Here is a 138,857-nt window from a genome sequence, read left to right as displayed (position 1 = left end):
AAGTGTTTGTTTCTACTATTAAAATATTATTACATCTACTGAGTGCATCGACGTGTTGCATTCTACTCCCTGACCTATGAATGATTTCATAATCGTAGTTTTGAAGCTCAAGTGCCCACCTTGCTATTCTTGGGTTGAGTTCGACTCTGTTCAGTGTGAGCGTCAGTGAGTTACAGTCTGTAACTATTTTAAAATGTTTGCCTTGTACGTATATTCTGAACCGTCTCAAAGCATAAATTATTGCAAGGGTTTCTAGCTCGAAGCTATGATACTTTGATTCTGTTTCTGTTGTCCGCTTTGAAAAGTAGAAAACTGGGTGTAGTCTTCCATCGTCTTGCTTCTGAAGTCGGACAGCTCCAAAACCTAATGCACTGGCGTCACAGTGTAACTCAATATCTTTCTTATAATCATAAATTGCTAAGATTGGTGACTGTATTAATTTGTTTTTTAGAATTGTGAAACATTCCAGTTCTTTTTCTTCAAATTTAAACTCTCTATCTTTCCTTATCAAATCGTATAGCGGCTTGGCAATTGTTGAAAAATCTTTTATGAACCTGCGAAAGTAGGAGCATAGTCCTAAGAAGCTTTGAACAGCAGGGGCTTTATCTGGTATTGGAAAATTTTGTACGGCCTCAATACCTTTCTCGTCTGCTTTTAATTCCGTCTTTCGATATGAAAAGCCCTAAATACATGACGCTTGATTGTCCATGCGTAACTCTAATTTGTTTTGTGTTGATCTTTGAAATACTACTGTCAATGTATCTTAATGTTTTTTAATGTCTTTACTAGCGATCATTATATCGTCAATATAGACAATAACTTTATTCTTCCTAATCATATACCAAAATATTTAATTCACAAATCGTTCTGAGAAACTCAAACTGGCCAAGGGGCGTTACAAACGATGTATATTTTACTGACTCTTTGTCTACGAAAATATTGAAATAACCATTTTTTAAATCTAGTTTTGAGAATACCGTTTTGTTTACTAATTTGTCCAACAAGTCGTCTATCAGTGGCAGTGGGTAATTGTCTTTAATTAATACTTTGTTTAGTTTTCTGAAATCAATGCATAATCTCATGTCGCCAGTTTTTTTTTAACTAATACTATGGGTGAAGCATATTCAGAATCACTTGGTTGAATAATGTCGTTTTGTAAATATTCGTCTAATAACTGCTGTAGCTTTTCTTTTTCTGTATAAGACAGTCGTCGTGTAGAACAACTAAAAGGCTTGCTATTTTCTAAACATAGTTTAATCTCTGCTCTGATTGTTGGTTTTTCCGGTCGTATTGCGTTTATGTAATTTTCCCTCAGTATTCTTGTAAATTTCCATTTTGTTCCATAACCTATGTTTTCCCCACATTTATAATCAATTTCTTCATTGTCAGTGTGATAGATATTAAACATTTCAGTGTCAAAGTTTTCCACGTTTACTGTTTGGTCTTGTCTGTTTTTTAGGATAATGTTTTCTTTCTTATCTGTGTTCTGTTGCTCAATTGTATCAGTTTCTAGTCGTTTATTTTGTTGCTCAGTTGCCAATTTATTATTCTGTTGATCAGTTGTATCCTTTGTATCAGTTGTATCAGTTGTATCATTTGTATCATTAGTATTATTTGTATCAGTTGTATCAGTAGATTCATTTATATCAGTTGTATTAGTTTTATCAGTTGCCAATTTTTTATTTTGTTGATCAGTTGTATCTGTTGCATCATATATATCAGTTGTATCAGTTGTATCATTTGTATCAGTTGTATCATTTATATTAATTTTATCATTTGTAACAGTTGTAACAGTTGTAACAGTTGTATCAGTTGTATCCTTTGTATCAGTTGTATCAGTTGTATGCTTTGTATCAGTTGTATCATTTGTATCAGTAGTAACATTTATATCAATTGTATCAGTTTTATCAGTTGACTGTCGTTCTATTTTATATCTTCTTGAAAACTTTTGAATTGACTTAACCTTTGGTTCAGTTCTGCGAATTACTGTGTAAGAGCTATTCTTAAATCTTTTAATATTGTGAGACAGATTTTTATTGTGGTGTGGACTGTTTTCTACTGTTATCATTTTTAGCGTGTCAAGGTCTAATTTCAAATTACATGCATCCATGAAATTTCTGCCTAAAACTACATCATGACTCATAGACTCGTTTGAAACTACTATCAAATTAAAATAACATTTTGTTGTTTCTTTGAAAACATAACATAATAGTGCTGCCATACACTTCAAGTTGGCTTTTATTTAATCCAAAATAGGATTCAGTTACAGTTTGTAAGTTTGCCTCTTTGGGCATGAGTGTTTTTTTTATGAAAGATATGGGACTACCTGAGTCTATAAGGCATGCTGTAATTTTTGAAAATGGGTTATTGTTAACAAAATAAATTTTAAAATACTTTACATAGTTGTTGCCCCGCAGTTCGTTCTTATCCTGGCATTGTGCCACAAAGTGTCCAAATTTGCCGCACGCGTAGCATGATCCTGGCTCCCTTTTTGGCTTTCGGCATTCCTGTGCGTTGTGTCCGATTGAGTTGCAGTTTGTGCAACGTACTCCAGCTCTGCGAACTGCATTTCCTGTTGATGGCGCCCTCTGCTTGGGTGCTGCTGTCCGTCCTCGAATGTGTACGTTGGCGAAAGCGCAAAGAATCTGCACTGGGCTGGAAAATCGCTGTATGTGCGCCTGATCGCGCAGGTTGATGTCTGGTATCCCTTCGATGATATGTTCAATCAGCTCATCTGGTTCGATGGCAATCGCATTGGCCAGCATCATTTTTATTTCGAAGTATGCTGCGAATTTTTCACCGGGCTGCCACTTACGATCCTCGAATTTGCGCCGTAACTCCATTTTAGATTGTTGATCCCCGAATGCAAAAATTAATTGTTCCAATATTGCGTCGATTGGTTCCATAATTCGCACTGTGTTGGCATGTAGCCACTGTTGAGCACTGCCTTTTAATTTTGAGATTATCAAAATACGCATGTTGCCATTGTCCAAGTTGTACATATTTGCAATATTTTGTATTTGTGCTGCCCAAAGACGTGCACATGTTGTTCCGTCGTAGCTCATTGCGATTTCTTTAGCTTGTGACAAAGCCAAAGCTGCACTGTCACTTCGCTGTTGCTTAGCATTTATATCCAAGATTGCTCGCTTCTCTATGTTATCGCTACCGTTGCCACTTTTGTCGCCATTTGTGGTGTGGTGCTCTTCTCCTTTTGGGCTTTTGAGTTCTGCTAGCATCTGCTGTATCCCACGTAGCTGTTCCAGCACGGACACGTCATGGTTGTGTATGTCTGCGTTTGAAGTTGTTGGTGTGTCGCCAACTGTGTCTTGTGCCTGTTGATTTAAATTGTCGACCGCTTCATTTTGTGATGAAATAACGCTTTGCTCGTCCATGTCGCTGTTGTGTCCACTTGCGTCAGGGTCTTCTGTGGTTGAATTAGGTCTGGCGCCACGTGTTTGTGGCGAGATCGCGTTAAGACGTGCAACTAACTCGGCCTTGGTGCCAGTGGTAGGTTGCTCCAACGCCGCCAGCCAGGTTTTCAGTTGGATAACTGAAAACCTCTGCGATCTCCACATCGAAATTTATTTCACTGTTATTCATTTTGTAGGTGTATATCGTTCACACTTCTGAGATTGTCGGAGGCTTAATATAGTATGTCTATAAATGAGTACACAAACTTCACTTCACAACTTTCACTCTTTATTCACTGAACGCCGAAACAGAACTGCCTGTCCTGCGTCGCGTCCTCTCTTTTTATACTTATTAATTACGCATTTAAATATATCAATGCAGCTGGTAAACTGCGCAACTTATTCTAACTTAAATGTATGTGCATATGAGTATGTATATTACTGCGTAGCCTCGCATTCCAAGAATGTCTGCGTATGTCACTGCGAGCACGCAAACTTATGTTAGCTTAATGTAAATATGTATGTACAAGTGTGTTTTATTGCGTAGCTCGCATTTTAGAATGTGCGTATGTCACTGCGCAGCTGCAGCTGGCCTACCACAATGTATGTATGTTTATGTTATTGTTATTGCGTAGCTCGCATTCCAGAATGTACATCTGTATGTGCATGCTGTGAGCACACTTTAACTGTATGTGTGTGTGTGTGTGTGTGGTGTGTGTCTGGTTAGCACAATTGGAGTTTAATTAGCTCATTGTGTAGTGCATATTCCTACAGCCAATTAGATCAAATGACTTAGTACTTTGAAAGTGAATATAAAATAGATAAATTAATTAAATTCTGTTTGACAGCTATCAATGTTAGTACTTAGGCTGTGAAACTTTAAATATTTGGATGTTATTTAGCTTATAAACTAAATCAATAAACTTGTCAAAAAAATTTTTTTAAATTAAATAGCTTATATTCCAAACATACTTGATAAATAAAATTTGCCACAAATACAAAAGCAATACAAAAGCAATACGATCGTAAATTAATCATATTGTATATTGTAGGCATATAAACTGCTAAACAGTTAACAGCCTAAAAGCTCTGTCTAGCCTGGTTTGTGTCCTGGCTTACCTTTGGGACAGTGTAACAAAGTAATTTTTGTCATAACAGAGGCTTAACATAGACATAACATAGAGGCAGACGTTGAATGCTGCCAGTTTAGCAATTAAGTTGCAACTTTGAACAAAATTTAGAACAAATCTAGCAATTTTTAATTTTTCTTTAGCAACTTTTTAATTAAGAAGATATTTTTTATTTTTCGCATTTCTACTTGTTTAATGTCTTACAAATTACGATTAAATCGACATCGCAACTTGTACTTACTCTTATTGCTTAGAAGATTCTGGCAGCACTGATTGGCGGCGTCTCTTTGGCGCATGTGTAAAAGGCAGATAAGAAACTGAGCCACTCAGCCTGTCTTCTGTCTTTCATGGCTTTTGCTAAAGTCGGTTGCGACTGCTTCCCATGTTACTTTAATTCGCTCAGCGACATTGACTGCTGAGAGCGTAAAACAAGATGTCGGCGCTGGCTTAAATTACATTGGCGGCCTCTTTGACTCTTTCAGCTGAGCACACACTGCTATTGCTTTCCTTATCTTGCTTGCTATGGCTATTGATATTGAAATATACGCACCAATTAAATGCAGCAGATTTATATTGCAGTTTCAGCAGTTATTTAAATTGATTGTATATTATGCGCAATGCACTTTCTGCATTTTTTCAAAAATATATTCATGCAGCGCTGGCACTTAATTTTCTGTTGGCACTATTTATTAATAAACATGTCGTATATGCATATGCAGTGCATAAACATATAAATTGTTTATAAGCTTTTAAAAAATATTTATTTGCAATAAGCAATCACAGAGCGCAACGCCGAAGTTGTTGAAGGTTTTAAGTGACCCAGTTATACTTGTAAATTGAAATTTTTTTTTACGCGCCACGCACACAAACACATGCACACACAGACACACATATATACATATACTTTACTTTAGTGTATGCACACACGCACAGTGTGAGTGGCAAACCCTCATCAAAAGGCGCATAAAAAAGTTTATTTGGCATGACGCTGCGGCAACTCTGGCAGCGCATTCTCCTCATATCATTTTAATTCTTTGGGCAGCCTCAAGCACCCAATCACCACTAGCTCCGACCCACCCCACCCACAGCATACTCAGCATACGCATCCGCATCCGCATACACACCAGCAAACTGTTGTCGTCCTTGCTGCTGCTGTTGTTGTTGTTGTTGCTGCTGCTACTGGCTGGTTGCCACTTAATGGAATTTGCCGCTTATGCGTTACGCATGCTGGGCATTATCCTTTCTACGGCTGCCTTCCGTTTCCTGTGAAATTCGAGTCTTGACTTTCGCCCAAGCAATACTTTCTTTTGCTTGACTTTTTTTTTGTCTTAAAACTTGACTTGCTGCCTATTTTGGCAAAAAGTTTTTCCGCTCTTACTTTGCGCTTTGTTTTCACGATTTGCTTTTATTATGACTATGCTTATATAAATACGCATGCATATGTGCGTAGATTACGCTTTGCTTTGTCCTTGGCTGCTTGCTGGGACTGGACTTGGACCTGCTGCCTAGCTACTGACATTTGCTAATTTAGATGGCGCTAAGCTGCAGCTTAGACACAAAATTAGCTACTTAAAAGTTCGGGCGACCCTTTTTCACTCGCTAAGCATCTTACTGGCATTTAGAGTAAAGCCGCTTTAGCATATCGAAGTCAGTTAACCTACAGTCCAGCGTCTAACAACTGTGCTTAACATGTAACTGTGATTCTTGTTTATTTTGTTGTTACACCTTTTAGCTGCCAGTCAATGCTTTATTGCAGCTGCAAGCCTCAGCAGTCAATTCAACGCTCGGGCTAATAACAATACGAACAACAACAACAATAACAACAACAACAAGCAATCAACTGACAATGTTGACTTTGCCGACTGCCGGCCAAATGAACTTCGCTTTTATATACCCTGCAGCTGTGTCGCAGGCTTAAAGCATTCACAACATAAACATGCTCATTTATTTATTTATTTAAAGTTTGTGCAGCATTTAAGTTCAATGCAAGACCAGCTGTTGTTGCTCTTAGGCAGTGTTGTGGCTTAAGCAATTTTATAGCCAGAATTTGTTAGTTTTATTAAATATAGAGTAAATGTTGAAATGCTTTTAACGACTTATCGAAAATTTGTCAAAAAGTTAAAGCAGATAGGATAAAGGCAAATATAACTAATACGCCGAATGGTTTTTTCAAGCTGACAATTTAAGCTGCACGCAGTTGTTAAAAGATTTAACTTGCTAAAAGCTAAAATCATTCAACCTAATAAAGGGTAAGATATACTAAGTATATAATTTAGATTGCCTGGCAGTGCATAATTTATAGTGGGTTGCTTTAAATAAAAATTAGTGCGGATTTGTGTTGAAGTCAATCACACAAATCAAAGAAGTAAGATCAAGCGCTTGTGGCTTTTTGCAAATTGCCTAACAATTTATGCATTTAGTGCTTTACTTTTTTCAAATAAATTAATAGCTTTACTTGGCTTTTTTGTTAGAAATATTTATATATTTTTATAGCTATTTTAACCCACTGAAGTTTCGTCAACACGAACCGATGGACACAATATATGTTTGTTTGTTTGTTGGTTTGTATATTTTAAGTTTTGCGCTGGCAGCTGAGTGTCGAGTCAGTTTACTGAGTGGCGCTGCTTGCAACACAATACGTAGTGCTGCCGCTCAATGGTGTCCTTATTGCTTTGCTTGCCACATTGTTGACATTGTACGCACGCCGTGTTGTTGCAAGCTGACTTCAGCACTTTAGCTGCTGCAGCGTGCACAACACAAAAAAAAAGGCAAGGCGACTTCTTTGACAGCACATCGATTATATAGAATATTGAAAATAGGTTTATGCACTTGGCTTGCAGCTTTAAAATAATTGCACAAGTAATGTGCAGTAAAAAATGAAACTGAAATCAATTATTGCGTATACGCAGTGGGCTACGCTGTTTTATCTGCTGTTTGCTCGTTATACAAACATGTCAGAGACTCTCGCTCGGCTCCTGCTGCTGCTGTGCGCCATATGTATCTATTAAACGACAAACAGCGCGCTGTTGTTCTTTTTGTTGTCGTTTGGGTGTTATCGCTAGGCAGCAGTTTCGCAGTAATTAAGCGTGAGTGTGTGTGTGTGAGTGACCAGCGGTATTTGCGTTTATTGACCCCAGCACTGCTGAGCTGCTTACGTCGCAACATGCAAACAATTTGCATAACAAAGCCACCATTGACATTTGACAAAAACCTCAAAAAGCATGAAAACAATTTAAAGCTGCAATTATTATTCTCGCAAAAATAAGTTACTTGACATTTATGCTAAATATTATATGCGAAAGTTGTTAAATATGCTGAAAGTTTCGGTCATTGTTTAGTTGCTTTTTTGAACTTTTGTAATCAACTAATTCCCTCAGTTTAGGATTATTATTTTTTCTTAGTATTTCGACACAAGCTTAAGCGCTTTCGGACAATTTGATACACTAAATATGAACTTTGAGTTGTATACATGTTTTTAATGTAAGCCCGATCAAGTTAAATATGATGGATTTAAGCTGCGAATCGACAGATGCATTTTATGCTAATTTGATGGCTTTAGTTAACAAATATTAATATAGATATGCATATAATATATATGTTTACATCTTTTTTATAATGCTAACCAATATTATGTTCGACTTATCAGCTCTAGGTCATTTGTTTAGCTGAGCTAAAAATGCATGTGTGTTTGCTTTAATGGCTTCAAATTTCAATGCATTAGTAAACTTCCCCAGTATAACAGTTAACTTGCGTATAACAGCTGTGTGTATAACACTTCGACCCCTGCGCACGCAAACAAGTGTTTGTTCCATTCATAAAATGGCTACAACCCTCGTTTCACATTTAGTACAACATTTAGTACAGGGGAAATTTTATAACACTGTTAAGCTAACAGTGCTGTATATTATTTATTTATACTTTAAGCACTGTTAGTTTAAGTTTTGATTTTGATTTATATGTTGTCAATCACAGACTTTGCGTAAACAGCTGCAGCGATTTGGTCTGCTTAGTAGTAGTACTAAACTACCCCTACAATTTTTTAGTACACACACACACACCTCCTAAGCTGCTCGCCAATTGGCAGCTTTTGGGCATAGCGCACTGTTGGCTCCTTATCGGGCGTCAGTTGTTCGCCGGCCATACAACGAAACGGACACGATTCTGGCAAACTCGAACTTAGTTTTATTTGAAAGTGTTGCGAACTCGACGCGTCTTAACTCGTTGGATAAATGCGTAAAGTGTTTAGTTGAATATAATAAAAATATAAATATTTAAACAATGCAATATAATTTAAAAACAATATGCAGGGCCACAAAAACCAACCAAACCAATTACACGCAAAATAATATAAATTATCTACAAAAGTGAAATCAATGCTTGACGCATGAATGACTTTGCAAGTGGGTGCGCTGCTCTATAGAAATTGTATACAGATCGAGAGACGCGCAAAAAACCAAATATTAATTAATATAAATTCAAAGTAATTCAGCAAACTTCTGCAGCTGAACGCAGCGCGTTAATAAATACTGCAAAAAATAAATAAAGCAAAAATTTCTTTGGCAACAAGCTAAGAAAAAGTTATACAAAGTTAGAGCTTTGCCCGATGTCCTTACCTTTAATTAGTTGTTGTTGTAATTTATTTTTTTTTTTTTGCTGTTGAGTTAGGTGAGTTTTGCTGCGGGATGTTTGCTTGTTGGATGAGTAGACACTTTTTGTTTTGCTTTTTAAATTGTAAATAGGAAAAGTTCATAGGCTGAGATTGAGGCGTTGAAGTATTTTAATTAAAGCGGTTTTTTCGTTGCCCGCTGCGGCTGTTTGAGTGACAAGCGGCAAAAGCAATGAGATTTAAGAATTCTTTCAACTTTGTCATTAAAGCTATTAAAAAATTTAGCTAACTGGCTAAGTTGCATTAAGTTGCGAAGTGGGCCATGTATTATGCATAGATATTACGCATACGTCACGTAGGCGCTGCATGTGTGCGTGTGTGACGACCTTTGATAAACTCTTGCACTCATTGTCGTTGGCCGGGCAATTAAAAGCATTTTAAATCTCATTACAAAATTATGCAAAATTAGACGCCATGTATGACTAATTAAAAAAAAAAAGGAACAAGAATGAAGCCAACATGGCAAAGGATTTAAGTTGAATCAGTACATTGGGCACAAGTGTTGCCCGCACCAAATTACACACACAGCTGTGCTCATGTGTGACGCTGTGTGTGTGTGTGTGTGTGTGACAAAAGGACAACAGAGCGTGTTAGGAGCCAGGATATTTAATTTCCTTGCTGATTCAACACTCACCTGTCATTTTCGTAATTGTCTGCTCATTTATATTTTATCCCGAGGTTTTTACAGCAGCAGCAGCAACTTCTAGTGTAATTCACAGACTACAAACTAAATGTGCCAAGCTTTACAGTTTACTGGCCCACACACACACACACACACAGTTTTGATGTCAGTCTGTCAGTCAGTGTCGCTCTGGTCACGTAGCGGTTGCTATGATAAATACTTCACAGACTACACCCGAGGGTAGTTGCTAGCCCGAGCTTAATTATGACTGAAGCAGCTATTTATGAAAACACAAGTTGTTTAATAGCTGCAATGCCAGCTGAGCTGAGCTGAGCTGAGTTGAGTCCTCAGTTCTCACATTAAGTTTGCAATTGCCAGCATGAGTTTTATCAAAGCCACATGCTCGCCTTTGCCTTTGCCTTTGCCTTTGCCTTTGCCTCTCAAAGTTCCATAATAGTATGCGCAGCCATTTGAACTGAAATTACAAGCAAAATATATTGCCAAAGTTTTGCAACGTGCAACAAAATTGAACGTCAACAGCGGCAAGATAAATGGCCATGGCAATTTACTACTCACCCAATATTATTTCTCATGCTTTGCATTTGCTGTAAACTTTTTACACTTTGCTAAAACAATTTATTTCAGCTACACCTACGCTATATTGATAATGAACATTCGCCAACAAAATTCAATTAGTCGTAAGTGTGTGCGTCGAGCTGTCAATTAGATAAGTTCGATATGCGAAGCGGCATTTTTCTATGGAACTCAATCAAGTTGCTATAAGCAAATAATTGTCAAAGTTGCTGCTGCTGCTGCTGTTCGCTGCTCGATGCTCTGCCAGCAATTAGAAGTCGCTTGTGCTGTTGACATTTTATTGAGGCAGACACCCACACACACACACACACACACACAGAGAGAGCTGAACTTGGCGCACTAATTAAAATAAATAAATACGCCTAATGAGCAACCGATGCGTTGACCGCAGCAACAAATTAACAAATGTCGGCAACGACTCTTGCGCTTTAATTTATTTATGAGCTAGCACAATTTATTTATACAGTTATTACCTGTTGCGCAACAACCAAACACGACACTACAAAATCTCACGAGTAAAATAATTAGAAAATCAAATAATAGTTTGCCACCACTGCGGCGGAACTTGGCGTTTGCGTGAGAGCGGAAGCCGGAAATGGGAATGGCGCAACTATGTTTAACTTTTACTCGAGCGTAAAGTTAAGTGCGCGCAAAAAACTTTCACTGTCACTAGCTGTTAAGCCGCAGCACTAGCGTGAGACTGTAAGAGTGCAAAGGTTATTCCAAGGAATTAAAACAGCTGCAAAATATAATTCACTCATAGCTGGTTTAAGCTCGAGCATTAAAGCCACTCGCAGTGGTTCGCTCATTTTAAATGCGAAATCTGAAATTCCAAACTTTCACTTTACATGAAATATAACTCGGGAACGCCTGCTGGCAAAACAAATAAGAAACACTATTTACAATGCCAAAATGACACTTCAGTGGTTCTCCACCAGCAGCAGCAGCAGCAGCCAGACAAACTTGTCTGTGCGTGAGCGAGATTTACGCCACGCTGCTTATGTTTGCGTGTCTTTGTGTGTGTGTGTGTGTGCCTGAGCATGCAATCTGAGTAATGTACTTTAGTCACATTCGTTTGGGTTTACTAACTTTAGCACATCAGATTAAATTTAATTAAATTATAATTCTTAAGAATTATACAGCGGCCAGCGTAAAAATTTGCAATGTGAATTTATAGCAACTTAATCAAACTTAAATAATCTTGCAATGCAGTCAGTTTATTTTCAATTTTATGCTTTATTTTTGTACAAAAAATATAATACTTTTGCTACCAAAACAGTTTAAGCTTGCAATATATAAAGACAAATTGTTTAGCTAAATTGAAAATTATCTGACTGCTTTGAAAGAATTCAAAAATTTGCAGAAATTTCACTCTAATTAAATAAAAGACTTATTTAATAGCTTAAGCAATCGTAATGTGTTTTGTCATTGATATTATTTTGAATAATATTAAATGTGCTCAATCATTAGTTCAACAGCTAAAATCAAAATTATTAGCACTAACGGCAATTACTCAACTAATCATGATACATATGTCTCAGCTATGCGAGACTCACTCACTCACTCACTTAATCATTATTTAACTGATATGCATCAGCTACTTAATCCGACATCTATTAGGCACATTTCATAATTGAAACTAATGTAATTGCTCTGACATTTTTTCTGCTTAAGCAGCGCCGCTAATTATGCAATTAATTTTGCATGCTTTAAGTTATTTTATTTTTGTGGCTGGTCTTACGTTTTTACAACGTTTTTATGTGCCGTGCTTAACTTTTGGCTGACACAGTTAATTTAACTTTTTTATGGCGTCGCGCTTAAGTAGCCAACGCTTAAGAATAAATCGCTTTTAGATAAGATTTAATGCACTGGCCTAGTAGTTAAGCTCAAACTCAGTTAGAATTATTTCAAATGTTTTGCCAAGCAGCAATTTTAATCACATGTAGCAATGCACGTCGCTCAATGTCATAAAATACGTTTAATGAAAACCAAATACAGCACAAAGGACACGCTGATGACATGACAAAGAGAGAGCAAAGCCGACGACACAACACACGAAAATTAAACAAAACTTAGCAAGTCAAAAGTTCGCTAGAATTTAATATTCGACTGTGTGCATAGAACTCAACCAAATATTGCGGTTATGCTAGAGATTAAAATAAGTTATAGATGCTGGCCAGAACAATTTCAGGCGAAAATCTTTTAATTTATTTGCTAAGCTGAGTGCGCACAGACAAAAAAGAAAAAAGTACACAAGACTATAAAATATTTAGTACTTACTTTTGCTGGTGCTGGTTGCTGCTGGCCAACAGTTGCACTAACAGTATACAGACATACGTATGTACGTGGTGAGCTAAAATTATAACCCAGGCAAAATGCTAAGCATTCAACATTCTTGAAACTGCCAGACAATAGACATTGCCATAATGATCTTTTTGTTGCTCATATGCAGCGCAGCGACTGTAACGAGAGAGCGAGAGAGAGAGTGAGCAAAGCTGGGTTCATAAAAATGCCAAAACAATACAAACGCAAAAAGCACAGAGCACACACAAGAGTAAACACACTCACACACACAGGCACACACACATGCACGTGTATGTCTGTGTGTGCACCCACACAACAATGCGTTGGATATTTGGCACAGCAAGGGGCTCTGCAGGGAGATGTTTGTCATGACTTTGCGCTTTTGGTAGCAACAACGACAACAGCAAATAACGCACATTTTTTGCCCTTTGTCATTTTTTTTTTGCTCTTGCTGTTTGTTGTTGGGAGTTGAACGAGGCTAGCGGATTATTATTTTGTTGCTTAAATCAACAATTCGGCAGGCACTTTGACAAATGTGCCACTTCTCCACAAACACAAAACAAACAAACAAGCACACACTCATACACGCACACACACATAGCACACTTCAGTATGCAAACATACATATATGAACGAACGTACAAAGTACTTGCACCATGGGCACTTTCAACCAAAAGATTTGACCGCAACTTCTTTTCTTTTAGCTGCAGTCAGCAATAAAAACTATAGAATCGATCAAATCTGTTGCAATTTTCGCATAAAATCAAAGTTTAACACATGTGTAAGCTTCTCAGATTTTATCATGAGTTAAAGAGCTCTACAAATTAAGTTCTGGTAGTAGCTGAACGATACGTTTCCTTCTAAATGGTGCTGGCTATAGAAATCTCTTTTAATGTTAAAAAAAACAGAATGCAGGCAAAGCTTTGAAGTGAAATATATTTTCATGCTCTATTGTTCTGCTTTTTACAGAATTGCAGCAACATATTCATGGAAATTTACAATGTTTTGACTTCTGCGAAAAAAATGCATTCAAATTTCCCATAGTCCACCTCATAAGCTTAATAATTTCATGTCGCAATGTCCTCATTTTGGCAATTATTTAAGGACCTGCACAAAAACATTTTTATGGCCATATGCACCTTTAATAAAATACCCCAAAAATTATAGAAAAATATTTTTTCAAAGCAAAATAGGATTTGGCAACAGTTTGCGCATATAAATTAAACGTGGCCAAGGCCGTAAGTAGGCAATGAATTTGTTGTTTTCAATTTGCGTTACTTTGGCAATTGTTATGCAAGTCACGTGCCGAAATAAAAATCAGCCCCTAGCATACATATGCATAGCCCAAACCCAAATCCGAACCCAAGCTGTAGCTGAAGCTAAAGCTAATGTTAGCCAATATGTCATGTCATAGTATTGGGCGCCCACAATAGTCCATGACGCTGGCTCTGGGTTTTCTACGCTCAATGATATGTAAGTAATGCCAGCTCTTAACGCCAGGGGGCGTTCTCTACACATTTTTAATAGAAATATACATTCTGGTCTACGAGTTCTGTCAGTGTATCGAGACTTTTAGCTTTCACTGCTGATTTATGCGACATTCCTGCACACTCCATTGGCATTTTGCTTGGGCTGCTGCTGCTGCGGCTGTGGCTGCTTGACAATTTGTCCTGTCAGCAGCTTGTCCTGCGCTCTGGCTGTAGCAAAAACGTGAGCTCAGTAGCTTTGTCTGCATGTATATTGAGTTGGCAGCTTAAGGAATATCAATGCTCTGGTAATTAGCTGTCAACTTAAGCGCATTGTTGCTTTTAATAGTGTTGAATCTTAGATGCTAATGATGCATAAAACTTGCTCCAACTGCTGCTGAAATTACAGTAATTTAGCAGGCAGACAGACAGCGCCAAGTTCGTAGCAAAACTTACTCGGGCGCCTGCAGCTATAAAAAAATAATTAAAAACTTTGACTGCAGCTACAGTTGTAGTGTTGTCTCTGCAAATTGTTTGCCACTCTTTGGGAAGTTGTCTGCATAAACAATTTGCGGCCAATGCGTTGCCACTTGCCACATGTTGCCTAAAAGCCATAAAATTTATGTCCCAAAAAAAGTGCCGTAAATTTGGTTGTTGTTGTTGTTGTGCTTATTAATTCATTCAGCTTGGCTTTAAGCGTATAGGCCCAGCCCAAACGAAGGTCAACGCTAACGAATTAGAGAGCCTTGAGCACGCAATTAAATGCAGTCATCTATAAAATATCAAAATATTCCAAGCACACACAAGCGAGCGAGCGAGCATGAGCATTGTCTAGCTCACAGTTGATTTTATTTATTTGTTACTAGTATTTTTTACGGCAGATTTCTTGCTAAAGTCCGCCTAGTTGTTATGCCATATGAATATGCCTGTAGCTGCGTGTAAGTAGCTGTCTAAGTGGGCTCAATGTGGATATCAGAATATTTACACAGTCTGCTGAAACTACGGGGCACATCAAAGACCCAAGCCAAAATTAGACAGCACGCTTGCAGGAAAAGGTGCTGGAGCTCTAGCAGGTCGTTTAGGCAGTGTTGCCGTTTTAGCTTTTTTACGGATAGATTTGTTCTTCTTTAAACTGCTTCAGTCAAAAGGAAATTTCTAATTACAGATCTATCCGGAAAGTCTTTGCTCAGTTTATTCTAAAGTCTAATATATTATAAAATTTTAATAATTTGACAATCAAAGCAAAAGTAAATAAGTTCGCGTATTCGTTGTTGTAATTTTGTCCTGGCTCATCTAATGGGTTAACATTAATAGCTTTATTTAATTGGTGTGTATATTTCAATATCAAAAGCGAAGCAAGCAAGCAAAAGATATCAAGAGCAGCGCCAATGTCTTTTACACAGTGTCGCCATCTTGCGATCTCAGATGTCAAAGCGCTCTGAGTGGATAAACGAATGTGTTAGTAGTGGCTGGCTGCTTTATCACAAACAAAACAAAAGTTGAAAATATATTTGAAAGTAGTCAGAATAAAAATGCTGCTAATGCATACTATTCTGCTTTCTGCCTGTATGTTTTTTTTATAGTTATTATCAGTTTTTCTATCCGTTACTTGAAACGAATCTATCCTTTTTTATGGTGGCAGCACTGTCGGCAGACGCAAAAAAGAAAAAAAAATTGAAATTTATATTTATGCCACACATAAATTTCGACTTTTCGGCGTGGTTATAGTGACTACGTGTGCGTTCTACGGCTTATGAAATATGCATGTGTATGCGTCTGTGTGTGCGTGGATGTTTGTGATTGTGTGTGTGTGTGTGTGCGTTGGCAGCTGACAAAGCTGAGGCACGTCAAATTATTGTTCTACTTATACTTACAGTTTTGCCCAAAACGCGTGATACATGAGCCTGTCCTTTAAGCTTTTGTATCTGAATCTGTAAATATGTGTAAGTGTGTGTGTGTGTGTTGGTGTGCGTGCGTGTACTTGCGTGTTTGTGGCATGTAATCAAATTAAAAGTTGTAGCAAGAAATTGCTTTTAAAGGCATTAAAATGTCGCCACGTTACTTATGTATGTTTCGCACTTGCGAATTGTTAGCAAATATAATGAAACTGTTATTACCACAATTTGAACTTTCTGCGCGCACATGAAATGCAATCTGAATGAAAAAATCTCACATACACACACACACACACACGCACAGAGCTTTGGCTGCTGACACGCAATCAGGCAGCTGCCGAACACTAAAGCGAAAACCCACATACAAGTCAAGCTCAGATAATAACTTAATTACATTTTTGTATACACAGCCATGCAGAGTTCTTTTTTGTATTTTTGGCTCTCTTTTTGTTGCTGCCCATTAAGCTACAAGCCGAGAGCACCTGTCGAAAGCAGCAAACCAACCCGAAACATGTGTAATATCAAATGCCAGTCATTAGACTACACAGAAAAAACCTCAAAAGCCCAACGCCCCAACGACTCTCAACGCCTGTTATTTATCTCAAATGTTCTGCGGTCTACACGTGCTCACACACACACACACACATACAATTACACACACACATACTGTTAGAGGCATGGCGAGTTAGTAGCGTCGTAGTGTCTAAGCCAGAGAGATAATTAAACGCCTGTGGACGACATTAAAAGTACCTTGAAATTCCAGCAAATGTTAGACCGAGTAGAGATGTCAACTTGTTGATAAAAGAAAGTATTTCTGTTAGCATGTTGCTAGTTAAAATATTTGCACTTGACGCGACTCATAACAGTTAACGTTTTAATTGCAGTCTCTTTGAGCCGACGCCACGATGACATAATATAATAGTAATATTTCAATTCGGACAGCTAATGTCACGCAATAAGTTTCATACACAGAGAAAATAAACGCTAAATCATAGTTATTAAATTTCAGTTACACTTACATATCAAGTAAAATGCCCAAATAAATGAAAATAATGAGAAATTTTATGAGAAAGTTTACTAAGCTTACGATCAACAAATAGAATAACAAAATTTGATACTATAAATTTATTTTATATAAAGTATTTGCAAAAATATATATAAAATATAATATATATAATATTTATATACATAATAATCCCGAACTATTTGACTTTGAATTTGATTACCTATAAATTAAATGAATCTAATCAATAATGATTAAAATAAAAACTCATTATTGTTTATTATGGCTGAAATCTTTATGGCAGATTTCAGATATAATAATCAATATTGAGTGAGATAAATTTCTAATAAAATTAAATCACACATAACGCATAATCTGATTTTACTGATATTATCTTCAGCTCTGCTGTTCTTAGCACTTGCATATTATGAAACGGAGTCTATTAAGTCTGTGAGCTGGCATATCATCTTCCTTTTTCTGCCTGTATGCATGGCATGTATGTATGTATGGGTGGCACACATGTTTATTCATTTACGCATTAAACCAACACCTGGCCGATGCTCTAATTGCCACTCGAGCGTCACGTTATGTAGGCTTGCTGCTTGGCTTGCACTTTCAGCAGACGCCATTAGACGCCCAGGCAGGCAAACAGGCTCGCTCGCTCGCTCGCTTACTGCTCACTGCTTATGACTACAGTTAACTTTGCTCATGCGGTTTTGTTTTTGGCTGCTGTTTTCCATTCTCAGTGTCTGCTGTGCTGTTTACTTGATGCTGGGGCAAAATGTTATTTGTGCTTAGGTGCGTATACTTATTATGATGATTATGCACATTTAGCCGCCTCTAATTGAATATATACAACTAACTACAGAATGTACATGTGCATGTCTGTCTAACTGTCAGTCTGACGTGTCAGTGGCGCCAGCATAGGGGTAATTATCTTCTGGCTGAGAAGCTCAGAGGCTTGCCAAGCTGAGGTTGCTTCTAAAGTTGTTAAAGCGCATTGACAACCCGTTTGTTGTGCTACAAAGATAATACTAAATATTTATTGGAGCTGTTTAAATATATAGTTAGTGCTTTGCCTTAAAAATTCACATTTACTGCAGCTGCAAAGTGAAAAGTTGCTGCCTTTGTATTTTCTTTTGCTTTTAGGGTTGTAAAAATTTGTTTAATTGACTTTAAACTTGTTATCAAATCAGCTTTGCAACTGTAGCGCTAACTTCAATAATGAAAAAAAAAAGGGGACACCTTTTGTTGTAATGTACTTTAGTCACTAATTGGGCAGCTTTGAATTTAACGAAGCGCGTTTTCATTTGTACTTAAAGCTATTTGGGTCTGATCTTAATTAAAGTTCAACTTCAGTACATGCGGCTGTGACCTTTATGGGGATTTGCTCTCTGTCAATGCATAAATTGCTCAACACACACACACATTCAGCCCCTACATTTAAGCCATAAAGTACAATTTGTGTGCAGGCCAACCAAATATGCGAACGCAAAGCAAAAATGTATACAAATGTGCATGGCAAGCGAAAAGCAAACAAGTAACACATTTGACCCTTTTTTTTTTGCATAATATCAATTTGGCTCCAACACACACACACACACACACATACAGCCTGACACTCGTGTGTGTGTGTGTATGCCATGCTAAATATGTCCGTCGCATTTCCCAGCCTAACATTGAATGCATATTAAAAAGGAAGCTGTCAAATAGCGTGAAAACTGCTGTCAAATATATTTTGCTGCTTGTGCCGCTCAAGCGTTTAAATTTAACATTGCCCATTGCTATAATTATATATTTGTCATTTATTTAAGCAAATATAAAGCAGAGCATTTCTTCAACTCTGATTGCTTGGTAATTATACTTTTTACATACTTAAAGCTCCATTTAATATTCTCTCACGGCAGCTGCTTGCCATTCCATTGTCTTCTGCTCGTTACTGCAGCGAGCTGTGCTTGGTGCTTTTATGAGCGGCACCATTAACGACTTCAACTATTTGCAGCTGTGCGTAAAAAGACAGCGAAAATCATTGCCCAAAATTTTTTGTTTTGTTTCATTTTATGCCAGAGAGAGAGAGAGAGAGCGAGAGAGAGAGTGAGAGCGTTTTCCTTTCTTTTTTCGGGTTTTGTTATCTGAGCGCGAGGCATCGTAAAAATAGAAATAAAAATAAAAATATTTATGCAGCTCTTCTACGGTTGCGCTTGGCTTTTTTTTTATGTGTGTGCTTCAGCTATTAAAGGGCCAGCGTCCTGAAAATAATTTGGTTCTTTTTTCTTCTGCTGGTTTTTGTAATTTTGAAAATTGGCTGCCAAGGCACAAGGCGCAAGCTGCGGCTGAAGCTGAAGCTCAAACATTTGCGCCGCCTCAAGGCCGCACGCACAGATTTTGAAGCATATTTTGGGCATGCGCTGGCCCAATATTAATTCCAATACATTGAATTTTATATAGACAATGGCATGTTTAGCATGTAAATCCGATTAAAACGCCGTTCATGTGACACGTGCCTGCTACTCAGGCAACTCACAGAGCCACCCAGAGCGACAGAGAGACAGAGCGAGAGCGAGTTGTGAAATATGCTGCCGTTGGCAAATGTTTTTAAACAAAATAGGTATTAAAAATATTGAAGCATTCAACATTGATTTCATTGATTTTTATGCAATCCAATTTGCATGGCATTAAATTAAATCAATTGAATTTAGCAATAAATGGGATTATTAACAGCAATTGCATATTGCGATTACCAATGTGCTATCATAATTTAATAAACGCATTTCACACGCTCTTTGCTCATGAATTTTATGCATTTAAAATGTCAAAATACAAATATATTAATAATGCCGCAATGTCAAAGCGAGCAGCAACAAAATGAAGTTGAACTTTAAGTTCAGTATTTGACACAAAAGTGTTGTTAGCAATAAATATTTGGCATCGAATTTATTTGAGCATAATATATACATATAAATAGATAAATAGTGCATTTATTATAAATAATTGGTTTGATGTTGTTACAAATTTATTTTGTTGATATTCAATTATTCAACAGAATTCAATATGCTTCAATATGCACACGATCTTTACTCTTCGTCTTTCAACTCGCGACTTTCTATGTTATGCTGCTTCTTTTTTTTTCTATACTAAGCTTTTAATTATTGTTATTATTGAATGCAATAGTGCAAAATGCTTTTAAGTCGGCCAGACTGGAAGCAAGTAGATATTTAATCGGACTAGACCCATTTTGCCAACTGGGATTCTAATATTTGTGCTATAAGAAGAAAGTAAACAAAGGCACAGATATTTTGCATTAATTTATTTATTTACAAGCTTAATTATTGCACAAAATATAATATAATAACTAAAGGCTGGTGAGTTAGCATTAAAGATTCAGCTATGCAGCAGTTAGAATTCTTTACTGGGCTGGGCTTGCTTGCACTTAATAATTCTTTTAGAATATGTTTCAATTAGTAAACATTTTTCGTTCTCATGTGATTGTTGTGTTGTCAAATTTATTTTATAACTTATATCGGCAACAGCCTCAGTATGCTGCCCAAGACTTTTGTTATTCATCTTTAAGCTTTGTCGGACTTATAAAAAAGTAAAGCGAGTCCCAATGCGCGCACAATTGACAGTCCAACTGCAACTTGACAGTTGCTTTATGACAATCCTACAGTTGCTTATTGTGCTTTTGCTCTCTCTCTCTCTCTCTCTCTCTCTGAGCTGACACTGACAACTGCGTTTCATTCTTTTAGTGCATTACAATATGAAAAGCAGCTCAGCCTTAATTTACTATGCAGTTTCCACCACAAATTGAGCGTGCAGTTAAATCAGCTTTAACTTGAATGTTCAAAATTCTGCTCTGTGTCATTCTGCTGGCCACTTTGCTGCTCACAAAAGTTGCAGCAGCCCATCTATGGCTGTTTTAAGTTTTAGTTGTACCAATAATAATAAATTGCAATGTTCGGCTGAAAATTTTAGTGTTTGACATTGCTAACGAATGTTGCAAGTGCCTCGAGTTTATGCTTAGATTTTATGTTGCACAATTATCTGCTAGCTTAGTTTTTTGGGCTGGCGCATCAGCAGCCTGTGACGCTGACAGCATAAAGCAAATGAAGTTAAAATCATTTGACGATGCCACAAAGCTGTTGCCAACTATGCGCGCATAAAAGTTTATGAAAACTTTGGATAAACTTTGTGTGGCGCAACATCACAGGCGTTGACAGCAGCACTAACCAACTCCAGCAGCACCACCCACCCAACCACCACTCACAGCGCATTGAGAGCAACCCTTTAACGATGCACTGAATTCTATGCTAAGAGCACAAGTGACTGCCAAACATGCACAGGCTTGTCATAAAAGTCAAATATCAAAAATGGCGTCATAGCGCGCGCACAGATGCCGTTACAAATTTCCACAAGAGAGCCGGAAGTGCCCAGCGTCAGTGTGTGAGTGCCGTTAACTCATTAAACAGCGCCACCAACAAGCGCAACATATTAAGTATCCGCACTGTTGCGCGCGCTGGCAGCGCAGCAATGTCAGTTGGCAGTGCCGAAACATTGTTTGCATTTTATTAGTAAATTTTTTAGCTGTCAGCAACTGCAGCTGATAAGCAGACGCAGACACATCGAGCGTAGTCCCGCTCCCAATTCCAACGCCCAATGTGCGACTGCGATGTGCGATATCCTGACTTTTTGTCATAACAATAAAAATGTCAATTTGTTTCATGGCTGACAAGCGAAGCTTTGCTTACATTTGCTGCCTGCTTTGATGTTTTCTTCCTTTCTCTCTTTTTTTTTTTATATATATTGTCAACTTATTGCTGTTGCCTGCGCTGCTTTGTCTTTTGTTTATTCACTTGTGTGCTGGCCACATATAAATCGTCTTTTTCACATATGTCTGTGTCTGTGTCTGTGTCTGTGTGTGTGTGTGTGTCTGGCACCAGCAAATGGCGCGCGTTACTCCTTAAACGTTATATATGCTTATTCAATAGCTCAGTGGCGCATTAGAATTCATGGGAGGGTCCGTTCAAAGCAAAATCAAATCGATATTAAGCTAATATCTTTTTGAACATGATTTATATGGCGCGTATGCAGTTTATCGCTATGCGTATCATAAAAATGAAAATTATTCATAAAAATGCCATGTAAAGTGTTGAGCTTAGGAATTATTATGGCCAGCAAATAAAACAAATGCGTATACTTAATCAAAAGTAAATATAACAACTCACAATTATCGCAAGTTGGCAAACTGTATTTACATCCGAACTTTAGTCAAGTTCATTTGCAAGTCAGAAATTTACCATGTACTTCAAATAACTTTTCATAATTTATATAAAAAATATTTGCATAAGTTGTCTGTTGGCTGCTACAAGTTGCCAAATTGCAACATTGTTGATTTAACTTGGGCCAAAGTTTCTTGTGGTTGCGCCTATGTTTTTTTTTTTGCTTAAAACATTTTAATTGGCTAACGCTTTGTTGGACGGACATTTTTATTTGCTTAAGACTAATACAATAGAATATTGGAAATGTGTTTAGTAAAATGTATTTCTCTGCTTTTGTATTCTTAGAATTTTATTGAGAATTTAGTTAAAGCAATAAAGCTTACAATTAAAATTTATTTTTTGGAACGGAAGTTCAATTTAAATCTAAGATTGTACTATAGATATCGATTTAAAGTGATGAGAGTGATGTAATTGGATTAAGGATGTTCTACTATTTCTATTGTAATCTATCAGAAATGTGCGCTATATGTTAATAAACTTGGATTATCCAAGATGTCTGGCATTTAATTTTGAAACAAAACTCTTAAGCAAATTTTAAAGAAATCGTTGTCGACGAGTCGAAGTTTTTCAAAATAAAATCCCAGTGCTTTTAACAGCTTTCCACACGTAAAAGCTTCAAGCTCGGAATTTATTCCATGTCCCTTTCGTATTGACATTGGTGGCTGGCATCAATGATTGCAATCCAACATTGGCTATTTACTGAAAGTGAAAAATACATGAATACTAAGTGATCTATCTGCTCTTTGTATATAAATTTATGCATAGAGTCGCATTTATTTTATAGTGTTTCGCTATTTTAACTATTTATAAGCGCAAGTCTCTCTGCAAACAACATAAATATGAATAGCAATAAAAATTAAGCCTTGTTGTGCTTATCACTTTTACAATAACTTACATGCGCATCTGCATAACGTTGTAAATTTTGAAATATATACTTTTAGCACAATTACTAAGAAAGCAGCTGGAGCAAAGACGACGAGCGCAATAAAGTTAACACAAATATTATTTCAATGATGCCGGAGTGACAAGTTCAAGTTGATTTCGTTTTGCATGCAAATTAATGTGAGTAGGCGCTTCAGCTCCTCCTCCCCCCACCACCAATTGCCGCAAAAACCGAAAACATAATTTGAATTATTGATTGGCAGCGCGCAGGGCAATAGGGGGGCAAAGGGCAACACTGAGGCGGGCAGGTGGGCGGGCAGTCCAAGTGAAATATCTAAATTTATGTCAACGCAGCCACGCCCTGGCCCAAGCCCATATCGGTGGTCATGCCCATGCTCATGAATGGAAACACCTACACCTAAGTACATGCGTTGCGTATACTTGATGCATAAATTGTTTTTCAGTCAATTTTGTTTTATAAAATTTCTTTTTGCTCTTCTTACCGAAGAAGAAATAAAAACGCAAATTTCACTACGCCCCACTGCCAGTGTCAATGCCAAGCTTTGTCTTTTAAATTGTTCTTGCTGCTGTTGTTGTTGTTGTTGTTGTTGCTGCTTTTTGACGTTGTACTTGGCTTCCGGCTGTTATCAGGAATCGACACTCCGCGCCTCGCAGCCTTAAGCGCTCATTTGTATACAATGTTCATAGTGTCTCTCGCTCTGTCTCTTGCTATTGGTCTTTTCTGTTGTTTTTTTTTTGTTGGTTGGTGTTGCTGCTTTGTTTTTGGGTGCGGTGTTAATGTAATTTGTATGTGAGGCTCAGCAGCTAAAAATATTTTCCAACGCTTTGTTTGAACTTCAAACTCAGCTGGCAGCCGCGGGCGGGCCCCTGTTGACTTTATTGAACCATTTTGCTGAAACTTGATTGACTTATTGTTGTTGCGTTTTATTTCCATGCCACACACACACAGGCACACACACACAGACAGTTTGCTTGTTTAATGCAGCTTTTACATCCAAGACGAAATCATCCCAGTCTCTATTTTTTCCCCACAGGCTTAAACCCTGTCGCTAGCAAAAAAAAAATCAATTTCGAATATCAATAAAGAAATATGGAGGCTTTATAATTTGCGCTACGCACTCACGCGGACTCCTCGTCGCACTCCATGGCAGCCTCTTGAAGAAGCAGCAGCAGCAGCTACTCGTGGAGCGTTTGCTCGGCTGGCTTCAACTTAATGAGATTTTATTTATTGGCTCTTGATAACAGACATGGCTAAAGACAACGATGTCATCCTGTCTGTCGCCTGGTTGCTTTATTAATGCTTATTATGGGCGCTTAGGTAAATGGCCCTGACGTCAGCAAATATTTATCCAAACCCCCTTGCCGAACATACGGATAGATAGCAAATCCAACGTGCTCAAGTGGCAAAGTTAATAGAAGCTCGGCATGCGCTTTAAATCAGTTTTGAAAGCAACTTAATTGGCTTACAACTTGCACAGAGAGTCAAACGCCGTTTGGTCAAAGCAAAAACTTAATTCGTTTTTCATTGTTGGCAATTATTTGACTTGCGAGCCACTTGGCGTTGTTTATTTTTAACGAAAAGCACAACAAGCAATAAAAATGTTGCGCACTCGCTTTGAGCTGAGCACACATGTTGCTCATACGCAGCGTTGTCGACATATGAATATTACGTGCGCCACGCAGATATTAAAACTGCAATCTGTAAGCAAATAAAACTTTTTCCAGCTCTGGCAGCAGCTGTCACAAGTCGCGCTAACAAAAACATGCAAAGGCCAATAAAAATATACAAACGAAAGCGAGAGCGAAAGCGAAATATATGGAAATGATGAACAAAACTTCAAAGTGACAATCGATGCGTATGATTATGAGAATTTTGCTGTGTCAACGTCTTTGCTGCTGCCGCGACTCGCTTTCAATGCTGGCTGACCTCAGAGCAAATATGTCAGAAGCAAACTAATCGATGCCAAAAGTTTGGGAAGCGACAACGAAAAACTTGTGGGCAGACGCATAAATAACAATCCATCAAATAAAAGTTGACAAAAGTGTTGATATCAACAGAGACTGCTTAGGAATTCAATAAAAAAAAGAGAAAGCCAAAGGTGGGGGGCTTGCTGCATAGGCAATCAGTTTGTCGGCTACGCTTTAAACAGCGCTCAGGCTTTAATTTTTTTGTTCTTCAATTCAATTCGATTGCGTTTTCAGTTCAGTCAACTCAACGCTTTCAGCATAGTTTACGCATTGAGTGCTCAATTTAACGTACATAATGTTTTAATATTTATATATTGGTTCAGTGATTACCTGCAATTGCCATAAAGCTTTCAATATTGTGTATACGCAGCGTAATACTTTTTTTCTGTGTGTTGCTTAAAGCGCTTTATGGTTAGCGCGCAGCTGTTTGAAAATAAAAATTTCAATTTGCCATTTGCTGTTGCTGTTGCTGTTGCTGTTGTGCTATAAGTGCTGCTGTAATTGTAATTGTAATTGTAAACGCAAATTACATTTTATACAACATTCTATACAAAGTTGCGCCGAAAGTGGTGCTTGGGTCTTAGTCGTGCCCGAAACTGCAGCAATTATCAGCAATTTTTTGTTGTTGTAAAGCGATTGAAAAACTCAATTTTCTAAAGCGGCATTAAAAAGTTTTTACTGCACGCAAGCCGAGAGCAACGCGATTTGGCTTTAATGGCTATTTAATTTATGCTACTTGAGCATTTTTTTGCGCTACAACTTGTTACACATACGCAGCGTAAGCCGCACGCAAAGTATGCAAACATTTTACAGCAGCACTTGACTTCAAACATTTTTTACTGCAAATGACTGACAAGCAGCAGGGCAGGCACTAATTATTTACGAGCTTCAATACAAGCAACAATGGAATGCAAGTCGAATTACATTGTTATCGTAAAAAGTAAATATGACACTTATGTGTGTCGCGTGTTAAATTTATGCAGCCCTGCGTGTGGGTATTGGCAGCTGTATAAATGTGAGTGTGGCAAACTCGCATAACGTTTTATTATTTCCCATATTTTCCGGCGTCAACACTTTGCACCTAATTTCGTCTGCTTCCGCTTAGGCTGGGGCGCTGTGCGGGACTCGCCAGTTCACAATTACAGCAGTCACCAGGGAGCTGTTTAAATATTTATGAGCATTGATATGCGCGTAGCAGTTCGCATGCTGTGGTTTAGCTCAAGGCGCTTGGGCAGCCAAAAAAGCGAATTGCATGAATGCAATAATTAATTGAGTTGCCAACTGATATACGAAACGCCATGCAAACCGCATTGTGCTTTAATAATAGCAGTAGCCCATCTATTGCTTCACTTTGTGAATTGTTGCATGTCAGCGCCCATAAAAGTTTTGCTTACTCCAACACACTCAGCAGCCATTAGTTATGTTCTTGTAGCTTGGCCAGCAGCAAAACAATGATTCAATTTCCGGCAAGCGTACGGCTTTGTTAACAACATTCATTTGATTTACATGTGTAAATAACAGAACTGTTGCTATCTCTTGCGCACACACAGACAGCATTTGCATAAAAAGTGCATAAATCTCTACACAACTTTTATTTCTATTTGCTGCATGTGCTGCACATTTAGTTGCAAATACAATTGTGTCTGCTAAGGAAGCAAATGAAATTAAATGCAATAAAATGCGCAAAGCAGAGCACAGTCGACATTAAGTGACCTGTTTTATGTATATAATTACATTTTTAAATACAAGAGGGCTTTAGGGCCAAGTAGGTTGCTTATTAATAATAGTTAGATATATTTTTGTAAGCTTAACTGCGTTTGAGCAATTTAATTAAAATATGTAGCACACATTTAAGCGCTTGCATTTTATAGTTCAACACACTCAACTGAAAATAAAGCAGATTTATTAAACGAAATTAGCTTTATTTATTTTTATTTTCATAAAATATGTTTTTTTTTTTACCTAATATTAAAGTAAAAACTTATTGCTTATACTTTTCGACAACGTAAGTTGGTTATTATTTTATAAATATGCTGGATATATGACAGTTAATATTAGCAGGTTATACAACATATTTAACCTTTAATCACATGCTGAATAAGAAATTAAAAATGAACAGCTTATATTAATCTCAAGTTGATATCTTCAAGCTATGTCTACTACAAATCAATACTCTGAATATCAAAATTCTAAAGCAAACTCAACTTGCTGAGATTATAAACGAGCCTTATAATAGTTCATATATGACAGACTATATATATACTCCTGCATCAAATCGCATTTGACTACTTATAAGACCCTTTGCTTCATTATTATGCAGCGTATCCCAATCAAATGCCACAACTTAAAAATATTTGAATACAATTTCAATAGAAATAGAAATAGAAATACTTGAAAAATAAATTGACGAGGCTTAAAATAATTGCTTGGGGTCGAGGCTTTGAGCTTGCAGCCAAACTCTTTGCAAATAAATAAATTTGACTACGATAAACATATGTATAATGGCCGATGTGTGTGCCATAAAAGTGCAGCTATCAATAGGCACTAGAGGACTTGCCATAAGTGCATGTGTGTGAGTGTGTGTGTGTGTTTGCAGTTTTTCACATTCGATTTCCGATTCAATATAGCATAATAATTTGTCACACCAGCAGCTAAATTGGCAACAAACTGTTTTCCATTGACTTGTACATGTTGCCTGGCTGTCACATATCGCTACAACACACGCACACACACATGCAGAGAGCTTATGTATATGTGTATAGCAGCTACTGCTGATTTTTGGCTCACTTGGTTAGCTGGCAAGTGGCAAGTAAACATGAAATAGATTATTTACAGCAGCATGCACAACGATTTGCGCAAACTGTTCACACACACATGCACACACGCACACATTGCACTATGGGGAATATTTCCATTTTTCGCTATCATAAAGTTCATTTTTTCAAAGTTGTTTCACAAAATTGGATTTTTTTTTGTAACATCTTAAGAATTCTCAAACTGTAAAGTGCATACCAAAAACAGTGTTCGTATAACAGACACTGTAAGCCTTTTACAAGCTGTAAAGTCAGCTTGTTACTGTCGGAAAAGCACAGTTGCCAGCAAATTATGCACTTTTTGATGCAGTAATATTCGGATGATATTGCTTTCAACCTATCGAAGGTACACGGTTGATAGTAGTTTTGTTACTAATATTTTGTATCTGCGCGTGTTCTATTAATATTTTGTGAAATTAGCAAATGCTTTTTAAAGACTATTTTAGGAAGAAATATCAACTTGCAGTTAGACATAGAAAAAAGCTCAAGTAAGTTAATAATATGCGTCCAACCTACATGTTTTAAGCTATCTAATTGTGATTTAGTGTTAGTCTCAAGATTGCACCACAATCCGCAGAACCTGAGAAATTTAGATTTTTGGTTTGAACTCCGAGCAACTTTTATATTATGAAGAATTTTTCAAATTTAGTCTTTATTAAAAAAACTTTATTTTTATTCATAAAATAATAGTCAGTAGATAAAAAATAGTCAATTTTATATTTATAAACAACAAATAAAAACATTTTTTTATTATCCAATAGTCCGTACCTTGACCCAGGTTGAGCTGAATGTTAGAGTGTCCTCATTGAATTTTTGAACTTTTATTTTTTTTTGCCAGAATTATTAAAGCAGTTAAGAAAAAAGCAAACTAAGTATCTTGGTACGGATAATTAAAACAAAAACAAGTTTTTATACAAACACCTTTTTTTTACCAATTGTTCCTATGCAGCATATGATATAGCTTGCTCGATTGTTCATTTTTGATAAGTATTAATATTATGATTAGCACACAAAACTTGTATTTGGTCCCAATCGCTTGAAAAACACCGAATTTACTACCCTAAAATAAACATGGAGCGGTCCACTCCCAGTTTCTTTTGCACAATTTCTAATTCATCATTAGAAGGACTATGCAAAAACTAGACCACAAATTTCATTCCGTTTTGCGTTCAGTTATCTTTATATTCGAATAATCGCTCTATACCACATCGCCAGTATGTGCAATATTCCCCATAGTGCATTGGCATATGCAGTGCACTAAATTTCAGCAAAATGAGCATTGGAGCACGAGCGAGCGCGACTGCTCTGGAGTAAATCTGAAGTGTGAACTGCTGCTGATAAGCAAAAGCGACGTCTGTTGTCGCTTGTCAAAAGAAAAATTGCTTATGCTTTTACCCGAATGCACAAATTAAATTGTGCAGGCAAAGATTGACGACTCTGTGGCACTAAAAGTAAACGCTGATGACAGCCCCATCACAGCTGTCAGTCTGTCTGTCAGTCTGCCTAGCTGTCCACTGTCAGTCGCAGTCGCACAGGTGGCAGCCAAAGCTATAAATAACTTACAACTCAACTCAACTCAACTTGACTTTACTTTCTAAGAATGTGCTTAAGTAGCAATAATAATGTTAAATAACAAAAACAATTCATTAGAAAACTATAAGCTGTGCGTTTTTCACATTAAATTTAAAGTGACCTGCTTGGCTTAACGTAATAATTGATTAGTCAATTAAAAAAAACACACACACTCAAACACTTATACACATTTAAATTTGCTTGCCTGCGCTTTCCTGTAAATTGCTTAGAGAGTGAGAAGAAAGTCAGCAATTTATTCAATCAGCAAACAGTAACAATTGAATAACAATCAGTAATATAAATTACTAAAAAATAATGGCAAATGCTTTCAAGAATTAATGTTTTTTTTTCTTACGTCAATTTTGAAATCAGTTGAGCTCTTTCATTGACTAGCATTGTGAATTAAAATAGGACGACGTCAAATAGAATTTTCTTTGACACGCTGTCAAGCAGCTTAATTAAGTGAATAACTATTTTTAAAATTTGCTGATGCCAAGTCAGCGCTTATGGCGACGCTTATAGCTTATAGATAAAATAAAATTAAGTCGCAATACATAGTAATCGCACAAATGTGCAGCTGTTGATTGGAGCTGATGATGTACTAAATATTGCAATATAATAATAAAATGTAGCTGCTTTAATTTGTATTTTAAAGCGCCTAATATACGTTGCTAAGTGTAAACGTTAGTTGCCTTTAGCTGGTGATGCGTTTGTGGCTGCGTTTCAACAACTTGCATGACATTTAATAAAATAGCAATACCTATGAATTTAAGCTATGAAAGTTATTTTGCAAATTAAGCCAATTCATAGTTATGTTGTTACATACAAGTTATGTTTTTTAGCATTTGCTTGGACAACTGTATTGCAATAATTGCTGCTGCAAAATAGTTTGGCATATTTACTTTAGCAATGTCACAAATTGAATTCTATGCAAGTTGCAACATGCAAAATGAAATGAAACCAGATTCGTATCGAACGCATAATCGAAAACACTTTGTCAGAAATAAAATAGACAATATTGTCAATGATTTTTGCCAGATTTGCTAACGGCATTGATTTAATTAACTTGTTGGCTGCAGCACACACAAAGCACAAGCAGCAATATTCAAACAATAATAATTGAATTGTATTTTTGCTATATATATCTATATAAGATGCTATCGAACAGCAATGCATGCCAATTATAGCGTTTTGCATAACTAAGCAAAGCATTTAGTTGCCATAATGCACAACAAATGGAAGCCAACGCCATCGCTTTGGCTATTGTGTGTGTGTGTAAGCTTAGGAATTCAATTAGCCAAATGGCTGCATATTCCACATAAGACTACACTTAGCTGCAAGCCAAATGCGTAATGTTTGCTATGCAGGGCAAGCAGCTAACAAATGCCAACTATTTTTATTCGCAAATTCAGCATGCGGCCGCGTTAAGGCAGCCGTACGCATCAATAATTCAGCTGACGACTATGCGTATACTTAATGCCGTTATGGGAGTTATGTTTAGACTTGGGCGCGGCCACAACCACCACAAAAATATGCCAGCCAGCCAAGCTATCTATTCCTAGCCGTTACTGGGGTTATTGTTCTTCTTCTGGCTGTTGGGTAAACATACGCCCAACATTGACGCGCCGCAAACTGGACAAATTGTTGGCTAACATGGCAACGGGCATGGGGCCGACTGGGCGGATGCGTGACTCTGCTCTGACCCCTGCGTGGGCGTTGCCGCCTACTTTCTTTTTAGTTTGGTTCTGTTTGTTTTTTTTTTTTTGTGTGTTTCCGCTTTCGCCATTGCTGACGCGAATCCAACTTGAAGCACACAAAAATTAATTATGAAAATTTTCACTTAACGTCTGAGCTTTCGGTTACTTGTAACTTTGTTAGGCTAATGCGTTTATTTGGCGTGCAGAATTTAATTATGAAAATGTCTCATATTTTAGCAACAATAAAGCGATTCACTCAAAAAGTTCTATTTTCCAAAAAACGCAGATGTCTTTGCAAAACAAAATAAATAGACAGCAAAAGCAAATTACAAATTATTTTGCTTTCCATACAAAGCAATTTATTAATTAAGCAGCAATGGGAAAAAGTTTAATAAAATTTAGGCAACTTAGACTTTTAGTATATATGAAATAATTTATTTTAAGTATGCAATGCAGCAAACATTGATCAATGTTGTATGAATTTATTTATTTTAATTATGCAATGCAGAAAACAGTGACTAAGACATTTGTCTTGATCTATCAAGCCAACTTGCTTATATTACTAATCAATAACAAAATTATGTTACATCTATAGCAATAGCTTGACGGTATATCAACATTTCATATACTCAGATTACTATGGAGATCGTCCACACTCAGTACAAAGGGATGCTGACGCTTTGACGAGTCATTGAGAGCGGTTCTGGCTGCTTTTTCAAGTTGAGAGCAATCCTCGTTATAACTAGGCTATAGTTTTAAATATACTTAACCAACTTACTAACTTACATTCAAAATGAATTTACTTATTTTTCAATTAAATCAAATTTCTACCAAGGCTATCAAAGCTTGAAAATGAAATAAAAATTGATTTACAGTTTAGAGTTTGAAGTCATAAATTAGACAAAGACTATTAGACTAAATTATAAGCTATTTTTTAAAAGGGCTTTCGTTCGAAATAAAAAACACTTTTCACGAATTTTGTTTACAAGTTTATTTTATTAAGTATATGTCTCGAATAGGCAAATACTTAAAACGATATGTGAGTGTACGTATTCGTGTATTGTAAGACTGAAGTAGTCTTGCTGAATTATAATACAATTAACAGCCCCGAATTGGGCTGTGTTAAATTATAGCAATAAGATTCGATTAGTCTTTGAAGACTTTACGACTGTATCAAATGCCCTTAGCAACAGGCATTAAATATAATATAATTGATAGTGCGAGAATGACAAAATAAGATGGAAAGAAAGCGAGAGTGCAGCTGTGCAGAAGGCAAGTGCTAAAACAAAAGAAGTTGTGAGCACGCACCAATGATTGAGCGCGAGCCTTTTATTTAGTGCAGTGCCGAGTGACGCGCACGAAAGAACGTTATAAGTGCAAGCGCCAGAGAAGAGAGCGCGCAAGCTTTCTTCACCGCTGTGCAAAGCTAAAAATGCAATACTAAACCTAGATCAGCTGTTCATAGCTGAAGAGCTCCAATTATAGGTCTTGCAAGACCAAACAGAAAGCTTTGCTGTTGTTTTGCTTGAACTAATGCCATAAAGTTAATTAATAATATTAAAATATGCATCTAAGTGAGCATACATGTATTGACATTCTTATTTATTTATTTATTTTCTAGAAGTTTTAATTAAATGTTCATTATCTAGTCTGTAGCTGGCTACGGCTTTGTTGGCTGTAATTTAATTAAGCTGACCCAACTGCATATGTCGTGTTAAGCTTTAGATATTGAAAGCTATAAGCCCATTGCTATATGTATATTCGTTATGATTTATAACTTGTGAAGAAAGTAACTGCTTCAGTTTGAAAGCTAAAAAGTAAGCTGCTCTTAACCAGAAAAAGCAAATACGAAGCTCGCAGCAATTTTATGCGTAGGTGCTGCTGCTGCTGCTGCTCAGTTTATGGCATAAGAGCAGCTTACATGTGGTGGCTTGCAACATTGTCTGCCACACTATGTAACATGACATTCGACTTGTTCGACTTGCGGCTGTCCATTGGTATGTAGGCAATTTGCAGCTAAATTGATAAATGGCTACAGCTGCTGTTGATTTCCGAGCAACACACACACATACACATATATTGTATGTGTATGGCCTGTGGGCGTTGCTGATGCGTTAATGTCATGATTTGATAAGACATAATTGAGCTTAATTTAATTTTATGGCCAGTCTGCTGCATAAGTTGAAATGTTTTGAATGCCGCTCCAACTCTTTTTGCACATTAAAAATTAACAAGACTTTGAGCTTATATGTTGTGGCCCTCGCCGCTTCCCGCGCACGTATGACAAACTTTTGGCAACGAAACGGCAGCTCATCAAGACCCTTTTGCTTGGCCCGGCCCAAACGCGTATTTGTATAGGCAGGTCCTGCCTCTTGTTTGAGCTGCGTGCCTAGACGGGGATTATTAGTCGAATTTCGTAGCCCTCAGGGCCTCAAGGCGTCAAACACACGAAACCAATTACAATGCTTCCCTTTTACTAACACTGTCCAAGCCACACACACACACACACACACAGACAGACACAGACACATACACAGCTTGCTCGCAGGCAATTGCTGCGCTGCTGCTATCTTAAGTCTGATGCCATGCACAAATCTCAGGTATTTTGCCAGCTAATAAAGTTTGACTTAAAGTATTTGAGGCAAAAGTTTTCGGCATATTTATTTTAATATTAGTTGGCCTTGAGCACATGTGCAAACAGCTTCAAACACACACACACACACACACACACACGCGCGCATTATCTATACACAAAGTATATCCCTTTAGTACAGCTGGTAGCAATTGCTTATTTTATTGTTGCGTCAACCCAAGATATTGCAGCATTATAGTTTGCGTATTGGAATAACATTCCAGTTGTTGTTATTAAAGTAAGAAACTAAACAAAAGGTTTGAATTACTAAATTTGTATACATTGTATGACATTTTGCCATAATATGAATCAATATAAATCTAAGCAAAATCGCTCATAAATTGCACGCAGCAAATTGTGCAAATGTCGCAGCTATAAAGCATAAATTATTGCTTATTATAACAAAAATAAATTTAGGGCTTGCTTACTTTACATCTCAATTGCCCATGCTACAAACTAAGCAACTTTGTTCGCTCTGCTGTTCACTTGTTATATAACTTAAACTATATTTTGTACAAATGTTTAAATGATTTGATTTCAGAGCTAGCTACAACATTTGCAGCTCATTTTTAATACACATGCATTTAATACATTGAGATGGATTCTGTGTAAGTTTTAAGTTTAAACATTAACACTGTTTCGCACTTCTAATGTGTTTCAACTTTTCAACTTGCTGCAACTTCTTCGCTACTCTGAACTCAAACTTCTAGCCAAGTAATCAATACCCAAACTTGCTAAAGCTTGGCGCGTTATTCAAATCAACAGGCTCAATCCGACACTAGTGCGAACTGCTCGGCTATGCAAAGCTGTCGACTGTTATTAAGTTAACTGAGCTGCTCAGCTCAGCTCAGTTCAACGTACTAAAGGGCTGTGCAGCTGTCTAAGTCGTAGGCACGTGTGAGCATTGAATAGTTATTTTTATGCTTCTAATATCAATAATTTCGTAGGTTTTATTGTTATTTGCACGCTTTCGCTTTTTACCTGCGCCCAGCCACGCAAATGAAATTGTAATTTGCTTAGCTGGTCAACAGGGTTTTCTTATATTAAGCCGTAACTCTTTTGGCAATGTTCTTTTAAATTTGACAATGTCAAGGCTTATCAAATTAGAAAATTCTATGCGTAGCAAGTGTCAAATTGCTGGCTGCAGAGGCTGCTGCTCTCGAGCACGAAATGAATTCAAGACATGCGTTTACATTTGGTAGACGCCGCTGCTTCCGCCTGCCAACTCTTGTATTGTCAACGAAATTTATCACAGGCTCGCAGACATTTGTAACTGACACATACAAAGAGAGCGAGAGAGCAATGACTGACAGGTGTTGTGGGCCTAGGCGTGGGCGTGAGCAAAGAATTTGCATGTCTGCGCGCATATATCTGTCAAAATTATTCATATTTTTTGGCAGTTGGTCTGTTGTTCATTGGGGGGGGGGGCGTCGTCTTTTTATTTTTTTTTACATATTTTTCTTTTTATTTTTTTGCGCTTTTTTGTGTGAAAGCAAATTGAGGACATGGCTTAAGCAATGCGTAGACGCGCCGCGCTGTCTGAACATTAGCTGCAAGCCCAGCTGCGTGACAGGTGACACATAAATTCGCAATTCGTTTTGGCATTTATGCAAATGTCACCGAAATTTCGTGGACTGTGTAACTGGCGTATGAAGTTTTTGGGAAACTTTGAAGTGAACTCTTAACTTTGCTCAATTTGCTGTCACATTCAAGAATTGACAGTGCTCACAACTCTTGAGCAGCAAGTCACAGCATTTCAAGCTATTAAATATGTATTTTAAATATACTCAGGCTGGCTCAGCAGCATTTTGTATCGCCATGTCAAGTGACAAGCAAATTCTTTTCAGCGGCTGCTTATCGCACTGCACTGAGTGCTGTATCATGTGCAGCTTGTAAAATCGGATAGCGGCATTTAAGCGGTCATTATATTAAGTGGCGGCGACCTTGCAGCGGTTTTATTTGCCATACAAAAGTCTGTCAAGTGGCAATTGGTGCAGCTGAAAATCGATTGCAGCATGCAAACAAAATGTTGCAAATAATTTATGTTGCCAGCCCCAAGATATTCAAATGAGCGAACCCCAAGCAAAGTGAGCAATGCGCTCAATCAAATCAAAGCGCCACCCAGTCAACCACCCCACACACAGCAAGACAAAAGCAAAGACAAAGAAGCTGTCAGCAGTGGCAAAGCAAAGCAAATTGAATAATACACTGCAATTGTGAATATCATAGCATACTTTCTTGCGCTTCCATAGTTTGCTCACGCAACGAGTCAATTAATTTGGCGCGTGCTGTCGATTTGAGTTACATGCAGCTTGAGCAAACAGTGCTACCCGCAATTAAGTGTAGCACACTGGCTGTATATGTATATGTATATGGGGGGCGGAAAGATGAGCGCTGTGACAGAGCGACAAATGTAATCAAAATAAATTACGAGCGTGTAAGCAGCCTCCGGTGTCTATTAGGGGCAATAAAAGGAAAGCACCATTTGTTTAACGCAATCTCATTATTAGATGCGTACCAAAGCCGGAGGCACAGCTGAGCACCACACACACACACACACACACAGGCACACAGAGTCAACTAACACAGGCGAGGTCAGGACCCAGCCCTACGCAGTTGATAATGCTGATGATTATACTGATGATAAGTAATTTTGTAAACTCCAAGTGCAGGGCCGACGTTGGCAGCGGCTGGCTGCAGAAGTGGCGCTAATGTGCCCGTTGATTAGTCGCAGTCAGAGTAAGCGTCAGTTGCTCTCTACTCTTCGCCAAGCCGACAAGCTCATTATGCCGCCAACAATTTGATTAATTACCTCGCCTGCTTACTACATTGAGTTGGGCGGGGAAGGGGGGGAGTTGTCAGTGAAGCTGCCGCAAAGGATTTTGTGCAGCAGCAAGTTTTATTTACGCTTTGTGTGCGGCGCCTTTTTATGCAAAATTTAATTTACCTTTCGGCCAAGCGCCTGGGCCTGCTGCCAGTTTTATGACCTGCGGGCCAGCAGCCCAGCAGCCAGTAGCAAGCTGTAAGTGCGGTTGACATTTATAAGCCGGGTCTGAGGCTCTTGCTCGTGCTCGTGCTCGTACTTATTATAATGTTCAACTACGATCTTGGCCTGGGCATTAAAACTTGACAGTGGCCCCAAGGCAACTTGGGCGCAAAATATAATAAACAAATGTAATTTAAACATAAACCTATAGCCAAAGAAATGCTCAAAGCGAACCCAAAAACAAAATGTGCGCATATCAGCAAGAAATCATATCAGTGAGTGAGTGGCGACGGCAACTGAGCGCAAACTAATTGAAAGACAAATAGAATTCAAAAAGTAAACACAACACACGCTGCACATAGCGCAAACTTCAATTAAAAGTCGATGCAAACATGAAAGTAGCATGCAACAAACAGTTGCTAATTTTCGTAGGCGTCGTACTCATCGGTGTCCGCCACGCAGCACGTGCGGCAACTGTGCAAAGCGCAGTAATTGGTGACATACGCGATAAATGGAACGTTGACTATGCGAATGTGGACCACAACAATGTTGACCAAGAGCAGCAGCAGCAGCTGCTGGTGGACACAGTGCCAACAACAGCAGCAACAGCAGCAACAGGAACAACAACAGCCCGCAGTGTCAAAAAACGTCATCACCACCAGCAGCCGCCGCATCAACAACATGCACAACATCATCATCATCATCAGCAACATCATCATCATGCACAGCAGCAGCAGCAGCAGCGTTACCATCGAGCCAGCAATCACTACAAAGCGCTGGCATTGGAGCAGCAAAAGCAACAACTGGGCAAACACTCGCGCTGGTTGCATTCGCCAGATTACATTAACGATGATGGCCAGCAACAGCAGCAGCAGCAGCAGCCAGACTTTGATTATGGCCACAATCATTTCGATTTGGAAAGCTATCAACGCTATGGCAACATTGAGATGGGCGCTGCCTCCACTCGCTCGGGCCGCCATCGCGGCCGTCATTTGAGCACTCACAACAACATGATGATGCCATTGAGCGCCGAGCTAAGCGGCAAGTATCTGCGCTCACTGCCCGACTCAATGGACTTGCCACATGATCGCCTCTATGCCGCACAGCCGCAGCGGCATTGGCCCGTCAAGCGCGAGGCCATTGTCGAGGGCGATGTCATTATCGGCGCCCTAATGATGGTGCATTCACGCGAGGACAGCATCACCTGCGGTCCCATCATGCCCCAGGGCGGCATTCAGGCATTAGAGGCCATGCTCTACACCATTGATCGCATTAACGAAATGCCGCTGCTGCCAAACATTACGCTCGGCGCTCACATACTCGACGACTGTGACAAGGACTCGTACGGGCTAGAAATGGCTGTGGATTTCATCAAAGGTAAGCAAAGAGTTACAAATGACGCTGCTTGGCAAGGGGAATGAACAATTAATTGATGAGTGCTGCATACAAATCCAAACAATTTGCACAATAAATTAAAATAAAGCAGCTGGCAAGTTTCATTTTAGAAATCGAAATTTAATTGTTTTCACATTTGCTGCTTGACAGACTTAATTTATTATAAATGATAACATAACATTGTTACGAATGTTTACAGCTTCAATAGAAAGTATTAGGCTCATTGTTACAGCTCAATGATTTTGTTTGCAATTTGAGCAAACATGAACTTTGCATATTATTTGTCAGCAATTTGTTGATACTGTAAGAAGAATTTATAAATAAGCTGTGCATAGGACTTAAAATTTCTAAATTAACTATGCCTAGGACTTAGGCTCAAATGTTGTTTATGAATTGAGAAACATTTTGCCAAATTATAATGTGACTAGCTTATGTTTCATTGTTGTTATTCAAAAAATGTAAATTATTTCTATAAACAAATGCGTTGTGCAAAAATCATGTGCGGATTGCTTAATAGCTCTTTGTAAGATAGTAAGTCCTAGTGGGAGCTCTGGATAAATTATAATTAAGTTTGCCGTAAAGAACTTTGATTAACAAACTAAATTAATAAAAATATTAGGAGCTTACACGAGCCAAACTTAAGCGCTTCAAGCGCCTAAACTAATATGCATAATTCCTCAGAGACACAGCGGCGAGCACTCACATGTGTCTATGTGTGTGTGTGTGTGTGTGTGTGTGTGTGAGTGTAGGTTGCATAGCAAAAAAGTCTTGATAAATGCCGTGTTGTGGTACACACAAGTCCCACGTGTGAGTGCTGGCGTGAATTAACTGCCAAAGTTCAGCGGCAACCGGAAGTGGGCCGCAAGTATGGCGAGCTTACAGACCAAAGCAGACACGCCAGCCAGCCAGCCAGCCAGTCAGCCATCCAGCCAGCCAATGGTGCCTAGCCCATATTGGCTGGCACTGGTGGCAGCGTAAAGCGACGTTTATTACTTTTATCTTGTGCCCAAGAGTCGCAGCAAAGGATCCACAATCAATTTCGGCAGTCGACAGACAGCGAGACAGACGGTAAGCAGTTGGCAGGCTGTTCCTGGCTATGAGCCTGGCCTGTGCCACATGTCCTTGGGCCATGTACTTGTGTGCTAAACACTTTCTAATCTCCATAATTGCATTATTTATGTGCGTGGCGTGGATTTATTTGAGCGATGCTGTTTTACGCAGCTGATCTATGAAAAATATAATTTTCCAAGTCACTGAATTATATTGACACGATTAGGCCACGCCAGGGCCGCGAACTATGCTGCTATGCTTCGATGACTGGCTGCTGCCACACAAATCATCAACATTATCATAATTATTATCGTTTGCCATTATAGGCCTCAACAATGAGGCGGTAATTGAGTTGAGCAGCACCACAGCCACTATTAGACATAATTAATTTGTATTTAAGCACGACTGCCTAAATATGGGCGTGATGATGACAACTGACCCGGATGGAATTTGCGCCATGCTGTGTGTAAAGCGAGCGCTTGCCACGCTAATTGTATTAGTATTTGTAGTCGCTACGGCCAAAGGCAATCAAAACTCAGTAGCAGCAGCAGCAGCAGCTGGCATCTGTTACTCAATGCCTTGTATTTTGTGTAGCATGCATACGATATACACAACAACAAAATGCAGTTGGAAAGTTGGTAACAAGTTCTAGCATTTTGTTGAACCTTCGGCAACAATTAAAACTTTTTAGCAACGCCACGTGTAGCTAAAATGCAAGTTCGGCTAAAAGTATCTCAAAGCTACAATAAACAAACTTTCAAAAATGCATTCACTAGTAATCAGTTGCGGTAAATTATAAGTTAAGTATAAAATTAAATGCAATTTCTGCTGCTGTGCACTCAACTATGCCATACACTTCGTTAAGTGTGCCCGCAAAGATTGCACCAGCATCCCAAACTTAGTACGAAAATTATGAAGCTACATTCCAAGTGCTACTCGCTCTATGCAAAAATATTTAACATGAGCAACTATTAGCACAACTGTCAGCTAAAAGTAATGAAAATGAAAAATACTGCTATGAAAGTATGAAATTTATTTCAGCAACAGCAATACACAAATTATTAAGATAGCATCAAAGCTAAATTTGGAAAAATAAGTAGCTAAAAAATACTAAGTCAATAAATATGGTTTAATTAGTCTGCACATTTTTTTTGTTTTGGCAAATGAATTAATATATAAAGCTGGCTGCATTTAATTGGTGCGTATATTTCAATATCAATAGCAAAGCAAGCAAGAACAAAGATAGCAAGAGCAGTGTGTGATCAGCTGCTTATCTGCTTTTAACACATGCGCGATATACAAAAGTCAAAGAGGATCGCCAATGTAATTTAAGCCAGCGACGCCATTCTTGGTTTTACGCTCTCAGAAGTCAAAGCGCTATGAGAGAATTAAAATTTATGCATGGAAAGCAGCGCAGCCGATTTTGGCAAGCAAAGACAAAGATAGCAAGAGCTGTGTGTGATCAAGCTGCTTAGCTGCTTTTACACATGCGTATATGCAAAATGTCAAAGAGGGCGCCAATGTCTTTTAGCCAGTGTAATTTAAGGCAGCGCCATCTAGGTTTTTTCACTCTCAGAATTCAAAGCCCTCTGAGCGAATTAAAGTATGAATGGAAGCAGCGCAGCCAACTCTGGCAAGCAAGTAAGACAGAGACAGCTGATTCTGTTCAGCTGCTTAACTGTTTTTACACATGCGCAGCTAAAAACGTCTAGGAGGCGAAACAAGTTGCTAAAAATTATGTAAAAAATTGCCAGAAAAAATGATAAATGAATATATAAGATACGATAAAAATATAAAAAAAATTTAAACAAATAAAATATAGCTAATATTATCAAAAGCTGCTAAATTTGCTAAAGAAAAATTACAAATTTCGAGATTTGTGGCTAATAGCACTTTAAAAAAAAAATTGAAATTTGCCAGAAATATCAATTAAAATGCTAAACTTGCAGCACTGTATAAGTACCTCCCGCTTTGCTTTTTGACTCTCACAAAAAATAGTTCAATTATTTGGTAGCTATTAAACCAACTGTCAGCTGAATGCAATAACTAAAAAGTGGGACAACATGCTTTGAATTGTCTTTACTTATTTATTTATTTATTTACTTTTGGTCTGTATTGTGCATCAAAGTGCACTGCGAACTTTTTGCTTTAAAAACACGATGGAAAAACATTGGGCATAAAAAATTAATGCCCATCAGAACACGGTCCAGCTAATGCAATATCCAGACTGTATGCTCAACAATATGAATAACAAAATAAAAGTAACAATGGACGTTTTTTTTAAGCTGTCAGCAAAAACGATACAATTCCTACTGCAATATGTAAAGTTCAATTTGAACAGACAGGACATAAAAATAATAACCACTTAAATTGCCATAAAAAATTACAGCAAATATAACTTGTTGCGTTAAAGATTTTTTATGTAACATATGAAAAAATAACATTGTAGATATATGAATTAAGTATTTTTTATATAAAACAAATTAAATATGAAAAAGTTACAATAATGTTGCATATACATATATATAAAAAAAATACATTGTATATATAAGAGCTTTTGCTTAAGCTTCGCTTAAAAAATACTGTTGGTAAATAAATTATATATAATAAAGTAATCTTATGCTTAACGAATTTCCATAGCAAACAAATTAAACAATAAAATTGCTATTGAATTTACTATTTTTAAGTAAATATGTATTTAATAAGAATTGTTAAGCGAACTTAACAAATATATTAAGCCTAATTAATCAAATAATTAATATTGCTCATGGTTGACAAACAATAAATAAATTAAAGCTTTCACTAAATAAAATTCTAATATTTTCTACTTCTCTCTGTCTTTCTCTTACAGGCTCCATAAGCAACATAGACGACGCCGAATATCATTGCAACAAGACTCAAGTGCGAAAAGTTATATCCGGCGTAGTTGGAGCGGCTTCATCCGTAACATCTATACAAGTTGCCAATTTGCTGAGATTGTTTCGCATACCACAGGTGAGTTTCAGTCCGAGTCCATGGCACTGCCACTGACTGCAATATAGACACTCATTTTGCCAACTGAAACATTTTTTTGACCTTGTTTTTCGACTGAAAATCATTTTGCTGCCAGCAGCTGATGCTGGTGCTGCTGTTGCTTGTTTGGGTAAAAGTTTTCTGTGGCCGTAATTAAAAAGTGCAGACAAATATTTTGTCACTAGAGCGCTCAATGGGGAAATTAGTTTAAGCACTGGCTCGTGGCTTCGAAATTAGTTGCCACAAATCAAGCCAAATGCAGCAGCAGCAGCTGCAGTAACTAAAATAGCATTTAAGTAGAGAAATGAGTGAAATGGCCGTTCTAAGCACACTTACAAGCTAGAGCAATTCCCCAATGCTACGGTCACGTAGCTTTCAGAGATTACGTAGCCGTAGCGTGGCCCGCACGTGAACCAAAAGTCAATATGCGACAATAACAAGTAGGACAAGCACTCAAAGCACCAACTGGCTACTGCAATAAAGCACACACGCTGGCTATGAGATACGCAAAACAATGTGGTCATAAATCAAGTCGAGCTCAGCTCAACGTTTGGCTGCAGTCGGATCAGAGTTGAAGTGCTCATAAAAATTAACTTGCAGCTACGAAGAGATTTTAATTAAATGCAGTCAAAGACAGGCAGGTAATGCGATTTTCGCAGTAAGGCTCGAGTTAACTCACGACTCATTGCATATTGAAGCGCTTAAGCGAAACTTTTACAAAAGCCGCTGACAATTTGGCACAATTTCCGGTACGCTTCGCTCGCTGAATTTGCGCAAACACTTTACACTCAAATTGTTGACAAAGCAGCAGCAGCGGAACAGCTTCGTGATAATGACACTTAATTAGAAATCAAGTAGTTTGTTAAATGCTGCAAGGTTAACTCGTCGACGACGCCCACGTAAACATTTTGGGCTCTTTGCTCACTCAGTTAATTTGTGTGTCAAATTGGATTTTACTTGCAGTTGCATTCGCTTTGGCAAGTTGTGTGGCAAGTTGCAAGTCTTAACCCTTGGCTGCTCAACTAAGCGAAGTGAAGCACCCACGTGTGTGCAATGAAAATACAAGTTCTGTTTTAAATTATGCTTAAAGCGTATACACTATATAATATATATATATATATGCCAAGTATGCAATTTTATGCTGTGCTGTCAAGAGCAATCATCGGAAATGAAATGGCTTGAAAGTGTTTGGCTCTGCTTCAGCAAAATAACAAAATATTTTTTCATTATCTGTTGCCTTTCAGGTCTCCTACTTCTCCACCAGTCCCGAGCTGAGCAATAAGCAACGATTTGAGTACTTCTCACGCACCATTCCCTCCGACCACTATCAGGTGAAGGCCATGGTGGAGATTGTCAAGAGCATGGGCTGGACCTACGTTTCGATTATCTACGAAGAGAGCAACTATGGCATCAAGGTGAGTGCAGTGGCATATTTTGCATGCTGGCTAAATTTCAAATTTGCTGCCACTCAAAGTGTTCGTTTCAACTTTAATTTGGCGTTTCAAACTAAAAGCTCAGCAGCTTGAGATACACTTTGAGTGTAGCACAGCAGCCAATTGACAATTTTTATATGAAGCTGAATTTTAAACATCAAATTAAATATTGTGAGCGTAAATCTTCGTCACTGTGCTTGACTATATACTATATATAGAATCTTCCAGATGATGATCTGCCTGTTACAAATATTTTTATAACTTCCTGTTACCCTTGAGCATTGTTTGCGTATAAAAGTGTATAAAATGAAATATTAAATATATTTTCCAAATTATTTTTAACGTTCACTTTAATAGCAATTTTTATTTAATTTTATGCACTTTGGCGTTTCTTTAATTGAAAAACAGCTGCCATGTTCATGACAACATTGTTTTCGATTTTAGTTCATAATTTTCACACACGTGTGTGTGCATAAATTTTAATTGGATTATTTATGACAATCGGTTGAGGGCTTAGATTTACGCAAGTTGATTTTGCATAAGTAGCTTATCAAACAGTCAAACTGTCACTCACTGCGCAAATTGGCGTCAATATGTCAATCACATGCGCCAAAATTTTATGCCAACAAAAAGGTTCTTACATCTATTGCCAGAAAGAGTCTCTAAAGTGTATTTATGTTATATTTGCACTGCTTTGATTGGGCGGCTGCATTATGCCAAAGATCTGAAGATTTTAGAACAGCTGAGATATTCGGTTGAGACTTGTATATTCTCAATACAATAAAAAGAAATTTATGTATATAAAATTAATTTTAATAGTTGCAAAAAAAAAAATTCTTTGCTGTTGATATAAATAAGTATGTGAATTATATAAATAAATTCAAAGCGTAAACTTGCTACGACTACAACTTTGGTCTGCACAAGCGGCACAGTCTTAAACAAAACTCGCTCATAAAATACGTAAACCATATCTTAATTTAAAAACGTAATATGCACATTTATATGCAAACAAAGGTGCTACATTCCGTTGTCTATTTAATTGTGTGTTGCACCTGCATTTTGCAATGTCGCAATTTCGCTTCTTTTGTGTTGTGCAACTGCAACTGAGCGCAACATTGAATGCATTGTATGATAGTTGCCGTGCCGAAAGCCTTGCGAAGCTGCAAGGATATGGCGAGCGGCACGCGCGCTTTGGCGCTTCAGATGCAACTGAGCCAGAGTAATTTACCATTTTACTTATGCGCGCATGTGTGTGTTTGTTCTTTGTTGTTGCAGGCGTTTGAGGAACTTGAGGAGCTGCTAGCACATCACAACATTTGCATTGCCATTAAGGAGAAGCTTGTCAAGGATTCGGGAGTGGCTGAGGATAAGTCATACGATAGCATTGTGCAAAAGCTGCTCACGAAGCCGCGTGCGCGAGGTAAGTGCAATAACAAAAAAAAAAACCCAACACTTTGCGATTGCAATTTTGAATAAGACACGTCAACAAGTGCGGCGGCGGATTGGAGTCTAGCCTAGCCCCAAGTGCTGGGCGCAGGAAATTGCACAAATTAAATGGAAATCATTTAACCAGCTCTCTTGACTGCCGGCACAGCACAGCTGCTCTCTTCATTTTCATTTTCATTTTCATTTACGTCGCTTATCGTTTACTTTTATTTTCGTTTTACAGTTTTGCTGCGGGGCGCAAGATTTTTTGTACGGAAATTAAAATGTTACGCCATGCGATGCTGTGAATGACAAAAAACAAAATGGCCAAGCGCGCATGCAAATGTAAAAGGTCAAAATATATAATATAAAATAATAAACAAATTGAGCTGCAATTGATAAAAGCAATGTCTTAGTTTTGCATGCAATCAAAATTTCAATTAATATACTATATATATATGATATATGGTCAAAGCAATTGGTCTCCAGCTGCTTGCATTTGATTTAATAGCTGTCCAATGGGCAAATGCACATGCTTGACTTAACCTACGACCTTGTGCGGCTACAAAATACACAAAACATTAATTAGATGTAAGTCCGCCTGCTGTTGATGGGCGCTGGCTCGAGTTGAAAATCACTTAAATTTATATACAATGCGCATTTAAATGCCACTTGAAGCTGCTGACCACACAATGCTGGCAACTTACTTATTTTGGCCCAGAGACAGCCACTTGACGACACAGACAACAGTCAACTGCTAATGATAAGCCCAAGCCCAAGCAGCAGCAGCAGCGCTACGTTTTATTGATAGTCCAGCCACTCGAGTGGGGCTGCTGATGTTGCTTTCCTTTGTTATGAATTTTATTGTTATGGACTTGTCCCGAAATTCGCTGCTTGGCTGCAGTTGTCATTTTCTTATCAGCAGCGCCCATTTGCCCACCTTATGTTTTCATTTCCAAGCGGCTGCTTTTGTTTAGCGTCAAATTTTGAGTCTCTGCTCAAGGCTTAGGCACAGCTCAAGCCTCATCAAGCGCAACAGCAACAGCAACAGCAACAGAGCTGCAGACAATGTTGTCTTGCTTCATTGTCTTTCAGTTCGAGCTCTACAATTATTAAGCGAAAATTTAAAATGCAAACCACAGGCAACACTTTAACGCGATCACTAGCGTGATTTACATATTTGTTACAAGTTCTGCATGAGTGAACTGCTTGGGGTGCCAACTTGTTGGGGGTGCCGTAAAATGCAAAACATGTGCGCTTTAGTTACGAGTCCTTGCCAGTTACAGTCACTGCGCTGTTGAATTCATAGCATAATTTTTCAAGCATACAATACAAGCGGTGCAAACTCACACACACACACACATGCAATCTATTTGTGAACAAAAAGACTTTGTCAGTTTGATTAATCGTTGGCTGGTCAAAGCGTCGCTGCCAGTCAAAAGAGTGAGCGAACCTCTGCTAAACGGCATCAAATCACAAGTCAGCGATAAATAACCTACGCTTTGAACCCTTTGTGTTTGAACCTTTGGCATAGTGCGTTTCGATTTCGATTTGGATTTGCCTGATGGCACTTTTATGTAAATCAAAAGTCACCCAGACAGGTCTCGCCTCAGCAGCAGCAACAGCGCGTGCAATTCAATAGCAATTCCCATTGATTAATGAAAGGCAAAGACAACGAATGTGGCCTTGCTGGGTAATTATTTTTAATATATATTTTTTCTTGTTCTACTGCTGTCACTGGCATGCGATTAATAATAGCAAAGCATAATAAATGCGCTGCGGCAGAAATTTATGTAAACAACGGGGCGTATGATTGACGCAATTTAGGCGTTGTAAAACGCTTTTCGTAGGCGTTCGCCCGTTCATGCCGCGTCACATTAATTGTCAAAAAGTTTTGGCAATCAAACAGCAAAAAATTCAAATTTATGCCACTCAGAGTCTCTGACAAGGTTAACATATTTTATTTTATTTTATAAAAAAGCTTTTCATTTTTTAAGCCATGCAATTTGTATTACCTACCGCACTCCAAATAAAGCTCTCGAACGGCAAAGTGCACGAATTCTCGGCTGCATACAATTAATAAACAATTTTACAGTCTGACAATTAGCAGCGTAAAGCGAGTGCATAACGAGAATTAAATGAAATAAAATATGCGCGAATCATGGGCAGACGGCAGGCGCTGCAGCGCACAGTGGTACAGAAGTGTAAGAGCGTGAAAAAAGGCGAGAGGCTGACACGCTTATAATCAAAGCTAAAGTTATAGATATAGATATAAATATTTGTTTATTTCTTAAACTGTAATTAGACGCTTTTTAGTCAAAAGATAAGCTAAAGTCTTTATATTTTGTACAGAAATTTGAGCACAGTTTATATAAAATTCATTAAAAACTCGTCATGCAGTTTTCAACTTGTTTAAAGTTTATTGCATTGGAGCTGCCAGCAATTCAAAATGGCCGCACACAATTTAGATTTTTATTTCGAAGTTGTGCAACAAACAAGTTAAAGTTGTTATTAACACCTGTGTCGGCAGTATTTAAACTAAAACAAAGTTTTAGTTGCAAGCATAGAAGCTTCTAATACACATTTGTTATATTTTGGCTGTAAACATAAATTAACAACAGCTGGAGCGATACAGAAATCAAAGACAAGTAACATAAAGTAAATAAATCAAATTTATGTGATAAACATATATTTCATATTTACATTTGAAGCTTGCTACAATGTTTAATATTAATAAATAATTTGCACAGATTTAATTACACTTATGTTTGGTTATTATTTAATGCATTACATTGAGATTGTTGACCACAGTGCGCTCGTAAAATCCGCTTACCTTGCATTAAATGCAATTAACATATAACTATCTCGCTTTCTTTTTCTATGCATCTCGCTCTCTCTCTCTTTGCATGGCCAACAGGCGCCATTATTTTTGGCTCGGATCAGGAAGTGCGTCAGGTGATGCGTGCAGTGAGGCGTGCGAATGCAACAGGCGCCTTTTCCTGGATCGGCTCCGACGGGTGGAGTGCGCGCAATCTTGTCTCGGATGGCTACGAACCGGAGGCGAGTACTCAGTTAGCACTAGCACTAACTATTACCATAGTGTGTGTGGTGTGCGTCAGTAACGAGAATTAATGATGTGGCCGGAAATTATGAGCTGAATTGTGCGAGCAAGTGTGATAAATGAGACGTTTTTTTGCTGTTGTTAAAGTTGTTGATGTGCCATGGCCCAGACAAAGGAGTGACGACTGCTGACTGCCGACTGACGGGTTGACGGCTGACGAGTGACTGACTAAGCGGGGTGCAAACGAACTCACGCAGTGACATGACACCAACTACAAATTTATAAATGATAGTAGTACAGCGAACAAAAAAAAAAAAAGAAGAAACGATGGCGATGCGATGCGATGCGCGCAGACAAAATGTTGCGCCATGATGAATTATGGTTTAATTGAAATAAATTATGTGTGGGTGACGAGGGCGCGGTCATGCCGAATTAATTTCGCATGACTCCCCACGCGCCCACGCACGGCACAAGGCAACAGACAGCAGCAGCAGCAGTAGCAGCAGCAGCTGAACTGAAATTAATTACGCATACGCAACGTGAACACTATATAACTGGTTTTTGCTTGCTTTCTACCCATACATAGGTGGAGGGCACTCTTTCGGTACAGCCACAGGCAAATCCTGTCCTTGGTTTTGAGGAATACTTTCTCAACCTGACCGTGGAGAACAACCAGCGCAATCCCTGGTTTGTGGGTAAGCCAACGGGCAATCTGTTTAGCGCTGCGGGTGGTCCGTTCTTAATTATTCGCCAACTTGCTTTTGCAGAGTTTTGGGAGGACCATTTCCAGTGCCGCTATCCGGGCAGCACCAGCACGCCGTACAACAACTACTCACGTGCCTGCACCACAAAGGAGCGACTCTCGAGTGGAGACACAGACTTTGAGGATCAACTGCAGTTCGTTAGCGATGCGGTAATGGCATTTGCTTTTGCCCTCAGGTAAGTTAAGCTGCGCACCGAAAGGACAGACAGACAGACAGACAGACAGCTAAACTAACACATGCTCGCTTACTTATTATTGAACCAATTTGCACAGGGACATGCATCGCGACCTGTGCGGCGGGCGTCCATCATTATGCGATGCCATGAAACCGACTAAAGGCGCCGATTTGCTTAAATATTTGCGCAAAGTGGAGTTCCAAGGTAAGTTTACTTACAATTTATTTGCTGCATTTACTGATTTAATGGCAACATAACTTAGACTCGGGCCGACTTGCAAATATGGCAAAAATCGGGCAAGCCCCAAGCAGCTTAAATATAATAAACTACAGTTTGTTATGGCTCAAAGCTGATTGCGCTGTGTGGAAGTTGCTCATGATAGGAATAGTAAACAGTGAAATAAAAGCAATAGTTGCTATAAAAATAAGGAATATATTTTCACTATTTAGCAGCAATTTAATCAAACACTTAACAAGTAGCATAAGCCGATATATAAGATAAATAGCGATATATAAATTGAATTCGTACATTCATTAACTACTTATAAATTATAAAATTACACAGAACATAAAAATGAAGCTTGGCTATAAAAGTTTTTCTTGCACTTATTGCAAACTCAAGCGATAAACTAATTCAATACTAAGCAAGAAGTAATAATTTATACACTATATTTTATTTGTTATTAAAGCATTGAAGCCTAAGTGCCCATATGCCAGCCTGTATTAAATTAAAGTATTTCTGAGCTTAAATTTTCACTCAAAATATTTCTATATAGAATCAAACCAATAAAATCTTATCAGGCTCTGCGACTACTACCATAAAGTTTAATACAGAATTCCGACTTAAATGTACGAATTTTAGTGAAAGCTCTCACAACTGTCCAAATAGTTACTAAGTATCTATGACAGCAAATTTTACGTGGCCAACGTTTGATAATCCCAAAAACTTAAGTACGCTCAGTGATATAACCAATTACTAGTGGCCATAATAATGCTACTTACCGCTGACAAGTTGAAAATAAGTTTAGAGCTGTTTATTGATTATTTGCTGGCTGTTTCAAGAGCCAACGCATGTTGTAACTTTAAGATGTGAACAATGATTCAACTGATTTGCTGTAATACAAGTTTCATTGCAAAAGTTTTGACAACTGTTGCTGGAGCTTGCAAAGTGTTGCGCAAATAAGTTCAGCAGCTTGGAGCTGGGCTAGTCATAGATATGTGGCCACAAAGGCGCATTGGCCATGCGCTCGAGTGGAAAATTGACTTGCTTGTCATCGTCATTGAACTCAATTTGAAATTCAATAAATTATACAAGAAAGCTCAGCTCAGCCGCAACACAAGAGCAACGGAAACTGGAGCAGGCGCAACCGCAGGGGCTTAACGGGCTGACGCAAAAGCGCGCAAATTGTCAATTTTCTGATAAAAGGCTGCCAAGCTGTTGGCAAGTGATGGGCTCAAGGTTTGCAAGGGACTAGGCGACTAGGCGACTAGTTGGGGCGCATCAAAGGCGTCAGGCCGTAAACGCACTTCACAATTTCATTCATTCATTCATTTTTTATTGCACAGGCCTCAGCGGTGATGATTTTCGCTTCGATAGCAACGGCGATGGACCCGCTCGCTATAATATCATACACTTTAAGCAGTCGACGCCAGGTCAATACCATTGGGTCAAGGTGGGCGAGTATATGGAAGGTGTACTACGTCTGAATATGTCGGGTAAGCAGCAGCAGCAGCAACAAGTCAAAATTCTAGTCTACATATTCATTCGCATGCCTCTACATTGTTCCCATCCACAGAGGTGAAGTTCAAACTGTTGCATCCGAAGCCACCGGAATCTGTCTGCAGCCTGGACTGCGAGCTTGGACAGGCCAAGCGATACGTTGAGGGCGAAAGCTGCTGTTGGCACTGCTTCAATTGTGCAAGTTATGAGGTAAGTGCAATTTTTATACATCAAGCAGCAGCAGAAGCAACAGCAACAAAAACCATTTAAATTTAATGCATTCAGCTGCTGGCTCGATTTGAGGTTAAGCGCAGCAACTGCAAAGTGAACGAAGCAAAAGAAATTGGCAACCAAGTTTCGTAATTTATTTGCAAGGCTTTTGTCTTGATTGAAATGTAATGTACTGAATTATTGTGAGTGTGGCGCACAGACTATGAAACTGTCTGGCCCCCCCACCCCACACCCACAATAAACGAGCAGCAATGGGCGAAGCAATCGCTGAATGAAATGCGAAAAATCTGTGAAAAGTTCCAGCAGCAGCAGCAGCGATAAATTGAAATTGATAAACGAGCTCTGGGAGTGAACAATATCGAGGACATGCTTCAAATATTTCCAATAAGACCATATTAAATTCGTAGTCGTAAGCAGCTGCTTTAACAATTAGTCTTTGTCTTAACTTAATTTAAATGTCAAGCATTTCCATGTGCAAAATCAAAAGTTGCTAAAAAGGATTTATGTGCATTTTGCTATTAAGCAAATCGAACATAAATATTAAGCAGCGATTGTTGAAATGTAATAAATTCAAATGTGCGAAGAACAGCTAAAAATAGAAGCGTTATCTCTTAATTTATGTATTTATTATAACAATGTAATTTACCATATTTATTTAATTATTTATTTAATGTCAACTATGTACAGTCGACGATAAAAGAAAAGGATTACAAAAAATATTTAAAATTAAATTTAAAAATTTAGTTTTTAGATTTGATAAACTTATAGATTGGCAGTGCTAAACAGGCCCAACATTCGTTGCAAACTCAGTCAGGTCTGGGTTAGTGTTAATTATTAATAGTTAAAAAAGTTAAACAAAATATTTTAGTTAGTGTTAATTATTAATAGTTAAAAAAGTTAAAATAGATTAAAGGCCTCTGTGTAGATAACAGAGTAAAGTTTGTTGTAAGCAGCACAGAGTACTCGAAGGGGAAATTTAATTGACATATGAACAGATTAAAGCTTTAGCACTAGGCCTTAAACTAAGCTTAATTAATTACCTAACTAAATACAAAATCAAGCACAATACTTTGAATTAACAATTTTTGTTGCAGTTTATAAAAGTATTAGGCAAGGAACTAGTTTTAGTATTTATTTACAAGCTTAATTATTATACTAAAATAATAACTGAAACTGGGAAGTGCTAGCTGCTCAGTTTGAATAAAAAAATTGCGCTGTGTAAGCTGCGAATAAATAAAAACAATCAACATTGAACTTTAACGCATATATAATTTAATATATGTATTATATCATTTGTAGATACGACATCCAGACGATGAAACTCAATGTAACTTATGCAAGATGGGCACGTTGCCGGATGCGCATAAGACACACTGTCGACCCATTCCCGAGGTCTATCTGCGGCCGGAGTCTGCCTGGGCCATTGGCGCAATGGCATTCAGTGCTACTGGTATTTTAATAACGCTCTTTGTCATCGGCGTGTTTGTTAGGTAAGCGTTAGTTTGCCAATTTGTGTGTGACCAGCAACTTTTGCTTTGCATTGCAATTAAAAAGTTTTTCACTGGCACATAAAATGCATTAATTGGTCAACGCTTATAAATTCTTCGACTCATTCGCTCTCTCTTTCTATCTCTCTCTCTCTGGCAGGCACAACGAAACGCCCATAGTGCGTGCTTCAGGACGTGAGCTGAGCTATATACTGCTGGCTGGCATATTCATGTGCTATGGCGTGACCTTTGCGCTGGTGCTGAAGCCCACAAATATTGTGTGCGCTATACAGCGGTAAGTTGGGCGGAGCGTTGTGGGAGCAGCTAAGCCAGTTTAACTTAATGTGTCGCTTATAGCTTTGGCGTCGGCTTCTGTTTTACGGTCGTTTATGCCGCGCTGCTGACCAAAACGAATCGCATAGCGCGCATCTTTAAGGCCGGCAAACAGTCGGCGAAGCGACCCTCATTCATCAGCCCCAAATCCCAGCTAGTGATTTGCACGTGCCTGGTCTTCGTGCAGGTGAGAGCAGCAATTGCTACTGCTCATGCTTACAGTTGCTCATGGTATGTTTTTTTTCTTTCCCAGATTCTGATAAATATCATTTGGATGATAATTGCGCCATCTCATGCAATGCATCATTATCCCACACGCGAGGATAATCTGCTGGTCTGCGATTCGTATATAGACGCCTCCTATATGATTGCGTTCTTCTATCCGATACTGTTGATTGTGGTCTGCACTGTTTACGCGGTGCTAACGCGTAAAATACCCGAAGCGTTTAATGAATCGAAGCACATTGGTGAGTTGCTCAGTTCGCGCACATTAATCAAATTGATTTGCTTATTTTTCGGTGCATTGCAGGCTTCACCATGTACACCACTTGCGTCATCTGGTTGGCCTTTGTGCCGCTTTACTTTGGCACAGCGAATCACGTGCCGCTGCGGATAACGAGCATGTCGGTGACCATTAGCCTGTCGGCCAGTGTAACCATTGCGTGTCTCTTCTCGCCGAAGGTAAGCGCTACAATTAACTATTATTGAGTATACGCCACCGCATGCCACATGAGCACTCAATTTTTCAGTCATTCAAGCTATTTGCAGCGCCATTAAGCTCACACCCCAGCCACACACAAAATGCTGCTCATAATGCTTCGTTATTTGCTTAAGAGCTGCGCTCCTGTGGCAGTTAAAGTAGTTGCAGAATTTTTGGCATTGCTTTGGCCTTGCGCGCTGACTTTACTGCACTTTACTTAACATTTAAGTTGACCAACAATTTTGTGCGACCCCAGAGACTTGCAGCTTGCTTAAGCTGTCGCATTAAGTTTACAGCTGCGTTGGCTTGAATTGTTAAGCAGCAGGGCTATAAAATATGAAGCAGCAAACATAGCATAAGCGTTGAGTCAAGGATTAGTGTTGGTTATTAAGTGGCTTGCAACCATTTCTCAATAAACAAAATGGCTTTTTGAAAATGCAACTATCGCTGTCCAGTTACAAACTCCAGAGCATGTCAGAATTGTTATCATAAAATGTATCGTAAATAGCAAACAGTGCTACCTTTATTAGCCAACAATGGAACTTTGTCTGCAGCGACAAATGTCTGCTTGGGTTAACGTTTGCTATCAGATGTCATATAAAGTATACGCTTAGTAGTACTGAAGGTACAGCAAAGCGAGTGCGAGCTACACCTGCTGTAAACACCTCGAGCCATAAAAATGCAATTTACTATTTGCCATTTTGGCCAACTAGCAGCAACGTTCGGGGTCAACAATAACAGAAGCCCAAGGGACGTCGACGACTGTAAGCCAACCAGGATCACTGAACTGTAGTGTTCAAGCTTTGACACGCCCCCAGGGCGACAGGCGACAGGCGACGGCAGCAGAGCTACTGAGCAACTTCCGACTGCCGTTTGAGTCAACACTGCTTGCTATTGTGCCGGCCATTGTGACTGCCTGCCTGCCCAACGTTGCTGTTTTCTTTGCCCAACACCAACAGCATGAATAGCAGCGAATAGCAGTACGACGAGCAGCAGTGCCGCATCCGGCTGGGCTGCTTCCGTTGTTTGTTTTTGCACAAGTAAAACAATAACAAACAACAACAAATGGCAGGCAAACAGCACAATGTCAGACCAAGGCGACGAATCTCAATGCGTTTTCTAGCGCTGCATAAGAAACGCATAAACATCAACATCAACGTCGAGTCGCCGTCCCCAACCCCAACCCCACCCCATGTCCATTTATTGCCCAAAGTGCTGCTGACCTTAGCAAATAATTGCCACGAACTCAAATTGCGGTTAAATTACTAATGAAAATAGTCATAAGTACGTGTGCTTAGTGGTTGAATTTTACTTTGCTTTGCTGTGTGTGCAACCGTGCGTATGATTAATGTGCCACTGAGCAATAATTGCTGCACATTAGGGTGTGTCGATTTCTACAGCGGAAGTTAAAGCGAAATATATGAAACGTTGCTTAGCTTAACTTAAGTTTATACATTTTTAGCTTAAATACTATTGTGCTTAATTTAAAAATTGCTCAAATATAACAAATTTCATAAGTTGCGTTGCGTATTTTGTTTTTTAATGCATTAAAAGAATTGTTGTTGCAATGCTGTACACATTTTTAAATAAGCTTTCATTATACACTTTGATATTTTTGTTAAAAATGGAAAAAGGGTATCATGAAGTTGTGCAAATGTAAGAAACAGGGAGAAGGAGGCGTGGCAGACCCCATAAAGTATATATTTTCTTGATCAGCAAGACTAACTGAGTGGATATAGCCATGTCCGTCCTGTCCGTCCGTCTGTATGAGTGCGTGTTTCTCAGCAACTATAAGAGCTAGAGCAACCAAATTGGTATGTAGGTGCTCCTATATCCAGGACACTACGCTTTTATTTTTTTTTAATTTCCTCCCCCCTCCCTCGCAAATTCGAAAAAATCGATTATAGGCAGTAAATAATCTTTAAAATCTAAAATAAACAAAAAGATTGACCAGTCAGTTTTCACCGTTTGTAAAATTTGCGAAATGTTCGGATAAAATAACTTAGAATTAATTTACATTTGCCAATTTCAATATGACAGCGGGCAGTGCCCGGTGCAGACGCGCATACAAACGTCGCTGCCGACGCAGCGCGGGGTCGCTGCTGACGCTACAGCGAAAACGAGCTGTGACGCGTTAGCTGTTTTGTGTGTATGTGGTTGTGAGTGCATGTGTGTGTTTGCTGCAATGCTCTAGTCAAAGTGTATCTTAAAGTTGGTGGCGCCCAACTTTAATTTGTCCACTTGTTTTTTAATGCGTTCAAAGAATTGTTGAGGCTTTTTGCTGTGCACATATTTAAATATTTTATTATTTATTTCATTTTATTATTAATATGTAAATGACAACAATAATCCCTTTGCAATTAGCAAGTGAGCTAATTCTTTTGTACGCTTTGCTTTGCATCTCTAGCTGTACATAATACTCATACGACCGGAGCGCAATGTGCGGCAGAGCATGATGCCACCACGAGGCGGCAACTTGCATCGCACCGCAGGCACCGGTCCATCTTCCATGATGGCAGCAGCGGTGGTGACGGCAGCCACCTGCGCCCAGGAGGAGAAACTACAGAGACATATCACGCCCACTGAAACAGGTAGGTGGCCAAAGTTCTGGCTGCGGCTGCGGCTGCGTTCACTAACAATTGGCTGGCTAATCCTTTTTGCAGAGCACTCAGTAATTAAGGCCAAGAAGCTGTGCGAAATGGCCACACAGACAATTGCCATAACGAGCATACTGACGACACTGGACGCCCATGCGTATAGCCAAATACCCTATGCGGATCAGTTTGTGACGAACAATACGACGAGCAGCACGCCCACAGCAGCTGCGAATGGCTTAGAGACGACGACGACGACGACGACGACGACGACGACGACGACGACGACGGCACCAACAGTGGGGACGACAACTGATGAGCAGGTGGTTGCCAATAACAACAAAATCAATCAGCAGCAACATGGCCAAAGCAACCAAATTGAAGCAAATCTGGCAACGCCAGAGGCCACAACAAATGGCAGCCAGCGTGGGCCGGTGCTGCAAACGAACTTATAGCTAAACGCACAGCAATTGCAGCAGCAGCTGCTCAAAGAGCAACAGCGTCAGCTGGAGCAGCAGGCAGCAGCTGAAGCCGCTGGCAGCGATGCGGCAAGCAATGGCAGCGGCAGTGGCAGCCACAAGAAGCGAGCTGCGATTCCTGTCTAAGCTGCCGCAGCTTGTTGTACCTAAATCATAATTTAATGTGAACCCTTGAGAAAGGCCCAACGAAACCAAAAATGAAACAAGCTAAATATACGCAACACATATATAAAATATAAAATATAGTTAAAGCAAAAACTTTGTCAGAACTTCAATTGTTTGATTGCGCAACGTTTTAAATGTTTAATTGTAAGTAAAACAAAAAAGAACACAAAAAATCAATTGTGATATAATTTCAAAAATGTGTGTTTTCAAAAACGGAATCTTGTTGTCAGCATTAATTAGTGTTAGCTCTAGGTTTTCTAAATGTGTACTAGCCACTTAAGTTAGCTTTAATATATAAGTAACTAACTATTGCCAAGTGGTTGCTGCCGCTGGCAATCATTGGGCGGCAATCCCTTGGCAATTGCAGCAATTGCATTTATTGTGTTGTGCTGAGCCCAGCAACATGGTAGATTTAATTGTAAACAAAGCAGCTTCAGAATTTAAATATAGTTAGGCAAGCGACGCAGTGTCAAAGGCAAATTGTATATAATTAAAAATAATATCAAAGCAGCAGTTTTAATTTCAAGCAACTGAAGCAGTGATAAATGGAAAGAGATAACACGCAACTAAGAATAAACTACACACACACACACACATAGCGATTAAGCAAAACTCTAGCCAAATTAACATAATTTTAATACGTGTTAGCCAAATATGAGTGTTGAGTGTAAATAAATGTAAATTGTGTATGTCGCCTAACTAATTAATTCATAAATAAATAAATATATTTGCATGTATTAACTAAAGCTATGTTACTATTGATTAAAACTAAATAAATAACGAGAGCAAACAGCCGCCATATGTATGTTGTTAATTGTCATGTGTATATTTACGACAACGCTATCAATAAATATCTAAATTAAAAATTAAATATTGTTCATTAATTTGTGGCAAGCAGCAAAGCCTCGCCTGCGTCCAGCTCCAAGTGGGACACACTGTAGCTTTGCCTGTGGGTGGGTGGGTGGTTTAAGTTACACTTAAGTGTCAGAGTCTGCATGTTTCAAACTGGCTACTTACCCCTCTGTTTTGCTGGCGCCCACGCTGCGTATGAGCAACTTGAGTGTGCTGGGCAAAGTTTTGTCAAACTCGCGCAAATCGACGCTGACTTTGGCTGCACCAAAGTTTGCCGCATAGACGATGCTGCCAGCGCCAGCAAGTGTACTACAAGCCAAAAGGATTCAAGAATTAATAACAAACCAAGCCTAAGCCTTGACCTGAAACTCACCGCTTAACGACGAAGACTTCCTCAGTGTGTGCGCGATACTTGACGCTGCCGTTTTGCAATATCGTCGAACTGCGACGCAGCGCCACAAGCGACTTGTAAATCTTCAAATGCGAGTGCGTTGCTGCTTCCTCGCTGGCCACATTAATCGTCTCATAGTCTGCAGCCAGCGGCAGCCAAGTGCGTTCACCAGTCGAAAATCCCGCATTCTTGCCGCTGCTCCAGTGAAACGGCGTGCGCTCCGGATCTCTGGTGTAGTGCTCGTAGTTCTGCGCATCGGAATTGCAGCCCCAGGGATCGACAGTGTCCTCCCAGCTAATCCAGCCATCGGTCATGCCCAGCTCCTCGCCCTGGTAGGTTACGCTCGCTCCTGGCAGCACCATCACCAGCATATTCATTGCATCTATGTGCTCCACGCCATAGCGACTCGCCGCACGCCGCTTGTCGTGATTGCCCAGCACCCAGTTGGCCGTGCGTCCAGCTGGCATATTCTGCAGCCACAGATCAATGGCCAGCTGCACATTGCTGGCGCTCAGCGGGCCCTGCTCCATAACAGTTATGAAATTAAAGTTGAACGGCAAGTGCGCGCCATTGACTGAGCTGTTGCCATAGAACTGCATGGTGAACCAGGCGGGCGAGTAGGTCTCAATGAGCAGCACGCCCGCGTCGCCGCCAAAGATGCGCTGATGATCGTCGAGTACCTGTCGCCACTGATAAACCATGTCCACAGTCTCTGGCTGATTCTCTATGTACTTTGTAGTCAAATACGCGCGATCTTCAACGTCCTCAATGGCATTGGTGAGCTCCTCGTCTGGATACTGACCCTGCGCATCGCGCTGCACCTCGAAAAGCGGCGGCAGCGCATCGCATCTGAAGCCAGCGACGCCCTCCTTAAGCCAATAGCGCAGCACGCGCTTCATTTGCTCCACCACAGCGGGATTGCGATAGTTCAGATCCGGCTGCTGCACTGCAAATTGATGCAAATAGTACTGACCACGCTGCTCATTCCACTGCCAGGCGGTGCCGCGAAAGTATTGATTCCAATTCGTAGGCGGCTCACGCTTGCCCGTGCTGCTGTTCAACCTGCCATCATGCCACACATAGTAGTCCTCGTAGCCTCGCTCACGTGCCACCGACTTCTTGAACCAAACGTTCTCATCACTCGAGTGATTGGGCACAAAGTCGAGTATGATCTTGATGCCCAGCTCGTTGGCTCGCTTGATCAGCGCGCGAAAATCGTCGAGCGTGCCGTACTCCGGTTGTATGTCATAGAAGTCGCTGATGTCGTAGCCAAAGTCCACCATGGGTGACTTGAAAATGGGCGACAGCCAAGCTGCAGTTACGCCCAAGTCTTTGAGATACTCCAACTCGCTGGTTATGCCATTCAGGTCGCCAATGCCATCGCCATTGGAGTCCTTAAACGAGCGTGGATATATTTGATAGAACTGCGCGGTTTGCCACCACTCCTTGCTCGCTGGCTTGCTGGCTGCCTTATCCTGACAGGCTAGAGCAAGCGCAGGCAGCCATAGCAAGCTCAGCAGCGTCTTAAATGTTCGATTTGCTTTCATTTTGCTTGGGCGCGCAGCTATTGATGTTGCCTTTTATAGGCTTGCGGGCCAGGCACAGAGATAAGCAGAGATAAGCCTTGACTTTGGCAGTGGAAACTTTCGGAACGAAACTTTGCAGCTCCAGTGCATTGCCAAGCAATTGAAACCACGCACTTAAGATTACGGCGCTATTAAGTTGCCAATGCAACGGTAGTTTACACTCAAGGTAGCTAACGCTGCTTCTTCTTTCTTATACAACTATCTAGGAAATTCAATATATTTATTCACTTCAAAATTATATAGACACTAGTCAGCTTATTTATTGTGACAAGCAATACTACATTTTGCTATATATCGTTTTATTTATTTATAATTTGTTATGTGGATTAGCTTAAGTTGTAAAACATTTATTATTAATTAATTGAAAGTGGCAGCGCAAATGTTTTGAATTCCATTTTAAACAATCAACAAACATTTTTGAAATATTATAGAAAGTTTGAGGTTTATCATAAAAATAAACGCACACTGAACTTTTTAATTAAATCAAAAATGCAAAAGCGCGTTAAATTGAATTGAATATTCGCAACAATTTTATAAACTAAAATAGTTGCGAACTGCGCGATTATTCGCACTCAGCTTGAAGTGAATTCTATTTTCCAGTCTAGCCAAGTTGCGTTGTTGATTTTTTTGTTGCTTCTTTTCCTTTCTGTTGAACTTCACTACGCACTTGACTTTTAATGCTCCCCAAGCACTTGAGCTCTGGGTAAAACCTGAGCTACGACCGTCTACTTGAGGTTTGCTTATCATTTAAGCCCATTTAAGCTTTTGGCCTGCAGGCGAACGGCGAGCGTCTGTATAAAAACCCAAGCCAGGCCGCTTAGAACTTAAGTCATTAAAATGCAACGTTTCCAACTGCTAATTCCGCTGCTCTGCTGTCTGGCAGCGCTTGGCCTGGCATGCCAGGACACAGCAGCAACAACAGGAGCAGCAGCAGCTAGCAAGGACTGGTGGGAAACTGCGCAGTTCTATCAAATATATCCACGCTCGTTTAAGGACTCCAATGGCGATGGCATTGGCGACCTGAATGGCATAACCAGCGAGTTGGAGTATCTCAAAGACTTGGGCGTAACTGCAGCTTGGCTGTCGCCCATTTTCAAGTCACCCATGGTGGACTTTGGCTACGACATCAGCGACTTCTATGACATACAACCGGAGTACGGCACGCTCGACGATTTTCGCGCGCTGATCAAGCGAGCCAACGAGCTGGGCATCAAGATCATACTCGACTTTGTGCCCAATCACTCGAGTGATGAGAACGTTTGGTTCAAGAAGTCGGTGGCACGTGAGCGAGGCTACGAGGACTACTATGTGTGGCATGATGGCAGGTTGAACAGCAGCACGGGCAAGCGTGAGCCGCCTTCCAATTGGCTGCAGGCATTTCGCGGCAGCGCTTGGCAGTGGGTGGAGGAGCGTCAGCAGTACTATCTGCATCAATTTGCAGTGCAGCAGCCGGATCTGAATTATCGCAATCCCGCTGTGGTGGAGCAAATGAAGCGCGTGCTGCGCTATTGGCTGAATGAAGGCGTCGCTGGCTTCAGATGTGATGCGGTTCCAGTGCTGTTTGAAGTGCAGCCCGATGCGCAGGGGCAGTATCCGGATGAGGAGGTCAGCGGCTTGACTGACGATGTGGACAATCGCAGTTATCTCAAATCGGAGCTGATTGAGAATCTGCCAGAGACCATCGACATGGCCTATCAATGGCGCACAGTCATGGACGATTACCAGCGCATTCATGGCGGCGATACGCGCGTGCTGCTCATTGAGACCTATGCGCCTCCCGCCTACACTATGCAGTTCTATGGCAATCGCTCCGTGGAGGGCGCGCATTTGCCCTTCAATTTCAATCTGATTACTGTGCCCGCCAGCAGCGGCTTCTCTGCGAAGTCGGTGAAGACAGCAGTGGACAATTGGCTGCTCACAATGCCGGCGGGTCGTGTGGCCAACTGGGTGATAGGCAATCATGATCAGCGACGTGCGGCCAGTCGCTATGGCGTGGCTCATACGGATGCAATGAATATGCTGGTGATGCTGCTGCCTGGCGCCAGTGTCACCTACCAGGGCGAGGAGCTGGGCATGACCGACGGCTGGATTAGCTGGGCAGACACCAAGGATCCCGCCGCTTGCAATTCGAACTCCGAGACTTATGAGCAGTTCACGCGCGATCCTTCGCGCACGCCCTTCCACTGGAGCAGCGGCGCCAATGCGGGCTTCAGCACAGCCAGTCAGACTTGGCTGCCGCTGGCGGAGAACTACAAGACGCTGAATGTTGAGGTAGAATCAGCAGCTGCACACTCGCATCTGCAGATCTACAAGTCGCTGGTGGCGCTGCGTCGCAGCTCCAAGACGCTGCAGTGGGGCGCCACCAAATACGCCGTGCTCAATGAGCAAGTGTTTGTGGTGAAGCGGTAAGTGCTTTGCCATTGATAACTGGATAACTAACCGACTTGGCGTTTTATGTTTAGCTCGCTGGCGGGCTCGCCGAGCTTCGTTTATGTGGCCAACCTTGGGGAAAGTGCTGCTGTCACTGTTAACCTCAGCGAGTTTGACAAGAGCCTGCCTAGTCTATTGACGTTACGCATACGCAGCATAGACTCGAGCAAGGCTGAGAAGTAAGTTGCTAATTAGATCTAGCACAAGCAGTTAACTTATTTATTTTCTCAACTGCTTTTTCAGCTCTTTGTATGAAAGCAACGGCCTGAGCTTGGCTGCCGGCGAGGCTCTCGTGCTGAGCTCCAACTGAGCTGCCCGTGGTCTAGCCAATTAAATTTACTCACGCATACTTGTAAAAACTTCTCACAAACACACACACACACACACACACACCCCCGTTGCATATTTCGACGTGTTGCTTTGACTCAAAGCAAATATGCCGTCACTTGCATAAATAAATAAATAAACAAGCCAACAAAACAAACCACTCGACATGCCTAAATACATGTACAGCCAAAGTATGTCTGTCTGTCTGTGTGTGTGCAAAGATAGGCTCAAGTACACACGCACACATATGTCTGCGTGTGTGTGCGTTGGGGTTGGCGTGCCATTTAAAGTGTTTACACACAAATTAAAGTCAAGCAGCGCAGACTCTTGTATTTTATACTTTGTGTGCTCAAATCAGCAGCCAGCGCTTCCACCGAAAGGTAAAGAATGCGTAATACTAAATAAATACTAGCAAAAGTGCGGGGCGCCTCATGATGCTAAATCAACGTAGAAGCGCACACTTGCATTGCTTTGATCTCAATTGCTGCTGCTGCTGCGAGTGTCGTGGGTATTAAAAAATTAATTTTAGCATTTCTTTCAATATAAGCGCAGAGAGCAGCAGATTTGAGCAGCTGTTTTCACTTCATTGGCCAGCAGGCTATGCCAAAAGTAATTTAATTGCGTTTGCACATGTCTAATGTCTGGCGCGCACGCAATTGAAATTTATATTACGCATACGCCATGTCGTTTACCTATGCGGCCTACGCCTGTGCGTAGCTAAAATAGCAGCAACAATTGCGCTGCCTGCTCATGTTAAATATAGATTAATTAAAATTAATTTAGTGCAGACAATTCAATATGCAAAGTTTATTAACTTGAAGCAGTTTTCATTTGTCATTTGCTTTTATTTCTATTTAATGTTGCATGCACTTCAAAAACTTTTGTTTCTGCTTTGTGCCCAGCAAGTTTTTTTTGCACTTAATAAGCTTAAGTGATGAAAGTTCAATTAAGCAAATGACGCTTATTTTATTTATTGGCTGCACATAGTTTTGCGTATTTTAATTTTTTTCCTGCAGCAAAAGTTTGCTAAGTTTTGCTTTTGATTTAAATATGCTGCCTAAATGTTACTATTTTATTTTATGAACAGCTTAAGCTTTGTTTTGTATTCAAATTTTAGTGCAAAGTTCTTAAATTAATTTTGAATCGGTCTAAGAGGCTTAGGGTCTGTGTCTGGAATGCACAAAGCTTGAATATTTCTTTCATTTCATTTTTTTCATTTTGATAAACCACAAAATTTGTCCTCTCAACCAGCAACAAATTAGCAAAGCTTACAAAATATTTATGTAGAGCAACAAAAAAAAGAACGAAGAAGAAGAAAGCACAAAATTCTTGTGTAAATGGCCGCGTGAGCCATTGGCCCATTAAAAGGGTCGCTGCGGAAAATTCATTGGCGAGCAGCGACTGCTGCTGCTGCTGCTGCTGCGCCTGACACTGAGGCACTTTACCTAAGCGCACGTGACCTGAAGCCTTAAAGATTGTGTACATATGTACATAGGCGCGTATGTGGCATGCCACCTGCTACGTTTTCTTTTCCTTTTGTTGCTGCTGTTGTTGTTGTTGTAATAATGAACTTAATTTGCCGTAGAGAGGCTGCTTAAAAAATCAACGCACCTTGGATTATATTCTGAGTTGGTTGCTGCCAAGATTTACGTTACGGCCCCAAAGCAAACACACAAAACTTTTAGCGCTGCGTGGAGAACTTTGAAATACATTAAGTTTGTAATCTGTAGTAATTTAGCTTGCGGAAGGAAGCAACCGAACATTTACTAAATGTATTCCAACTACGACAACACGTGCATATTAATCTGAGCTGAGCACGCATTGTGCTTTGACTTTTCTGAAATTTTTACTACCACTACCCCTAGACTTGTCGTTGTCGCCTATTAAGCTGTTAACGAGCTAACATGGATACTTTTGTTGTCCATCTGTTGTTTGTAGTAGTAGCAAACCAAATGCTAAGCACGTGCTTTGGTCAGCTGCGCTTTAAAACTTTGCTCAAAACCACAAGCTCACTTGTTTAAAAATATATTTTATGCATTTTTAAATACATTCGTTTGAGCCTGCACTAAATCAATTAAATATTTATGCAAAATATAGAGCCAGACAGCTCGACTAACGTTTAAAGCCAAACTAAAATGTAACTGGCTATGCAAATATTAAATACAAATAATGTTGAATATCACATTCTTATTTTATCACATTCGATATTAAAAGGAGATGGTAACTCTGGTTTTAAGAACTTCTTTCTTCTTGCTGCGACCCCCGAACTGTGTAGACGTCTAAATATTGTTTTTTCTTAAAAGTGATAAATAACATAAAAGCAATGCAAGGAAAAGAACTAATAAAACAAGAAATAATAATACAAACAACAGCTTAATTGTGTTACGAATTTAATGAACAATCTATGGATATTATAACGCCTGGGATTGCTTTGAACTGACTGGATTAAACTTGAGAAACACATTTTTAAGTTGACGCTTCCTTCACACATATATTTAACAAATAATAAGAAATTTTTAAACGTAAACGTTTTGCCACAGCTGATTCGTTATAAGCATAGATTAGTTAGTTAGTAATTCAATTATTTTTAATCTTTTTCACTCACTTTAAGTTTAAAGAATGTTGTAGCATCGATATAAATATAAATAATAGCGTGTGAATTACTTTGTAACTGTAGCTAACTGTAAAGTTAGTGGCACAAGCGAATTTATTAGCACGTTAAGTGCTGCAGCTAAATAACGTTGATAGTTGATTGCTCATTTAGTATTTATGCTGCCATTCCAGCAATTTACTTGTAGCTGGCGCATCGCATAGCTCAAAGCTAAGTCTCCATTATAATTTTGTTCAATTTTTTATGACTAAATTAAAAAGCCAACCAAGCTGCTTGACTGTCGCACATAGCGACGGCAAGACAGACAGACAGACAGACGCAGGCAGCGTTGCGTGTCAAGGTGCTGGTAACTGACGTAAGTGCAACAGTACGTATGCGTGATTTGTGTGTCTTATCAATCACGACTAATGGAATTTCTTTAGCTTACTTTTTCTTTTGCCGCCGCCGCATACTCGAGACAGACAAAGTTCTGCAATAATTTGTAATAACCTCCCCGAAAATTGAAAAGTTTTTGCCACGTAGCTGAGCTCCAATGACTTTTATTTTGTTTGGCAACAACTTGTGGCAAGACGCACACACACACACACACACACACATATAAATTAGAAATACAATTAAGCAGATTCCACAATCAAAGCCGCATGTGGCTGCAGCGTTAGGCTGCTCAATGAAATGCTGGCACTAAAATTGAAATTTAATTAATATATAAATTTTGTTTATATTTTTTGTTATATTTACCCAACGCTTGCCTGCGCCTGTGGATTGGCCAGCTTGACCTTGTAGCTCTCCTTGGCGTACAAAGGAGCGGCCAGATCGATGCCACTGACAGCGCTGTCCAGCACATTGGCAATGAGCACATAACTGGGCTGTCCACTCAACGAGCGCTTGATGCCCAGCACATTGTCGCCCACGGCCGCGTATTTGGTATTGCCAAGCTGCAAAGTCTTGGACTGGCGCAGCTGATGCAGCTGCTTGTACAGCTGCAAGTGACTGGAGCTGGCGGCGCCCTCAGTGGCCACATTCACTGTCACATAGTTGGGATTAATGGGCAGCCAGGTGCTGCTGTTGCTGGAGAAGCCAGCGTTGGCCTCGCTGCTCCAGTGGAAGGGCGTGCGGGACGGATCACGCGTAAACTGCTGATAGATTTGCTCATTGGAGTTGCAGGCAGCGGGATCCCGCGAATCGGCCCAGCTGATTTCCAAATCAGTCATGCCCAGCTCCTCGCCCTGATACGTGACGCTCACCCCTGGCAAAAACATTTGCAGCATGTTCATCAAGTCGATGCGCTGCTCGCCATAGCGACTGCCCACGCGACGCTGATCGTGATTGCCCATCTGACAATTGGAATATAAGCATATATGCATATAGTTTAATTATATGCGACTTACCACCCAATTGGCTGTTTGACCCGCTGGCATCTGCGACAACCAACTGTTGATAATTTTAACAAATCCCGGCGCATTTAGCTGCGTGTTGTTCTTATCGCCATTGCCGCCGATGATGAACTGAAAGTTGAAGGGAATCTGCGCGCCCTTGGCCGTGCGATTGCCATAGAACTGCATTGTATAGTCCAGACCCGACCAGGTCTCCACCATAATGACGCGCGTATCGCCGCCATGCACGCGTTTGTAATCGTCGAACAGCTGACGCCATTGATAAATCATGTCCACCGTTTCAGGCTGATCCTGCGTATAGATATGCTTCAGATACGAGGAGTCATCTGGATCGTCTGTATAACCGCTGAGCGGCTCATCGGGATATCTGCCAGTTGCATCTGCAGGCACCTCAAAGCACCAGGGCATGGCATCGACGCGGAAACCAGCAACACCACGATTCAGCCAATAGGTGAGCACGCGCTTCATTTGCTCCACCACAGCGGGATTGCGATAATTCAAATCCGGCTGCTTCACTGCAAACTGATGCAGATAGTACTGACCACGCTGCTCATTCCACTCCCAGGCGCTGCCGCGGAATGCCTGCAGCCAATTGGACGGCGGCTCACGCTTGCCCGTGCTGGCATTGAAGTAACCATCATGCCACACATAGTAGTCCTCGTAGCCTCGCTCACGTCGCACTGACTTTTCGAACCAAACGTTCTCATCACTCGAGTGATTGGGCACAAAGTCGAGTATGATCTTGATGTCGCGCTGCTTGGCTGCAGCTATGAGCTCATCAAAGTCCTCCAGCGTGCCATACTCATCCTGTATGTCGAAGAAGTCCGCAATGTCGTAGCCAAAGTCAGCCATGGGTGATTTAAATATGGGCGATAGCCAAGTGGCGGTTACGCCAATTTCCTTTAGATAATCGAGCTTGGATATGATGCCCTGCAGGTCGCCAATGCCGTCGCCATTCGAATCCTTGAACGAACGTGGATAAATTTGATAAAACTGCGCGGTTTGCCACCAATCCTTGCTGGTCTGCTGCACATCGACAGCTGCCGCCTGGCCAAGCTCAAGCTGCTGCTGCGCCAGCAGCACAAGCAGCCCCACAATTAGTTTAAAATAACAACACATTACTGTATAACATTCAATATTGTTGGCTGCCTTTTATACAGACGCTTTATTTACCAATTCGACTCAAAATAATCGCAACTAAACAAAATATATTCGATGGCTTAGATAAAGCGCCACTTGAGCCAGCAGCAGATAATTCAACAGCACTGGCAATAGACGCTGCTCTCCATTCGTATAGTAAGTATAATAGGTGGAAGCGGTTCTCACTATTAGCGACTCCTTGGGCAGCAGCTGCAGCGCAGTTGTGTTGATGAGATCACTAAAAAAAAACAAACACACATAAAATGCAATCAAAGTTTGTCAACAACTAAATAAATATGTGCGTTATTATTATCAGTTAAATAATTGTTTGACTTAATTGGCAAATTGCAAGCAAATTATTTAACACCAACTAACAATTGCATGTAAACTTTAATTCACTGAATTGACATTGAACAACAAATTCATGGCCAAAGTGATTTAGATTAAAGATGACATATTTATTATAATGAGAGTTTTTAAAATACTTTACATGATTTTGATGAAAGGTTTTAAAATCTACTGCAAATTATTTGAAAAATTAATAAAAAATATGAAATAATTATTTGAGGCAAAAGCTTTACTTACAGCAATTTTAGCTTTACTTATAGCAATTTACTATGAGAGCAAAATGTATGCAGCTTTCTTTTTTATATAAAAAATATAGTTTACTCATAGTCCTCTTTTCATCAGCTGCTCAAGCTTGTCATTAAATAAATGCACAAATGAATGATTAATACCAAAGAGCTTGATAATCCAAATAACAATATAAAGCAAATAGTTGAGCTTGATGATTAAGAAAAGAATGCCAGTATAATAATATAAGTCATCTAATAGTCTAATAACAATAACGACTGCTATCAAATCGATCAAATATTTATGCATATGAATAGTTTATTTTATTTTATTACTTACCCCACTTTGAGCTTGGACTTTTCTGTAACCACAACAACTTGCATTTGATCCGCCAGCTGCTTGAAATGCTCCTTGAGATTTACAGTCTCAGTGCCATCGAAGATGTTGAGCAGCGTCAAGTAGGTAAGATCCTGTGGATGAGAGCTGAGCACACAACATTAAATTAACTACCAGTGAATTTAATATTAAGTTAGTTAACTCACCGCTTGACAGCCAAGACAGCGCCATTTAAGGCTTTGACCTCAGTCTCGCCAAGTTGCAATGTTCGTTCCTTTCGAAGCTGCAGCAGCTGCTTGTAGATGTTCAAATGACTGAGCGGCTGGCCACGCTGCTGCTCCACATTCAACTGTCTGTAGTTGGGAGCAATGGGCAGCCAAGTTTTGCTGGCATTGCTGAAACCAGCATCGGTGCTGGCGCTCCACTGGAAAGGCGTGCGCTCGGGATCGCGTGTGAAGCGCTCATAGATGCTCGAATTGCTGTTGCAGGCTGAGGGATCTACAGTGTCCTGCCAGCTAATCCAAACGTTGGTCATGCCCAGCTCTTCGCCCTGATAGCTAACCATGGCGCCAGGCAAAGTAGCCGTGAGCATATGCAGCATGTTCACCCGATCTGTGCCCAGACGCGAAGCCACACGTGGCTGATCATGATTGCCCAGCTGCAGGACAAAGCTTGATGATTAAGGCAAACCAACTGCTCTTGACTTTGGCACTTACCACCCAGTTGGCTGTGCGATTCTTGGGCATATGCTGCAGCCACTTGAGCACCGTTTGCGCATAGGCCTCGGCATTGGAGCTGTTATTGATATCGCTTATCAGCAGAAAGTTGAACGGCAGCTGAGCGCCCTCGGCTGTGGCATTGCCATAATACTGCATAACAATATCGATGGGTGAATAGGTCTCGGCCAGCAAGATACGCTCCTCGCCGCCCTGCTGCTGGCTAAACTCATCCAGCACCGCGCGCCACTCGTACACCAGATTAATTGTCTCGGGCTGATCGACTGTATATATATGCTGCAGATAGCCGTAGTCATCGGGATCGTTGACCCACTCGTTGCGCGGTTCGTCGCGATACTGCAGCTGCGCATCCGGCGCCAGCTCAAACACATGCGGCACTGCATCAATGCGGAAACCAAAGACGCCCTTGGCCAGCCAAAAGCGCAGCACATTCTATTAAATGGTCACATTAATATAAATTGCATACCAAATGGGAAACTTTGCTCACATTCATGGCCTCGCGCACTTTGGGATTGCGATAGTTCAGATCCGGCTGCTTCTTCACAAATTGATGCAGATAGTACTCCTGGCGACCCTCATGCCATGCCCAGGCAGAGCCACGAAACACGCTCACCCAGTTGCTGGGCGGCATGCGTTTGCCATTCACCATGCGCCCAGGATGCCAAACATAAAAGTCCTTGTACTCTGGCTCGCCTGCAGCCGAGCGCTTGAACCAATCGCACTCGTCACTCGAGTGATTCGGCACAAAGTCCAATATGATTTTGATATCCAGCTGCTTGGCCACGCTCATCAGCTGCTCAAAGTCCGCCATGCTGCCAAATATGGGCGCAATTTCAGTAAAGTTGGCAATATCATAGCCAAAGTCAGCCATGGGTGATGTAAAGATTGGCGACAACCATGTGGCCGTCACGCCCAGCTCCTTCAGATACGGCAAACTAGCAGCAATGCCTAAAAATTTGCAATTTTGCTTTACTTATCTGCGTCTTTGTTTTGCATTTACTTTTCGCTTACCATTTAGATCACCCACGCCGTCGCCGTTGCTGTCTTTAAATGACCTTGGATAGATTTGATAGAATGCGCCAGTTTGCCACCACTTGAGCTCACTCTTGGGCGCTGCTGTAAAGTAGGCGTGATAATTGGGATAGGGCTGCGCCTGCAGCGAGCTCAAGCCAAGCAGCAGCAGCAGCAGCGCTGCCAGCAGTTGTAGACTCAACATGTTGCACTACACAACACGCCAGAAGATCAGAAACGAATGAGCAGCAATATGCAATAGCTCTATGTAAATATAACTGTATATTCACTCAATCAGCGTGAGCGCTCTCCCACAGAGCTTAGCACTCAAATATATATTAGCGTGTGTTTATTATTAGCACACGCTGCTAAGTCAAATGACAGCAAAAGATGCTCGGAGCATAGCACAGTGTGCATGAATGATAACAAACAGCAAATTACAGTGCATGCAATAATTTGGCTGCACTAGTAATGCAATTATATTAACTAGTCTGCTATTTAATAATTAAATGACGTGACTAGACAAACTATGACGCTGCTAAATAATATTTAACTAAATTAAAAGCAAACAGCTTGCTTTAAACCAATGTGCAGCTAAGGCAGAGAGCGAGAGTGAGAGTGTGTGCTGCTTTTTCTAGCGCTGCTCTGCTCTCTTTTACTTTCGCTCTCACCGCAGCAGCCGCTTTGGCGTTTTGTGCTTACTTTAAAGTTCAGCACACAGCACACACACACACATATTTAAATACCCTACACATGTTTGCAGAACTAATAAAGCAATAAAGAATTATATGGAAAGTTCTAAGCAGCTGAAAACGTTTTCTTTGTAAATGTTGCTGGCAGTTGAGATTTAAAAATAAATTACTAGCTTAATTAAGCTTATTCCTAAATAAGTATATTTGTAAGTGTATTTGCAAGTCGACTTTAATTCGTATTTATTTGCTATAGCAAATGTGCTTGCATGGCTTCGGTGACGATGCGAACAACATCGTTAAGCGCATGAATCAGGCCCAAAGCTGATAAAAATTAATCAATTCAAGTGCAAAAATAAAGCCTGAACCCCAGTGGGATTTGCAGGGCAATTTTATTTGTTTTATTTAATGCATGTAGTACCTACAATTGTAAGTGGTATCGCATCAGCTGATTAAAGCATTTCAGTAGAACGCAAAACAATCGACTCATGGGGCATTAAGGTGACGCTGCCAGCGGACACTTTGTCACTCAGCTGCCTGATGGACTTGTCCGTGACCAAAGCGTACTGGAAGTTGTCGGGCAAGCCGCTGAACACGCCGTTCAAGTTAACATTCTCAATCGAGTTGAAAATATTAAACAGCGATATGTAGACATAGCTGCCGCTCATGTGACTGCAATGGGGAAGCAGCTTGGTTAAGTAGTAAAGCCAAGTTAAGTGGCAACACTCACCGTTTGACCGCCAAAACATATTTGCTGACGGCCTTGATTTCAGCATTGCCTTGCTGCATGGACGGCTCTTGGCGCAGCTGCTGCAGCCGCTTGAAAATATTCAAATGACTGAGCGAGACGCCGCGCTCCTTGCGCACATTGCGCTGCGCATAGTCCTGAGCCACTGGCAGCCAAGTGCTCGAGCCTGTGGTGAAGCCAGCGAACTTCTCATCCGACCACTGCATGGGCGTGCGCGCAGGATCACGTGACATGGCCATGTAGTTGGCCTCGGCGCCATTGCAGGCCTGCGGATCGACAGTGTCGGCCCAGGAGATGTAAGCATCCAGCATGCCCAGCTCCTCACCCTGGTAGGTTATGCTGCAGCCAGGCAGCGTCAACAGCAGTATATTGAAGAGATCAACACGATCGGCGCCAAAGCGTGAGCCCACACGATTCTTATCATGGTTGCCAATCTGTAAGCCAAGTTAATTAGCTCATGTGATCTGCTGTGGGCTTAAGTGCACTTACCACCCAGTTGGCGCTCTTGCCGCTCGGCATTAGCGATAGCCAGTTGTTAATTAGGTACTCGTAGTGATAAGCATCGGAGTCACGATGCAGATTGCTAATCAGCTGGAAGTTGAAGGGGATCTGTGCGCCCTCAGCCGTTGCATTGCCATAATAGTGCATGACAATCTCAATGGGTGACCAGGTCTCCACCATTAGTATGCTGTCAATGCATCAAAGATTAGCTGTTGGCCAAAAGCTACGACGTTAATGACTTACCGCTCATCGCCGCCATGCTGCGCCTGGAAGTCTTCCAAAATCTGACGCCACTCGTAGACCAAGTGCGGCGTCTCTGGCTGATCCACTGTGTAGATCTTGTGCGTATAGCCATACTCATCTGGATCGTTGGTCCAGTCGTTGCGTGGCTCATCCGGATAGTTGCCATTGGCATCGGCCTCCACTTCAAAGGCATGATAAATGGCATCCACACGAAAGCCATCGACGCCACGTTCCAGCCAAAAGCGCAGCACATTGTTCATTTCCTCACGCACCACAGGATTGCGGAAATTAAAGTCGGGCTGCTTCTTATGGAACTGATGCAGATAGTACTCCTGGCGACCCTCGTGCCACTCCCAGGCAGAGCCACGGAACACGCTCACCCAATTGGTGGGTGGACGGCGCACGCCATTCTCAACAAAGCCCGGATGCCAGATATAGTAATCCTTGTACTTGGCCTCACCAGCAGCCGAGCGCTTGAACCAATCGCACTCATCGCTCGAATGATTGGGCACAAAGTCGAGTATGATCTTGACGTTCAGCTGCTTGGCGCGCGTCATCATGCGATCAAAATCATCCATAGTGCCAAACAGCGGATCGACAGCCTTGAAGTCTTCGATGTCATAGCCAAAGTCGGCCATGGGTGACTTCAGAAATGGCGACGGCCAAGTGGCGGTTACGCCAATTTCTTTGAGGTACTCCAACTTTTCGGTGACGCCATTCAAATCGCCAATGCCATTGCCAGTGCTGTCCTTAAAGGAGCGCGGATAGATTTGATAGAACGATGCAGTTTTCCACCAAGGTGCAGCAGCTTCTGCGGCCAGCAGGCCTGCAGCTAGCAGCAAGATTATGGCCGTACCACTAGCCATGTTTAACTAAAGGAGTTGTGGGCACAGCTGTTGGTTTTATGCCTAATGAACAGTTGGCTTACAGCTTATCAGAGCGCTGGGGCTAATATTAGCCGGCAAGCGTACAAATTTATTGACTGCATAAATAACAAGAGTTTTATGTGCCCCCCACCCAAGCTGATGGCAGCTATAGATTTACGCAGTTCAAAATTATAATTAGCAATTAATTTGAAAGCGCTACGCACGCATTTTTTATGGCTACAGTTGCTGTTGTAATTTCTAAAACGAAACCAGGTCAGCTAAATTCCCAAACGTGCGCTAGCTGTAATATTAACCCCACTGTAAGTTCTGAGCCATAAATCCTACGATTAGATATTTGTTGTACTATAACTTTTACGAGCTCAATCTGACGGCATGATCGCTAAACGTGATACGGCTGCTAACTTGGCTACCAACTTAACTTGGATTTCATTCGATTTGTTTTATTTTTGCTTAAGCCCGCACTTGGCTGTTATCACAAGATATTAAAAGACTGCGAGCGCCATCTAATCAGCAAACTGGCTTATCGCAAGGCATAAATAGAGGCAACAACTAATCCGTAGTCGCAATCGGCATTGGCAGCAACATGTTGATCAAGTCCATAGCGCTGTGCTCGCTGCTCTTGGCTTTGGCATTGCCTGCACTAGCCGAAGTTGGCTGGTGGCGTAGCGCACAATTTTATCAGATCTATCCACGTTCCTTTAAGGACAGCGATGGCGATGGCATTGGCGATCTCAATGGTAAGTCGAGCAGCCGCTTCAACTTAAAGCTTAGCTAAGTTTGGTCCGACTTTGCAGGCATTACGCAACAGCTGGAGTATCTGAAGGAAATTGGCATTACAGCCACTTGGCTTTCGCCCATTTTCACCTCACCCATGGCCGACTTTGGCTACGATGTTGCTGACTTTTATAACATTGATCCGCTGTTTGGCACTATGCAGGATTTCGACAAGTTGCTGGCACGCGCCAAGCAGCTGGACATCAAAATCATATTGGACTTTGTGCCGAATCACTCGAGTGACGAGTGCGATTGGTTCAAGCGCTCGGCTGCAGGCGAACCAGAGTACAAGGACTTTTATGTTTGGCATACGGGCAAAGTGGTCAACGGCATTAGGCAGCCGCCCAATAATTGGATAAGCGTTTTCCGTGGCTCCATGTGGACTTGGCATGAAGGTCGTCAGGCCTACTACCTACATCAGTTTCTGGCCAAGCAGCCTGATTTGAACTATCGCAATCCGAAGGTCATTGAGGCTATGAAGGATGTGCTGCGCTTTTGGCTGCGCAAGGGCGTCTATGGCTTTCGCATTGATGCAGTGCCGCATGTGTTTGAAATTGCTGCAGATAAGAACGGCAACTGGCCCGATGAGCCACGCAACGAAGCTGTCAGCGATCCCGAGGACTACACCTATCTGAATCACATTTATACGACACACCAACCCGAAACTATTGATTTGGTTTATCAGTTCCGCGAGGTAATGGAGGATTTGGATCGCGAGCTGGGCGGCGACGATCGCGTGCTGCTGACCGAGGCCTATGCGCCACTCAATGTGCTGATGCAGTACTACGGCAATGGCACGCACAACGGCTCACAGATTCCCTTCAACTTTGAGCTGCTGGGCAACGTAAATCGCGAGTCCAATGCCTATCAGTACGCGGAGCTGCTGCACAACTGGCTGGACAATATGCCGGCGGGCCAAGTGGCCAACTGGGTGCTGGGCAATCATGACAGCAGTCGCATTGGCTCGCGCCTGGGCGCCGATCGCATTGATGCCACCAATATGCTGCTGCTAACGCTTCCAGGCATTTCAGTTAACTACCAGGGCGAGGAGATTGGCATGACAGATGTGTGGATTAGCTGGAAGGATACAGTGGATCCGCAGGCGTGTCAGTCGAATGAGCAAGAGTTTGAGCGTCTAACGCGCGATCCAGTGCGCACGCCGTTCCAATGGAGTGATGAGGCGCAGGCAGGCTTCAGCAATGGAGCCAGCACATGGCTGCCACTCGCCTCAGACTACAAACTGGTGAATGTCAAACGAGAGCGTGGAATTCCTCTGAGTCATTTGAACATCTATAAACAGCTGCGCGCACTGCGAGATGAGCCCAGCATGCAGCATGGCGATGTTACTATCAGCGCCATTGGACCCAATGTGCTTGCATTCAAACGGTGCGTATACGCAATATGCGTGTTGCACCAACAATTTGACATTTCTTTCTTGCAGTTCGCTGTCTGGTCACAATTCGTTTATAACTGTTTGGAATATCAACGATAATGTGGAGGCAGTTAACCTGGACAGCGTGTTCACCTCACTTAGCTCACAGCTCAAATATGTTGTGGTCAATGATAAGAGCGTGAGACGCAAGAAGTAAGTGAATAACGCAGTTCATACTCTTTATGCTATAATATTCGTATTTTCCAGTGATCTTACCTATGCCAACTCATTGCTGCTGATGCCCAAGGAGGCGGTGGTGCTCAGCACGCTCTAATTGCTCACAAATATTATAATATAGTATAGTACATAGCTCAATGAGCTATAATAAACGTATCTAAAACTTATCTAAATATCGAGATTTATTGTCATGTTTAGCTGCGACATAATTGTTTATTTCAAGTTATCAGCTTGGGGTTTTTTTTGGTTGATTAAATTAACAACGCGAATTTATGGTTTGGCCCAACAGCCGAAATAAATAATAGATCTTATCTTTAATTCTAATAGCTATAGTATAGTGTCTATATATAACGCAAACATTTATGAATTGCCACTCAAAGTGCAATATATAATATGAGCTAGAACTATTTGTCATGATTGCAAGAAAATAAACTTTATTTACGCTGATTACAGCGGCGCAACCAAAGGGGGTTCCTATTCTCAGCGCGACCAGCGCAGCACAATCGCTTCATAGGGCATGAGCACCAGGCGTTCGTTCAAGTCCACAGTTTCACTAAGGAATGCAGCTTAGCATTAAGTTTAAGTCAAGAGGCAGCATTGAGAACTTACCCTGCCCTATGCACCGAGTACGTGGTGACCAGCACATATTCAAACACCTTATCCACCAACTGCTCAATAATTTCTATGCGGTTGCCCATGTTAACCACTATGCGATATTCCTCGCTTACGCCATTGGTGCTGCAAATAAAGCAAAAGTCATAAACTGCATTGATCCAAACTCTTTGACTTACCGCACAATTTGCAGCACCTGCTCGGTTAGCGCTTTGTAGGAAAACCCACCTGGCTGCTTGAATGCCATAAACGCAGCGCTGCGCTTGAGCTGCTGCATTGCCTTGAATACTTGCAGTGAGGAGCGTGCGACGCCGCGCTCCGTCTTCACATTAAAGCGTTGATAGTCCGGACTCAGCGGCAGCCAAGTGCTTGGAGCTGTGCTGAAGTCCGCATGTCTAAGCGGCGACCACTGCATGGGCGTGCGCTCACCATCGCGTGCATCGCAGCTGATCTCAGTGCATGGAGTTTGCACATTGGACATGCCAATCTCTTCGCCGTAGTAGGTAACCGAAGCGCCCGGCAGCGCATTGACTATAACATTCAGCAAATCCACTTTGTGTGCGCCCATGCGATCCGCCACACGCGGCGTATCATGATTGCCCACCACCCAGTTGGCAGTCTGATGCTGCGCCCACATGGTGTTCATCCAATAGTCAATGGAGTCGACTACTTGTCGCGCATTGGAGTAACCATTCAGATACATTAGCTGAAAGTTCATGGGCAGCTGCGTGCCCTGCCGCTGACCATTGCCAAAGTAAGCGCTGAGCGTTTCCACTGGACTGTAAGCTTCGGCCAGCAGCACGCGTGTTGCTCCGCCATGCTCCGCTTGATATTGCAGCAAAAAGTCGCGCCATTCATACATCAGTTGCACTGTCGCCGGCTGATCCTTGGTATAGATGTGATCGTGATAATCGTACGCGCTTGCATTGCTGCCCCAGCCGCTGATGGGCTCATCCGGATAGCTGCCATCGGCATTCTGCCGCTCGTACATATGCGGCACTGCATCAATGCGAAAGCCATCGACACCACGATCCAGCCAGAACCGCAGCACCTCCAGCATGCGCTCGCGCACCAGCGGATTGTTAAAATTCAGATCCGGCTGCTTGCGCTGAAACTGATGCAAATAGAACTCGCCTCGCTCATGCACCCACGTCCACTGTGAGCCGCCAAAGACGCTTATCCAATTGCTGGGCGGCTCCTGTTGGTTTGTCTCCGGATTGTGTTTGCCCACATGCCACACATAAAAGTCCTCGTAGCCAGGCTCACGTGCCACCGACTTCTTGAACCAATCGCACTCATCGCTCGAGTGATTGGGCACAAAGTCCAGTATAATCTTTATGCCCAGCGACTTGGCATGCGCCAGCATAGCATCAAAGTCGTCGAGTGTGCCAAACGACGGATCGATTTCAGTAAAGTTGGATATATCGTAGCCAAAGTCAGCCATGGGTGAAGTGAAAATGGGCGACAGCCAAGTGGCTGTTATGCCAATTTCCTTCAGATAGCCCAGCCGCTGTGTGATGCCATTCAGATCGCCAACGCCATCGTCGTTGCTGTCCTGAAAGCTGCGCGGATAGATCTGGTACAGCGCTGCGTTCTCCCACCAATCAATCTCTGGAGTTGCGGTCTTCGCGCTTGCCACTCCGAGCAGCAGCAGCAGTAGCAGTCGCTTTGACATGTCGCACGCGTTTGAGTGTCGACAAAATCAATTTGCTAATAACTATGTGTTGGCCATGTTGAGATACGGATTGCAGCGATAAGCCCACAAGCCCCAACCGTGTATAACAACAACAACAACAACAACAAAGTCAATTCCAATTTGCTCATGCCACTGCCTTTGCCTTTGCCTTTGCCTTTGAGCGCGCGCGCGCTCAGCTGAGACTCGTATATATAGCCGGGGACTGGCTGCTATTGAGCTAATCTGCCAAATTTTATGACATTCTTGATAGATTACACAAGTGCGTTTGTTTGTTCCTCAACTTCGGCATACATATTGTTGCTATTTTTTTGCTGCTATTTGTTGCTATTGTAAAGCTCAGTGGTATCGCTGGCGAAGTCATAAAATCATTTTATGTGACCTGAGCTCGAGTGAAAGCAAACTGAAAGGTTTTTCTTAAAAGTCGCGAGGGCTGCTCAACCAATTTAAAATTTAAAATAAATATTATTATATTTTTGTATCAAGCTACACAAATTGAATTATAAATTGTTTAATTAGCTGTCAAATGCAGTCATTTCAATTGATTTGTTTGAGTTGATTGAGTTAGCAACATTTAAAGCTGCAATTTGTTTCTTCTAGCGATTTGTGCATATTTTTGAAGCCACCCACCCAGCTCAGGCTAAAGTTCAGTCTTTTTTTTTTTTGTTAACAATAAAGTAGAACGCTTCAAAGTTTATGCGCAAGTCCCACTTGACAGCTGTCAGCTGTGACCAACCGCCGCACACTTGACAATTTTACAACAGAAATAAAAATTAAACACACACAGCACTTGGCTCGACTTAAAACTGACAAAAAAAATGTATTTTTAAAACTCGCCGTTGGCCATTAAAAATTTGTGTGTGTGTGTGTGCGTGAGCTTTTTAGCAAATTGCATGGCATTTAAATTTTTTTACTTAGTTAATTAATAAGCACTGCAAAATTTTATATGTACATATATAATTGCATTTATGTATTTTGTAAAGCAGATTTGTCCTGCGGGCCACAATAGAGTCAGGCGCATACATATGTAAGTCAGTGTGTGTCCTGACGCTTTGGCCTTGGGTCATGGCTGCAGCTGCAATTGTTTTAATTCAATTAAAATGCGCTGCTGCTCATTACAATTCGCTTATTATTTTAATCATTTTTTTGTCAACGCAAAGTCAACGAAAAAAAAATAAATTATTTTAAGCTGTGGGAAAAATTAAATTCTATGACTAAATTGTTATGCTAAGTGCAGCTAATAAAGTCATTGAGTTTATTAAAGCGTTTTTATTTTATTTTGTAATTCAAATTGTTTTTATATTGAATTTCATCTAATTAAATGTTTACAGTTAGTGGCTGCGCTTAATTCCAAAGCCAAGCCGCCACGCCCAACAACAACTCCGCTTGATCAGCTGCTGGGGGCGTGCGGCCATGCGATGATCTGAGCGTTGGATCCGCAAACGAGTTTTAGAGAGCTACAATTGAACTCGTTTATTGATGGGTCTGGATTTTGTCAACACTCAAATATACTTTAAAAATAATTTGTTTTGATTTTCGCTGTGCGGTTTCTAAGCAATTGAGGGGGCTCGCTGTATAAACCGATAAATCAGAGCCGTAATTGGCGTTGCACTCAAACTGGATACAGTTAACGGTTTAGCGACCACTGCAGAGATTCGTATAAAAGCCAGCGCTGGGCAGGAGTCGAGCATCAGTCAACGTTCGTTCTCAGCGTTCTACAACTTCACAGCATCTCCAAAATGTTCAAGGCTGTAAGTACTTGGCATCCATTTAAATGACTGCGACTAATCCTTTGATTTAATTGCAGCTCATGATCTGCGCCGTTCTCGGCTTTGCCGCTGCCGTGTCTCCAGTGCATCCAGTGCCAATTCATCCAGTGCCTGTGCATCCAGTGCATCCCGTGCATCCAGTGCCTGTGCATCCCGTGCCTGTGCATCCCGTGCATCCCGCTCCACACCCACACCCAGCTCCAGCTCATCATGCCGTCGTTGGCCGCGCTGAGGACGTGCACGCCGAGGTGACCAGCCGCAAGGATGATGTGCGCGCCGATGGCTTCGACACCGGCTTTGAGACCAGCAACCACATTCAGCAGGCCGCCAGCGGTGATGTGCATGGCAACATCCATGGCAGCTTCGGCTGGATCTCGCCCGAGGGCCAGCATGTGACCATCTCCTATGTGGCCAACGAGCATGGCTATCAGCCAACTGGTGATGCTGTGCCCGCCATTCCAGAGGCCATCGTGCGCTCCCTTGCCTGGAATGAGGCGCATCCCCATGGCGCTGAGCCCCACCACAATCCCCATCCCCATCCCATTGGCCACACTGTTCACCATTAAGCTCTAAACTGGAGACTTAATATTGGACTAGGAATGTTAAACGGACTTGTCTCAGGAACTTATCGCTAGGTTTAAAGTATTTGATGTTAAAAATTTTAAATAAAAAAATAATGCAATTTTAAAAAATTAAAATTTTGTTTTTTACTGTAGTAACGCTTGAAATATTTATATTTATACTTCGAATAGTAATTTAAGCAATTTAATAGACAGTTAAATGTTTTAGTCTTTTTCAACAAAAGTCAAATTCATTTATGATTCGATATAATTTTTTTAAATAGCTATCAAAATTAAAGAACATATTAATTATTATTATAGACAGTAAAATGTGTCATTAAAAAATTTGAAATTAATTAATATACTTGAGCTTTGTTGTCTCATTAAAAAAAAATGAAATAAATTAATATACTTGAGCTTTGTTGCTAATAAATTACTGCAGATAAATATATAAAAATATTTATTATGATCTTAAAATTGAAATTAAAATTATTGTAATTATTCAGAAAAAGTTAAATGTTAAAATTAAATTATAATAATTAGCCAAGTCCATTGCTGTACTAAAGTTTTCAGTTGTTTATACTATCTAATGCTATTTAATACTGCTATAAGTCCCATTTATTTTGCAATTGATTACAAGTCTTATCGCTATGACATTAAAAAATCGCTTACAATTTGTGGTTAGTTTAAGTGAAGAACAGAACTTAACGAAAGATTAAAGCTTTCGAAAATTGTACTACATTTTCCAAATCTTATCTGAAGATGACATTTACAAGGTTAGTGTGTAAAACAAGTATTACCAGTCATCTGATATTGTTTGTTTGCTTGTTTTTTAATAGCCGCTCATACAATCGCTTAATGCGCACACTCAGCGAAATGCCTTAAGTATGTGTTGACTAAATGTCTTTGCAACTGACTAATTCAATGCACTTGAGCGACAAAATTTCCACTATCAAATATCAGAGTAGTTGAAGTTAATGCGAATTGTCATTATCTGATTTCCCATAGTGTGAATTGAAATGAACAATGGCAAGCAAATGGGTGTGATTACATTTTTTAGCTTGAGCGCCCAACTATTTATTTGTCTAGCAATTGAGGGAGACAACTTGGAGTGGACTTCAACTAGATACGAGCGACGCCTTATCGAATACATAAAAAGCCGCTGCTAAGCGCTGAGTGCATACAAATCGCTTCAGCATGCATTTGCTTACAGTCAGTGGAGTCCTGGCGCTGGTGCTGGGCACAGTTAGCGCCACCTATTGGTGGGAAGCTGGCAATTACTATCAAATCTATCCGCGCTCGTTTCGCGACTCGAACGGCGACGGCATCGGCGATTTGAATGGCGTTACTGAGAAGCTGCAATATCTCAAGGACATTGGATTCACTGCAGCCTGGCTGAGTCCCATTATGAAATCACCCATGGTGGACTTTGGCTATGACATTGCTGACTTTTATCAGATACATCCCGAGTACGGCACCATGGAGGACTTTGAGCGTTTGATTGCACGCGCCAAGGAAGTGGACATCAAAATCATTTTGGACTTTGTGCCCAACCATTCGAGCGATGAAAACGAATGGTTCATCAAGTCGGTGGACGGTGATCCTGCCTACAAGGACTTTTACATTTGGCACGACGGCAAGATCAATGAGGAGACCGGTGAACGCGAGCCGCCCAGCAATTGGAACTCGGAGTTTCGCTACAGCGCCTGGGAATGGAACGAGGTGCGTCAGCAGTATTATCTGCATCAGTTTGCCAAGGCGCAGCCCGATCTCAACTATCGCAATCCGGCGGTGGTGAATGAGATGAAGAACGTGCTGAGGTTTTGGCTGGCCAAGGGCGTTGCTGGCTTCCGCATTGATGCCATACCCTATTTGTTTGAAGTGGAGCTAGATCGCTACAATCAGTACCCCGATGAGCCGCTGTCCAATGATACCAACTGCCCCGATCCGGACGATCATTGCTATACGAAGCACATCTATACACAGGATCTGCCCGAGACTACAGACATGATCTATCAGTGGCGCGAGCTGGTCGATGAGTTCCATCGCGTGCATGGCGGCGATGAGCGCATGCTCCTCACCGAAGCCTACACCAGTTTCGACAACATAATTCGCTTCTATGGCGATGGAGTGCGCAACGGCTCGCATGTGCCGTTCAACTTTGACTTTCTCACAAGCATCAACAACGCCTCCAAGGCTGGCGACTATGTGGCGCACATTGAGAAGTGGATGAACGCCATGCCGGCGGGCGTCTATGCCAACTGGGTGCTGGGCAATCATGACAACAAGCGTATTGCTTCTCGCTTTGGGGTGCAGCGCATTGATTTGATTAATATTCTGCTGCAGACGCTGCCAGGACATGCTGTTACCTACAACGGCGAGGAGCTGGGCATGACCGATGTGTTCATTAGCTGGGAGGACACAGTGGATCCGCAGGCCTGCAACTCTGATCCAGAGCACTACTACGCACGCTCCAGAGATCCGGCGCGTACGCCTTACCAGTGGGACGCCTCCCCCATGGCGGGCTTCACCAGCGCCGACGTCACCTGGCTGCCAGTTTCCGATGACTACAAGACCAACAATGCGCTGCAGCAGCTGCGTGCGCCGCAGTCGCATCTGCAAATCTTCAAGACACTCGTGCAGCTGCGCCAGGAGCCCTCGCTCAAGTTTGGCGCGCTCAAGATTCAAGCAGTCGGCGATGACATTATCCTCTACTCAAGGTAAGTGCATATAACATATACACAATTCCTACTCTTCACTCCCAATTGCTTGCAGACAAAAGGAAGGCAGCGATCTGTATGTCGTTGTGCTTAATCTGGGCGATAGCAACCAGCAAATAGACCTCACCAAGTACTTTAGTGTGAGCTCGGAGCTGGAGGTCATTACCTCATCGCTGCAGTCCCAGTACGTCAATGGTGAAACAGTCAAGGCCTCTGAGTTTAATGCCAATGGACAAGTGGGCACTGTGCTCGTAGCAGTTAAATGAAAATACATTAGTCAGTAACGAAGCCCAATAAAACAAATTTCATTTTGCAATCTAAATATAAATAAATGCAAATTTTAATAAAATAATGAAATATCAATCTTTTGCTCAACCAATGCCAATCTTTCTATATGGTTATACTTTTAGGCGTGTATTAAATAACTCTAAAGTTTCTATAAGTATGCAATACAAACAAGTGGACGCATTTAACTTTTATATACACTTTGACTAGATCATCGCAGCAAATACGCGTCATGCACATCAAAACACATACACTACAAAACACAGTCTGCGTCGGCAGCGACCCGCTATATAATATGATAATAAATATTCCTAGGGTATTTATCCATCGTCGCATCGCTCCAAAAGACATATTAAGCGTCTTTGTAAATTATTTCAGATTTTAAATTAGTTTAATTGTAATATGTAATTATATATTTTCATTTGCGGGGGAGGAGGGAGAAAATAAAATAAGAAGAGTAGTAGCTATATATAAAATTTGGTTGCTCTAGCTCTGTATAGTTGGCTGAAACAGTTTGCATCAACATCAGACAAGACGGACGGACGGACGATGGCTATGATCGGAACTCAGTTTGTTTGCTGGATGCAAGATATATAATACTTTGTGGGGTCTGCCACTTTCTCTCCCGTGTACATCATTTGCACACTCAGATACCCTTTTTCCATTTTTTACAAAAATGTCAAAGTGTATAAAAAATGAAACGAACCTAGTTCAATGACCAAAGCATAGCAGAACTACATTTTGCATTTAGTGAGAAAATAAATTAATAATATTTTTATTAACATATATATATTGTTTTTATTACTTTTGTTAGCTGCTTTTTAATGAATTTATATTAGAAAGCTAACAAGTCAATCAAGCTCAGTTATGTATTTTGCTTATCTTTCTCTAATCAGCTAACAATAAACACACCACATTTTAATTATTGCTAGGTTTTATTATTATTATGCATTTTGACTTTTTTTAATAGCTCACCCATATAAAAACCACCCATAAAAAAAAAAAAAATGAAAAGCCTAAAAATAATTCTATTTTCTTTCTCTCAAACGCAAGTGCAGTCCATTTTCTGATTTTAATGTAAGCACTGCTGACAGTATAGGATCATACTTGTGTCCCTGCGCTTCCTTGCGCAGTTTTTCTGCATTGGGTAGTCCCAAATATGTGTTAAGATAACCATCTGTCGATTCAAGTTCATCCACGGCAGGCAGCACCTCAAAGCTGCGCACAATTTTCGATGTTATTGTTTTAATTTCCAGCAGCGCAAACTTTTGACCAACGCAATTGCGTGGCCCAGCACTAAAGGGCACATACTCGAATGGGCCTGGCTTTTCAGTTTCAAAGCGCTCTGGCCTGAAGCGATGCGGCTCCTTGAAAATGCGACTGTTGTAGCCCAGAGCCATGAGCGATAGATTTATGGTAGTGCCCTTGGGAATTATTGTGCCGTCTGTCAATTGAATTGTTTAGAGTTTGTTAATTTATTTGCGCTGTTTTTAACTTACGTATATCATAATCCTTTTCGGTATAACGACCAATGAATGGCACACTGGGATACACACGCTGCGCTTCCTTTATAAACAAGTCGAGGTATTTCATGTCCGCAAGTTCTTGATAGGTGGCATCGCGACCTAAGTCACTGCCCATAATTTGACGTTGCTCTTCGAATATCTTGCGCTGCTCCGCTGGAAATCTGGACAGCAAATAGACAGCAAAGCCAACTCCCGAAGTTGTCGTATCATGACCCTCAAACATAAAAGTAGAAACCTCTTCGTAAATTTCCTGTTGATTCAAAGGACGTCCATCAATTGTGGAAGACAGCAGCGTATCCAGAAAAGCCATTTTCTTTCTGGAAAACTCATCGCCCTCATGCTGCTTGGCGCTGCCCGAGCGATGTGCCTCAATACGCTTTTCAATGATTTCATTTGTGAAATTTTGCAGTACTGTAAGTGATTCCTTGTAGGCAGGATATTCAGGAGAAAAGCGATACAGCAACTCTGAGCGCTTGAGCGGATCGAATGCGCGACAGTTAATAATGTAGCACAAGCTTTAAACAAAAGTGTAATATTAATAAACATTGTGTATAACTGTTAAGCAGACTTACTCTTTAAACGCCTTAACCACTTTGGAATCATGCTGATCCATTGCATTAATGGATACACCCATTGCCGTATCGCAGATAACATCCAAAGTAAGATAATGCGCTTGATCCTGAAAGTCTATAATGCTATCGCCAGCTGCAGCTTGCTTAAGCAGCTTAATGAATTTCGTTGAGTTCTCATTCATGACCTGATGAAAATCTTGCAGTATATTGAAATGAAATGAAGGAGTAATCATCTTGCGATGCTTATGCCACTTGCTGCCAGTGCTGGTAAGCAAACCAAGTCCCAGCCAGGGATGCAGCATGTCGTAGATATCAGACTTTTGTATCAGTGTATTGCTGTTTAATATATACTAAAAGTAAAAGATTAAAACATTGCCTGCACTTGTATTTGTTAGCAAAATTACCTCCATGTGCTTGGGATTGCTTATGGAAATGTTAGCATAATAGCCAATCCAGAACCGAAAGTTATCCATGCCATTTTCATGCCACAGTTCAAAATATTTATTTACGATTTCTGTTGAAAAAACGGGTTATTAATATGTGTTGCTGCAATATTTGTTTAGCCTAAAACATAACACTTAGCTGAAATGCTTTGTTTTGCTTACGAACAGTTCATTAAATCAATTTAATTTATTGCCAGCACATGTGTAAAATTCAAACTATACTAATTAATCATGACAGGTGCATATATATAATAATTATTGTCTCAGCTTTCCAGTCACTAAGTCATATATAAAGCCGCATTGAACTTGATATTGGCTGCATTATTTTCAACTTATTTTTAACTAAACAGCCTCTTGCACTTAAACGACTCATTTAGAAAATAATGCTGCTCAATTAAAAACTTACATATATTAAGTACTATTTGGTATAATTTAAAAATAATTTTAATTTGCAATAAATTCAATTCTCTATTTGCAAATAAATAATAGCATTCATTAGCTGCCCTTTTATGCCAGGCGCTTTTAATGTCTTAGGTAAGTCCTAGAGGCAAGTTTATAATAAGTACAGTATTTAAATTAATTAATTCACAATTAATTCCATATATACATGCAAGCTAATAAACTATATACATTAGTGCAGTTGGGGGCTATCATTTGTAGACACATTCCTATAATAAATGATTAGCGTGTCTGGATAATATGCGATTGTTTTTTTTTTCTGCCAACAGTAGTATTGCGTTGTTTGTTTTGGGCGTTATATGAGCCAGCTTGACAAATGTGCATATATACAATACTATTATGTAAAGTCTATAAAATGTTTACACTTCATATTGTTACCAGTAGGATTTTTTCCAAATTGAAGAGCATTTCCAAAGACCGGCACTGTTGCTGGACCGGGCACTTTATTTAAAATACGTTTCTTACGCGCTACTTTAAACTCCATGTACAAAAACCAAATTACTGGCAAAGCCAGTAAGAAAAATAAAAGAAACATGTTCAAACACGATTAAATGATTAAACCAAGCTAGCTACAAAAAAAAAAAAAAATCAAGCGAACGCGACGAGTTCAGAAACACAAATGTAACTCGTTTGGTAAAACAGTGAGGCTAAATACTGCAGCGTGATTTCGCTGATAAGAGAGTAACTCTAAAAGCAACGTCGGAATATGTTGGTATCACTATGAGTCAGCAGAAAAGCAATTAAGAGCAGATGAAACTATAAGAGCACTGCCTAGTAGGAAGTCAAATACATGCATTTATTAAATCAATATGCAATCTACACATTAACATTACTAATCATTTACATTGATCTCATGCATATATAAAGAGCATTATTTATTAAGACTGCATCAAACTGTAAACAAACTCGATCGCAGCACTAATAAACTCTCTTAAGTGAACTCTCTCTTAGACGCCCACACGGCTTGCGCTCTTTGCTAGGAACAGTAAATGTTTGCTGATAAGCAAAGACACAAACCACAAATTTAAAGCTGTTAGGCAATGCATTGTTATTTATTTTTACTTTCTTTCTTTCAAGCGTATATGTAAACCATTCTCTGACTTTAGCGTTAGTACAGCTGATAAAATTGGATCATATTTATGCCTATGTTTTTCCTTTTCCTCTCTTTGTATCTTAGGCAGACCCATGTAAGTATTCAGAAGTCCATCATTGGAAATAAGCTCATCCACAGCAGGCAGCACCTCAAAGCAGCGCACAATTTTGGACACCACCGTTTTAATCTCAAGTAGTGCAAACTTTTGACCAACGCAATTGCGTGGCCCAGCACTAAAGGGCACATACTCGAACGGTCCAGGCTTTTCAGTTTCAAAGCGCTCTGGTCTGAAGCGATGCGGCTCCTTGAAAACGCGATCATCGTAGCCCAAAGCCACCAGCGCCAAATCCAACGTAGTGTCCTTTGGCATGACTGTGCCATCTGCAATAATAAATATGAATTATTATTCATAAGCATAAGTTGCATATGTAACTTACTTATAACATAGTCCTTTTCTGTAAAACGCCCTATAAAAGGTACACTGGGATACACACGCTGCGCTTCTTTAATAAAAAGATCCAGATACTTCATTTGCGCTATTTCCTGGTAGTTGGCATCGCGTTGCCAATTGCTGCCCATGATGCGCTGCTGTTCTTCAAAAAGTTTTCGTTGCTCCGCTGGAAATCTGGACACTAAATAGACAGCAAAAGCCACTCCAGAGGTTGTTGTATCATGACCCTCAAACATAAAAGTAGAAACCTCCTCGTAAATTTCCTGCTGATTCAAAGGGCGTCCATCAATCGTGGAAGACAGCAGCGTATCCAGAAAAGCCATTTTCTTTCTGGAAAACTCATCGCCCTCATGCTGCTTGGCGCTGCCCGAGCGATGTGCCTCAATACGCTTTGCAATGATTTCATTTGTAAAGTCCTTAAGCGTTTTTAGCGTTCGAGCATATTTGGGATAGTCTGGAGCTAGTCGAAACAGCAAATTGGATCGCTTTATGGGATGAAAAGCACGCATGTTAATATTGTAGCACATGCTGCAAAGTAAAATATATTAATTAATATAATAATGGAATGAAAGAAATAGCTTACTATTTAATTGCCTTTACTATTGTCGAGTCATCATGCTCCATGGCATTTATGGTCACCCCCATGGCCGTATCACAAATAATGTCTAGCGTTAAGTACTGCGCTAGATCTTGAAAATCTATAATATTGTCACCAGCTGCTAGTGACTTAAGTTGCTGAATAAATTTACTGGAGTTGGCATTCATCACTTCGTGAAAGTCCTGCAGTATATTGAAATGAAATGAAGGAGTAATCATCTTGCGATGCTTGTGCCATTTGCTGCCTGTGCTTGTTAGTAAACCCAATCCGAGCCAGGGATGCAGCAAATCATAAAGATCGGACTTTTGTATTAAAGCATTGCTGTTCAATATAAACTGTAAGCAAATTCGAAGTTTTTAATTGACTTAATTATTTAGATTTTTTGTTACCTCTAGATGCTTTGGATTCGTAATGAGTATATTCGGCTGATAGCCAAGCCAGTAACGAAAGTTATCCTTTTCATAATCATGCCACATGTCAAAAACACGATTCAGACTTTCTAAAATGAATTAATGTAAACAAATAAGTAAATCAACAATCAAATCAATTTGATAAGCATGCTTAAGTTTAAAAGATCACAGATCTATTCATAGAAATTATTATTCGAATATTAGAATATTCTATACTCTAAACTTTAATTATACCAAAGTCGCTTTATTCAATTAAAATTGTATAGCAGTATATAGGTTAACTTAAAACATTTTGCTGACTGAATTAATTTGTTTTTAATTGCAGCTTTAAAGACATTAAGATAAAACCACAGGCTATAAAATAAAACTAAGCTCAGTTAAAAACACTCTCACCTAATAATTTATTAGTAATGCTTACTAGACCTATCTCACCTGTCTATAGACCTGCCTCACCTGTCTCACGCTACTAATAATTGCTTATTAGACACGCCTCACTCAACAAGCCCTTTGAAACAAACAATTAAGCAGTTGATCCCAACCCGTTCTGCTTTGCAAGCAATAAACAAATAAATATAATTACACTACACTAGTAAATTCATAATTACCTGTTGGATTACTGCCCAGCTGGTGAATATTTCCAATAACTGGAACTGCAGTGGGTCCCTTTATTTTATCTATGATACGTCTCTTTTTTAAAACACTGAGTTCAAAGTACACCACAATAAGCAGTGGACACACCACAAGCGCATAGAGTAGCAGCCACATATTGAAAATAAATGTTAAGAGTTCAGATTGCTGCCAGCTCAAGCGCAGCTTAAACAATAAACAAATTAAATGCGAGCAGTCAACTAAATATATTCGTTGCTGAGAGCAGCAACAGCTGCCAAAACAAATCGAATTTTGTTTGATCAACAAACCTGTCGCTGCAAATAAAGAGAGCGGCGAATGAGAGCGAGAGTGACTTTCGCTCTCTTTGCTTTGTGTGCGTGTGTGAACTTGTTTGATGCTTATTCGACGACAAAGCAAAGAAGAGCTTAATAAAAGAAGAGAGCGAAAGCAAGACTTTGCGGTAGTTAGTCAAGGCGTAAGTAAGTGAGCGATAATAAATACATACATATGTACACTGTGTCAAACAAGTATTGACACAGCATGCAACTGCATGAATTATTATTTAATGTTTTTATTTTAGCATGCAAAACATTTTAACTGCATATGTATATTAAATACCAAGCTCAGTAATGTATTAAAAACAGCAAGCAGCAGTGTGGCAATCCTTTTTTGACTCAGTGTATGTACGATTGTATGCATGCAGTTTGCTCGTAAATAAACAAAAGCCGTAAATTAGTTACCAATCGGTTGGAATGCAAAAAGCTGTTTGTGCATTTTATTTTATAATTAAATTATAAATAGTTTTCCTTATATTATTGGCATGTATGTAGAAAAAATTGTACATTATATTAAAGTGATTGTTTTTATGTATTAACATTATAGCTTCACAATTGAAAAAACAGCAAATTAATAAGCAAATGTTGTTATTATATATTATAAATACTTGTATTGGCCAATAATATCAATAAACAAATAAATATAATTACACAAACTTAGTTTTTTTTTTTATATATTATTTAAAAAGGAATACGGGGAAGTCAGTGGACCCCTTTATGGCCTTGGTGTCTGTCCATTTAGCCAATATGTGCGCGCCGGCTAGTCAAGCAACTAGCGTTAATAATATTACAATTAAATAACAAGTTTACAATTACATATCATTCATTCCTATCTTAGTCTCGGAGATCTGCCCATCCAGGTCCCTCGCTGGCGTCTGGTTAATGCTAGTTGGACGACGAATCTCGTCGCCATCAGGGGGGGGGGGGGGGGGGGGGGGGGGGGGGGGGGGGGGGGGGGGGGGGGGGGGGGGGGGGGGGGGGGGGGGGGGGGGGGGGGGGGGGGGGGGGGGGGGGGGGGGGGGGGGGGGGGGGGGGGGGGGGGGGGGGGGGTGTTAGAGGCGTGGCATAACTATTTTTAGGCGTGGCTAGCTTGGCTTGATTCGGTCAAAGACCGTGGCAATTTTCAGGTCCCTGTGCAGGATAGTGTTACGGATGAACCATTCGCATCCTGTGATCTGCCTCAGTAGCCGATTTTGGGCCACCTGTATTCTCTTTATTTGGCTGTCGCACGCAATTCCCCAGATTTGGCAGGCATACCTCCAGATTGGTGCAATTATCTGCTTGTACACTGTCAATTTGTTTGAACTTAGTGAAAATGTATACATAAATGTATGTATAAATGTATACATGCCCATTCAAATGTCTGCTTAGTTGTTTTATAATCGTGCTTAAATCTAGACTTTATTATTAATTTTTTTTTATTTAATTAGGCATATTGAGTTGTTTGCCATTGGATGCAATTATCAAATTTGTTCACATCAAGCTATCAACTCTGAAATGAAATTTTTAATTTATTTACTCTTTTTTTTCTTTTAACTATTATTTATTATTCTTTGACTCACTTTGAACTGGCAGCAGTATGAGCTGCTATAGCTCTATCAGTATAATCTTTGTTCAATAAAGTTTATCACTTGCATTTTGTACTTAGACGTCATAGCTGCTGAATCAATTGATTCGATAGATAAAGACTCGCGATATTGCGTTTCATAGTCATAGCTCGCACTACTCTGTGATCAAGAGCAGCTTGTAATTAATTTATGACAATTGTTATAGTCAAGTGCTAACTACTACTAATACTTATGTATGCTTAAGTTAATAAACTTGCTAGTTGAATGTAGTAGTTATAGCTAGATAAGCGTGCTGCTGATTATGTTATCGCCAAATGATATAAAAACAATCAATAAAATATTAGAGACATTTTGGAAAGTATTATTCAGTTGGCAAGAGTAACGCGTGTTGAAAGGATTACAAAACAGTTGAAATTAAAGTTAATAATGTTTCTGCTAGCAGCGGCCATCATATTGGCCACCATTTTGGTGTTCAAGGGTGTAAGGATATTCAATTATCTGGACCATATGGCTGGCATAATGGAAATGATACCGGGTCCAACGCCTTATCCGTTCGTCGGCAATATCTTTCAGTTTGGACTTAAGCCAGCGGGTGAGTAAGCAGCTAGTTAATTAGCTGCTTATATTAATGAACTTATTGCCTCATACGCTGGTAGTAGTGACAAAAATATTAAAGTGAACGATTTGATTGCAGCAAATATGAAGATGGATTTCTATGTATTTTTCATTTGGCCGTTTTTATTATTTTTGCCATTTTCTTTTCATAACATTTCTTGCAATTTTCATCAAATTTTATTCCCCAAGTCAAATGCTTCGCCCGCTGCACAATTTGATGAATAATTTTTTAGTGTTGCCTCTTCGTATTTTACGTTGCTTTTGCCAAAGTAATCATTCCAAATGCACAATAGCCGGAATACAAAAACGCAGCACAACAATTGATAGTTTCCCCATGCCTGAGCATTGTCTCTGTGGATGGAAATGGTCTGGGCTGGGCTGGTCTGGGCTGGGCTGGGATTGCTGTCTGACTGACTGACTGACTGAGTGTGGCACATTGTATGCAATCCTTGGTGAAATTCCCCTAACGTTGCTTGATTTTTATTCTTACATTGCATTTTAATAGATACTTGTTGCTAGACATTGTTTGCTGCCAGTTTTTGCTTATTTCACAAACAATAATAAAATAATAAAATTGTTTGTCTGACTTGCATTTTTCGCAGGCACAAGAATTTTATTTACCGTTTACAAAAGTCGAATATTTGTAAGTATTTTAAATATTTGCAGTATGCCAAACTGTTTTACATGCATCTTAAATTTTTCGGCAGCATTTGGGCAGCTCAATGCACAAAATGCTGTTAACCAAAAATGTAATTTTCAAATTGGTTTGGACCGATGCAAGCCCAATGCTGTTTAATCAAGTAAATCCAGCTTTATTTTCAACTTGAATGAGTTTGTGCGAGCCTACGGATAATCATTTCACATGCACTAGGATTGATTGGGGCAAAGACGTAGCCAGGATGTAGCTGGAGGTGGCAGCAATCAGTCATAAGTTGGGCAGAAAAATCTGAACAGCAGAAGTTTATGAATACTTTATAATATATTGCTTAATATTTCTAAAAATATCCTTACCCTCCTTGCCCACGCCCCTGCAACGATATGAATCATGTTTGAGCATTTGCCATTTTTCTTTTGCAGAGTATCCCAAGAAGATATTGCAATATTGCCGCAAATACGATTTTCAGGGCTACCGCTCATTGGTATTTCTGCAGTATCATATAATGCTGAGTGATCCGGCGGAAATACAGGTGAGTTTCGAAATTGAAAATTGGAATTTTGGCAATTGGACTAATTGCACTTGATGCGTTTAGAACATGCTGACGAGCTCCTCGCTGCAGTACAAAGAGCATTTGTATTCGTTTCTACGCCCTTGGCTTGGGGATGGACTGCTAACCAGCTCGGGAGCACGTTGGCTAAAGCATCAGAAGCTGTACGTGCCCGCCTTTGAGCCAGCCGCCGTTGAGGGTTATTTGCGTGTGGTACAACGCACAGGAGCGCGCTTAGTGGAAAAGTTGGCCCAGCAGGCTGGCAGCCAGGAGTGCTTTGATGCCCAAGAGCTGGTGGCAAAATGCACGCTGGATATTGTATGTGGTGAGTGGGGAGTGTGGGGAGGGGGAAAAAGTTTTCTTAACTTTGTGCATTTGTCATGGGGCGATACACAGTGAGGCAACTGTACTGCGTTTTAGATTTATTGCCTCAGTAAATTGGGCACAATTTGAAATTTTTTCATCTCGTTTTATTGCTTTTATAGAAAATTCCACAGGCGTAGCCAGCAATGCCATCAATGACGAGCCCTCCAATTTACATAGCGCCATCAAGGAGTAAGTTTGAGCCACTCACACACACGTAATATATGCAGCATGTACTGAAAGGTAAAACTACTCCACAGCCTCTGCGATGTGGTGCAGGAGCGCACATTTAGCATTGTAAAGCGTTTCGATGCACTTTTCCGACTAACTCCCCATTATATGAAGCAGCGACGTGCCCTGAAGCTGCTGCGTAGTGAAATTCGCCGCGTGAGCTGCCAAGTCTTGGCTCATAAATATTCATTTTTTGTTAGTTAATCCATATTTACTTGCAGACCATAGCTGAGCGCAAAACTGAGTTGGCTGAGGGTGAACAGCAGCAGCAGCAGCAAAAACCTTTTCTAAATGTGCTGCTGGCTGCTCAGCTGGATGGACGTGCGCTAAAGGAACGCGAAATTGTCGAGGAGCTGTCCACGTTCATTTTTACAGTATGTGCTGCCAAACAGCGCTCACTCAATATATAATAAACTCTTTTCGCAGGGTCATGATCCAGTAGCTTCCGCACTTAGCTTTACGCTTTATACGCTCTCTCGACATGCACAAATACAACAGTTGGCCTTTGAAGAGCAGCAGCGCATCTTTGGCAAGCAACTGCATGCTGAGGCGGACTTGGCACAGCTGAAGCAGATGTCTTACTTGGAGCTCATTATACGCGAAACCTTGCGCCTGTATCCATCAGTTCCAATTATAGCGCGCACCAATCGCAAATCAATTGACATTAGTAAGTTCAGCAGCTCAGTCTACCAATCAGCTTCACCTAACTCTCTTTTTAAGATGGCACCAAGGTTGCCAAGCGTACAACAGTCCTAATGTGTTTGATTGCCATGGGCTACAACGAGCGTTACTTTGAGCAGCCCTGCGTCTTCCGTCCGGAGCGCTTCGAGCAGTCCAATCTGAATAGTGCGCTCGACACCTACAAGAGCGTGCCCTTTAGTGCTGGTCCCAGACGCTGCATTGGTAAGTTGTCCTGTATTTTATAACCACTCACTGCTTATGCTAACTTTCGCTTTAGCTGAACAATTCGCCATGCATGAGCTGAAGCTGCTGCTTTCATTGATTTTGCGTCGCTTTGAGATTTTACCTGCAGCTGATAACTTACCGCCTGGCATTAATGATCATAGCCGCGTCGATTGTGTGCCCCAAAGCGAATACGATCCTATACTAAATATACGTGTGACGCTCAAATCCGAAAATGGCATACAAATTAGACTTAGACAGCGCGCCACGTTCTCCATTTAAACCGCACAAATTTTATTTATTTACAATATACGAAAATAAATGTACTTAATATACCTAGCCCAGTTAAAAATGCAGCTTACGCGCGCTTCAGCAAGCGAACATGCACTCCGCTCAAGGATTTGAGTGTTAATGGCAGAAACAGCTTCAGCTCCTGTGGACCAGGTCTGTACTTTGCCTCAAATACCTGAGCAATGCTCTGTGTGGAAAGTGGCGCAGGCAAAATGCGAAATCTGCGCAGCAGCTTCGATAGCGTCACCTTAAGCTCCAGCAGCGCAAATTTCTGCCCAATGCAATTGCGCGGACCTGCACTGAAGGGCACATTGTCAAATGCATTGGCCTGCGTGCGAGTTCGCTCGGCGGGCTCAAAGCGTTCGGGTCGAAATTCAAAGGGCTCATCAAAGCTGTGATGACTGTGCCCAATGGCAACAATAGCCAGCGCCATGGTGGTGCCCTGTGGTATATATTTGTCCACTAGGCAAAGAGTTTGGCGTATTAGCAAGTTGTGGGGCTAAGCATTACCAACTTACCAATGACAGTTGGTTCGCGCGCTGTGCGAAATATGAAAGGCACGCTGGGAAATATGCGCAAAGTTTCCTTGATTACCAAATCCAAATAGTGCATGTTCTGCAGCTGCTCGTAGCTGGGATGGCGATCTTGAGCGCTGCCAAAGATTTGCTGCTGTTCCTCAAATGCGCGCTGCTGTGCCGCCGGCGACATGCCCAAGCAGTAAATGGCAAACGTTATAGCCGAGGCGGTAGTATCATGACCCTAACATAAATAATAAAGTTATTTGCTTATTTTTAGGCTTAGACTTGCCTCAAACATGAACGTGCAAACTTCCTCGAAGATTTCCTCAAAGCTCAAAGGTTTGCCCTCCACGCTGGCTGTAAGCAAATTATCCAGAAATGCCATTTTGGGTCGCTTTATATCTAGATCATCGTCTTGCTCAGGCTCAGTGTGCATAGTCTTGATCAGCTCACGACGCTGCTCAATTATCTATTGCAAGCATTTTATTTATTTAAGTGCAACTAACTTTGTCTTAGGTGCTTACTCTGGCAAACTCGTAGCGTAGCGTAGTCAAGCTCCGCTGCTGTTGCCTGTACAAGGATGTGCATTTGTAGATAATTTCCTGTCGCTTGAATAAGGATAACACGCGTTCCGATAGCACACAGCACAATGTCTCAATGCCCAGCACAATGGGCGAGTTTTCGCCCTCAATGCAGTTTACTCTTGTGCCCATTGCAGTCTCTGTTAAACATTCGCTTAAGTTTAAATAATTTGTGCACTGTGCTGCGCTTACCACAAATAACATCGATGGTGCTTTTGGCTACTAGATGCTGAATGTCCAGCACAGAATCCTGCGCTGCTGCTGATTCCGTTGCCAGCAGCGTCATAAAACGCGCGCTAGTCTCGTTCATCACTTGCAGAAAGTCCTTAAGGATGCGAAAGTGAAATGAGGGTGTTATCAGCTTACGCCGCTGCGCCCACTGCTGACCATTGGACGTCAATAGGCCACTGCCCAGAAAGGGATATAGCAAGTTGTACGGATCGTACTTATAAGTCAACGCTGTGTTGCTCAGTATATGCTGCAATAAAGTTGAGCTTAATATAAGCTGATACTATATGCGCTTATAGTTGTGCTTACCTCCACGTATTTAGTGTCCATGAAGAACACATAGGGCAGCGGACCCGCCCAGACGCGAAAGTTCTTGTAATCAAACTGCTTGAACCACCTCTGAAACGCTCTGAAATACGCTGCAAAAATATTGAAGACAAAACTCATGCTATAAATTGCAAATTTCGATTTATTTAAACTCAATGTCGATCAGATCAAGTCAAGGTTTAATGACCAGGGGCAGCTGGGTGGGCAGCCAGGTACTCCAGAGAGCGCTGGATCTCAACTGGGATTGGTGGTGGGGTTGGCAGCAGATCGCTGCTGGGCTGGTAGCCGTTCTCGTTGGCGACATAGGACAGAGCAACGTGCACGCCCTCGGGGGACACCCAGCTGAATTGGCCATGGATGTTGCCATGCACATCACCGCTGGCGGACTGGGAAATGCTGTTGCTGGTCTCCAGACTGGCATCAAAGCCATCGGCGCGCACATCATCGCTGCGGCCCAAAACCTCAGCGTGCACATCACCGCCACCACCGAGTACGCTGCGAATCGCGCCGGGGCCAAGAGGCGAGGCGACGGCCAGGCCAAGGATTGTGCAAACCAACAACTGTAAATGCAGACGGATTTAGAGCTGTGGATTAGCTTTTGCTAAGCTCACTCTTAACTTACGATCTTGAACATTTTGGGAATTTCAGCTAGAGAACAAACTGCGACTGATGCTCTATTGAGATAACCCCATGGCTTTTATACAAATTGCCGCGGGCTAGTTGCGAGACCTGTTTAATGGATTAACGCATATAAAAAGCGAAGAGTTATGGATCTAAGCAAATCGTCCACACCCCAAAAAGAATTTCAATAGAAATTAAACACCCAATCAATGAATGCTAAAGTGCATCAAGCAGCGTCATAGTTTGTTTCCAAGCCAATCAGGTTAGCCAAAGGTTTGCGAATTCGTCCAGACCCAATGCACTCATTTAGTCTGTGACGTCATCAACCGCTTTTAAACTAAGTAAAACAACCAAATTGAAACTTGTTCAATTGGATTCTAAATTTGTTGTGGCTTTAGCGGTTTTCACGCTAAGAGCAGCAATTTTTTCACTGCAAAGTATGCAGCATTTTATTTCTAGCCTGCCAATCTAAACAATAAAATGTTAATTGTATTTTTAATTGTTGTTATGCATTAATGAATGCGGTGGCTATCAAATGTTACTTTGTTGTTTTATACAAATAGCTAAGATAATAAAAAACAGCAATATGAAAAGCAAACAAAGTTAAATTAATGTTTCTCAATAATTTCAAACTAAGTGAACTGAACTAAAACAGGTGTTGAACGAATAACAACAAATTCGAATTAATAATTTGTTTACTGTTATATTTAATAAAAAAAAACAATTAAGCTTAATGTGCAAATAACAGAGTTTCCCTGCTATTAATATTGTGAAGAAGAATATAAATTAAACCGCAATGAAATTAACATTTCGGGGAATTCCTTAAAATGTTTTGTTCTTGTTAAATCCCAAAATACATAAGTTATTTGACATTTTAAACATTTGTTTAGATAAAATACCAAGAATTTTATAGCAATGACAATAGAATTACAAAGTGACAAAAAATAATATTAAGCGAAAATAAACTAAAAAAGCTTAAACCAGCTTTGTAGATCGAGCGTGTAATAAAAAAAATAGCAAATTTATATAAAACAAAAAACTTTTATATATAAAACTTAAAGCCGCTTTGCAGTCTGGGCGTGTTTTAAAAAAAATAGCAAATAAGCTAATTTATATAAAACAAAAAAGTTTACATATAAAACTTGATTAAGTCTAAAATACTTTAATTTGCTATAGATTCAACACTTCTAGAAATTATTAAGCTGCCAAACTGCAATGTGATTCTCTTTGTTTTTGGCAATTTCATTAGCGGCTGACAGATGGAACAGAACGAGTTTTGTGGGTGCACTTTAGCATTCAAATTAAGTAAGATAAAGATATTTTGCGCACCTAACTGTATTTTCCAAAGCACATGCGGCTTTTGTTTTTGTAAAATATATTCCATTAACTTTGTCGATTTGTATATAAGACACCGTGCGGCTTTACTACAGCATCAGTCAACAATCGTTCTCTGCACCTAAATCCAAACAAAATGTTCAAGGCTGTAAGTTGTTAAGCTCTTTGCTAGATATGGAAGTCCCCTTCATATATGTATATATTTGAAATCCTTATAGCTTATGATCTGCGCAATCATCGGCATGGCCGCCGCCCTGCCAGTTGCCCCAGCTTCTGATGATGTCCACGCCGAGGTTGGTGTGCTGAAGTCCGACGTTCGCGCCGATGGCTTCGATACTGCTCTGGAGACCAGCAACCACATTTCCCAGGCTGCCAGCGGTGATGTCCATGGCAACATCCACGGTAACTTCGGCTGGATCTCCCCCGAGGGCACCCACGTTACTCTGACCTATGTCGCCGATGAGAACGGTTACCAGCCCAGTGGTGAGCTTCTGCCAACCCCACACCCAATCCCAGAGGCCATCGCCCGCTCTCTGGAGTGGATCGCATCCCACCCATCTGCCCCCGAGCACGGTGTTCACCATTAAGTGAAGAACAGCACTGATCAATCGCTATGACCATGGACTCGTCTTTTGATGAAACTCTCCGGACTACGATAATATTACCAAAATCATCTCTAAAGAATGATTTTCGTATGAGCATAAAAATATACGCAACAAATTTGTTTGTGGCATAAAAAAAAAAACAACAAAACCGTTTTTTATTAATCAAAGCAGCTTGATTAACAGAATCGCTTTGGTTTATTTATACTGAAGAAAAAGGATAGCACCAAAGAAACGGGTCTGCTAATAAACACTTAGAATGAGACATAAAATAGAACATCAAATGCATGGCCTTGAAAATTAATTAATGCCAAAACAGGTAAACAATAAATACAATATAAGCAATATTGGTGTTTAACAAAAACAAATATAATAAAGCAGCTTCATTAGTATATTATTTTTAGTTGGCATATTTCCAAAACGTGAAATTAAATGCATGGCTTTAGTAAATAGAGTAAATTAGCTGACATGAGAGATTGAAATGAATTGAGTATTTATATGAATAAAGAATATATTTTCATATTGTATTGAATAGTAAATAATGATCAATGGGGATGAAATTGTAACGACTAAACGATGCTAATATAATTTCTATGTAGAAATTTGTATAAAAAATACAAATAATAATTTATAATTTTCTTGAAAATGAACACAGGCTAACCTTTGATTACTTTCCAAACATTTAATAACATTAGCTTACAAGCTTTCTGCCTCAGATCTCTTTATAGTTTTTTGTGGCGCCCTAAGCTTATAAATAAAGTTCCCTGATTTCAAAAAGAGCTTTTCAAATTTGTATTGTGATTTTTTATATGTTCTCTCTTGCCATTAATCAAATACTGTTAAATAAATTAAACGCAATAAACTCTTTAACTACTTTTCTTCTCTATTCAGACCTTCTGTTTGATATTGTTAATGGTAGCTGTGTTTAAAGTTGAATTTTTTATAATTAAAGACTCCTAATTTGCTAGCAAGAGAATATATATTATAGATTAACTTCATCAAACTTGCTTAATAGATTGATTGTAAGTACATATGTTATTCATATAACAATAATAACAATAAATAATGCTATGTTTTTCGTATAAGTGAGCATTATTTATTGTTATTATTCTGGCAACTCGTCTCTTGCTTCTTTAATCGCGAGCAGTCCATGCATAACTGAACTCAGTCGCACGCGCATTGAAAATAAAAGATGAGCGCACAAGTCACTCAGAGAGCGTGAGAGAGTGTGAGAGAGAACGTGAGAGAGAGTTTGTGTTGTTTGTTATCAGCCTATGAGATTGCTAGCAAAAGCAGCGCTGCTTGCGGCTGAGCTTCAAAGCATTAAAGCGACGCCAACGTTATCTGCTGATTATTACTTGACCTAACTTAACTTATAATAACAAAAACTAATATGCAAATAACTTTAAACCTAACTGAGCTTTTCAATAAATATACATACTTATATTAATATATCATTAAATAAAACTTAATTTTTAAAAACTAATTTCTCTATATGTGTATATTACTTTCATTAATTAATTTCGATATAATTGTAGTGTAATTAGTGCATTTCTTGAAAATCACGCTTATCAATGATAATATGATAATATTATATATTCTGTAGACTCATTTATATTGTAATATAAGTTAATCCTAATATTTTGGATTTGCACACCAGGTGAATCTACAAAGATGTACCAAGTTGTAGATTATTGTTTAGAAAGAAGTATAGCAAGATATAACTGTTAGTCTAGTCTGATCAGTTATAATTAATGTGCGTCTAATTTTGGAAACAAACTTTGACGCTGGTTGAATGCACTTTAGCATTCATTGACTGAATATTTAATCTACACATTGTCGTGAATTGACACTGTTCTTTATTTGGGGTGTGGACGATTTGCTTATGGCCATAACTCATTGCTTTATTATGCATTATGCCGCTAAACAGGTCTCAAAGCTGTCCCGCGGAAATTAGTATAAAAGCCACGGGGTTATCTCCATAGAGCATCAGTCACAGTTTGTTCTCTAGCTGAAGTTTTCAAAATGTTCAAAATCGTAAGTTAAAAATCCTTAGCAAAAGCTAGTGTCAAGCTAACTAAATTTGCATTCACAGTTGTTGGTTTGCACAATCCTTGGCTTGGCCACCGCCTCGCCACTTAGCCTTGGCGCTCTGAAGAGTGCGCTCGTTGGAGGTGGTCGTGCCCACCATTCTGCCGGCAGCTCCGACGATGTGCATGCTGAGGTCTTGGGCCGCAGCGATGATGTCCGCGCCGATGGCTTTGATGCCACTCTGGAGACCAGCAACAGCATTTCCCAGTCCGCCAGCGGTGATGTGCATGGCAACATCCACGGCCAATTCGGCTGGGTGTCCCCCGAGGGCGTGCACGTTGCTCTGTCCTATGTTGCCGACGAGAACGGTTACCAGCCCAGCAGCGATCTGCTGCCAACCCCACCACCAGTCCCAGCTGAGATCGTTCGCGCTCTGGCTTACCTGGCTGCCCACCCAGCTGCCGCCTAAGCACTTTGGTCATTAAATGAAAAATCAATATCTGAATCAGCACTACTGATCAATTTCAATCGATTTCCTTTAAAAACCATTTGAGATTACGAACTTATTACCTAAATCATGATCTAAAGAATGATTCGTATGAATATAAAAAATAGGAGCAATTAAAATGTTTGTGCATAAAAAAAAAAACAACAAAACAGTTTTATTTAATCCAAAAGCAGCTTGATTTTGTTGAACAAAAACAAATATAATAAATTAGCTTCATTAGTATATAATTTTAGTGCATTTCCAAAAACGTGAAATTAAAGCATGCTTAGTAAATAGAGTAAATTACTTATATGCATGATGATTTTGTAAATACAACTTATAAAACTTAACTATTCTAAAAGTAATAATTGCCTTCCATAGACACTCGCCTCACATAGCCAACTACCACATTGATCAGTTACCTCTCAATATATTAGCAGAAGTAAATGACTTAGTATCTCCTTGACTAGTAGCTAAATTGACAAAAATGTTTCTCTAACTTCAGTAGCAACTTCAAGTCTCCCGGCTGTATCAAGATGCCTAGAATTTGATGACCTTTACGCAACTAAATTACTTTATACATCTCTTGTTCGTCCGATTCAGGAATATGCTTTGTGTTTGGTTCCAGAATACTCAACCACCAGATGTTAATGAATCTGTCCAAAAAAACATTGTTATTATTTGCGTTGCAGCTTTAACTGGTCCAGGAATGATCACATCTTATACGAATCGTTCTACTTTAATTAATCTTCCCATCGTTAGCAACCTGCCGAATATGTTAGGCTATGCTTATGATAAATTAGTTAAGGGGAAACTACCCTCATACTGTTGAGTCAACTATTTCTCATTCCTTAGAAATACTCAAATTTTGTTCCCTTATCACAACACTATTATTCACTGCAATGAACCCTTCGAATACTCCTGTGCTGATATACAAACAAACCTTTATCTGTTATCAACACAGAGACCTCTGATTGTATTACATTTATTTTTACTTTTTAACTATTAATAATTAACACTAACTAAAATTTTTTTTTTTTAACTTTAATAATTAACACTAACCAGACCTGATTGGTTTCCCCAATCTTCAACGAATGTTGCGTCTGGCTTAACACTCCCAATTATAAGTTTATCATATCTAAACAAAAACATAATTTAATATACTGTTAAATTTAATTTTAAATATTTTTTTAATCCTTTCTTTTCATCGTCACTGACATAGTGGATTAAATAAATAATATAAATGAAAACTTTAGTCTACTCATAGCTATTAATAAGTGCGTCATAATGTTGGAAACAAACTATGACGCTGCTTGATGCACTTTAGCATTCATTGATTGGGTGTTTAATTTCTATTGAAATTCTTTTTGGGGTGTGGACGATTTGCTTATGGCCATAACTCATTGCTTTATTATGCATTATGCCGCTAAACAGGTCTCAAAGCTGTCCCGCGGAAATTAGTATAAAAGCCACGGGGTTATCTCCATAGAGCATCAGTCACAGTTTGTTCTCTAGCTGAAGTTTTCAAAATGTTCAAAATCGTAAGTTAAAAATCCTTAGCAAAAGCTAGTGTCCCAAGCTAACTACATTGCATTCAAGTTGTTGGTTTGCCAATCCTTGCCTGGCGACCGCCTCGCCGCTCTGAAGAGTGCGCTCGTTGGAGGTGGTCGTGCCCACCATTCTGCCGGCAGCTCCGACGATGTGCATGCTGAGGTCTTGGGCCGCAGCGATGATGTCCGCGCCGATGGCTTTGATGCCACTCTGGAGACCAGCAACAGCATTTCCCAGTCCGCCAGCGGTGATGTGCATGGCAACATCCACGGCCAATTCGGCTGGGTGTCCCCCGAGGGCGTGCACGTTGCTCTGTCCTATGTTGCCGACGAGAACGGTTACCAGCCCAGCAGCGATCTGCTGCCAACCCCACCACCAGTCCCAGCTGAGATCGTTCGCGCTCTGGCTTACCTGGCTGCCCACCCAGCTGCCGCCTAAGCACTTTGGTCATTAAATGAAAAATCAATATCTGAATCAGCACTACTGATCAATTTCAATCGATTTGACCTTGTGATAAAACCATTTGGATTACGAACTTATACCTAAATTATCGCTATAGCATGATTTTCGTATGAATATAAAAATATGAGCAATAAAATGTGTGTGGCATAAAATAAAAAAAAAGAAACACAACAGAGTTTTACTAACTTGAAAGTTTTTTGTTGAAAAAGAATCTTGATTAACAGAATCAATTGGTTTTTTAATAGCAAAGCCAAAGGATGGCTCAAAAAATTAATTTCAATCAATACTACGAATGGCGCATAAGGTGATATGAAAATTAATGCCCATGACAATTAGTTAATGCCAAAACAGGTTAGCAATAAATATAATGAACAAAAAATAAATCAAATCAAGATGCTTGATTAGCTTATTTTTATTTTAGCAAAAATATGAAATTGCTAAGACTCAACCCCACTAGATATTTATATGAATATTGAATTGAATTATTGAAAATTGTTTTGCAACTGCATGCGATGAACTTGTTAAAGTGTATGCAAAAGTTGGTTGTGTCCAACTTTAATGTGTTCTTGTTTATATTGCAAAGTTGCTGTCTTAAGTCCGAAATTCAAATTGAATTAATTTAGTTTGATGTCTAGACTTGTTTTTCGAAAATCATTCTAAGCGAAAACTCTTTAATAAAAATATAATAAAATATTTCTAAAAATATGGGTGAGCCTTTGTGCAAGACCTTGTTATATAAAATGGAATTATAAAGAATTCGTTATTAATTATAAGGCCATGTAATTAATTTAAGATCTTGTCACACAAGCACTAACAATGCCTTGAATATATTAGGACTAACTTTTCTATTACCGTCGACTGTTCATAGTTGACATTAAATAAATAAACTAGGCTTTGCACTATATATATTATAATATTATTTAATTTTTTACTAATTTTGTGCAGACTGTCTTGATGTATTTGTTTGGAAATTGTTTTAGTTTAAATAATCTAACATATAATTCGAAATATTTTATGCTAGTATATTTTTTGGCATACACAAAATTCATTTTGAATTTATATTTCATGTGTATATTAATTATATATGCGGTAATTAGTGCAGCGAGCTCATCACGCGTGAATACGTCACTGGATTCTATTGTTTTCAAAAAAGCTTGTTTTAAATTTCGACATGTTTCATCAGAAATTCTTATGAATCTTGAACAAGTTTATCATATATTCTGGACAGTTAAATATTCTAACATAAGCAAGCTTTCACATTTGAAAGAAATGGCAGAATTTAGTATAAATAGTCGCATCGCACTGCAGTAAGGCATCAGTTAATCTTTTGGTTTACTTGCAAATATACAAACATGTTCAAAATTGTAGGTTACTGCTTGGACTAAAGTGTAAAGGACACCAAAGCTAACTAACTCGAAATCTATTTCAGCTGTTGATCTGCGCCCTTGTTGCCTGCGCTGCTGCCAGCGATGCGGTTGAGGAGCTCCGTTCCGATGATATTCGTGCTGATGGCTTCGCCACTGCCCTGAAAGTGAGCAACAGCATCGATCGTGCCGAGTCTGGTGATATCCATGGCAACATTGATGGTCACTTCAGCTGGGTGAGCCCCGAAGGCGTCCATGTTGTGGTCAAGTATGTCGCCAACGAGAACGGCTACCAGCCCAGCAGCGATCTGCTGCCCACTCCACCACCAATCCCAGCTGAGATCCAGCGCTCTCTGGAGTGGATCGCCGCTCATGGCCAGAAGGCTTAAATGACAACTCCAACGAACTCGAACGTGACATTGCAAAATAAAATGCCTTGATTATGCATTCAAATAGAAATTTCTTTCAATTACAATAGGGAATGGGCAAATCTATTCAATAAGTCAGTAGGCCAGGCAAGCAAAAGACTTGGCACGAGACTCAAATTAACATTTGATTACATAAGTTTATTAATTTGCATGAAAGTGAATTCACTGTGACTTTGTAGCTAAAGCTGAACCGGTTTCAATAAGAATTTCATTTGATAGTTCAGATAACAGTCGCTTGAATAAACAAGCCCAATATGGCACATATATTATAGAAAAACTAGTTATAATGCTAGTTCTAATTTCACTGACTAATTAAATGGTATTATGCTACGGATTGGCAGTTTAGTTTGTTTATTTTCATGCAATTATACAAAATGGAAGTTTGCATTTTGCACTCTAAAAATGAAACACAGTAGTCAGCTAATTGTATTGATTGCATAGTTTTAATTGCAAGCTATTAAGCTAATTGCCTTAACGTTGTTATTTACAGCAAATACCTTTAACTGGTTTCATACAATGTTTCAATATTCAAGTTGCAAACACTGACAAATTAATTAGCACACTATACATTGAATTTTTAAAGAATTTATGTTAAATATAAACTTACTAAAATAATGGTATAAAAATATAATTTTGAATATAAACAAGAGCGCATTAAAGTTAGAGGCAGCTTTTTCATATATCATAGCCTATATAGACGGGCGGACAGACAGACGTATGGGGTCTGTTACTTACAACTTCACAATACACTTTAGCATTTAAAACAGACAGCAAATAATTGCAAATGTTTTATTACTCATTCAGTGCTATATAAAATAATTCGAAAAATTTGTCAACATTAACATTTGCATATTCAATTATAAAAACATGTTTCAGTGAAAAGATTTCATTATAAGCATGTGCATAAAGCGTTTGCGTGACTTTTAGACATCAGCGCTTTGTTTCAGTTAGCAACAAACAAATTGCGGCGCGACGTCGAGCTTTGCATTTAAATTAACAAACCAGTCGAGAAGTTTTGATAATATTCATACCTTCGGGTGTGAGGCCAAGTTGCAGCACGTTGCCAACTATGGGCCATGGCGTTGGACCTGGAAACTGTCCATCGATGTGCCTTATGACACGATTATAGCGACCCGCGTATAAAACACAACAAAGCAACAAAACTACAATAAATGCAAACAGGAGCATCGTTCACTTAACACGGCCGATGATGCGAGTAAACTGAATGCAATCGACTGCAGTTGCATTTGTTTTGAACACTATCAAATGCACACGTTCGCATAAAGTTGACCTAAGAACCCGCTGGCGAGTAAATCTTGTTTTTAGAACAACTAATCAAATGTATGTTATTGCTATTTACATATATAGAATAATTACGAGAGCTAATTGTGTTTACATTCGAGTGTGCAGCGAATTAGTCATAGGCAGTTTGTTTAGCAATTGGCTATCAAATGCAGTTCAACGCTGCTAATGCTTAAAATATTGATTAACTTATAGACAAAAAGAAAAGTGTGTAGAGCAGCCTTGTTCTTATTTTCTTTAGCAGTCGACTTTATGCATTTATCAACAATTCAAAACAAATGCTTAATAGATTGTGTGTGGTCCAAATCTGCACAGGAATGCGCATCAATCCACCCAAGCCACTGCGCTTTAGCATCGTTCGTATTCAACTGCTGCTTAATTGTTTCCATTTGAAATTAATTTAGTTCAATAATCTCTCTTCGAAGCCTTTAATCAACTCAGCGAGTTGAAGCAGCTCATTATGGCAAAACAATGGGCATAACGTATACGCCCTAGTTGCCGCTGCCGCTGCTGACCCACTATTAATTTCCCACAGCTGCTTGCACAAATAATTAATTATATTTATGATTTGCTTTTATTGATAAATCGTATGACTAATATTTATATTAACCGAGTGCGTAGTGCTGGATTCTGCTGTTGATGCTGCTCACTCACTTGCTAAACTTCAGGCCAACTGTAATGAGCAAACAATTTTAGTTTAAGTGCCAGCTTAGTCATGTTTACTATTGTTAGCCTACCTGCACTAGTGCGTGGGTTCTTCATCTTGGCGGGCTTCTTGCGCAGCTCGGTTTGGTTGAGGCCACCGCTGCCACTGGGGCCCGGTCCGTGTGTGTCAATTTGCATGCTCTCATCGCTGTCGGAGGCTTGGCTCTTCAGCACCTTCTTCAAATTGATGAGCTGTGTGTGTGTGTGTGGATGCCAAGCAGCATTAACATTAAATCTATTGACAGCTCTGTGTGTGTGTGTGTGTGTTTGGGTCTTACCTCTTGCTCGATGCGCTCCTTGTTATAGAGACGCTTCGCCTTCTCGGTGTTTGCATACTTTATCTGCATGTCAATACAATTGGAGACGCCGTCGCAGGAGTTCACCCAGGCCTGCAGTGTCTCCACTATCTTGCCCGTATAGCCTGGGGGTATGTCACGCCCCTGGGCGTAGTCCACTTCGAGTATGCGTGTGTTTTGAAACAGCTTGCCATGTATAATGTCTGCGAAAATAAAACGAAACAATTTAAAGCTTCTCTCTATCCCTAAAGTTCGCTGCTTAAATTCTGTAGCGCGCATTTGGCTTAAATCGACTTTTGGCATTTAGTTTATTTGCGGCTTAGCGCCAATGAACTTTTTCTAGGATTTTCGCATGCCTTAAGCAGCAATCAAGTTTCTGAAATTCAAACATGGGTGCATCGAAGCACTAAATTGGCTTCTAAAGTCGCTTTGGCCAAATTAATAAAATACACAAAACGTTTTCTTATAATTAGCATATTAGTGAATATAAAGATTTGTGCGTATAAAGATTATGAAATTTAATTATCAGTCAATTTTTAAAAATATGCAAAGCATTTATTAAACCTGTTTCAAGTAGCTGCCTGCAATATTTGTTAGCCGGTTTATCACAAGACACTAACGTTAAACATTTAAAAAGTAAGCGAGGATGTTTTTTTCTTTTTTTTTTTTTGCTAATCTGATTCGAAACGCGTTTATGCAACAAACAAATCAATAAAAAATAACTTATTGCAATAAACTAGAACGAAACTAAATGCAAGAGAATGTCGCTCACAAATAAACTCGATAAGAATCTACATGATAAAATTTGTTATTCAAGCACGAGTTAAAGAAATTTGTTCTACTATCGATGCAGGTCTCATTAATTGCAAGAAATATTATCAGTTATAAATAGTATTTATTTTATTCTCATATTTAAATAATTTAAATTACGCTAGAGAACGAAACTGCGTACAAATTAAATGCATAAATAATTCTTAACAATGTCTATTAACATTTAATCTAAGATTATTTTCAAACACTGTGAAGTTTGCTGCTATTTCAATAATTAATTGAAGCTACCCCCAGCTTTAGTCTGTTGTTCAATAAATAATTAAAGTTGTATAGCAGCTTCCGAACAATGTGAATGCTGCATTGTCTATATTCTTAAATAGCAATCATGAAAAGCTTTGTTTCACATTGCTGAGAGTTGAGGTAAGTCAGTTTGCCAAATTGTATTTCATTTTTTTTCGAATAATGCTGACACCAATATCAATTAAGCTGATGAGAAAATTTTACGAAGCGCTGCAACAAAATTAAACGCACACACATACACACACGCATGCAGACCCCATTGGCAATTTTTCAATAACAAATTAATTAATGTGTAACAAAAACAAAAACTAAGCTACACCCTGCAGCAGCAGCAGCAGCAGCATCAGCTGATAAAATAATGAAAAATAAATGCTCATTAGTTGTTGCGTTTGTCCTCTGATACGGCCAAGAGCGAAAGGAGGCAAGAGCTTAAGCGATTAATTTTATGTGTGTCAGGCCAGCAGCGACGGCAACTGAGGCAGCGGCAGCGGCAGAGGCAGCAGCTCAATTACCAAAATCCAGTCTAAATTGTAAGTCAAAACGGATGCGAGTTGTCTGGTGTAATTAGTTTAAAATTGTTTGCTGTTAAGTAGAACATTTAAAATGTATAACGATGGATTAGCTGGCATATTCGATTCTACGAGAGAGAGAGAGAGGAGCGACCCAAAGGGTGGCGTTAAACGAACTATGAACAAATTTTGCTGGCAGCTGGCCAAGAGTCAGTTTTTGTCGTGGCTGCTCGCCAGTTAAGGCCTTAATATTCACAAGCTTCAAGACCTTTATCGTCTTTTTAACATTGACTTAGGGTCAGGGCCACTTTGGCCTTGAGGACAAAGTTTTGCGACAGACTTTTGTCATAAATATTTACTAGACAGCTACTACTACGACTAGCTGAAGCGTTGTAAAGATTCAATTTATGCTGCGCATTAGTTTCTCCCCAAGCAATCTCGCACTAATTAGCTCAAGAGCGAGCTTGAATTTTGATTGAATTTGACGCCTAGAAGCCAGCAACAGATAATTGAAATATGTGTGTGTGTATGTGTGTGTGCGCCTGAAAGAAATAAATAGAAATTAAAAACACGACAAGCTTCTCAATCAATGCCAGCAGCAAAACCGAGCAGCACAGCCAGATGCCAACCACAAGTGCCGTACGAATAATTTTGCGGCATTTTTTGGCGTTGACGTGTGCGTGCGAGTTCCGCGGCTTTCACACACACACACACACACACACACACGCAGCCATACGCGGCTGAGACGCAGGCAGCGGCGATGACACAGGCTCAACATCGAAACAATCAATCATGCCACACGACATGCCAAAAATTGTACGCGACTCTAGCCTGATGCCTGTTGACTCTGCAAATTGTTTAAAACAATATGCGCCAATTGTATGAATTTAATTATCATATTGCAGTTGATGAAGACTCAAAAGTTAAATAAATGAAATCGAAGCTGTAAAGTCTCAATATCAATTAATAAGCAATTAATGCGCGCTTAAAATATGCCCAATTATCAATCATTGCACTTAAATATAAAGCGCATTAAAGACTATTTAAATAATTTGAAATAATTGAAAATAATACGCAAATTAATTTTTAAGAATAATTGAAATTATTTCCAATTTATTTAAGCAATTTATTTGACTGCTTCATAAACTAATCAAAATTTAACTCAACTAACTAAAAGTAATTGAATAAAATGCACATAATTTAATTATTAAAATATATTTAAATATTAAAAATATTTTAAAAGCTTTTAAATAACAACGCATTATTTTTAGATTTTTGCAAGTTATAAGCAACACCCAAAATAATTGTAAACTAATAATGATTTCAGCTTAAAAACCAAAACAAATCTAATTAGTAATGATAACAATTAAAATAAAATCAATTGGAATTCGGCTTGAGCTGAAAACTTATTGTTGTTGTTGAATCCTTTGCAGTCAAATGAACGCAGCTTATGAATTAAGCTCAACTTTGGCGCACACCTGTCGCTTGGCGCTGTCTTGCAAATTAACAGCCACCAAGCCAAGGCAGACAACAGGCACAAAGCATTGAGAAAAAAGACAAAATGCAAAACTTATTAATTGAAAACTCAGTGTAACGACAGCAGTTTGCTAGAACGATAGCTGGAGAGCGAAGCAACTTCGGCCATCAATATGTAGTCAGTGGTGGGGTAGTGGGGTGGGGTGGGAGCAACTATGGCAAACTTTTCACCTAAAACTGCTGCTGCTGCTGCTGGTGCTGCTGATGCTGGGATAAGGCCGCCTGCAAAAAGTTTTGCCGTTTCAGCCGCCCAAATATCGCAGCAGACACCCCCAACACTCCTAAAAATGTATGAAATGCAAGCGCAAAGTAATCAAAAACAGCTGCACAATGGCCCTGAGCAGCGGCGTAGTTTTGGGATTTGGCCCGATGGGGGAGGGGGAAGGGGTGTGGGTGGCTCATACAATGTTGTCAGTTAAGAAAGCTGGCGCTTGGACTTTGTTTACAAGCCGCGTATGCAGCGGCAAAAACAAAAGTTAATTCAAGCATTGCATGAATGCAATGCCAAAAGGATTCGCAGGCTCAAAGGGCAGCATAATCGCTTTTCATTTTATGCGCTACATTTCGCTTTGACGAGAGCGACCACTAAAGGAATTAAGCGACACACAAGAAGCAGCAACAAGCGCTCCCCCAGGTAAAAAACAAAAAAGATTTCAAATTTAAATACACTCAAGTTGTTACTTTAACTTACATTTTTTATGAATAGCTTACAATATGAATGTTGTAAGTTGGGAAATAAACATGCTGCATGACACTGAGAAAAAAACAAGGAAATAATTTTCGCTTACATTTCAAATTCACTAATGCATAGAAATTTCTGTGAATTTATTGGCATAGTAAAAATAACTTTGTGGTATTTTAATTGTTTACTAATTGTAAGCGTGCATAGGAAAACTCATAATTAATTTTCACGAATTGTTTCAGCGGGGTGCAAACCACTAATTAAATGCCATTAACAATTTACACTAAGAGCAACAATTAACTTTACACTATAAGCAGCAAATAAATTTGAATTGAACTTAAATTTAACAATTTAATTTTAATTTAATAGAGAGAGAGAGAGAGAGAGAGTTTACAAATAAGAAACTAAAATATTTATTATAAGAACTAAATAATAATTCTAGTTGAAGCTGAGTATTGAAAGTGATTTTCAGCTGTTTCAATAATTTTTGTTGAACTCGCTTTCTAACAAAAAATTCTATTGAACCCATAACAAAGTTGTGGGTATCGAATACTCGTTCCCTACAGTTTTGACAATCTTTCAGCAATTTTTTTTCCATGTGCATAAATGTTTTCATGCATGTATGTGTGTGTGTGTGTGTGTAAAGCGATGGGTTGCAAAGAAGCTTACAACACAAATAGACTTTGCGCATATGCTGGCGCTTATATTCCTAAGCGCGTTTTCGTTTCAACAAATTTTGTGTTTGTTTTGCTCGCTGTTGCTGTTGCTGTTTTTGAATATGCAATTTTTAGTTTATAAGACTCGGCAAAGAGAAAAGCCAGCGCGTAAACTAACAACAAAAACAAGCGCATGGCGCTGCTTGACTGACAAATTGTTGCAACTGACAGCGGACAGCTTTTGGCTTGAATGCGCTGAATGGTAAATGGTTTAAATTGTGGTTAAGAGCAGAGAGAAAGAGAGAGAGAGAGAGAGCGCAAGGGAGCATGAACTTAACAAACAAACGCTTTACGTACTGGACGCTGATTTAATTTAAATTCCAAGAAGCAAAACAAAGCGTGCCCCAGCACAAGTAACAAGCAACGTGCTACAAACAATGCACTTAAGCAGAATGGGAATGGAATGAAGCATGTACCATAAGCTGAAGCTGAAGCTGGAGCTGGAGCTGTCTGTAATAGGTGTAGCAATTATCTAGTCTGTGAGAATTAAATGCGATTGAAATCAATCAGGACATATTGAATGCTATACACACTTCAGAGCTCACACCAAATCCAATTACAGCTACTCAACTTACCAAATTTCAATTATAAAACGCATTTAATTACAGTAAATGTCTTGCGACGTAGACACAACAGCCCAACCACCCACTCAGCTGCTAATGGGGAGCAAAGAGCAAACATGAAGCGACAACAGACTGGACGCTGTACGAGGGTGGGCGCCCCCAATAATAAGTATGCACTGCTTTAGCTCCCACTGTAGTGGGCTCGATGATGGCTATCATAACATAAATCTCGGCAGCACGGATTTGGGCCAAACGCAATTAAACAGGTAGTAACAGCTACGCGCAACGCTTTGAGGGTCGCCGAGCATAATGCTGACAGCTTAGTTGTCGCATTATTTGCACTGTTGATGGCTTGGATAATGGATGATGGCGCAGTTGGCCATTAAAATAAGTAATTCGTGTTTTATTTGTTTGGCTTCGTTTTATATTTGGCGTGTGCGCACTCAAACTCAATTTAATCTTCCAACAGCTAAACAAACATAAATGCTAAGTAAATGGCAATTAAAATACAACATATATGCAACAACATGCTGCTGCTGCTGCTGCTGCTGCTGCTGCTGCACTTGTAAGCCATGTTTGGTGTTCCAACTTTGGCGGCCAGGCCAACAAGTCAACACCAAGCGCGTGAATTCTCATGCAGGCGTTTTTTTCTAATCAACGCCGCAGCCGCGTTGCTGCTACTAAAGATTTACATTCCATGTATGCAGTATGCATGTAAATGTTTGTTTGGAGCTTAGCTAGTTTGAATTGCGGCTTTAAACGAACGGACAGCAGCAGAAACAAGAGGCCGGGTTAGTTGGGTCTGCGGGCCTTGTGCAGCAGTTTGCAACCAAAATTAATTAAAAAAGGTTTTGCAACACCCACTGCGGCATTGAGAGCCGCTCAATTTTACGCGTTGCAAGTATGCAGGCAATGTGCAAGTGAAACATTTGCCACAGCACGATTTTTTCAGAATATTTTATGCAGCCCAAATACGCTTTGAGTACTTAAATTTGCAGCAGCGCCCATTGCTTTGTTTTTGGTCAAGCTAATTTTAGTTTGCTTTTAGGCACAACACAATGGTCGTGGCTGCTGTTGCTGAACATGTCGCTCCATTGTATTTGCGGTGGCAGCAGCTTGAGTGCTCTGTCGTCAGCTGTGGCGGCTAATCAAGTGCACTGCCTGCGTTATGAAACGACAACCAAACCGACGCATGGGCCCATGCCCACGTCAAAGCCAAGTGGTTGAAAGCCATCAGGCGAGCAGTAAGTAATTAGCTTGGTTTGAAGTCATAGCCACTCTTTAAAGCGAGCTTGTGGCAATTTATCAGCCTCGATTGCAGCCTCAAAATGCTAATTGTGTTCAAAGTCTACGAAAAAAATTAGCATATAACTTAATTATGCAAAGTACACTGCGGCGCAAACTTATCTGCGCAGATTATACAAATGCGTTTAAACTAGAAAACTTTTGTGGTCTGTTGATAGTCACAGTTTAAACTAGTTAAATCAAATTTAACATTTTAAGCAGCACTTTGTACAGATTTCTAGCAATTGTTGTGTATAATCAAATGCTGCTTAACTTATACGTATACTTAATAGTCAGAGTCTATGGGCGTTGTTTGCAGCAACTTTTTCAATTACCGCCACAGTTAGCTGTTTTTACTTTTGTTTCTTAATTAAAACAAACGTTCAGAAGCTTCTTCTGCTGAACGTTGTTTATAAACAAATAGCAATTAAATAATGCTCTAGATTATCCTTGTATGTCCTAATGAAGGGGCGTTCAGCAGCTTGACTTACCAGCATAAATAGCTTCAATGATAATATCCTCGAGATGACGCACATTATCGATCTCCAGCTCGTTCAACAGCAGCACATAGGGAATGCTCTTCGATTTGATGGCCAGTGAGACAATTGTAAGATGCTGCAGCTTCTTTGTCATTGCCGGCGTCAGCTCTATGTAGTCATTTTGCTGTGCGCGGAACTGCTTGTAGGTGCCGTAAGCAAACAGATTCAGCGTATTGTAGTACTTGGCATGCGGCCCTTCCTTCAGCTGCAGCAGCAATTGAAATAGCATTTAACAAAACTCTATTATATTCATACTTATACAAACCGCTAGCACATTGGGCTCAGTCAATAGTTCGCCAAACACAAAGACATTCGGCGCATCCAAGACTTGTTTGATGACATCCAATAGCGCGTCGCCGGTTGCGTTCTTTGCTTGCACGCAGAACTGTTGCAGATAGGTCTCCTTGTTGCTGCTAGGCTCCTCATCACCAAGAAGCATTTCCTGAGTCATTGTGCTTATTGTAATTTGTTTAAATTTGCTTTACAAAATTTGTATTTATTAAAGTTTAATAAGTTGATTCGAGACAGCTGATTGAGATGTGCGATATTTGCCTATTGAGCAGAGTTGCCATAGTTTGCTATTTTTAGCCAAGCCATTTTCTGTGGCGGCACTTATTATTCTATGAATTTGAGTTAATTATATTTGTCATTAAGCAAAATTGATGATTAAATATTGAAATACAAAATAAATTGGTTTATTAACTGTAAAAGAGAATAAATAGCGAGTATCATCTTCTTTGTTTTGTGGTTTACATCGCGGTGTTTCAACTTATCGCCGGCCTCCACACTTTGCACTGCTTTGATAGCTGACTGCTATAAGATTTTGTGGCACATTTTTAAAGAGTTGTATTTGTTTCCCTTTAAATGTTTTTAAGCAAAACTTACTGCAAACTCACACACTTATTTCCTGGCAACACAGCTTATTAAGTTATTTAAAAGAAAAATAATGAATAATAGGCACATTACTATAAATATAGTTATAGTATGAATACTTCCAGTCAAATAAAATATTTGATTTATGACAATCTGCTATATTTAAGCAGTTTACAGTCTCACACTACATTTCGCTCATCACATACTCCCAATGCCTTTGGGCACGGTCATAAAACTGCCGGCAGCAATATAAAAATTTATCCCCAGCGTGTTACACAGTTAAACTTTTTGCGCCCCTTACTTATTATTATTTGTCGAGTTCGCACTAAGAAAAAATGTACACAAAAAAGGTAGTAAACGGCTGAAACCCTTTATTACGTGGCGTCTGGAGCGGCAAAGTGGGAGGATTTACTTAGCTCAGCGATTATAAAAACTTAAACAAAAAGCACACATACTATACCTTGTTAACTGTTTGGGGTGAAGAGGCCTTAAAGAAAAGTAAGTAAGTAAAAAAAAAAAAAAAATGCGTGCTGCGACTTTTTTTTTGCAGTTTTTTATTTATGCGTGCTTGCAGACTATGAATAATTTGAAAAAAGATAAGGAAATAGAAATCTAAGTTAAGTAATAATAATCTTAAATGACCAACATTTAATTTACAACTTAAAATAGAAGCACTTTATATAATATTTTGTTGATGAGCTTTGATTTATTAAGAATGAATAAACATATTTCATGCTCATATGTTGATTAAGAGTAGGTGTATATAATATTTTATTTAATTACTGAACACATTTTGTCCATGCTGTCCATGAAATTGATTGACAAGCTTTATAAACTGATGCATCATTCATACATTACGTCCGATAGCTTGCTGTGATTTAAAAATATAACTAAATCAGTTAATATTAATAGCATGCTTTGTTTCAGTTTCTGCTTCACATACATAATTTAAGACATGTCACGAAGGTTCAATTGGGTTGTGCAATTTCTTCTATGCAGATGACACATTTGTATCTACATAATATACTTCAGATTCATCTACGCGCGCATTAAAGTAACGCGTGTGCAACAAATTGCTTGCCACACAATTATAATGGAAAAGGAACAAAGGCAAAACAATTTCCATGCATTAAAGCTGATATATGAATAGCCAGAAGGGGAGCCCTTCGGTAAACTGTTATACTCCATGTGTTGTATGACAGTGTGCTAAAAGGACTCGTATCTCCCCACTTTTAGATTGTGTGTGAACCGACGGCAGCTGCTATCGCACTATTGGGCTAGTTGCTACTTTTTGGGGCATCAATTTTATTTAGAACTTATGATAACAATTTATTTAATATTTAATATAATTATATGTAAATATCAATAGCAACAAGTGCATTTATATTAAGTTGCCACATCTGTTAACTAGAAAAACCTTTTTATTAACTTACAAACTAAACGTAACAAAACTCATTCATTACTGCATTTTAAATGATTTGTGCAATTTTCATAGAACTCAGTTATAGTTGTAGTAAAATAATCACATTTCAGTGATCTTTGTGCGAGTTAAATGTTTTTAAAGTTTCAGCTAAAAATTCTCCATAGCGTATGCGTAATATTTTCTGATTGCAACAACTGGGCTATTTTAGCATTAACATTTCTATGAAGTACCCATTTCGATTAGTGCTAGAAAAAGTGTGAATAGAGCCCATAGTGCATCTGCTACTGTCGCCTTTGGCTTATCATTTTTATCAACATCGACTAGCGTGGACAACAATAAGCATAAGCTGCAAGCAGAAAGGGAGAGGGCGCAACTCTGAATGCTTGACCTTGCCTTTGAGCTGCGCACTGCTCATTAGAGCTTAAATTACTTTGTATCCGTATGCGTATATTTATATATATATATATATATGTGTGTGTGTGTGTTTATTTGGCTTAGTTTGTGAATTGTTATTGTTCTTGTGTTCATAGTTGTTGTTACTTCTTTTGAAGTTCTTATCGGCACTAACAAAAAAAAAAAAAAAAACAAAACACAAAACAAAAACAAATATATAAAATTATGTATGTACATAGCATGTAACGGTAAATGTGTGAGATGGTGCGCAGGTAAGAGTGAAAGTTTCTTTGCGCTTTATTACACTTTATGTTTTGTTCAAATGATTTATTTAATTGAGCAAATATTTCTGTCAGCTGCGGCGCACAGTAAACAAATAACTTTTGAAATACAAACAATAGAATGTCGAATTTATGGCATCAAATATGTGCGTACTAAGCTAAAAAACAAGAATGCGATAACAATTTCAGCTGCATAACGTTGGCATCATAATTAAAAAACAATGCAGTAAATTATTTAAAACAAATTCTTGCTTAGCAAATTCGCTATAAAAAAGGGCTATTTTTTATGCCTAATATGCACAATAGCAATCTGTGAATCGAGATTGATATGAACAAACAAAACAGAAAGCATATTTACACAAATATGCATATATCCTAGATACATATGCCAATATACAAATGCTGTTTGTATTGAAGGCAATCAAGCGTCACATATGATTATAACAAATTTGTTTATTTTGTTGCCATTGACACAGGGGGACAACAGCTCACAAAAACAAACTACAACGTATAATAGAAACTAATATTTACATTTGTCAGACACAAAGAGAGAGACAGAGAGAGATTGAGGTAGAGAAATGTATGCACACAATTTGATTTTGTTAATCAAATCATTGCAATTGCATTGAGCTTTAGAGCTGCTGTTATTATTTTGCCTGGGGACATCTAAGCTGCTGGTAAACGTGCTAAGCGGCTTTGTTGTGTAATCAATACTTGGACATTTTAGATAACAAAGTTGCTGGCACACACACACACACAGCCATCAATATCAATCTGCATTGCCTATTTTTAGGCTAAGCACCTGGCCATGTTTGTTAACAATCCATGTTGTTGGCCTGAGACTAAGCCAAAAGCAAATCCAAAGCCCCTAGCGCAGATCCATCGACCCCCCACCCGCTGCCGAAAAAGGATAACAAAATTGATGAATGCTTTGCATGATTTGCTACAGGCAAGCGGATTAGACTACCACCCCCCACTCGCTGGCTTTTGGCCAAGCCAAGTGCCTTACCTTTGAGCACGAACACACAGCGGCACAAGCTGCAAAAAAATGTTTAGACATACATGAAAGTAAACAGCAGACACTCACACACACAGACAGACACATAAAATAATGTATGTACGCCAGTTCAATTTGAAGCAACAACAACAACAACAACTACTGAGAGAAGCAGACCGTAAGCTCGAAGGAAGAAAAAAACCTATCAAAACAAACGATAATGTTGCTGCTGTTGTCATTGATGATGTGCAGGATATATAATAAGGATGTCGGAATGTCGGCATGCGAATGTTTGCCCCAATGCCACTTTAATGACACGTGAGTGGTTTGAGCTGGGGTAGCAGCCGCAGCCGGCAGCAACTCCCATGTGGCTGATGATGTGTTGATTGTTCTGGCTGCAACACAAGTCAATTGGTCAGCAAACAATAAAAGCAAGCATCAAGCAAATCTTAGCATCGTTTAAACTCATTGCATTCGCGTAGAAATTAAAGTACGTTTAGCAAATTGATGGCGAATTGAATAGACGTGTGTGTGAGTGGGAGAGGCAGAGAGTGGGCGACTAGAATTTAAAGAGATGTTTATTGCGGCTCAGTTTCATTTCAAGCTAAATATTGCTACGTGACAAGCGCTGGCTGTTAAGAAGCTGTGCTCACTTATCGATATCGCTATCGCTGCATTTTAAGTGAAGTGAAGTTAAATAAATCAGTACAATATTAAAACATAATTAAGCAAGCTTCGAATATGGCGTAAGTTTATAACAAATGTACATTTAATTTAAGCGTACTGTGCATAGCCAACGCTAGACAAAAGTCTAACAGCTTTATCTTCTGCAAAACAAACACAAACATAAGTACATTGATCTCAATGCATTTAAATTCAATTTAATTACATTTATCGATTGCCTTTTAGCGCTAATTATAGGAGTTTTAAGCTGCTTGGTCCATTAAATATGCAGATGCTCATTAGTTAATGTTTTTAATGCTTGCAACATGGCTTTCTGTTTGGCTTTCGCTCTTAGCTCATTAGCTTTCACGCAATATGTTGGCTAGATTCGGGCTGCTATAGCATATTAAATTGGCTAACAAAGAAGGGCAAAACTTAGGCAAGCTATTCAATAGTCGCTGAATAAAATTGCCAATGTCATTCGTCTTCGTTTCATTATTGAGGTGCTCCTAATCCCACACAATCCCTAGCAAGCGCACGCTTACACACACACACACACAGATATATGTATGTGTATGTAAGTCGTCCATTTTGTTTGCTGCTGTTGTTAACGCAGCTGTAGCTGCTGCTCTGCCTATTGTTGCTACACTTGGCGCTTTCATTGACAAATTTATTTATTAACATTCAAGTTCATTAAACCTAAAAATTTCTGGCCATCATCAGCACCATGCCATTCATGCGCTTCGTTGCTTTCTGCCCACAAAGCAGAGTACGCCTCACGCATAAATCACTTCAAGCTTCAATGTTGGCCAACAGACGCCATTTTGTTGCTGCCTATTTTGATTTCACTGCCAGGCCTGGCCGACAGCTAGAACTTTAACGGCAACATGCGCTGCGACCAGAAGTAGTTTTTAAACTGCTCCACCCAAAATTCTTTTGAAAGCCGCCGCCTCGTCAGCTACACATACAATAACAAGAACAACAAGTGTGTGTGAGTGAGCGTGTAAAAGAGACAGCGTATAAGCTTATATAGTAGCAGTCTGACCACCATATGAACACTTAAGCCATAAAGATTTATGCGCTGGCCAGCAGCAAAAACAATTTGTAAACATCAACGCTTAAAGTTTGTTTTCAATTAAATTAAAAAAAAAACGTACACACTGTTCAAATCAATTGTAATAATGTTAAGGTCGCAATTTATTTACTGTGCGGCTTCCATTTTGACCAAACATATCACAAATAGCAACTAATTGCATTGCTTTAGCTAAATTTAATATTTAACATTTGCCAGCTGTTGAAAATATACGCACAAATATATCCTGGCGCGGCTTTTGTGCTGACATTGATGAATTGCGAGGATATGATACCAAAAATTTGTGCGCCAAACTTGTTGCTTGATTATTTATTGAATTGCATGCATCGATTGGGCCTAATGGAATTTGTAATTACGCGCTGGCAACCGCAATTGATTGTGCTTAATTGCTAAAACAAGTTTTGTGGCTCTCTCGGCAATTTCGCTTGACACTCTGGCCCAATTCTCGAAATTGCCTGCAACCTATGGCTGTGAACTATTTTATAAACATTTGTTTTCCCAATTAATTAATAATGCGCAGAGGCCCAGGCGCAAAGTAGACAATCGTGTTGATAATAAATAATTTGAAAATGCATTAAATACAAAAAGGAGTTAAAAATTTAAACGCACAGTTCATATTTATTACTTTTACTATGCGCGGGCGGGTCTGCGCGCCCACATAAAAGAGAAATTATTCTTGTTTTGTTTTTAGTCCGCGCGCATAAACTAATTTTGCGCATTATCTCTGCAATCGACTGGATAATTACATTTTTCAATTAAACGCATTATAGTTGGCTGACAACGAACATTTCGGCCATGTTGTGTATAAATTAAAATTTATTATGTACATGTTAGATTTTCGTTTGCATAAAGGTTTACGAAAAATAGCGCACATTGTTATTTATTTTTGTCGTAGTAATAAAAGCGAGCAGCGTGTTTATAAATTTCTTAATTGCATAATTTAATTTAATTAATAATAAATACAAACAAAATATTGCATGTGCACACGCGCTAAAAAAATAAGCAAAATAAATTAATTTAATAGGCATAACATTAACATAACACTAACATAGCTCTAACAGTTTGTCCCAATGCTTGGTTTGTGTCCGCACTAAAAAGCTTTTAAGCAAAAAAAATCACTTGCGGTCATTTAATTGCAAATATATTTATTATTGCCATTCAATATTTATAATTAATGCAAGCTGCTCGACAACAACAACAACAACACAATTTGCTGCTAATTTTCTTAGCCAAGTCAGCGATGCATTAGGGCATACAACAAATGTGGGCAGTTGTAATTTTATTTGTTCATTTGCATTCAGAGTGTGCCTAATGACACATGAACGAAACATAAACAAATAATTTGCATAAGCAAATAGTTGCAAATTGAATGAAAATATAATTTCATCAAGCAGCATATTAACCATCTATGTTGCCTAAATAAACAACCAAACAGCTGCTGCTGCAACAACAACAACAACAATAGCAAAAAATTCAACTCACAACTGCTTTGCTTATTGCATTTGCATTTTAATGCTTGCAAATTAATTGATTGAGCTGGAGTGGCGATCTAATAAATCATTGCTCATGCATAGTTATGAATGGATTATGTAACTTGTGAGTATTAATGTCATCGAAACATGGATTTAATCAAATGTGTTAATTTGCAGGCATTAATCATAAATGCCAATTGATAAATTTAATTATGCACATCATATAAATAAATCAAATAAAATTGTAGGCACTGAAGTACAGTCCGAATGCTTAGCGCAGTTGTCAAGAGCTTTGGCCTATTCATGAGCTGCTGCCAATTTTAAAAATTAAATTTGAAGCTTTGAGATAAATGTTTACTAGCCAATGAATTCAGCAACTGTAAAATGTCAAGCTTGATTTATTTTTTATTTTGATTCTAAGCGCTGTTGTCGTTTCTCTTTTGTATGTTGAGTACATCATTTTGTTATTATTTAAAATTATATTTATCTAACAGAAGCCGCATTTAATATTTACTACTGCATATATTTTTTAGCATATATAATTAAAATTAATCTTGCATAAAGTAATAAACTATAATGACAAGCGTTTGTGACTTTATCTTTTATTATTTGTACTTTAGTGACTTTGCTTTTTGCTTTCCATTGCTTAATTGCATTTAGTTTTTATTATATTGATATGTGTTAATTGAGTTCTCATTAGCTGCTAATGAAGTATTAATTTTAATTGTCTGCAACTAAATGCGAATAGTCTTATCTTATTTTAACTTGTGTGGCTTTGTTTGCGTCTGTACGTGGGCTACATAAAATGCCAACCGGATTGTCAAATAAAAGCAAAATAACTTGCGAATATATAGAACTGACCTTGGTCTGGATTTATGGACATAGAGTGCAAAGCCGCAGGCGACAGCCGCAGCGGCAGCCGCAGCCAAAGCCAAAGCCAAAGCAGATACCTAATGCTTGATCAAGTGAAAGGCGTCGCAGCATATATGCATATGGATTATATATGAGTGCGAAAATCAAAGTACCACAATGGTTAACCAAATAGCCCACAAGCAGCATGCGAATGAGCTGCTCACATAGATGTTTGGTTTTTGGTTTTGAGCTCTCAGCATATAATCGGATTATGCAAATAGCAAAAAAGCAGAACAAAACGCACAGCAAAGTGGCAAAAAGTGTCGATTTCGATGTCAACTGGACGTCGTTGGCTATGAAATGAAAACAAAATACTTAAAAGCCCAGCCTCAGCTATGAAACCAGTTTGCCAGTTGTAGCTGACACATCGATTAAAAATTGGGGGAATACCTAGTGAACTACCGAAGCGTAGGCAAAAATACGCGGCGTATGTGTAATATGTGAATGTGTGTGACGACGTCATGGCTTGAACTTGTTTTCTTGTTTTGCTCGCTGCTCAATTAGCGCATGCAAACAATTTATAAATTTATCGAATTATTTACTGTTACCGCCCACTGTATAATTAGCACGCATCAATTCAATGCCTATATAAGATAGTTTTATACTTCGAGTCACTCGAAAATTGTTTGTTGTTTATTTTGCAGCTTGTTGCTCTTATCTGGAACATGCTGTTGCTTTTTAAATTGCTGGCAACACTTTGGAACCCCAAATCAGTTGAACTTTTGCAGGCGGGCGGCAGTGTAGTGACTTGTATAGGTATTTCCGTTTTTATTCAATTTGGGATGCTGTTTTAGAATTTATGTGACATTTGAGTGGCTTTATCTGCGCTTACATGACACGACCTCGGCCTATCGCATTGTGCTAATCATTTGCGCGCGTTCGTTAACACTAAGAAGAGTAAGTGGCTCTGACTTTAAAACGAGTTCGAGTTCGCGCTGCTTTCGCCAGCAAAACACACACACGAAATACACATGTTAAGCTTCACTTGGCAATGACGCGTTCATCAAAGTGCAGCGCACACAGGGCGTATGATTAATCAGCTGTAAACTTGCCGTTTTTTTTATTCATTGTCACAAACTATGGTTAACCACAAATTGACACGCCCAGAGCAACTACAACAACAAAAAAAATAAATAAACTAATATATTAAACAAGTGGCTAAAATGCTCACGACATTTGAAAAATGAAAAACTATAAAAATGCTATAAAAATCGTAAGAAAAAAATTATATAGTATGCAAATCTATGGAAACTGTCGAGTGTAGACTTGGGGCGCAAGCCCAAAACCTGTCTCAAGCTTAAGCTCAAGCTCAAGTCAAGCTCAGCTTGTGATTGTTATACTCAGTCAGTCGCATTGTTGTTCATTTCCATGCCAATTCATATTTAGAAGTTAGCCGCGTACAGACTTTAGTTCAGTTTTAATTGCGCTCGCCAGCGCGACAGTTCGATACGCGAAGAAGCGACTGAAGCACAAATTTTGAGACAGCTTAAGGCAAGTAAATGTTTATATTTATTATAAATATTTGCATTGAAATGTAAAATTCTTGAAGGGCACAAACCGGTGGGGAACTGCCCACATGTCTCGCTATAACGATTTGCATACGTTTGTGGCTTAAATTCATTATATTTTAAATTAATGTAATTATGTGACGCGGAAGTATACTCAACGTTTATATTCTTTATTGACGAAATGAAGAATTACAGAGCACTCATGTCGATTCGCTGGCTCTTGAGTCTTATGCTTCAACGGCAAACGGCACAATTCGCATTTTAATGAAGCTTTTTGCATTTCGACTTTTCATTGGATTTTTTCCACATGCTGTTTGCCTGTTGTTCAATCATAACCGCAATCGAAACCGCTAACCGAAGGCGTTTGTCTGCCCCCCACCCCACCCCAGCAGCAGCTCAGCGAGTGTACGAGATAAATAAGAAAATGCCAGTGAAAAAAAAAAAGATAAAACAAAAAGGTTTTTTATGTTAATTGAAAAGTGCGTGCTGCATGGACAGCGTTAAATTAAATTGAGTTGTAAGCTTTAAACGCAAGCCGAAGTTCAAGCATTTTAATTAATTACTTATTAAGCAGTCAAGAGTGCAGTTAAGTCAAAGTGTAGCGTGGATGTTAACAAGTCTAATGCCTGCATTATGAGTGGCTATCAACAGTGGCTCAATAGTTACCTTAACTTTCGACTCTGGCGTTCATTAAAATGCATCACATAAACGCGAAATTCGTTCCCAGCAGCACGTGGGGCAGCTGGAAAGTCACGCACATGTCGACACATCGACTGTGGCAGCGACTCAGCGGCTCAGCATTCATTAAGAGTGCACGCATCCAGCGGTTTGAATCTGCCCCCGCCACAAGCTCACGTTGCTCTCTATGCTTTGACATCTTAGCTACAGTGCTGTGCTTAGTTATACGCACAAGCAATTGTTGCCTTTACAACTTTTTAGTTATTTCAAATAATTTCTTTATGCATTTTTTGAACTTGCAACATCTATTTACTTTAATTAGTATTAATGCAATAAAAAATTCATTTAATTAGCTTTAATTTGACATACACACGTTCTATATATATGCATAGTGTAAAAAATGAATTTAAATTTTTTGTTGCCTGCAATTTTTATAGCATTAATATTAATTAATTTATTTATTGTGGCAAGCTTGCATTTTTGCATTGCGCAAATGTCAAATGTTAAACAAACACGCACGAACTTTCTTGCGAATTTATGTATAAATTAAAATGAATTAAAATTTAAAACACTGGTCGCTTATAAATTATTAAGCTGCAATAAAAAATATTTACTAGCTGAACTATTAATTGAATTGCAATTATTTTATGCTTACAAATGATTGAAAAATCTAGTGGAATTTGTGGAATTATTCAAATTAATAAAATAATGTCGACATTATTCATGTACAAATTACATAAACAAAAATATAAATATTAAACACAAACACATACAAATAAACAAACAAAGATTGTAATCAGCTTATAACAATTGAAAAATATTAAAAAAAAAAAGACTAAAATATACAAATAAACAAACAAAGCTTGTAATCAACTAATGAAAATTTAAAAATATTCTAAAAAACATTATTCAGTGAATTTTGCATAATCAGAAATAATAGCGCACTATTTTTTAAACATTTGTAATTTGTTAGTGTCATTGCATCATTATAAAATAATTTAATTGAATTGATATTTAACAAACATTTTAAATGAAAATTTTAAATACATGTAGTCTGTCAATATACTTATGCCCGCTAGTGTACCAGCAACTGGCTGCTGATCTCTTGCGCAGCTTTGCTTGCAATTCATTGCAGCGTTTGTTGTTCATTTAGCATAAATAACATTTGCACACACACACACAGACACAGACACATATGTGTGTGTCTTAGCCATTTGTTGCTATAGTTTCTTACAATTTAGCTAAATTGAACTTGTGGCTCAAAGCGAAATCGAAAGCAATCCTTAGCCTTAGCCGCTGCTGGGGCCACCATATACAAACTAATTTAGCACTAAATTGCATCAGCTAAGCTTATGGGCGATTATGCGATAAAGCCCTCACTCCCATTGATTTTCTCACGCTCTCTGGCATGCAAAGCATGCGCCACGTTGCTATTTTTTTTTTGCATTTTAAATGCCAATTACAGCAGCTGCCCATTAGCCGAGCTAACTTATTGAAAGCTGAATTTGAGAGCGCTCAGCAGCTTTTAGCTGTTGCCAAAGGGCGCCTCAAGGATTGCAGCTGCAGCGTCGAGAAGTTTGCTAATTGCTGGCATAGGCAAATACAAACGAACTTATATGGCTCAATTAAATATTGTGTGCAAAAGAGTCAAGCCCATAAACGCATTTTGCAGACAGTTTGACAGCCAGCCAGCCAGCCAGACAGACAGACAGACAGAAAGTTGCACTTGAATATTCGCAGACAGTTTAGTGAATGAATCGAGGCCAAAGAGAGTTGAAATTCAAGCAGAAAATCAGCAACATAAACCCACAAGAACTTGGCAAATAAAATTGCAAACTACAACACACACACACACACATATATACACACACATATACACATATTTTTTATGTGCGCTTATTTGCACATGTCTCTCGATTTTAAGGACTTGCCAGCAACTGTTTTGTGTCAAGTTGAAAATAGTAAAGCTCTCGCTTTATTCTTGGCACAAGTTGCAACAATTTTCACTGCTCAATTAGTCGCATTTAATATAATTTTGCATAACTTTTTTTCAAATTCCTTTGTGACCTACTGCAGCGAAATGTTGCCCAAACTTTAACACACACACAGACACACAAAAATTTTTACAGCTTGCCACATGTGTGGCATTTGCTTGTTTTGCATGTGGCTTACCTTTTATTAGACTTTGTTGCCACCAGCTGTAGCACGTGCATATTGGTTATGGCAGCTGCTACGTTACGTATACGTAATACGTTAATCGGCTACTTTGTTGCTTCTGCCGAAGTAGCTGCAATTGCGTTTTACAACCCAAGTCAGCAGCAGTTGATGAAGGTCGAAGCAATTCGAAGTCAAAACTGAATGCCAACTGCTGTGGCCACAGCTCAAAACATTAGTTTATCTCGTATATAGCTCGTAATTCAAAACGAAAGCTCTCAGCAGCTATTAATCTGGCCAGGACCTTATCCTTGCCCAACGACAAATCAAGTTTTCTCTGAATTTTGCGTACGGCATTCAAAAACTGAGCAATTTGTCCATTTCGGCAGCAGCTCAGCAGCAGAACTTTGACGCTGTTTCAAAGAAGCAAAACAATTCCAAGTACTCGCATTCAATTGAACTGCTAAATAAGCTGATTACTTTGTGAGTGAAACGTATGTCTTGCTCTTGACCATTGTAAACTCTATTTTAGTTTAGTGAGCTAATAATAATTAACACTGCACACAGTTGAGTTCATGCCAAATGATTGAATGCAAATAATTTAACTTAGTTGAAACATAAGCCATTTAACTATTATAGTCAATATTTAATGAATTAAACAAATAAGCTAACAAGTGATTCTTTCAGCTATTTGTTGTGATGAGTTTTGCATAAAAATTATTAAATATTTATTTGTTATAACTAAGCAACATTTCTAAATATATAATTGTTACTTTAAATTAGAAAATTGTGTCAGCTCATAGAACTTATTTTAACTTACAGCTGAGCAAATTAAATTAATATGCTAATTAAATTTCAGTTTATTTCGTTACAAAAATAAATGATTAATTTAAAAAAAAGCAATAAATTGCCTTTAATACAAAGGTGACATAATTGCTGCTCAAAAGTATTGAATTAATTTTATAATATATTTATTTTTATTTGTACTTTTAATTTTAAGCCTTTTAAGCAAATATAAGCGCTGCTAACAGCGCAAGCGAAATGCACTAAGAGCGAGTGAGATGCAAACAGCGCAACTTATACTTTGCGCTGTTGTCCTAACAGCGGTGTGCACTGTTAGGTTAGGGAAATTTTAACAGCGCTGCTGTTAGCCTTATGGAAATGAAAGTGAAAACGAAAGCCGAGATATTGTTTTGATTGAAATGCATAATAAGCGTGCATTTTATATGAGGGTCTGAATTGATTTTGCTTCAAGGGTTGCTCTGCCTCTGTCGCTCTGTCTCTCTGTCTGTCGTTATGTTGACATTTTATTGCTCTTTAAATTCCGCTAAAGTAATGAAAAACATGCGCCCCTTTTTGTAATATATACATGGGTGTATCTGTATGTGTGTGTGTGTGTGTGTGTGTGTTTTCTGTTTGTTATGACCAAGTTCCGCCAAATATTTTACGCAGCCGGCTCATAAAAACGACAGCGCCGTCTCTTAAGTAACTGGGTTGATGACATTATAAATTTATCAATGATTGACAGACAACATGCCGAGTTGAAGCTTTGATTTGTGTGCGACAAGCTTAAATGCGTTGCTTGCGAATATTATGCTGAGTGTGAGTTTGTGTTTGTGTGTGTGTGTGTGGGTCGCCAATTTGCGGCACTTACTTGGTGGGCACGGCTCATTAGGAAACGCTAAAACATAAGCCAAATTATAGCCATGCTCAAAGCGACAATAAAAGCTTCCGCTCAAAGGTTCTAAGCATGCAAAGTCGCATACGAGTGTTTCCCGTTACGTATACGTAACGCCAAGCGGTGCAGCGCGGGGGCCGCACAGTGTGGCAAAAGTTTGCTTTGAGTTAATAATAAATGTGCTCAGCCACTCTCGAGCAGCTTGCTAAACAATTTTTTTTTGTGTGTGCGGCAGCCGCAATAAATCGCTGCTAGGCATAGAGCGAAATTATTTAATTCGAGACATGTGTGCAGCCAATCGCCAAATAAACAGAGTTGCCAAGTAGACTTGAAGATTTATGCTTCAGCCTCAAGCTCAGCCATTAAAATTGTATTTCATAATTTAATATTGCTTTGTTTTGTTCACGTTGCTGCCATTTGCTTTTGTTTTTTTTTTGGCACACAAAACTTTCGTTTGTTTTTTTCCCCAACTTACTTTTCGACACAAAAATGTATGCCTGCCTTTGCTACATTGTGCAGGTGGGCGGTGGGTGGTAACGCCCACTTGCTTAGCCAGACAAAGTAAGCTCAACATACATAATTCTTTCTTTTGCTTTGCTGGCAATGCGAGCAAAGTTTACATTCGCTCAGTTTTTGATGTGTGCACTGCGGCTTATGGCTGCCTTTGATGTCTTCATCTGTATGCGAGTGTGTGTGTGTGCGATATATTAAAAAATGGTTTACGGCAGGTGCATCAGTTGGCCAGGCACACGTAAATCAAATGCTGCCATTGCTGACAGCAGCAGCAGCCATTTCGACAAAACTGCAAGCAAAACAAAAACCTGACTTGGGCTCCATTTGCGTCTGACAACTCAAAATTATGACAAATAAATAGAACGCCATATTACAAATTTAATTTATTAGTCTACGCTCGCTTTTGATTCAGTGCTTATAATGCATAAATTACTCTATCACATAATCAGCTTTTATTTTTATGAAAGGCTTTAAAGAGCGCTTTAAAAAATGCTCTAAATATTTTAATATGTGCTAAATAAAGTGTCCATTCATGCTTTAAAATAATATATATATATATATAAATATAAATTTGTTCCGTTTATTTATTATCAATCATTAATGTCTGTATAATAAATCTATATATCTAAATCTAAATCTATAATCTATATATAAATTTAAATTTGTTACGTTCATTTATTATCAATCATTAATGTCTGTATAAGTTTCAAGTCGCAGCAACTAAATTAAGTTAAGGTCGCAACTGTATTTAACTATCTATCCATCAATCTATATATCTATCTATCTGTGTATCTATCTAGTAGCTTTATTTATTAAGCAGGCAGCGTATGTAATAATTATTTTAATGGAAAACAAATCACTAGCTTCTAATAATTAATTACAACAATTTTGTTAATAATTATTTTTGGACCATCTGCGCTTTTCGCTTTCATTTTCATTTCATTTCAATTCTAAAATGTATGCTTTATTTTCATGTTAAATAAGTCTACTCTAAACATTTTTTGTGAGCAAACAAAAATAATAAAAATAAAATAATTTGGGAGTACATTGCGTAACTTAAGTAAACTAGTAAATATAAATTATCTGCCAAGTTTTATTACTTTATTAAGTTTTATTCTAAGCTGAGCAAAATAAATTTATAATTTATATTGTACAAATATATAAATGAATAACTCAATTTCTCAAAGTATGCTTTAAAAAATATAAATTGCTTTGCGCTTTTTAAAGCAATGCAATTTCTTGCTTGGCACACAAGCTACTAAAATATATTTAGATTGAATGCGTAAATGAATAAATGAAAAGCTATGAAAGTTCTGCTGCTACATAAAGCAATGTGAAGCAATATTAAGCAGCCATTTATGAGCGTTTAATTAGCCAAAGTAATAAGATGCATACACAGCAAGCCGACACACACACACACACTATTCCATATTCTATGCTCTGGTTCGGCTTGTTATTCTAATATGAAAGCTGTTTATCAGCTGTTCAGCTTCGCTGGACATTCTAACTAATGATGTATGCGACTCATTTGGCTTGCCTTGTGTTGTGGTCTGTTGTGTTGTGTTGTGTTGTGCTCCAAGCTCTGCCTGATTGGCTGCAGAGTAAACATAAGCGCGTCACACGCTGCGTATGAGTGATCTAAAGTTAATTGCGTGCATTATTGCCACTCAGGCAGTGTGTTGTGCGCCAAGTTTTCGGCCCACACACACATAACTTTAGCAATTCTAGGCGGCATTTGTCTTAGGCTCGCTGTTTGCCTATTTTGTTATATTTTTTCCTTAAGCTAGCAAAAGTGATTGATAAGCCTATTGACTTAGCAGCTGTTGTAGCTCAAAGCCCAAGCAACAAGCATAAGCTTTAATACTAAATTTTAAATTGCGCTAAGCATTTAAGACACAACAACAAAAGTCACTTTGCCAAACTAGTTGTGTAACATATGAAAAAAAAAAAGAGATAGAGCAGACTAGTTAGAGTTGTTATCAGACGCACAGGCGTAGCTTGGGCTGTGACAGTTTTTATGAAGCAAATTTAGAGCAGCTTTGCTCGGCCCCACTCAGTTTGTGTGCTTTAAGTTTTATTGGTTTATGAGGCGGCACTTTGGGCGGCAGCGGCGTAAAACAAATGGCGGCCATATTTGTTGCTTTGGTGATTATGCCTGATTTTCATTTAGATGATGTTGCCCACCCTGGGGGCGCCCTTTGCTTCGTTTTATGCGAACAAACCATAAAAAGGTTTAGGCTTTTATGTTTGAGCCTAACAGGCCACTCAGACTGGCACTTCGACTCGAGTGAATCGCTGCTGATAAAAATGTGACGCTAATTTAAATGCCACACAGCTTACATTAGTTTAATTAACTCTCGCACTCAATTATAAACACATTTCGGTTGCACTAGTCAATGCCAATTAAATGCATTCGACAATCGATCAACACTGCGTATGATTAATGCGTGTATTGCTTGTGTTGTCACAGCAAATGGCTCATAAAACTGATTTATGTGCCATAGCTAGCGTCTGAATTAATTGCCCATCAAACTTTGCTGCGAACTCATTTGCGCATTAATTCAACTTTGCGCTTGTTTTTAGAAATTGAAGCAATTAATATTTTTGGTCGCTGCCCCCAGGTAGGACTAAATCAATTCCATTTATTATTATTACTGCCAGCCAGCCAGCCAGCCCAGGCTATCGGCATGCCAAAAATCTTGAAAAACAATTCAACAAAGTGAAAAGTGGGCGAGGCTTATCCCCCAAGCCATTTACAAATGCCTCGCCCCACCCAACTGAAGCTCAATCAAATTGTCTGTGCTGCGGCGCTTTAAATCAAAATCACTGCCAGTGGCAGTGCCCCCAACCACTCAAATTGCCACTCGGCGGCAGCAAACAGACCTTTAACTTTATCAAAGGTGCTAACTTCCACAAAGTGTCGTTGGCATCGCGAAATCAAAAGCAAACATTTCAACCGAGCTGCTGCCTTTAGTGCCAACCAATTTGCCCCAGCGCAGCGCGGAGCAGAGCGAAGCTGAGGCAGCGTGGCATGCTGGGCGTAGACAGGCATAAATTTTGTGTGTGCTACGTTTTCGGTAACGTGCTGTGGCACTGCCTAAAGGATTACGGCTACGACAGCAGCCATAGTCGTTGGCGTTCTCGTTGTCCTTGAAGCAGCCGCAGCAGCAGTCTTTGCAAAAAAGGGGCCAAGCGTCAAGCCCAGCGGCAATAACATGCCACCGCACTCTTGGCCCTCAAGTGTGCGCCCAAGTAGCTGCTATCAGTTTCGCAATGGGCGTGCCCCGCCTACCCCTCCCCCCAGCTATTGCCAATCAAATGTTAGCCCTGTCGACGACTTGGCTTATACCAAGTGAATTCCTATACAAGAAAAAAGGATTACATTGCTTATGCGGTAAATAAATAAAATAAATGTAAAGTAGCTTTGAAGTTTCAGTTCACCTAGTGCGTTATTTATAAAGCAAAGCATTTAAATAATTTTATTCAACTTATTAAGTGTTTTTTATATTAATATTTTTAATTAACTATAATGTTATAATGCCAAATTATTATTGCCGAAAATTCTATTTTAACATTAAAGCAACGCTTCAATTAGTTTATCTAATAATAAATTTTTAGTATGTATATCTTGAAAAAATATAAAAAGACTTTTAGACCTGTTTAAGCAAATGTTAGCAATATGTAGATAAAATTTATATAATTTCTTTAGAACAAGTTAACAACAGGTTTGAAGGTCGTTAGCCTGCAACTTCTCAACAAAAATATATATAAAAAATTTGTTTACTGTTAGAGTTCGCATATCGAATATGCTCAAAATGTGTTTTAGTTGCAGCGTTATCAAAATAATTCTAAAGCTGTGAAATTTTTGTATTAAATATTAAAATATTTTGCGCACATTTATTTATTTTGCTTCTCAGGCATACAAAATGAATATTGATTATGTCATAAACACATTTTTTTGTATACCTAATATATTGTAATTAAAATAGAATAAATATTATTACTTTTCGTATTTTAGTAAATAAAATTCACTTACTGGCAAACCGATTTAATTTTATATAACAAAATTATTTGTATTGTTGATCGACAAAATTTAAGGACCAGATAGTTTACTTTAAACTTTTATAAGCAACATGTATTTATTTTATAATGTTTTAGTGCTGGATTCAAATTTAATATCTAGAATATTTATTTTTATTATTAATTCAGAATACAAAATAATTACATCGATTTTACTTTTCTTCTGCTTGATTTGCTACTAATTTCAATCAACCAATCTACCCCAGACATTGCCTAATCCCAGGTAACTAACTGACTTTGTGGTTTGAAATAAAGTTGTCGTTGAATTTGGCGAATGTTGTGTTTAAATTTGACTAGATCTAAATTGCCTGGCGTACTCCACTCGGGGCGTAACTGATTTAAGCCGCTTGCATATATTAATTTTATGTTTTTTTCTTAACAGTTTATTGCAGTTGAGTTGCGTGCAAACAATATGGTGGTCACTAGCGATGCCCACACCGAAGAGCTGGCTCTGCAGTCGGCCAATGGCAATTCGGGCGTGCCCGCCACTGTGCTGCCAGCGGGAGCTGCAAATGGCGATGGCAAACTTAATCAGCGCCAGTACGAGCCGCGGGAGCGCTTGATTATAACCAAAAATGTTGTGGTCATCGGTCTGGCGTTCATGATACACTTCACGGCATTTCACGGCACATCGAATCTGCAGAGCTCGGTGAATGCGGACAAGGCTCTGGGCACCACCACACTGGCCGTCATCTATGGCTCGCTCATCCTGTCGAACATATTTTTACCCATGACGGTGATTAGGTGAGCAACAAGCTAAATATTTGTAAATGCTTGATATAGATAATTATATATGGAATCAAAAAGTGAAAGAAAAAATAGATTAGATTTAAACAGTTCAGTTTATATATATTCTCGCTTATTGGCGCTGTATTTGCCTCTCATGCTTCCTAATCTCTTTATTAGAATGAACTCACAATTGTTATTTGCAATCGCTGATTTTGATTTTACACATGTTTTGAATGGGTTAAGTTTTTAAAACTTTAGCCACTTTTATTATGTTGAATATTTTACGTATTTATTTAAATAAAATGCATGCGAGTCAGCTATTAAACTTTTATATGCAGAAGTGCCACTGAAATCCCTACGCATGAAATCTGAAATCAAATTTTTTGATAGTTTATTTATTTTGAATTTCAAGTTATAGTGGTAACTATCCGTTCATTAAAAATTTGTTTCTTAGTCGCCCAAAAATCAACTCGATGCTAACTTTGAATTGATTTGAGGTTGATTTGCAATTCTGCAGCAGCCCGAATAGTCTTGCAACTAAACGTGTGTCGCATATAAAATTATATCAAAGACTTGCTATGGAAAAACTATCAATCTTGTAAAATTCAATTCAAATGCTTGCTTGGCAGTCTCTTTGAATAAACTGAGTTATAATTGCTTGCTCTATATGCATTAAAAAAAAAATTGTGCATATTGTCGACAAAGTCAGCAGCTCATGTGATACAAAAAATAAAATGAATCGTGCTTAAAATAAAAAGTTATGCAAAGTTTAATTATAAGCACTATTAAGCAGCTGAGTGCGTTCGACGAAGCAAAAAAAAAAATGAATTAAAGCGCTGCTTTGTGCGTATTTATAGATTTATGTTAATTTTAGAAAGAGATGAAATGTCTGTTGCTTTATAAATTTCGCAGCGAGCGAGTGAGCAGCTGATTAATTTTAAAACTGCCACAGCATGCAACTGTCTTTGTCTTTGTCTATGTGTGTGTGTGTGTGTGTGCCACACAATTTATGCTTTGCTATAAATGTATGTCAATCATCTGGCATTTTTTATGGCGCTTTTATGCAGATGCGACAGTCAGCACTTCGCTCTCTCTCTCGATGTGTAATGTGCCACACATACACACATACGCTTCACACACACTGTTACATGTCGATAGGGTGACCTTGGGGTGGCTACGGGTCGCCCACTCCAGCAGCCAGACCATTTGTTATTCAGCCTGGCATTTAAACAAATCGTTAATTTATGGCAAACAGTCGACAATTGTATTTAAGTAAAGCAACTTCATGCAGTTGGCCTCGACTTTAAGCTGAAATTGAAACTAATCTTGCGCCTTTTACTTTCCATCCACAGTTGGTTTGGCTGCCGCCTGACCATGGCGCTCGCCTTGTTTGCCTATATGCCGTATATAGCGGCGCAGTTTTATCCGCGCTTCGAGACGCTCATTCCGGCCGCCTTGATGGTTGGCTTTGGTGGCGGTCCCTTGTGGTGCAGCAAGTGCACGTATCTGTCCACAGTTTCGGAGGCGCTGACTCAAGTGCGTGGCAATGGCTCACGCAAGGATGTGAACACTGTGAAGTTCTTTGGACTCTTCTTCATCTTCTATCAAATGGCGCAGGTTTGGGGCAATCTCATTTCATCCTCTGTGCTCACGCTGAGTGGTGGCGCGCCAACAACACCCGCCAATGGCAGTCTCGAGCTGGAGGCCAGCATAAGTCGCGTGGGTGAGCTGTGCGGCGCTCGCTTCTGTCCAGGCGTCAACGCTGAAGTGAATCCCAATCTGGTGCCGCCCGCGCCCGAGCAGATTCAGCTGCTCAATTCCATTTTCCTCATGTGCATGGCCAGCGCTGTGGTCTTGATGATCTTTGGCGTTAGCTCCTTGAAGCGGTGAGTTTATTTGCCTTCTATGCTTTTTAATTTAATAGTTATACCCATACAACATTTTTATATCTTTATGCTGCAAGAAATTTAGTGGACTGTTTAGTATACAGCATATTTACATACATAGTGCTTATTTATGTTTTTTACAAAAATTATGGCTATATACAATAAACATAAAAAATACAATAAAACAACAGCAGTGAGCGCAGTCAAAGAAAAAAAGCTTGAGGAAGCAAACATTTTATTGCAAAAAAATGTAAAATTAAATATTAAAACATTTTAAAATACAACTAGTTTAATGCTGGTAATATGTTAAAAATCAAGTTTAATTACTCCAGTTCAACACTTTGCGCTTTTTAGACTTTTATTTGTTGTTATTTATTGCAAGTTAGCCCACGCAATATTGTTAAGCATTTTTAACTTTATCAACGAATTAATTTAAATAGAAACTTTGACGCTACAGCAGACAAATATTATATATTGGTGTATTTACAATTTAATATTAACTTATCATTTATTGTTATTTAACAAATATGCAAGTGCTGCTGTTTTATTGATATAAAAGCTAAGATAAGTTAAGTTCGAGTTAAAATACTTTAATTTAAAAAGAGCAGAGCTGTATAATTAAATACAATTTGAGATACTCAGAGCGCAGACTAGTATAAACTTTTAGTTCAACTATTTAACTTTAAAATTCCTTCTTGCAGTTATGGCGTGAAGCGTGGCGATACTGGCGATGGCATCTCTGGCCTCAAGCTGCTGACAGTGACCATCAATTTGTTGCGCAAACGCCGCCAGATACTTATGCTGCCCATAACCATGTTCATTGGCCTGGAGGAGGCCTTTCTAGCTGTGGATTTCACGCGCGTAAGTATGGCCCAAGCTAAGCTTAAACCACATTAACGCGCACTTTGTCTAATCCACAGTCATTCGTTGCCTGCGGTTGGGGCATATCGAAAATTGGTTTCGCCATGATTTGCTTTGGTGTGGCCAATGCCGCGGCGGCGGGTCTGGCCGGTGCGCTGGTGGCGCGCATTGGACGCGTGGCCTTAGCTGCGGCATGTGCTGTGCTCAATCTCTGCCTGCTCGCCTACATGTACAGCTGGGAGGCACGCGAGGGTGACTACTTGCGCTATTGCGCTTTTGCGGCCGTTTGGGGTATTTGCGATGGCGTCTGGCTGGTTGTAGTCAACGGTGAGTGCGAAGCTTTGTCAAGCTTTCAAGCTTTGCTTTCATGTGCTTCACACTCTTTGCAGCGTTCTATGGCATTCTGTTTCCGAATCATCTGATTGCCGCTTATAGCAACTTCCGTTTATGGGAGAGCACAGGTTCGGTTATCGGTTACGTCATCAGTTCGCAGCTCTGCACGTCCACCAAGCTGGTTATACTCATGTGTGTCATGTTGGTTGGCTGCGTGGGGTAAGTTGCCTCTGCTAAGCGTCAGTTGCTTAACTATAACTATTCTATCCTACCCATAGTTACGGACTTATAGAGTATCGTGTCTGGCAAAAGAAAAAGACATTGGAGGCCATGCTGAGTGATTGAAGTGGGCAGCGTCTTCTCTTTCGACCAATTGCCAGCTAACTCTTTGTACTTCTTGTGATATTGCCAGCTCTTCTTATTAAAAATACAATAAGCTACTTTTCTATATCTAAGATTCACGCCAATTCAAGTATATTAAACTTTAAGTGCTTACACGTATACTTAATATAAGCAGTACATTTTCTAAATATACATCCATTTGTTATAAAAATGCTCAGCTTTTTATTAATTAGTCAATGTGAGGAAAATCTATATATCAAATAGAAGATTGTGCGCCAACACATTTGAAATTTATACATTTTTATACTCATTTCAATTGTAAAATATAAAAATATAAAATTCAAAGTTAGGAATTAAAAAGCTATAACACGTTCAACGACTGCCTAATGCTTTTAACAAGCTGTATTTTTGAAATGTGTCTAGCTTTTAAGATTGAATTGAAATATATTTGATATGGCCACATTTTTAATATATATAAAAGGTGTCTAGCTTTTAGAATTGAATATTTTTTATATAGTCACATGTTTAATATATTTTGAATTTTATTATTTTAAAGCACAATGTGTTACTTGTTGCGTCCCAGAAAAATGTTTTTTTAGCTCCTGCTTCTAAAAAATCCTTCCATTTCCCAAGGATGTGTAGTTTCGCACTCCTGAGAAACATATTTATCGATTGCCATATCAGAATATTCAAAATAGCATAGGGGGTTTGTCGCAAAATGTGGCCTAAAAACACAAAATGTCCTTTTTCTCGGAAACTATAGCGACAACATGGATGTCCTTTTGGTTTCCAGGTAGTGCTCATTGGGAGCTTTCAGAATATACCACTCAGAGGACGAAAGTCCTTACAGGAGCTGAGAAAAACAACATATTTCGTATACAGAAAAACGGCTATATCTCCCGAATCCTTGACAGGATATATCGAATTAGTGCAACGTACTGATTCAAAGCATACTTCCGTCCAGAAAGCTTGGATTCAATTTGACCAGCAGTATGTTCTCTAGTAGATCCTGACTTAATCGATTTCGGTAATCAGTAAGTACAAGTCCTAGCGTCGAAAACGCTCGTTCAATCGTTATCTGATAGAAAACATATTTATGAAACTGTTTCTTTATTATTATTTTATTTATTCACTGGGAAT

The 138,857-nt window shown here is 39.5% G+C and overlaps 21 protein-coding genes across 22 annotated transcripts; 10 read left to right on the top strand and 11 right to left on the bottom strand.

The window, feature by feature from the left end:
- Window positions 1-2,220: 2,220 nt before the first annotated feature.
- LOC117134686 lies at window positions 2,221-3,125 on the bottom strand. The gene is made up of 2 exons (XM_033293183.1): window positions 2,400-3,125; window positions 2,221-2,344 (listed from the first exon to the last, which is right to left on the bottom strand). The coding sequence occupies exons 1-2, from the start codon at window positions 3,063-3,065 to the stop codon at window positions 2,333-2,335; spliced, it is 678 nt and encodes a 225-aa protein (XP_033149074.1). The 5' UTR covers window positions 3,066-3,125; the 3' UTR covers window positions 2,221-2,332.
- Window positions 3,126-37,692: 34,567 nt separating this feature from the next.
- On the top strand, window positions 37,693-57,009 carry LOC108596655 (metabotropic glutamate receptor 2; the record flags this gene model as incomplete). Its single annotated transcript, XM_017982641.1, has 17 exons — window positions 37,693-38,314; window positions 42,234-42,376; window positions 43,639-43,809; window positions 45,103-45,247; window positions 48,170-48,312; window positions 48,900-49,008; window positions 49,081-49,252; window positions 49,350-49,456; window positions 50,818-50,967; window positions 51,048-51,181; window positions 52,502-52,692; window positions 52,850-52,984; window positions 53,047-53,209; window positions 53,276-53,489; window positions 53,552-53,703; window positions 56,130-56,313; window positions 56,386-57,009. Coding segments are annotated over 17 exons (3,321 nt in total), but the record flags the coding sequence as incomplete, so codon positions are not given.
- Window positions 57,010-57,712: 703 nt separating this feature from the next.
- On the bottom strand, window positions 57,713-59,747 carry LOC108596657 (maltase A1). The gene is made up of 3 exons (XM_017982643.1): window positions 58,186-59,747; window positions 57,978-58,121; window positions 57,713-57,907 (listed from the first exon to the last, which is right to left on the bottom strand). The coding sequence occupies exons 1-3, from the start codon at window positions 59,484-59,486 to the stop codon at window positions 57,841-57,843; spliced, it is 1,512 nt and encodes a 503-aa protein (XP_017838132.1). The 5' UTR covers window positions 59,487-59,747; the 3' UTR covers window positions 57,713-57,840.
- An 850-nt stretch (window positions 59,748-60,597) lies between these two features.
- LOC108596656 (maltase A1) lies at window positions 60,598-62,703 on the top strand. Its single transcript, XM_017982642.2, has 3 exons — window positions 60,598-62,194; window positions 62,252-62,398; window positions 62,463-62,703. The coding sequence occupies exons 1-3, from the start codon at window positions 60,627-60,629 to the stop codon at window positions 62,527-62,529; spliced, it is 1,782 nt and encodes a 593-aa protein (XP_017838131.1). The 5' UTR covers window positions 60,598-60,626; the 3' UTR covers window positions 62,530-62,703.
- LOC108596363 (maltase A3) lies at window positions 62,587-67,663 on the bottom strand. Its single transcript, XM_017982025.2, has 4 exons — window positions 66,546-67,663; window positions 65,896-66,491; window positions 65,731-65,838; window positions 62,587-62,612 (listed from the first exon to the last, which is right to left on the bottom strand). The coding sequence occupies exons 1-3, from the start codon at window positions 67,401-67,403 to the stop codon at window positions 65,772-65,774; spliced, it is 1,521 nt and encodes a 506-aa protein (XP_017837514.1). The 5' UTR covers window positions 67,404-67,663; the 3' UTR covers window positions 62,587-62,612; window positions 65,731-65,771.
- A 14-nt stretch (window positions 67,664-67,677) lies between these two features.
- LOC108596359 (maltase A3) lies at window positions 67,678-70,585 on the bottom strand. The gene is made up of 6 exons (XM_017982020.1): window positions 70,349-70,585; window positions 69,825-70,285; window positions 69,317-69,769; window positions 68,807-69,258; window positions 68,604-68,747; window positions 67,678-67,929 (listed from the first exon to the last, which is right to left on the bottom strand). Exons 1-6 carry the CDS (start codon window positions 70,551-70,553, stop codon window positions 67,749-67,751), a joined length of 1,896 nt encoding a protein of 631 aa, XP_017837509.1. The 5' UTR covers window positions 70,554-70,585; the 3' UTR covers window positions 67,678-67,748.
- Window positions 70,586-71,379: 794 nt separating this feature from the next.
- Window positions 71,380-73,412, bottom strand: LOC108596360 (maltase A3). Its single transcript, XM_017982021.1, has 4 exons — window positions 72,530-73,412; window positions 72,275-72,473; window positions 71,768-72,219; window positions 71,380-71,709 (listed from the first exon to the last, which is right to left on the bottom strand). Exons 1-4 carry the CDS (start codon window positions 73,393-73,395, stop codon window positions 71,490-71,492), a joined length of 1,737 nt encoding a protein of 578 aa, XP_017837510.1. The 5' UTR covers window positions 73,396-73,412; the 3' UTR covers window positions 71,380-71,489.
- Window positions 73,413-73,987: 575 nt separating this feature from the next.
- On the top strand, window positions 73,988-75,966 carry LOC108596361 (maltase A3). Its single transcript, XM_017982022.1, has 4 exons — window positions 73,988-74,153; window positions 74,211-75,576; window positions 75,632-75,775; window positions 75,830-75,966. Exons 1-4 carry the CDS (start codon window positions 74,000-74,002, stop codon window positions 75,894-75,896), a joined length of 1,731 nt encoding a protein of 576 aa, XP_017837511.1. The 5' UTR covers window positions 73,988-73,999; the 3' UTR covers window positions 75,897-75,966.
- Window positions 75,967-75,992: 26 nt separating this feature from the next.
- LOC108596362 (maltase A2) lies at window positions 75,993-78,107 on the bottom strand. Its single transcript, XM_017982024.1, has 3 exons — window positions 76,591-78,107; window positions 76,409-76,537; window positions 75,993-76,352 (listed from the first exon to the last, which is right to left on the bottom strand). Exons 1-3 carry the CDS (start codon window positions 78,084-78,086, stop codon window positions 76,280-76,282), a joined length of 1,698 nt encoding a protein of 565 aa, XP_017837513.1. The 5' UTR covers window positions 78,087-78,107; the 3' UTR covers window positions 75,993-76,279.
- A 1,638-nt stretch (window positions 78,108-79,745) lies between these two features.
- Window positions 79,746-80,571, top strand: LOC108596173 (larval cuticle protein 1). The gene is made up of 2 exons (XM_033293184.1): window positions 79,746-79,855; window positions 79,912-80,571. The coding sequence occupies exons 1-2, from the start codon at window positions 79,844-79,846 to the stop codon at window positions 80,437-80,439; spliced, it is 540 nt and encodes a 179-aa protein (XP_033149075.1). The 5' UTR covers window positions 79,746-79,843; the 3' UTR covers window positions 80,440-80,571.
- Window positions 80,572-81,614: 1,043 nt separating this feature from the next.
- LOC108596165 (maltase A1) lies at window positions 81,615-83,485 on the top strand. The gene is made up of 2 exons (XM_017981672.1): window positions 81,615-83,153; window positions 83,209-83,485. The coding sequence occupies exons 1-2, from the start codon at window positions 81,631-81,633 to the stop codon at window positions 83,417-83,419; spliced, it is 1,734 nt and encodes a 577-aa protein (XP_017837161.1). The 5' UTR covers window positions 81,615-81,630; the 3' UTR covers window positions 83,420-83,485.
- An 869-nt stretch (window positions 83,486-84,354) lies between these two features.
- On the bottom strand, window positions 84,355-87,012 carry LOC108596167 (cytochrome P450 4e2). Its single transcript, XM_017981674.1, has 5 exons — window positions 86,817-87,012; window positions 85,941-86,050; window positions 85,537-85,886; window positions 84,938-85,479; window positions 84,355-84,882 (listed from the first exon to the last, which is right to left on the bottom strand). Exons 1-5 carry the CDS (start codon window positions 86,971-86,973, stop codon window positions 84,467-84,469), a joined length of 1,575 nt encoding a protein of 524 aa, XP_017837163.1. The 5' UTR covers window positions 86,974-87,012; the 3' UTR covers window positions 84,355-84,466.
- A 463-nt stretch (window positions 87,013-87,475) lies between these two features.
- Window positions 87,476-89,793, bottom strand: LOC108596166 (cytochrome P450 4e2). Its single transcript, XM_017981673.1, has 5 exons — window positions 89,596-89,793; window positions 88,970-89,079; window positions 88,566-88,915; window positions 87,969-88,510; window positions 87,476-87,912 (listed from the first exon to the last, which is right to left on the bottom strand). The coding sequence occupies exons 1-5, from the start codon at window positions 89,753-89,755 to the stop codon at window positions 87,497-87,499; spliced, it is 1,578 nt and encodes a 525-aa protein (XP_017837162.1). The 5' UTR covers window positions 89,756-89,793; the 3' UTR covers window positions 87,476-87,496.
- Window positions 89,794-91,886: 2,093 nt separating this feature from the next.
- LOC108596170 (probable cytochrome P450 4ad1) lies at window positions 91,887-95,174 on the top strand. The gene is made up of 9 exons (XM_017981676.2): window positions 91,887-92,094; window positions 93,195-93,304; window positions 93,368-93,647; window positions 93,808-93,877; window positions 93,946-94,072; window positions 94,138-94,290; window positions 94,343-94,583; window positions 94,637-94,819; window positions 94,875-95,174. Exons 1-9 carry the CDS (start codon window positions 91,929-91,931, stop codon window positions 95,099-95,101), a joined length of 1,557 nt encoding a protein of 518 aa, XP_017837165.2. The 5' UTR covers window positions 91,887-91,928; the 3' UTR covers window positions 95,102-95,174.
- A 3-nt stretch (window positions 95,175-95,177) lies between these two features.
- Window positions 95,178-106,891, bottom strand: LOC108596169 (cytochrome P450 4e3-like). Its single transcript, XM_017981675.2, has 7 exons — window positions 106,677-106,891; window positions 96,747-96,856; window positions 96,402-96,687; window positions 96,153-96,349; window positions 95,918-96,097; window positions 95,629-95,869; window positions 95,178-95,572 (listed from the first exon to the last, which is right to left on the bottom strand). The coding sequence occupies exons 1-7, from the start codon at window positions 106,831-106,833 to the stop codon at window positions 95,178-95,180; spliced, it is 1,566 nt and encodes a 521-aa protein (XP_017837164.1). The 5' UTR covers window positions 106,834-106,891.
- LOC108596172 (larval cuticle protein 1) lies at window positions 96,889-97,463 on the bottom strand. The gene is made up of 2 exons (XM_017981679.1): window positions 97,387-97,463; window positions 96,889-97,324 (listed from the first exon to the last, which is right to left on the bottom strand). The coding sequence occupies exons 1-2, from the start codon at window positions 97,396-97,398 to the stop codon at window positions 96,944-96,946; spliced, it is 393 nt and encodes a 130-aa protein (XP_017837168.1). The 5' UTR covers window positions 97,399-97,463; the 3' UTR covers window positions 96,889-96,943.
- On the top strand, window positions 98,778-99,315 carry LOC117134635 (larval cuticle protein 2-like). Its single transcript, XM_017981680.2, has 2 exons — window positions 98,778-98,868; window positions 98,939-99,315. The coding sequence occupies exons 1-2, from the start codon at window positions 98,857-98,859 to the stop codon at window positions 99,305-99,307; spliced, it is 381 nt and encodes a 126-aa protein (XP_017837169.1). The 5' UTR covers window positions 98,778-98,856; the 3' UTR covers window positions 99,308-99,315.
- Window positions 101,325-103,871, top strand: LOC108596171 (larval cuticle protein 1). Of its 2 annotated transcripts, XM_033293195.1 has the most exons (3): window positions 101,325-101,359; window positions 101,418-101,499; window positions 103,507-103,871. In XM_033293195.1, exons 1-3 carry the CDS (start codon window positions 101,348-101,350, stop codon window positions 103,827-103,829), a joined length of 417 nt encoding a protein of 138 aa, XP_033149086.1. In that variant the 5' UTR covers window positions 101,325-101,347; the 3' UTR covers window positions 103,830-103,871. The 2 variants fall into 2 exon arrangements, with proteins under 2 accessions (XP_033149086.1, XP_017837166.1); XM_017981677.1 differs by lacking the exon at window positions 103,507-103,871 and having other exon boundaries at window positions 101,418-101,864.
- On the top strand, window positions 105,184-105,668 carry LOC108596174 (larval cuticle protein III/IV). The gene is made up of 2 exons (XM_017981682.1): window positions 105,184-105,217; window positions 105,283-105,668. Exons 1-2 carry the CDS (start codon window positions 105,206-105,208, stop codon window positions 105,604-105,606), a joined length of 336 nt encoding a protein of 111 aa, XP_017837171.1. The 5' UTR covers window positions 105,184-105,205; the 3' UTR covers window positions 105,607-105,668.
- Window positions 106,892-107,502: 611 nt separating the features above from the next.
- Window positions 107,503-115,388, bottom strand: LOC108595604 (COP9 signalosome complex subunit 7). The gene is made up of 5 exons (XM_017980870.2): window positions 115,114-115,388; window positions 114,801-115,053; window positions 107,931-108,151; window positions 107,685-107,844; window positions 107,503-107,620 (listed from the first exon to the last, which is right to left on the bottom strand). The coding sequence occupies exons 1-5, from the start codon at window positions 115,297-115,299 to the stop codon at window positions 107,598-107,600; spliced, it is 843 nt and encodes a 280-aa protein (XP_017836359.1). The 5' UTR covers window positions 115,300-115,388; the 3' UTR covers window positions 107,503-107,597.
- Window positions 115,389-124,350: 8,962 nt separating this feature from the next.
- Window positions 124,351-137,909, top strand: LOC108597766 (UNC93-like protein). The gene is made up of 7 exons (XM_017984478.1): window positions 124,351-124,446; window positions 133,949-134,310; window positions 135,648-136,181; window positions 136,883-137,042; window positions 137,102-137,369; window positions 137,432-137,594; window positions 137,654-137,909. Exons 2-7 carry the CDS (start codon window positions 133,979-133,981, stop codon window positions 137,718-137,720), a joined length of 1,524 nt encoding a protein of 507 aa, XP_017839967.1. The 5' UTR covers window positions 124,351-124,446; window positions 133,949-133,978; the 3' UTR covers window positions 137,721-137,909.
- Window positions 137,910-138,857: the final 948 nt, after the last annotated feature.

Source organism: Drosophila busckii, chromosome 2R, assembly GCF_011750605.1.
Source record: "Drosophila busckii strain San Diego stock center, stock number 13000-0081.31 chromosome 2R, ASM1175060v1, whole genome shotgun sequence".
NCBI lineage: Eukaryota > Metazoa > Arthropoda > Insecta > Diptera > Drosophilidae > Drosophila > Drosophila busckii.
Note: the sequence above shows the minus strand (reverse complement) of the source record. Positions and strands in the feature narration are given on the sequence as shown.

Coding starts and splice junctions, on each gene's coding strand:
- LOC117134686 (XM_033293183.1), bottom strand. CDS start 3,065: ATGAGCTACGACGGAACAACATGTGCACGTCTTTGGGCAGCACAAATA.
- LOC108596657 (XM_017982643.1), bottom strand. CDS start 59,486: ATGGTGGACTTTGGCTACGACATCAGCGACTTCTATGACATACAACCG. Junction 58,122..58,185: donor GAAGTCTTCGTCGTTAAGCG/GTGAGTTTCAGG, acceptor TTTGGCTTGTAG/TACACTTGCTGGCGCTGGCA. Junction 57,908..57,977: donor GGCGCCAGCAAAACAGAGGG/GTAAGTAGCCAG, acceptor ACCCACCCACAG/GCAAAGCTACAGTGTGTCCC.
- LOC108596656 (XM_017982642.2), top strand. CDS start 60,627: ATGCAACGTTTCCAACTGCTAATTCCGCTGCTCTGCTGTCTGGCAGCG. Junction 62,195..62,251: donor CAAGTGTTTGTGGTGAAGCG/GTAAGTGCTTTG, acceptor TTTTATGTTTAG/CTCGCTGGCGGGCTCGCCGA. Junction 62,399..62,462: donor GACTCGAGCAAGGCTGAGAA/GTAAGTTGCTAA, acceptor CTGCTTTTTCAG/CTCTTTGTATGAAAGCAACG.
- LOC108596363 (XM_017982025.2), bottom strand. CDS start 67,403: ATGGCTGACTTTGGCTACGACATTGCGGACTTCTTCGACATACAGGAT. Junction 66,492..66,545: donor GTCAAACAGCCAATTGGGTG/GTAAGTCGCATA, acceptor TCCAATTGTCAG/ATGGGCAATCACGATCAGCG. Junction 65,839..65,895: donor CAGGCGCAGGCAAGCGTTGG/GTAAATATAACA, acceptor TTTCAATTTTAG/TGCCAGCATTTCATTGAGCA.
- LOC108596359 (XM_017982020.1), bottom strand. CDS start 70,553: ATGTTGAGTCTACAACTGCTGGCAGCGCTGCTGCTGCTGCTGCTTGGC. Junction 69,259..69,316: donor ATCGCACAGCCAACTGGGTG/GTAAGTGCCAAA, acceptor TTTGTCCTGCAG/CTGGGCAATCATGATCAGCC. Junction 67,930..68,603: donor AAGTCCAAGCTCAAAGTGGG/GTAAGTAATAAA, acceptor GTTTTTTTTTAG/TGATCTCATCAACACAACTG.
- LOC108596360 (XM_017982021.1), bottom strand. CDS start 73,395: ATGGCTAGTGGTACGGCCATAATCTTGCTGCTAGCTGCAGGCCTGCTG. Junction 72,474..72,529: donor CAGCATGGCGGCGATGAGCG/GTAAGTCATTAA, acceptor ATGCATTGACAG/CATACTAATGGTGGAGACCT. Junction 71,710..71,767: donor TATGTTTTGGCGGTCAAACG/GTGAGTGTTGCC, acceptor TCCCCATTGCAG/TCACATGAGCGGCAGCTATG.
- LOC108596361 (XM_017982022.1), top strand. CDS start 74,000: ATGTTGATCAAGTCCATAGCGCTGTGCTCGCTGCTCTTGGCTTTGGCA. Junction 74,154..74,210: donor TGGCATTGGCGATCTCAATG/GTAAGTCGAGCA, acceptor CCGACTTTGCAG/GCATTACGCAACAGCTGGAG. Junction 75,776..75,829: donor AAGAGCGTGAGACGCAAGAA/GTAAGTGAATAA, acceptor CGTATTTTCCAG/TGATCTTACCTATGCCAACT.
- LOC108596362 (XM_017982024.1), bottom strand. CDS start 78,086: ATGTCAAAGCGACTGCTACTGCTGCTGCTGCTCGGAGTGGCAAGCGCG. Junction 76,538..76,590: donor CAGGTGCTGCAAATTGTGCG/GTAAGTCAAAGA, acceptor CTTTATTTGCAG/CACCAATGGCGTAAGCGAGG. Junction 76,353..76,408: donor TACTCGGTGCATAGGGCAGG/GTAAGTTCTCAA, acceptor TGCATTCCTTAG/TGAAACTGTGGACTTGAACG.
- LOC108596165 (XM_017981672.1), top strand. CDS start 81,631: ATGCATTTGCTTACAGTCAGTGGAGTCCTGGCGCTGGTGCTGGGCACA. Junction 83,154..83,208: donor GACATTATCCTCTACTCAAG/GTAAGTGCATAT, acceptor AATTGCTTGCAG/ACAAAAGGAAGGCAGCGATC.
- LOC108596167 (XM_017981674.1), bottom strand. CDS start 86,973: ATGTTTCTTTTATTTTTCTTACTGGCTTTGCCAGTAATTTGGTTTTTG. Junction 86,051..86,816: donor ATTTGGAAAAAATCCTACTG/GTAACAATATGA, acceptor TTTTTTCAACAG/AAATCGTAAATAAATATTTT. Junction 85,480..85,536: donor GTGGTTAAGGCGTTTAAAGA/GTAAGTCTGCTT, acceptor TTTTGTTTAAAG/CTTGTGCTACATTATTAACT.
- LOC108596166 (XM_017981673.1), bottom strand. CDS start 89,755: ATGTGGCTGCTACTCTATGCGCTTGTGGTGTGTCCACTGCTTATTGTG. Junction 88,916..88,969: donor CGAATCCAAAGCATCTAGAG/GTAACAAAAAAT, acceptor ATTTGCTTACAG/TTTATATTGAACAGCAATGC. Junction 87,913..87,968: donor AGAAAAGGACTATGTTATAA/GTAAGTTACATA, acceptor TTATTATTGCAG/ATGGCACAGTCATGCCAAAG.
- LOC108596170 (XM_017981676.2), top strand. CDS start 91,929: ATGTTTCTGCTAGCAGCGGCCATCATATTGGCCACCATTTTGGTGTTC. Junction 93,878..93,945: donor TTACATAGCGCCATCAAGGA/GTAAGTTTGAGC, acceptor ACTACTCCACAG/CCTCTGCGATGTGGTGCAGG. Junction 94,073..94,137: donor TGCGTAGTGAAATTCGCCGC/GTGAGCTGCCAA, acceptor ATTTACTTGCAG/ACCATAGCTGAGCGCAAAAC.
- LOC108596171 (XM_033293195.1), top strand. Junction 101,500..103,506: donor GAGTGCGCTCGTTGGAGGTG/GTCGTGCCCACC, acceptor TCGTTGGAGGTG/GTCGTGCCCACCATTCTGCC.
- LOC108596169 (XM_017981675.2), bottom strand. CDS start 106,833: ATGCTCCTGTTTGCATTTATTGTAGTTTTGTTGCTTTGTTGTGTTTTA. Junction 96,857..106,676: donor ACTTGGCCTCACACCCGAAG/GTATGAATATTA, acceptor ATATTTTTGCAG/CGTATTTCAGAGCGTTTCAG. Junction 96,350..96,401: donor CACCATCGATGTTATTTGTG/GTAAGCGCAGCA, acceptor AATGTTTAACAG/AGACTGCAATGGGCACAAGA.
- LOC108595604 (XM_017980870.2), bottom strand. CDS start 115,299: ATGACTCAGGAAATGCTTCTTGGTGATGAGGAGCCTAGCAGCAACAAG. Junction 107,845..107,930: donor AGGAGCGCATCGAGCAAGAG/GTAAGACCCAAA, acceptor ACACACACACAG/CTCATCAATTTGAAGAAGGT. Junction 107,621..107,684: donor GAACCCACGCACTAGTGCAG/GTAGGCTAACAA, acceptor TGCTCATTACAG/TTGGCCTGAAGTTTAGCAAG.
- LOC108597766 (XM_017984478.1), top strand. CDS start 133,979: ATGGTGGTCACTAGCGATGCCCACACCGAAGAGCTGGCTCTGCAGTCG. Junction 134,311..135,647: donor TTACCCATGACGGTGATTAG/GTGAGCAACAAG, acceptor TTCCATCCACAG/TTGGTTTGGCTGCCGCCTGA. Junction 136,182..136,882: donor GGCGTTAGCTCCTTGAAGCG/GTGAGTTTATTT, acceptor TCCTTCTTGCAG/TTATGGCGTGAAGCGTGGCG.